Source organism: Manduca sexta, chromosome 11 (genome assembly GCF_014839805.1).
Source record: "Manduca sexta isolate Smith_Timp_Sample1 chromosome 11, JHU_Msex_v1.0, whole genome shotgun sequence".
Lineage (NCBI taxonomy): Eukaryota > Metazoa > Arthropoda > Insecta > Lepidoptera > Sphingidae > Manduca > Manduca sexta.
The window spans coordinates 10,018,787-10,157,732 of NC_051125.1; the positions used below are offsets into that span (position 1 = coordinate 10,018,787).

At 34.1% G+C, this 138,946-nt stretch overlaps 3 protein-coding genes, 1 long non-coding RNA gene and 4 other non-coding genes across 8 annotated transcripts; 7 read left to right on the top strand and 1 right to left on the bottom strand.

The window, feature by feature from the left end:
* The first annotated feature begins 47,645 nt into the window (after positions 1–47,645).
* LOC115449866 lies at positions 47,646–49,064 on the top strand. Its single transcript, XR_003939218.2, has 2 exons — positions 47,646–47,732; positions 48,823–49,064. It is a non-coding gene; the product is annotated as an uncharacterized LOC115449866 (long non-coding RNA).
* A 5,896-nt stretch (positions 49,065–54,960) lies between these two features.
* LOC115449869 (mitochondrial genome maintenance exonuclease 1) lies at positions 54,961–73,867 on the top strand. The gene is made up of 5 exons (XM_030177768.2): positions 54,961–55,341; positions 55,550–55,984; positions 66,551–66,764; positions 69,716–70,061; positions 70,484–73,867. Exons 1-4 carry the CDS (start codon positions 55,140–55,142, stop codon positions 70,050–70,052), a joined length of 1,188 nt encoding a protein of 395 aa, XP_030033628.1. The 5' UTR covers positions 54,961–55,139; the 3' UTR covers positions 70,053–70,061; positions 70,484–73,867.
* A 395-nt stretch (positions 73,868–74,262) lies between these two features.
* LOC115449868 (probable 4-coumarate--CoA ligase 3) lies at positions 74,263–97,709 on the top strand. Its single transcript, XM_030177767.2, has 9 exons — positions 74,263–74,461; positions 74,815–75,029; positions 84,327–84,537; positions 88,195–88,551; positions 89,059–89,244; positions 91,954–92,072; positions 94,662–94,826; positions 95,388–95,555; positions 96,848–97,709. The coding sequence occupies exons 2-9, from the start codon at positions 74,838–74,840 to the stop codon at positions 97,136–97,138; spliced, it is 1,689 nt and encodes a 562-aa protein (XP_030033627.1). The 5' UTR covers positions 74,263–74,461; positions 74,815–74,837; the 3' UTR covers positions 97,139–97,709.
* Positions 97,710–99,236: 1,527 nt separating this feature from the next.
* LOC115449873 lies at positions 99,237–99,429 on the top strand. Its single transcript, XR_003939222.1, has one exon. It is a non-coding gene; the product is annotated as a U2 spliceosomal RNA (small nuclear RNA).
* Positions 99,430–100,751: 1,322 nt separating this feature from the next.
* On the bottom strand, positions 100,752–100,944 carry LOC115449872. Its single transcript, XR_003939221.1, has one exon. It is a non-coding gene; the product is annotated as a U2 spliceosomal RNA (small nuclear RNA).
* A 1,779-nt stretch (positions 100,945–102,723) lies between these two features.
* Positions 102,724–102,916, top strand: LOC115449871. The gene has a single exon (XR_003939220.1). It is a non-coding gene; the product is annotated as a U2 spliceosomal RNA (small nuclear RNA).
* Positions 102,917–104,702: 1,786 nt separating this feature from the next.
* Positions 104,703–104,895, top strand: LOC115449870. The gene has a single exon (XR_003939219.1). It is a non-coding gene; the product is annotated as a U2 spliceosomal RNA (small nuclear RNA).
* Positions 104,896–117,392: 12,497 nt separating this feature from the next.
* On the top strand, positions 117,393–135,165 carry LOC115449864 (4-coumarate--CoA ligase 1). Its single transcript, XM_030177762.2, has 8 exons — positions 117,393–117,659; positions 124,768–124,978; positions 128,780–129,142; positions 129,307–129,495; positions 130,362–130,483; positions 132,073–132,243; positions 132,514–132,684; positions 132,995–135,165. The coding sequence occupies exons 1-8, from the start codon at positions 117,408–117,410 to the stop codon at positions 133,283–133,285; spliced, it is 1,770 nt and encodes a 589-aa protein (XP_030033622.1). The 5' UTR covers positions 117,393–117,407; the 3' UTR covers positions 133,286–135,165.
* The last annotated feature ends 3,781 nt before the right edge of the window (positions 135,166–138,946 follow it).

Genomic DNA, 138,946 nt, shown 5'->3' on the forward strand with positions numbered 1-138,946 from the left:
TACATTTATGTTGTTTCAAGTAGGCGAATTGGGTTTGATTTATGCCGTCCGAAACGCGTTATAAATTTTTAGGGTTCTGAAAACAATTAACACAGCTTCAAGTCTTAAATAAACAAGTGTTAAGTACAAATACTTATTTTATGCAGTATTTTTGAAAAAGCGATGGCATTTAATATTATTATCAGAAAATTTCTTTTTTATCTTTACTGTTATTGTTGTGTCCTTATTTTATTCTATTCATACGCTTAAGCATAGCTTCTAATAAACTCGTGAGTTGCTCGAAATTGGAATTCGTGTGGGATATTAAAATAAGCTATTGTCCCATTGAGGAATGGCCAAATTGGTTTGCAATAGTTGCACCTCATTCTACCTCATCTTACGGGCCTACCCACAGCAAAACGGTGCTCTAAATTTATTTTTAGAAGGTAAGGTAGGAAATAAATATAACATTATATTTCTTAAATGTGTTATCTTTACTTTGGTTATTTAAAAAAATATAATGTGCATATTGTTTCATTCATTTTCATGAAGCTGTGAATTCTGAGCATCCCCACCTGAAATAGACAATTTTATAAGGAATATTTGGTAGATTTTTATTAAGACTTAAAATTAATCAAATTAAAAATGATTTTTTACAGTAACTATTTGCAAATCTTCATATGCTTACCCGTAATTCAGGCGCCGCGCCGCCTGGTATGAAACGAATTGCTCAAAGCTGTTTACTTAGAGAGACCTTAAGATACGTGTATGTGCTATGTAATCTAAGGGTAATTTCCAAGAATTCAGATCGATTACGATGTATCTAAGGCTAAACTCGAAGTAATTACAAGAAGCTTCTGGAAAATATCTAGAGCTCGGGGTGATTGTAATCCCTCACCTGATAGGTTTCCACAAAGTTAGGTTTCAAACTCTATATCAATTTCACCTGTATTAATTTGGAGTGTTAACACTTTTCAACATACATTTTGATAATGATTTATTATGTTTACGCGAATGTTAGACATTGAAATAAAACTAATTTTGTATAATTGTAAAATATAGGTAAGTATTGTAATTTTGATTTTTTGGATGACCATCACATCAGTCCCCCCCGTGACCATGAAGGCTGCAAAGTCTTCGAAACGTCTGGAGAAATTATAATATGAGAAACCGCGATAATATCCGCAAAATAGTTTTATTTCAATACATTTTGATTTCCAAATATTTTTTTTTTACATACATTACAAGATTTAAAAATAGTGATATTACAACCATTGTTGTTTTACACCAAGAAATATCAATATGTTTTTTCAGCATACTTTACAAACACAATTTTCCTCAGTCTATTGCATATATATTTATTAATGCATTAATTAAACGAATGGCAAGTTAATTATTAAGTTTTCTAGCTTCTTCGTCCTCGCTTAAGTTTTTTATAGTATAAAAATCCCAGTGACTTTTGCCCGGGATATAATTTGCCTTCATAATAAGTTAATAGTCTAGTCTTAATGTAATTTAGTGCTTAAGTATTGTTTATAATTATTGTGTTCTGTGCTATGCCTTTTGTTAAATAAAAAGAAGAAAAAAAAACTTCGTGAACTACTGCCACATGATGTCTATGCCAAATTAAATCTAAAAGGATTGAGTGATCCAAAAATGTATCGCTAATAAAAAATTTACACATTTTAACAAAAAAAATAAAATTACCGTATAACATAAACATCCTAAATCCATAGTAATCAATTGCTCTTCAGGCGTAATAGCGAACTGATGAAACTTTTTCATTTCTCGTCGGAAGTTGTTTATTGATTCATCTTAAGTCGCTTTAAATTTGTTTTGTAGTTAAATTAAAATTAAATTTTAAATTTGTTTGTATTGCATTCGAAAGCATGTTTATTTAGAGTAAGCTCTTGCAAATAATTATCTACATTGGATTCGAACCGAAATCATCTTTAGTCCTATAATAGACCAATTAGATGTGACCAATCAAACATTTAGTTCGTAACTTTGACAGGATAAAGTCTAATAATATCAAATCTTGGCTAACACGATTACGGTTTGCGGAGCATCGCGCCTGTAAAGCTTAGAATGAAAACTGACAGCTAACGGACGTGCGGTCTGCTCTTCTTGTTTATTCTCTAACCAAATAAAATATGTCTGTATTTCATTCAGCATAAGTATATTTAGCTTAGCATGAGGATAAGTATACAGCAATTGATGTTTATTTTAAATATTTTCCCGTTTGAATATTTACTTGGTCATGACATAAGTGCTATTGAATTGCTTTAAATAAACTAATTTCAGTTAATTATAATTCGACGTATAGTTAGGCTAGACTAGAGATTATTGGATTTCGTTGACGTTTTAACAAACCTTCGTCTTAATAGTTCCTGCAAGCTGACGAATACGGTAATGGATAGATTGTTAGTACGCTCACAATCAAAGGTGTGTCCATTCTCCCCCAGTGGCCGTCCTGAGGCTGAGGTTTGTAACCCGTTATTGGTTTGCCCACAGCGTAGTCATTAAATTTTTCAAAGGTTGCGAGCATCTTAAAAGCGCTCACCCAAAAACCGATATGTTTGTATAAGCCGACGCTTGTCAGACTAACAATGCCAAAAATAATCCACTGTACACTCGTATTTTCAATACAATTTGCCCAAGACTTGATCCTAGTTGTTGGTGGTAGGACATTTTTGTCCGCTCGGATAACGACCATTGTGCATCAGGTGTAACACCTGCTGTACTGGGCCACGTAAATGTGTCGTGTTCCGGGATAAACTTATATACGTTTTCAAAAAGGCCAGTATAATTTTGTCGACTGGTGAGGGGTACCCATTTCTCGTCAGTTGACAATCTGTTTGAACCATCACGTACCATCAAATTCAGTGCGGTAACTTTGCTGTGCTTGTATTAAAAATCCCCAGTAACAGTACTATCTTAATTCCGAATTCAAATTTACAGCAGTCTAAATTATTCCTACGTAAATTCAGAACATTTGCAGTTTGCCCGTTGTCAGCATGCCTCATACAAGAAACTTTGAACGCTTCCCACTAATCTTTGTTTGGGCAGCCGTTTCTATGGCCAAATCTTACCTTCTATGAATATCAATCTAATGGAGGTTCTAGCTGAGTTTGCAGATGTCAGTGAAGGTAATTTATTCGTTCTGTATAATACTAGGGATGAAATTGATTTAATCAAATGGGAGAATACTCAATATGTTTTGCATTCTTCATCATATTATATGGATCCTTTATTTCTTATATGTACACGACCAAGTGATCCTACTGCACTCTATGGTAAGTATAGTAGGGTCCAGTTGAATCTCAACTGATGAAAGACGATTACCCCTCGGAAGTCTTACTAAATCGCCGCTATTTAAACAGAATATTAGCAATTCAAAGCTTTAAATTAATGATTTTTCAATAATTTTCTTTGTACAGCAGTTAGCAACTATAATAATTAGACAGGATTTCTTATTACTTTGGCGTGAAACACAAGAGAAATAAAATCGCAGCATTTCTAACGCGATCTTGGTTTCGTGTAAGCTAGGTCGTAAACGTGACCAATTACTATGAAGCATTGATTTTAAAGAACCAAAGACTAATAGTGTTGCTAACAGCACCGGCAGCATAAAAGTTTTTCTTTCAAAATTGAACTGTTTTTGTAATAAAAAGAAGGCTCTGTGTTAATCTGGGTCTTCATTTATTTTTATGTCTTATATCGTCATTCATTTAAACTAATTTATGCGTTATGAGCTAATAAGGTCACAGGAACTCCATCTACGGTGGCATATCCCTCATTGTGTGATTCATCATTATCATCATCATCATCATCAGCTACATAAAGTTCACTACTGAACATAGGCCTCCCCTAAAAATGTCTACACTGACCTGTCGAAAGCGGCCTGTATTTAACGTGTCCTTGCGACTTTTTGTGATTACGGGCGTTCAAATCAAAGAACAACTTTAATATCCGTACGGATTAAAGTGTAAAATATCACCTATTTACTTAGACGGCTATCAAAACTGTGTTTCGATTAGAACAACTGCAAATCCATAAGGACGGATCGACCCTGTAGACGGAATTGGCCCACCAGACCTAATATAAATAGGTATGTACATCGACAATCAGACTTATAACTTTGGGAGCACTCATTTTGTCTGTACCTTAACCTTTTTTGGTCAAAGCGTGAGCTTATATATGTTAATATTTAGTCTAAAGTAATATTATAATAAATAATAATATTAGCCCTGTATTATATACTGTTCTACGCTGCTAGGCACGGTCTTCCTCTACTACTGAGAGGGATTAGGCCTTAATGCACCACGCTGGCTAGTGCGGATTGTTAGACTTTACACACTCTAAAAATTTCTATAGAGAACTTCTCAGGTATGAAGGTTTCCTCACGGTTTTCTTTACAGTTAAAGCAAGCAATAATTCACAAAGAACAGACATATAAGTTTAAGAATGTCAGCGGTGTGTAGCCCTTGCGATTTAAACCTGCTGACATGCCTCTCTTCAATCCGTTCCCCATCAAACTAGACTATCGCTGCTATAAAGTAATATTTAAACGAAAATATCTCTAAAGCTAAAAACATTCATAATCTCATCCATAAATGTCAGGTAACGGAATTTAAAATAATAACCGGACTACAAGATCCTAAAATGGAGAAAAAATATTTCTTCTAGATATAAAAGTTGTTTTGCCTTTTACAGAAACAAAAAACGACAAAACGAAATCAGACGATATTTTTGCATTAGGAATATGTTCACAATACTGGAAACATTATTATAAAAGCATTTGACCATTAGGAGTATCTTGACTATTGTTTTTTACGTTTTAAATGTAACATTGTCAGTACTCTACATTGGTTCCATGTTTTATCACGTGGTGAAGTTTATTTTCCCTGACAAGCTACACATACATTTATATATTTGCATGCTTTTGTAGCATTGCTTAGAATAAGACTTCTATACTATACAAACGTGTCTATTCCATTTATTTTCGAGCACTTTGCCTTATATGCATTGATGGACCCATTTAAAAATATTTTATGCTACCAAAGAAATATTCCAGCACAAAATACCCAATTAATCGGCCCCGTCTATGTTGATAAAACGAATAAAAACAAATCGCCAGGTTTCGAAGCTCCGTATCGGGGTAACTCAATACAGCCGCGCCCCGGGCGATGCTCTCCTCTAAATATTCACACATTATCGGCTATGTGAAACTGCTATTTGGGTCATCGGTAGGCTTACCACGCTACGGCAGACAAAACGGTCACAGCCCGACATTAAAGCTTCATTTAATTGCCTAAAATGTTCCCCTGAATAAGTACAAGGCAATTCATGGCCGTGTTGATGCGCCTAATTATGAGTCTTTGACAGGAATTCAATAGACGCAAAGATTTTTAAGATTATACCGGGTCATTTAGACATTGCGTTACTTAATGAAACCACATACTAGTCTCCACCTTTGTTGACGTGCCAAAAATCATCCATTAATAACGAATACTTTCAGCAAAAATCCTCGTTTTAGTTTTCTGATTGTTTGTTAATTTCTATTTTAATGCGAATATGGCGCGTGCATGAGTGTATTTCTGACTGAAAGTATAATGTTGCCGCTGCGACGAATTCTCTTAGAAATAATAGTGGCATTAGGGCGCGTAAAATTAAAAATACTTTTTATTAAAATTTATTTTGTTCGAAACTTATACTTTTTTATTTTACATCTACGGCTCAAATAACTTATTGTAAAGTGCTATTTCCAAGTAGATGAGTATGTTGTTTTATTTAGTAACGCATTGTTAAAATGACCCTGGACAGAGCGGATATTGCGAAAATTGTCATACAAAGATATTGCGCTCTTGCCATAGTTACTCAATCTACCGTCAAATAGCAAAACACAAATGTCTTCATATTTTTTCCGTGTCGTGATTTGCACGTTTTTATTATGCACATTGTAAAATACTTCATATTTTTTCCGTGATGTGATTTGCATGTTTTAAATTAGCATATTTCCTGCAAATATGTTACTATATTATTATCTAAGGCCACTGTGTCATTTTTCATACGGATATTTCAAATACGACATCGACTTATTACCAATTGGTAATAACTTTTGGAGCACAAATTAAGTCCCAATGTCTGGTCTATAGCTAACTTCATTGTTTGACGTCTTTGAATAGACGGTTATTGCTAGCAATAATTACGCAATTATTGACAGCAATAATTGCTCCGTCTAAATTACGGTATATGTGGGAGATTTTCTCAAAAAAAATATGTTTGATATTAATTAATTAATTAGCCCTGTATTATATACTGTCCCACTGTTGGGCACGGGCCTCCTCCACTACGTTATGTTATTATTATGTTTGATATATTAAATAGTTAAATGCAAAATTAGCTTTTGTTATTATGGAGATTATTTATGTTTGAGTATTGACAGGACATTTCGAAGTATCCTTACCGGATGGTAGTTGTATACAGGACAAGTCCGTGAAAACTAAGATGTATGGTAACCCTTGACTTACTGGTCAATATGTGAATTACCTGTCTGTAATATACTGAGCAAAAGCTCGTTGTGGTTAAAACCTACCACAAATTCAGCGGGTTGAAAAAACATTTTATGAATTTAGCGGGTTGAAAAAAGTGATTATATTTATATCATGCTTTGTAGCTCAATCTAATACTATATATGTGGCAAAAATATAAATTTTATAAATATTGTAAATATAAATATTATAAATTCATAATGTTTCGCTGAAGAAATCTTGGTCACATGATTCAAATCAAAATGCTGATTTCAAGAAATATTACTGTAGTAAGCTAAGACTAATGAAGAGATCATTTAATTATTAAATCTATTTAATAAAAATCAATTTCCGCCATGTAAGGGCATCAGTATAGAAAGAATAGATCGATTTAAGGTGGTAGCTCAAGGTCCATTTTCATACATTTTGTTTCGGCTTTAATCTGGGTAACTAAACAAGTATTGGCAAGTAAAGAATTTAAATTCACGTCTAGTTAGTGATTAGTTCTCGCAGTTGAAGAAAAATGTAAAAATAATTAATAATCATGGATATTTCTGCCTTTAAAATTTCGTCATATTAAATTTTAAAGGCCGAAATATCCATGATTATTAATTATTTTTACGTTTTTCTTTCAACTGCGAGAACTAATCACTAACTAGACGTGAATTCAAATTCTTTACTTGCCAATACTTGTTTAGTTACCCAGATTAAAGCCGAAACAAAATGTATGAAAATGGACCTTGAGCTACCACCTTAAGATCTTCATTTTTTGTTGTGTTTGTTATTATCAGGCCAATGTTTGTCTGAAAAAACAATGTTGGAAAGTAAACGGGAAACGTTAAAAAAATTATGATACGTACGATTTTGTCCAAATATATTTTTTTCGTATCCTTCAACCATTGAAACTGCTTAACCGATTTTAATAAAATTTGGTGATTTCGGTTAGTTACAGCTTAAAAGAAAAGATACCCGATAGTAACAGTTGGCTAAACTTAAATAAAACATAGTTTACACAAGATGCTGTATACGTAAAACCTTGCTGTGGCAGAACGGCGTCTGCCAAGCGTACTGGTTACATAAATAAATTAAAATCTAATATTTTAGAACAACACACAACCCCTACATTCCGTGGCTTCAAACAAATATTTCACAGTAAAATTTAGTACACAGTTTCCAATTTCATTTACAAATTGTCGTGAAATCAACAATTCAGGATTGATTCCGTCAGTAAAGTTTAGACGTCAGGCTCGAACAAAAGTAATTTCTTATTTTATATATACGGCAATAATAAACAGTAAAAGTTCAAACTTCTGATCGTAAACTGAAGTAAAATTTTCGGGTAAAACGCTGATCGGTTTTTGTAAGTGTTTTTGAATCGGGATATAAAGTTTTCTATGGATTGGTTTTTGTTGACTTGTTTTAGCAATTTTATTCATAAAATTATTTTGTTTAACATGTTTAAATATTTATTTTTAACGACATTTTATAAAAACTCTCTTACTAGTGATGATTGTATAATCTTTTATTCTCGAAGACACTCAAACTCACGCCTTTTATCCTCAGGGGCTCAATTTGTGCACCCTCTTTCCACCGTGTGTATTCCGTCCCATGTTGTGATTATTAGCCTATCCCCATACCTGGCACAAAGATTACGAGCTGACTATACTGAGTACAAAAACCTAATATCACTTTGCCCGACCCGGGATCGAACCCAAGACTTAAGCACAGCAGTCGTATCGTAATACAACAACGTGTCTCCAACGTCATATTATAGTCATATTTTTATATAAAACCCCGCTAATCTTCAAATTCTTTAGCTAATAGAGTAATCTTAAAATAAATATTACTATGAAAACTTTGGAAACAATTCAGATCATAAATTAATAACTGTCTGCCAATGGAGCAAATGTTATAGTCGTGATAAAACTTCAATCCGTTTTCGGTAAACAACGTGTAGGCAGACACTATAAAGTTAGCCGAAATTGTAACTTACCATCTTGAGATATGACTTTGATTTATTAGTTTACGATAACTCTCAATAATGTTGTGACATTTTTATTAATGTCTCTATATCGTGTTATCGCGTGAATGAATTATATTATTCTTGTAATTTTTTGATAAAAGAATAGTTTGATAATCTTCCCTAAAATGGAGATGCAAGAGTTAGATCTTAAGCAATTGTTTTAAAACATTTAGGGTCGTGTAAATAAATGCTACTCAATACCGCTCTCAAGTGCGATATTCACCGAAGCAAAAATAGCAGTCAGCGTCTTAATAACGTCACTATATAAACATATATTAACACCTCAAATGATGATCTTAAATGAGAGCGTATGACGACATACGAGTTTTTATAGCTAAGTTTAATTAAATAGGTAAATGCGCCAACTCAGTTAATAACAAGCGCTTAAGTAACATCTCAAGTATTATTTATTAAATAGTTCAGTGCCTGAAATAACTACTTAAGGTACTACTAGCTCGTGAGATCAGGTTGTTAATACTTCCCTCTGCATCATTAAAATTATAGTATAACTATAATATTTTTACATATTTTAGTGATTATTGGAGAAACAAACTTTGTTAGTTTATTTAATGGGAAAACATTTATTATGATTTACTCAAGCCAAGCGATTGGTAAACGGAAGGTGTACCTCACGTTACTTAAAATACTATGAGTTACGTGGTATAATATAGTGGTATTAACTACTCAAGAGATAAATAGGAAATATATCAATTATCTAGATGTGGTTTGGAGTTAAATCTATTGCCACCTGATTGAGATATGATTGTGAACATTTTATCAGGCCATAAGTTGTCTTTTTATGGACATAGATTTAAAAATAGATAAAAAAATATACTACACAAACTAATAGCAACTAGAAAAATAATAACATCTAATTTCCCAGTGCCATTTTAAAATTATCAAAGCCAAACATTTATATTAGCATATGATACAGACCACATTAAATGCTATACGCGCATTTCATTGGAGATCAAAAGTAGGACGGACTCCGGTTACTCCGAAACCCATTAGCTAACAGCAACGTTCGAAAAAAACGAGTAAAACCTCACTTCCATCCACTAGCTGGTTCGTGTGAAAATAAACTACGAATAGTGGATTCAGAGTAATTAGTGTATACTGAGGTCCTTATCAAACATTTTGAGTCACGATGTTTAGCTCTTGAATTATGATTGTATGTGTTTAAGTGGTACACGCTTGAATTTATTTATATACTAGCTTCTGCTTGCGGCCTCGCCCGCGTAAAGGTGTTTTCCGTGATATTTTTTTTCTTTTTTTTTTCTCTTTACTTGATATGTATCGTTATATTATGACCAAATTACAGAAAATCAATTATAAATTGTAGCTTATATGTTATTCTGATGTCTCACCAATATTACGATAAAGTTTCATTCAAATCCGTTCAGTAGTTTTTTCGTGAAAGAAGAACAAACATACATACATACATCCTCACAAACTTTCGCATTTAATGTTAGTAGGATAAAGTACACAAAATAGTACACAGCCAACATAATATATCAAACAATGTTATACAATAAATTAATATAGAAGTTCCTATATATACACAGGATGTTAATAAAATACTATTATGAAAAAAGATATTGCGGAATACATTAGTATGAGAATATAAAAGTGCTAAAAAATAGACATAGGATAGACAGTAAACATAATTCATTAGAGTTTTTCGAGATTAATGAGCTTTAGTAGGCCTGGGCTCATTTGAAGTAAGACGTTGTGCCGACTCAATGCTAAAAAGAGGCTACTCTTACAAACTCTTTTTCATGTCATGTCCTACCGGACTCTAGCCGTCAGTGAAAAAAAAAAGAAATATCTTGATTCGTTATTTTGCTGATTTATCATATTTAATGCCGGCCATGGCCATTTTACTTCTACCTCGAAATAATTAAAGAAATAGAAAAACAACCTTATCATAATTATAATACACTCGACATTACAATCATTTGTTACTTCTATAACATGGTACATTGACCTGTTAAATTATAAATATATTGAAAATTGAGGAATTTGTGTTCAATACACTTTCGAGACAGTATCTGGTGATTCATCAATAGCGTAAAAGTTTACACCTACGCCGAGATTAGGGTTGCCACATAAATTCCATGCAATGTTTAATACATGCGCCATAAATTTAAAACCTTTTTTTTTCGAGAAAATATATTTTTTTAAGTTGCTATCCCTTAAAGATACTGATAAAAAGACAATCTAAAACTGTTAATACATAATTTAATAAAATTGTAATTACTTATGTTAACGCGTCATGTCAAGAAAAAACGTCAGGAGAGAATCATATTATAAAAAAAACTCGATAGAATCCGAAAAATAGTTTTATTTCGATAATTATTTTTTAAACTCTTGGTTGGTTCCATTTTTAAACCAATTTCAAAGAAGGAAGGTTTATCTATTAGTCGTAAAATTCCAATTGCCAGTTAACCTAATATATTAGGCACCGACTTCAAAAAAATATTTTATGTACAAAACATAAAACACGAATTGGAAAGATTATATTGCTGTGTATGTGAACCTTAAATATTTTTGAATTGAAGTGTTTTTTAATAATTTAATATCGACTTTAAAACTCAAGGTTTATTTTTTTTATATTTACCAATAATAACAATTTTGTATTGACAGCCCTAGCTGTAGTGTGTATTGCACGGGTGTATTATATGTGTTGTATAGCATTAAAATTCACACGTTTCATCTTAACTCGTAAACAAATATCGGGGCCGGATAGATAAATATACGGACAATGATTCAAAATGGTTCAGTTTATATTAAACACGTACAACACGCCTTTATCTCCGAAGGGGTAGGCAGAGAGCATTCACTTTTTGCTTGTTCCGTCCCATGATAGAGATCGATCGCCATGTCAGGCACAAATTCCAGAATCCAGACTGATACTGATCAGAAAACTCTGTTACTATGCCCTAACCGGGCTATGAGCTTAGCACCTCGGAGTACATTGACGTTGACGCGAATGCAATACAACTACGCCACCGAAGCTGTTTTAAGCACCGAAGACATTTTAATGACATACATTCTAATTAAGAATGAAATTAATAACTAACAATATGTATTTAAATTAAGACAAATATTGACAAATAAATTCTATTTATATAGATATAAGTAAGTAAATTTTATATACAAGGAAAAATAAAATAAACTTAAGGCGATACCTCAAGGTCCATTTTCATACATTTTGTTTCACCTTTAATCTGGGTAACTAAACAAGTATTGGCAAGTAAAGAATTTAAATTCACGTCTAGTTAGTGATTAGTTCTCGCAGTTGAAAGAAAAACGTAAAAATAATTAATAATTGATAAATATTACTTTAAATAGAAGAAATCAGAAATTTATATAGGTAATGCGAAATAAAATACGTCTTGTCAATACAAGACAACAGACCAGAGTGTCAGTACATTTTATTTTTATAATTGTGACATTACATATAAAAGAACTAATCTATGATCTAACATCCTCCCCAAAACGTAGTCCCATTTCTCGAACACATTCTTGGAATTTAATGCGTGTTGTAGGTTTAGTAAGTATGTCAGCCACCATTCTTTCGGTACCCATGTACATAATTTTTATTTCCTTTTTAGAAACCTTTTCACGCAGAAAATGATATCTTATGTCAATATGTTTGCTGCGGGCACAGTACGACTCTGTACCTGCAAATTTAATTGTGCTTTGATTATCACAATAAATAATGGACGGCGAAATTCCGACATCATGTTGTTGACATGACTGCAGTTCAAGTTCTAAATTTCTTAGCCACATTGCTTCTTGAGTGGCGGTTGCGAGTGACATATACTCTGCTTCCATGGTTGATAAAGCAACGGTATTTTGTCGTCTCGAACACCATGAAATTGCAGCACTCTGAAACAAAAAAATGTAGCCAGAGCAGGATCTCCGACTATTAATGTCTGCAGCCCAATCAGAATCACAATACCCAAATATACATTTTTCTTCTTCATTTTGTTTAAATATCAACTTGTAATCCATGGTCCCTTTTAAATAGCGTAATACTCTTTTAAGTGCTTGCCAGTGTTGCTGTTCTGGTTTATTATTGAAACTGCTCAGTTTATTAACTATATAACATATATCAGGCCTCGTTCCCTGAGATAAATATAACAAGCTTCCAATCGCCTCTTGATATGGTATGTTTGTTAAAATATTTCTTTCATCTTCTGAACTGATTAATTTAACACCAGACTCACATGGCAAATTAACTGGATTACAATCATTCATCTTGAATCTTTCTAAAATTAATTTTATATAATTAGTCTGATCTATATAAATCTCATCTCTCGATAAGTTTTGCTGAATTTTCCAACCAATAAAATAATGCACAGGACCAAGTTCTTTCATTTCAAATTTACTTTTCAATTGTTGTTTCATTTCCTTTCCCACTTGTTCATTATTATAAAATAATAATAAGTCATCAACGTAAATAATAATTATCACAATATTTTTATCATTAGTGTTGTAATATATACATGGATCCACAGTAATACTTTTTAAGCCCAATTCTTTTAATACAGACGTTAGTTTCAAATTCCATTGTCGACTCGCCTGTTTAAGTCCATAAATGGCTTTATTTAACTTACAAACTTTATCTCCTTGTTCATAAGACGGTGGTTGTTCCATATATATTTCTGTGTCAATATCCCCTTATAAGAACGCCGTAACTGCATCCATCTGTTCAATGAATAAGTTGTATTTTACAGCCAATGCCAATAAATATCTGATTGAAGTAAGACGAACTACCGGGGCAAATACTTCATTATATTCTACTCCCTTCTTTTGAATAAAACCTTTAATGACTAATCTTGCTTTGTACCGTACAATTTCTCCATTAGCACCAGTCTTCATTTTGTAGATCCACTTACATGGAATTGCTCTCTTATTTTCTGGTAAAGTTACTAATGACCACGTATTATTTTTCAGGAGTGACTCATATTCACTGTTCATGGCATCCTTCCATTCTTTTGCATTTGGACCCAAAAGAGCTTTTTCTACAGAATCGGGCTCATTAGCTAATAAGGCTATTAATTGCTCAGAATTATCCAAACTTTCACATAAGTAGGTACTCTGTTTATTTTTATTTCTCGGCCTCAATACTATTTGACTAGGTGTAACTTCAGTTATTTTTCTATCTGGCACATACTCATCGTCAGCAGTATCAGTGTGGTAGCTATCATCGCTCTCCAATACTTCCTCTTTATCAGTACTCTTATTCACAGTTGAACTCGAAACTTTTGGTGTATCACAGAGCGAATTGTCTGATATATCCACAGTTTGTGACAAGTTTTCAATTTCCTTATCTTGTAACTCTGATAAAGGCATAATAACACAATTATTAGTAACTACATGCTCAAGAAAAATAGCATCTCTACTTTTGTATATTTGTTTCTGTTTTCTATCATAGAATCTGTACCCTTTTGTGTTCTCACAGTATCCAACAAATACCATTTTCACCGCTTTGGAGTCCCATTTTTGCCTCTTCTCCTTCGGCACATGTACCATGGCCTCACATCCAAAAATCTTCATATGATTAATACGTGGCTTTTTTACACAACCATTTTTCATAAGGCGTCTTGTATTCTAAAGCCTTTGTTGGTGTCCTGTTAATTATATAAGCAGCTGTAGATACTGCTTCAGCCCAAAAATATTTCTCTAATCTGGAATTCAAAATCATACATTTAGCTCTTTCTACAAGCGTACGATTCATCCGTTCGGCTAACCCATTTTGCTCTGGAGAATAAGGGTTGGTAGTTTGATGTTGTATACCAGATTTTTCCAGAAACAACTGAAATTCTGTATTTACATATTCTCGACCATTATCTGATCGTAATATTTTTTATCCGTTTTTCAGTTTCATTCTCTACATTATTTTTAAATTCTTTAAATTTATTCATAGTATCAGATTTATTCTTCATAAAATAGACATAAACTTTTCTCCTAAAATCATCTATAAAGGTGACATAATATCTTGCACCTCCCAGGGAAATAGTTTCCATCGGTCCACATAAGTCGGAGTGAATTAATTGAAGTGGTTCAGATGCTCTAGTCCCAACATCTTTAACTGGCAATCTAGTCATTTTCCCTTCCAAACAAGTAGTACAGATCTGATTACCTTTTTTGGATAATTTCACCCCTTCGGCATTCTCCTCTATTTTCATCAAGTTTGTGAAATTAAGATGGCCCATTCTCTAGTGCCATAAATTTAAATCATATTCATCTACTTTCGACAACAAGGCTGACGTCTCAGAAAAATAATTTAATACATACATGTTATTATGTTGCAATGCAGTGAAAATTAATTTGTCATCTTTATAAATCTGACAGTAGTCTTTTTCGAATTTAACCTCACAACCATTTTTTGTCATCTGACTTACAGAAATTAAATTAGTTGTCAAAGAAGGTACATATAAAACGTTTCTTATTTGTATTGTTTGAGGTTTACCATCAGAATCTCTTATTTGCAAGTCGACGTTACCACATCCCAACACTGCCACAGTCTTGTTGTCTACTACCTTTATATGACTTACTGTAGAAGATGAAACATTGTGCATCCATTTTCTTTCTCTGCACATATGCCGCGAGGCTCCAGAATCAACATACCATCTGTTGCTATCCAATGTTTCTGCAGCTGAAAAAACAGCATAATAACCATTATTTTTTGAGCTATTAACCGAGCTTGTTTTCTCAGGCTGTGTTTTTTTCTTATGTTGAAAATAACAGTTTTTGCTTAAATGACCATATTTGTTACAATTGTAACACCGTGGGCTTTTCTTATGATATTTATCAGATGAATCCTTATGGGATTTTGACGTATTTCTAATTTTATTATACTTGATATAATAGGCTGAGGATTCTGAGACTTCGACGTCTTGTAATAACTTCGTTTTGACAAAATCAGCGCTAACGGGCACACCAGAGCTTTCTATAGCCATAATCATCGGTTTGTAGACTTCAGGGAGGCCAGCGAGTAGCAATGTACCGAGCCACTCGTCTCCTACTACAAAGTTTATATTTCTGAGCTTGTGTGCTGCTGTCATCACCTTATTAATATAATCCTCAACACTAGAGCTATTATCTAAAGTAGTTGTTATTAATTCTCGTAATAAACCTACTTTTCTGCTGAGCCCGGAGTCATCAAAGACTTGCTCTAATTTCGACCATACCTGTTTCGCCGTAGTCGCCTCCTGTACGTGGACATAATTAATGGGATCAATTAGTAATATTAGTTTAGATCTTGCTTTTGTATCCTTTTTGACATCATATTTGTAGTCCGCACCCGGTTCAATAGTGTCCCACAGCTCCTCGTGTTCCAAATAGTTTTTTACGGCGAATTTCCACGTTGGATAATTTTCTCTGCCAATTAACTTCGCGATGGTACCAATGGATATTTGTGAATTCATTTTTGCAGTTCGTTGAAAAACTTCTAGAACAAAATGTCGCTCGTGGTTGACCGGTGAATCTCTATCAATTTTATCCCATTTAATCGCGTGACTATTTCGGTAAAAAACTGATTTAATCTTTTACGGAGTAATAATGGCCCATAACCTGATAAATATTACTTTAAATAGAAGAAATCAGAAATTTATATAGGTAATGCGAAATAAAATACGTCTTGTCAATACAAGACAACAGACCAGAGTGTCAGTACATTTTATTTTTTATAATTGTGACATTACATATAAAAGAACTAATCTATGATCTAACAATAATCATGGATATTTCGGCCTTTAAAATTTAATATGACGAAATTTTAAAAGTTATAAAAGTCACGCTATATATTTTCCCGGAAGCCTGTGTTCTTCCCAGGGTCTCAAACTGTCTCCATACCAAATTTTATCCTAATACGTTGGGTAGTTTTTGAGTTTAACACGTTCAGGCAGACAAATTCAGCGGGGGACTTTGTTTTATAATAAATTTTTGTATAACTTTTTAAGAGGAACAATCCCGTCATACATCGTTATTGCATAACTAAAAATAATATATTTTCCCCGTTTTTGCAACATGTTGAAACTGTTACTACTCTGCTCCTATTGGTCATAGCGTGATGATATATAGCCTATAGCACTCCAGGAACAAAGGGCTATCCAATATAAAAATATTTTTTCGAACCGATAGTTCCTCAGATTAGCTATTACTGAACAGCTCCTATTGGGTATAGCGTGATGATATACAGCACTCCACGAACAAAGGGCTATCCAGCACAAAAATATTTTTTCAGTTCGAACCGGCAGTTCCTGAGATTAGCTATTACTGCTCCGCTCCTATTGGGTATGGCGTGATGATATATAACCTATAGCACTTCACGAATAAAGAGCTATCCAACACAAAAATAATTTTTCAGTTCGAACCGGTAGTTCCTGAAATTATCCTTTACTGCTCCGCTCCTGTTGGGTATAGCGTGATGACATATAACTATAGCACGCCACGAACAAAGGGCTATCCAACACCAAAATATTTTTTCAGTTCGAACCGGTAGTTCCTGAGATTAGCCATTTCTGCTCCGCTCCTATTAGGTGTAGCGTGATGATATATAGCCTATAGCACTCCACAAAGGGCTATCCAACACAAAAATAATTTTTCAGTTTGAACCAGTAGTTCCTGAGATTAAAGCGTTCAAACAAACAAACTCTTCAGCTTTATATAATAGTATAGAGTATAGATGTCGCAGTAGTCAAAGTTGCGTTAATGATGAGATGTGTATTCGTCTGCCAAGTTTGAATTTCCCGCCCTCTAAATTCGCCGCCCGGGGCACGGGCCCTGGCTTGCCCCCCCCCCCCCCCCCCCCAGATCCGGGGCTGACTGAGAGTGTTATAAACGTAAGAGTAGACAAATATAATGAGAAAGCTTCGAACTGCTATGCTATCGGGAGCTACACGTGTTATTGTGAGTCAACCATAAAAGATAGACATATGCTGTCGTGGGATATTTTTTACATAATTTTAAGGAGAACATTTCCGTCATACATGATTTTTGTGTAGCTTTAACCATTAAGGTTGCACACGCGACGGAAGCTTAAAAAAAGGAGTAACTTCTCCCGTTTTCCCAACATTTCCCTTCACTGCTCTGCTCCTATTAATTGTAGCGTGATGAAAAGTATACTATAACCAGCACAGGAGTATGACAAATAATTGTACCAAGTTTCGTTAAAATCCGTCGAGTAGTTTTTGTTTCTATAACGATTATACAGACAGACAGACAGACAAAAATTTTACTAATTGCATTTTTGGCATCAGTATCGATCCCTAATCACCCCCTGATAGTTATTTTGGAAATTTATTTCATGTACAGAATTGACCTCTCTACAGATTTATTATAAGTATAGATAGAAGATTATATACAGTGTACTTTTTTTTTTAAATAAATCGTGAGGCTCAACGACTGCTTACTATCTGTTCATAATTTGCAATTGGTCTTCTACACATTAACTTCAATCCAAATATTGTGTTTACTTTCCATAAAATTAAGTTGAACAGGTGAAATTTAGTGAAGAACACAAAAGTTTCAAGGCGATTTGCAATTTGGAATTGCTACTTTTGTTGCTGACTGTATTATCAAAAAAAAATATAACATTTGCGCCACCCTGTATACGCCTACACTACGCTTTAGTCCTAGATATTCATATATAGCTTATCTATTCTAATTCACCTTTAGTTAAACACCGCGATTCAAATAACCGAACAATATTCGCTAGCAAAATCAACACATTAGCGAGTATTGTGTTTCGAAATTGTACTCTACCGGGTTAGAAAAACAAGATACGTATACTGATAACTGATACGTGTTTAAGGCAAGAAAATAAACACGTAACGGATAGAGGAGCGGAAGTCGAATTTCCGTAGCAACAATGTTGCCTAGAGATTGCTGTTGAAATGATTTCCGATGCGATTTTCATTGATAAGGGTGGTTTTCGTATAACTGATCTATATGAAAATATTGTTAGTTATTCTGTATAGCTTTACATAATAATTTGTTTTTGGAATGTGATTTAATTTTATTTTTATTATTTTTATTTCGTTGTATATAATGTTATTGTTCAGTCTTTTCATACTTGTGTTATTTTTTTAATGAAAACTTGACTGGATTTTTTAACCACATTCTTTTGATATTTTCTGTATGTTACCAAATATTAAATAAATAAATAAATAAAAATATTTCTTCATACCATGCCTGCGTCTGTAAGTGTGGGTTGACCGGCCATCAGAGTAAAATAAACGCCAGATGGAGGAAGAAAACATGTATACTGATTTTGAATTTGTTATATATAATGTAACGGCGATAGCCTAGTTGGGTGTGGAACGGACTGCCGAGACGAATGTCCGCAGGTTCAAATCCCAAGGGCACACCTCTGACTTTTCTAAAAAATTATGTGTGTATTCTTTGTGAATTATCGCTTGTTTAAACGGTGATGAAAAACATCATGCGGAACCTGCATATCTACGAAATTCTCTATAGGAATTTTCGAAGGTGTGTGAAATCTACCAATCCACACTGGGCCAGCGTGGTGGACTAAGGCCTAATCCCTCTCAATAGTATTGGAGGCCCGTGCCCAACAGTGGGACAGTATAATAATACAGGAATGATATTATTATATATATCATATGTTTCTGTGATAACTTAAACGCAAGGAAGAAAAAAGCATTTCGTTGATGCTCAAACTCATTTTAACAAACTGGATATTTATTTTTGGTTCCATTGAAATTTTTTGTACCTATATTTGTTTAATATTAATACTCTCTGCTTCGGTGACGTCTGCATTGGAACACAATTGCATTCCTGAGGTCTCGGGTTCAATCCCCGGTCGGGCAAATGATATTAGGTTTTACTCAGTATCAGCCCGGACTCTGGGATTTATGCCCGATATGGCGATAGGCTCGCCTCCTATCACGCTATGGGACGTAAAATGGATGCACCAACTGCGCCCCTGCCTACCCCTTTAGGAATAAAAAGCGTAAATGTTTGTGAAAATTTCCACTCACATAAATAACTCAAGCATTTACTTTTAACGGGTACATTACAAAAACTTCCTCTTCGATAAATAACAAGAAGTCTTATAAACCTAATACAATATCAAATTTACCAAAAAGCAATGAAAAAGTTAATGGCGTCACGATTTTGAAATCCCTCAGGGTTCTTATGTATTTTTATCCACAAAAAATTATCCGTCCCTCCACGATATCATGGGATTTAAGCCGGTTTACGAAGTAGGTGTAGTGGGTCAGGGTTCAGTGAGCATGATAAGGGAACTGAATAAGACGCTAAGCATAAGATAAGAGAGCGCTATAAATTAACTTAGTGCAGTAATTTTATTATCTTTTAGTTCGGGTTTTGTTTATCCGTAGAACTTATTTATTTATTAGGTTTTCTAGACCTAATAATACGATATCAATAATTAAAATATTATAATTTATAGCTATAATGTAAACCCAAGGTATAAAAACTCAACTCAACATGTATATCATTTAATTAAAAAAATAATTTCATGCCATGGTAGCTTATAACCAATACTACCAAGAGCGTAGATTTCATTTTGCTTGACAATGCACACAATGGATACCAAAGGCCTTACCCATATTTTTTGGGTATTTTAATTTTTTTTATTATCTTAGTAGGCAAATAAGGCAACTAGCGGTACGCCATACGCTTTATGTTAAGCGACACCTTTCGCTCATAGGCTTATATAATTCCAGGGACAAGCCAAGCCGCTGTCTACCGGGTAATCGTTGTCGAAGACTTATCTATTTCAACGCACTAGCGGCCGTTTTTATGTTTGATTCCAATCTTAATCTTTGATCCGAACCCGAGAATAAACCAATCAAAATAATTCATATGTAAGCATGCCAAAAACCTTTTATTGTGATTGGGCCATTTTTATTATGTGTACTATTCATTATACACTATTACATTTACAATAAGTCTGGAAAGTAATTATAAGAAAATCTTATTCTAAGTACGTCATCGTTGTGAAATAGACACAGCAGTCGTTAATTGTACTCACTATAGATACATATCACATATGTATGAATGATGCTAGGGTAAACTATATTAATATAATTTATATTAATAATATAATAATATTGTAAAAAAAAATGAAATTGCAACAAAATGTTAAAATGATATAATTTTTGCGATTTTTTTTTATCTGGGCACCGCAAATTGACTCTTCTATATCAGATGGTAAGTGGAGTGGAGCATGTCGACTAACGGGAGATGATTACCCCTCGACAGTCGACACAATTATGTTGGCCTGTTGGGACCAGATATATACAGGCTAATCCCGGAACATGACACATTTACGTGGGCCACTATGTGGGTTTTAACACCTTGTGTGCGGTGGTCTCTATCCAGGCGGATATAAAATATATCCTACCACTAGCGACAATTTTTATAGAACTGAAAAAGCTATTTGGAAGGTTAGTTGATAACAAAAGTTATAAAATTACGTATCTATTCCTTTATATCATACCATTTTTACATAATTATAAACACCAACAAATTCAACTATTTCTTTTCCCTTGACCATTTCAATAAGACGTTACAAATCCATTTGCTGATGAAACAACTCCGCAGTGAGAAAGTGACATTAAACATTTGTTTATGAGCTGAATGGAGTCCCGAGTCCAGCTATATTCCCGAGACGGGATTCGAAAGTAATTTGTGTAAATTAAACACGATTCTGTTTGCTCGACAACTGATGGACAAACATTGCGAAGTGGTTGTAATGGAAATGTTTTCATGCGTTATCTGTGTTTTATTTCCTCTATTCTGGTTTAAACGTATTGTTATAAAAATATACCTTACTTATAATTGTTATTTATAATGTGATATTCTCTTTGCCATATACAGGGTCGTTTTGACATTGCGTTAGTACATGAAACAACACTCTTTTTTTGAATATAATACTACAATAATTTACTCGAACTGTAAAAAGTGTAAGTTTGGAATAAATAAAAATTAATTTACATGCCCTAATGCCACTATGTGCCCTAAGAAAATTCATCACAACGGCAACATAACACTTTCAATCAGAAATACACTGACGCATAACGCCATATTCGTACTAAACTAGAAAATAAAAAGAAAAGTAAAATCGTGAATTAAAATGTAAATATTTGTTATATTCTTTGACATAATGAAGATGAATCTGCGCTTTCATTTATTTACGCAAAATCAAATGAATCTATATAGAATTGTATTAAATTAACCTTTGCGTGTTCATCAAAATGGTAGAATAATATGTAAATTATTTGAACTTATGATAAACAAAATTAACTGTTATCAACAAACAAACAAACAGCTCTAACAACACGACCCTCCGCGTCATTGTTTAACTAAAAATGGTTCCGTATTCTAAGGGTGAGCATACACTAGAGAATTTTTACGATATAAAGTACTTGGACTGTTGTATAATGAACTTACGATTTACAAATTAACTAAATTATTATTTTTATAGTATGATATTTTTGCGAATGCATCAAGAAACTCATGTATTTTAAGAATTGACGTACAACACCAACAACATTTGCATATACTCTTTTTAAGTATCATCGGATTATTTATTTCAGGCAGCAAGCGACATTATGCAAGGGCTGTTGTTTTCTCTTGTTTTTATAGCTTTTCTTCATATTCACAATACGTACCTTTCTAAAATCCAATGAATCATAATGCGACTTTTTTGATAGTTTTTTTTTTTTATTATTTAATGAGTGTTTTCTTTCACTGAGCTTAATCGATACTAAAATTATAAAGAGGAAAATGTTATCACTTTGTTTGTAGGTTTGTAGAGGCTAATTTCTGGAAATAGAAATCAATTTTGATTTTTTTTTATCCCATACGAAGCAAACCCGGGAGAGCGAATGCCATAGGCAACTTTTATCCCGGGAAAATATAAAACGGGTTATTTATTCCGGAAAACCTTATCACGTGGGCGGAAACGCGATCAAGAACTAGTATAATATTATCCTTACGTACTACTTCGTTGTATTAATAATTTCCACAACTGAGACTAATAAATAAATTGTAAGTTGGAACAACGTGTTTTCAATGTGTACATACCCTAAGGAAATATTTGTCGTGTCAACATTCAGTAATTATTGTAAACGTAGCTTGAGCGTGTGAATGTTTAATATTTGCAATAAACTATTATGAAGTTATCGAAATACGGCTCGGAGGATGTCCTTAGGGATGTAGGGACATCCCAACATTTAGTTATGTTTATGCTCAGTTTATTATTTAAGGGAGAAATAATAAAATGCCTCTGGAACATTTGTTTTTCAGCTTATTGTCTTGTATAATTTTTGGTGATACTGGCTACATTTTATATCCAAAATTACACTGCGAGATAATCACAGAGCTCTCGAAATATATAGAATACTGGAGGTTCTAATAAGGGCACGGCTATGTGGCCTCATTGCACCTAATGTTAAGACAAAAATCTATTTTTATTATATCTTTATTTTGCTTGTAACTCGTGTGTCGAGTTGGGCGCACAAATTTTTTCGGTGTCAGTCGCTAAGAATTCTATTGCTGTTTGCAAAGACTTATCATTACTAAAATAATTACTTTCTATTCATCTGTTATTTGTTGAGGTGACAGAATAAAGCGAATTTTAAAGTCGCGTCACATATAACGTTAAACAAAACAAAACCAACAAGTCAAGTTATATTGGTAACCCAAAACGATAACCAAAGTCTCCCCTTCAGGAATTTCGGGCCGATGACATCATCAAGCAAGTCCTTCGTCACATGCGCTTCTAAAATCATAATCCGTTGAAGATTCCTGACCTACATTGGTTGAAGCAATCCATTTAATTGTTCAGTTTAACGCTTTTGGTGTCTTAGTTATTAATAAGCTATTGTGACGAATAATGTTTAAGGACTTACTTTACTGGCCTTAGATGTAAAATAAGTAACTTTAATACATAAATACAATATTAGATATGGAATGTTTCAATCTAAATTCCTGGATTCTGCCTACTACATCCTTTCATACTATAACCATGCTAGGAACGTGTCAGGCAATGAAATATTCTTTGTATTGAAATGTATGAGACTATGCCCTCAGATTATGCACACTAGACCAGGGATGACGAAGTAATGGCAATTGTGCCAGTGGTCGCACGTGACAAAATGATTCAGGCACGCGAATAACATGTTAATCTTTCTATATGTACCTTAATTTGGGTTTCAGTTCGCTTAACGTCAGGTGCAGTGAAGCCACTTCGCCCAGTCCCGTTAAAAATTATCAAAACACAGTTAGGTCAAAAGTCGCTAAAAAGGGACACATAGATAAAACCGATCCTGGATGGCACTTTAAAAGTCATATTATTTTTTTTTAAATAATGGCACATTAACCTTTACAGGTTCGCCCCATCCTTACACTAGACCGTCTCCGTCTAGAAGTTTCATACAGTCTTACTTATAAACTTGTTTTAGCGCTAAGAGGTGATTAAGAATTGTTTAAAAAGCTGTCAAAAGCATCACCAGTTCCTATTTTAAACCTTATTAAGAGGCAAGATGGGTTTGACTTACAGCTGATCGAGTAAATTTGTGCTTTAACTAAGCATAGCTTTGCGAATTTTTTGTAAGTAAGACTGATAGTGCCTACTTGCCTTAAATTTGCTTTAGTTTAGTCACATTTAATTTACAAAAACAACACTATCAAGAAAGACAATTTACAACGCGTCTCGTCTTTCAACTAAAACTAAGCAACGTTCGGATGTAGATTGGATAGTCCACGCACTGCGGTTTTGAAAAACTACGATTTGATCGTAAATGTTAGATAGACCGTCTTTTACTACAATTTTTGCCTTTGACTATCCTTTCATGATTAGTAACATAACGCAGAAATGTGGTAGTGGACGTTGTTTTTCGAAGAAATTTAGACGCAATTCCAAATAATCGACTGCATTATCTATAGCAAAGTAAGCCAGTATCCGTGGTAAGTCGAGTCTGTTACTTACCATATCAAGTCTATTAACTATTCCAATAAATTTCATATAAAGCCGTTGGGAAATTAATATTCTGATTCAGCTCCGTTATTAGCATAGAAGTTTGTAACTTTGTATAACATTTTCGAAAATCAATATGTGGAATACACAATCAAAACTAGATTAAAATATATTTTAAGACAAGAACATAATTTTAAAAATAAACTTTATGCAGATATAAGGTATTTCAACCGACTTCAAAAAGGAGGATCCGTATTCGACCCGTATGTGTAGATGTTTGTATGTGCGCGATGTTTTTAAAAATGAATGATTCGATCTCGATAGGGTTTTATTTATTTAAATAGTAATACATAATAACTAAAACCAAAATAAACGAAATAATAACTAAAGTCAGAGAGAATACAAATCCGTTCATTTAAACTGCTTTAAAAAACTTTAAAATTGGCGGGTAATATTAATACCGCGTCGAAAAGTGTCTTAGCTATTACGAAAAAGTGCTTCTAGAAACTACCTCAGCGCGAAGTTTGACAATATTCTTTGAAACTGTGCGGAGTCTCGACAAAATTGAATTGAAATGATTTCTGCCCTAATCTTGAAACAAAACATTTTACTATTATTTTAAGAAGTCTTATCTTTCAAATCTGCATTTATAAATTGATCAATAGTCCTTAAGTATACAGGGTCGCGTTACTAAATGTAACCACATAGTACACACACAGTCAGAAATATATCCACACACACGCCATATTTGCATTAAACTACAAAATGATAAAAAAATCAGAAAACTAAAACCAGGATTTGCCGTGAAAATATTAGTTATTAAGGGATGACTTTTGCACCAAAAAGAACTCTCACCTCCAGCTCCTTCAATAACCTTACAAAGTATATATTTTTAATTTTTATAGCTTTGAATGTCGAGACGAGCTTACCGTTCGCCTGATGGTAAACGATACGACCACCCATGAATAGTAGAAATACCATCCAACACCTTGAATTATAAAATATTGTTTGACATGTTAAGTCTTATTATATCCAGTAGGTACATTGGCTACAATGTACCTTCAAACCGGAACACAACAGTGACTACACACTTCCACTTGGCAGCAAAAATAGACATTGCGGTGGTACCTACCCAGGCGGACTCTCACATATGAGAGACCTACAATCAGTAATTAATAAATCGTATGACCTTCTCAGTATTAGGATCACTACACATTAAATTAATTTTATATTTATGTTATCTACATAGAATTGCATGCGTCAGGAACGATGTCACAGATCAATTACCAGCATTGGAACAATTAGCGCGCGCCGGGAATAGGAACGGAATCTCCCATGTGCATACTAATGTACAACGCAATATTGGTAAATTGGTTATGGAATCAAAGTCGTTAGTCGAATAGCTAAGCTATTGGAATTTGAACTGTCTACTTCATTGAATAGAGTTGGTGATGAGAACAGGAGAAGTGATGAAATGGAATTAATTACGCAGATAATTGATTTTACATTACTCTTTAGCTATTTTTCCTTTGTAATATTAGCAATAGCAATCAATTACTTTAACAAGCACTACGACAAATAATAGTTAGTATTGGGTAAACAAAAATTCAAGTAAACAACGAAATCTCAACAAAACAGGCAACTATCAGCGCAAACCAGCTGAACTTAATCCCTTTAGTTTTGTTCTAGCTATAAGAAATCAAGTTTCTTTACCGATTCACCGAACTTCGTTAGGTCTGTTTTGTTAATGTATACTTCACTTACCACTTCATTGTCTTACTTATGTGGTCGGCGCGTTTCCACACCCAGTACAGCATAAATCAATTCCGTACTTTGATGTTATAAACAAACTTAACATAGAGGTTATATTTCGTAATTCATAACAGTTCGATCCACGTGTACTGAATTTGTAGTGTCAATTACATTACTTCTTTGGTTTTATTACACTTTTTTAATGACAGCGTGAAACAGAATGATATAAAGTGTAGCTTTCTGGAATCTCTTCCATAGACTAACTAGTAAATAAAATTAGTGTGTGATTTGAAAAAAGCACCGAGTACGCCTAAACCTAAAAAATAAATATTTGTTCTCTATCTGCCTCCTCAGGAATAAGAACGAATATTTAATAATTAACTATTATCTTCATCGTTACTCATTTCATTCATAGATTATTACAATTCTGAAATTCATTTAACACGACAGTTTCGCTGGTATAATTGAATTATTGATTAGTTCCATTCATAATTTCGACTCTAATTACGCTTTTCAGAGATCGGCGGTCCTAGCCATCCAATCATTTGCATTCCACCGTTTTCATCGGTCTCTATACTGCTATGGAGTATTAACTTTGAGCGTGATTTTAAACGAAAGGTCACGTGTTCGATTGAACACGAATCTGATATTCAAGTAATCCGCAAATACATGTAACCGATCTTTTATGTGGGACCAGTTTTAGTTTTGGATATCCTTGAAGGTACTTTTGTATACATACATAGGTATATGGTGAGTGCAAGACTTAGACTGGTAAGTGTTTGATTTACTTCGTAAAATTCTTAATACTACGATGACTGTTATGAAATTTTTCAAACATATTTTTTAAGTTACGTAGTTAATCAGTAAGGGTTTTGGAATCGAACCCTAATATGTTTAAATGTCATCGGGAACAAGGCTAGCTATTAATATTAACTAGTACAAAATCAATAGCATTACAAATACGTAAATGTGTAACCTTCATTGCAGTAACTATTCTCGGGCCAATATCGTGATGGAATAGCTCCAAAACAATGACTGCAGCTATTCCCACGCTAATACGTAAAGTATGATGTAATTGTACATTTGATTTAGCAATATGGCCGTCACACCCAATAATTTTTAATTGGGAATTAAATAAATTGGAATCCTTGCTGTTACTCGAGACTTAGTAATTGGACCATCGGCTCGCAAATGAAGACTCGTCAAAATCAGAGTGCACAATTAATGGACTGGTGACATTAAAGCAAAAAAAATGGAGATGAGGGAGTTTAAATGACCGTATACCAGGAAAGTCGAAATGTGAAAGCAACTGCGAGTTCAGGAAACTTTTATGAAATACTAAGAAACCAGTGTACAGAAAACAGTGCACGTAAAGTGTTATAAATGAGTATTTCTTACTGTTATACAAAAGCAACACACAGAGCTATACACGACATAAACATAATATAGTGTATACGTGTGCAAACGATTAAATCTTCACTGAGGAAGTGGTCCATCTCAGTGCTAGCCCATTCATGTCGTAAATATACGTTTGCACCGTGACTTTGCAACTTTTCAAATATACACTATTCATTCCCGTTTGTAATATTTTTATGAAAAATAAATTCACTTAAAACTGATGAAACTTGCAATATAAAGATTAGGGTGATTTTTCATCTAAGAATATTTTTAAATACAAAAGATTTTTACTTGAAAATTCATTATCTAAAGTACCCTTAAAATGGATATAAATATCTTAGTAAATGTATTAAGTTCTGACAAGAAAAATGTTTTGCTTTAAATATTAACAAACATTTGTAATGGTGTAATATTTAATATCTAAACAGTAGATACATAAGTTAACTTCACACTTATTTCCCCAAAGAAGTAGACAGAGGTTTACGTTGCTACTAATACACTTTCTGACATATTCAACTTTTACACCACGCACACATTTAAATATTAAAGATAAGTTCTACAATTTAAAATCGTAAATAAAAAATCTGCTCCATATATCAGCCAACATAAGCTACACACTCCACAAACACTTGAGCGACGGACAGGTAAAATATAGCCCAAATCGTAATGCCCACCGCAAATGTCCAAAAATGCCGAATTCCAAACTTAATAAGTCAAACAAAACAGTCGTAAAATGCTGACGTAATCGACGTCTGCCCCGGACTTTATGGGTGTTTACCGAAACAGGTCACCGGACTGAGGGTCGTAAACCAAAGTTTCCCAGCTTGGTGCAAGCGATGGGCTGGGCTGTGAAGAATCTGAAATGCATTGTTTGCACGTCAAAGCTGTTATGTTTGATTTATAATAAATAAAATATTTTGTTAATCACGCAGGTGAACAAAGATGCACTTATGATACGACAAAACAGTTTATAAGAATAATAATTATTATATCTTGATAACACTTAAGATCACTTTTACGACTACGGACATTTTAAATTAGAGATAAAATTCTTAAGGAATACAAGGCATAAGGTAAAACAAAGTAGGTAGCTTGGATTGGCAGGTAGGGGGAAATGAAAGGGTGACGCGTCGCCATCATCACTAGTGAAAACATGAGCCCTAGCCTAGCCAACCTACTAGCTTTTCATAAGCTATCTAAGTGATGACTACCCGAAGAAGAAAGACGGAAAGAAACTCCGGGCTTACTTTTTTGTCATCAATTATTCATTACATCTTTTGTATATATATTTTAAATAAGATTGAACTGCTCTGAAAGACGTTGGCCTTTAGTTGATTATTGTTTATTTCAACAGCATTATCAAGAAGTTTTGAACATTTTGCTACGAATTCTGCTGAGAAAATTTTAATATCTAGTCTTATGATTGATTTTGTGGCGTTACTTTTTTATTCCATATTGATTATGTGATAGTTTGCTCCATAAATGATCCATAAAAGTTTTATTTTTGAGGTCCAGTTCCATCACTCTTCATAATCGTGTCCACCGCAATTTTATCTCCTACATTGCAGATGTTCCATATTAAATGTAACATTTTCCCATACATCTTGTTTTAATCAATGAAAATTTTACAACAAATTGACAACATCAAAAAACCCAATTTCCAATATTGAGTTCGGAAACAATGCTGAACAAATAGTTCAATTTAATATGGACCGAGCAAACTAAAGAAACAGATCATTGTTAACTCTCCCGTTACACCAGATGTTAGAACTTGTTCTCGCGTCTACATAAATCAAACATCTAAGGACAAAAACTGCGCACCGGACTCTTGTACCACACGTCAAGTTAGCCAACGATTTATTACTTTAGTTTTTAAAAAGTACTTAGTTGTTTTTAGGCTTAAAATTCAGTGAAAACAAAAGGAACTTTAGCCGGATCATTTTTTTCGACTTATAAAGAGCAGTCCACTGCTGAGTTCTTTGTTAGATTACGTTTTACGCCTTTGCTGTCACCAATTAAATTATACTCTGGAGGTTTAGGGGCGCGGTAATTAACACGTTTTTGCCAGAGCTATAAAAACAAAAGCCTAGTGCTTTGCTTTAATATTTAATTTCAAATTGTTTTTTCTCGCTGTATGGGTATTAAATATTATATTTTATGTTCTGCATTTGATTTACGTTTCACTCCTACGCGGTTTTGCAAGACACTTGCAGCAGGTCATCCAACAAGCGATTAGGTCATATAATTCCAACTGACTATCCAGAGGATTCGTAACTTCATTATCGAGTTTAGAAGAGATAGGAAAAAATACTTAATATTAAAACATTACGACGACTAAAACATTTTTTCAATAATAAATGGATGAAGCTACAAATTTAACTTCCAACCTACATCAATCACTACACACTCTATAAATTTCGATTGTCTCCATGTTAAAATGTCCAATTCTCAGAGCCATTTACTTAACTTACTACGTCATTAATTTGCCTCAAGTAGTTGCAGTAGCACATACTTTACGGTTCGCAGTCATTAAAATGCAAATGTCTTCTACCACATTTTGGCTCTCGTCTATTTACCGCACGCCTTTTGTCTTAGTCAATATTAAAGTCGCCGGGCCAGGTGATTGTTGACCTGCTCCAGTTTTTCCTACTTGACCCATCTCTTAACTTAGAAACTATACTTCTTCGCAGACTTTTCTAATTCGATATAATATCTTCTATGTCAAGTGAACACGTTTGCCAAATTAGTTTTTGTTTGACATTGTGTACAGAATTTTGTCTGGAGCAATAAAGTAGAGAATGTCACGATCTAAATAAAGTAGGCTTTTAAGGGATTTCGTATTTTGTGGATCCAAGCGGATAAAGTCGTAAAGCCGTGGATCAATTATCGGGGCACAATTTGAAGGACTTACGAGTTACAATCTACTGAATCAACCCTTTCATCCGAATTATTGGGAGTTGGAAGCTTGATGCGAGTATGATGTCAGTACCTTAATATTGTTTACCATTGGGCTTAGCTCGAACAATAGGAGATTTAGGCCCTTGTCGACCACAGAGGCTTAAGGGAATCGATGTAATATCGGTTACTTAATCAGCAGTATCTTTGGTCAACAGTGGTATTGATTATAATTCTACAGCTTATGGTATTGTGTTCAATATTTTTCATGTAATGATTCAATGAAATAGAGCAGTTAGATTTCACTAATACGTAGGAAAGTAAAATTAGATACAAATCAATGTTACTTTTCATAAATGGATAGAAAATTATTTATTTGTCTATAAGTGTTTTGTTTTTTCAAATTGCGAGTCAGGCTTTATGTACTTCCTGAACCACGAATTAGGAAACTTATTTTATTAAACTAAATTTACCAACACGTAATAACAATTTCCTCCCGTTCTGCCGTTTATTTACAATTCGTTTCCTATTTGTTCATCCGACATCGGAAATTGATTTTACTGCTGTACTCACCCATTAAACTTACGTAAAAGTTATTTTTAAACCGTATTATGTAATGCTGGGTTAGTTTATTAACTGATAGTTAACCCGTTGAACCGTTTCCACGTGTCTGTTGCGTCAATATTTATTTATGTTGCATTCATTTCTGAGTGGAGCACAATGCATTATACAACGCATTTCTATTAATATTCAGTTGTTAGTGAAACAGCGTGAAACAATTCTAGAATAATAGAATTTTGTTTTGCTGTTTGTTGTTTAAACTTTCGTTGATTAATTCGTTTCCATACTGTAATGCAAAAGTAATTCTTTCTGTTTGCTCCGCTTTCACCGCTTTCAATATACTAATTATTTTCACATAATTTTGCGAATTGATAATATTATTATGTATAAGAGCCTTGTACAATTACACCTAGACATGCGGGCATATTTGTCGCGACCACCGTTGGACACGTCTTAGAATTCGCTACACTTATCAGCAGGTCTAGTCCTGTGTAGTTCTTCATGGGCAATTAATAAAGAGGGATCAGGGAACTCAGGGAGTAAAGTTATATTGTGGTAATGCTGTGTAATCTAGTGGAAACCAGTATTGAGAGAATTCATCCCTTGGTTGAGGGCTTTTAGATTAAATGAATATAGAATACTCGGTTTACATTATGATGTAAAACGAGTAACTAACTGCAGTAAAAGACAAACAGTAACTGCGGCTTACTATATAAAAATATATGTCTTTTTTATACAGTAAGTCGCAGGAGAAAGTAATGAACTGGTGTGAGAGTAAATAAACACTACTGCTTTTAACTTTATTTATGCTGTCATACATAATTTTGCGGAATCTTGAGAGTTCCAAATTAGTAAGAACATTATAAAAGTGTCTTGAAAATATGGCTGTTCCATGTATTTTATTGCAATCATAATAGGCATATATTTATTTCATGGTTTTCAGTTTATATTTTTCGAGAATCAGTTTTTCTCCCTTAATTTTTGCAGCAAAGAGTTTGTTATACAGTCGTTGTTCTTGCTCATTTTCGCTCCAGTTTAATTTGCGGCATGTTAAAGAGATTGGAACAGATGCGCAAGCGCACGCAAAGCGCCCGCCCTTTATCGAGATGCACATAAGGGAGTTAATTGTCCCATGACACGGTTTAAACAAGTTTCTTTTATTTAAGGATGAAGTTATTTTAGGACTTCACATTTCATGTAGTGGCGTAGACTTGAGAGATGAGATTCCATTGAAAAAGAAGCAGTATTATATAAATATATTTCTGTGAAACATTTATTAAAGGTAATTAGTAGTGCGTAAAATACCTACTGCGGATATTGTAATTTCATAAACTACTTTTTAATCAAACTTATAAAGAATTACATCTGAAACTAAAAGTCCACAGTTTATTTGTGGCACGTGCAGTTGTTACTAAGGCGGCGAGTTTTTAAGAACTGCGTATGTAGGTCAGTGGTGAAATGATTAATGATTGAAGTACTTAAGTTACGGCAGTGACCTATATAAAATATACTTCAAACGAGTCGAAAAACATATGTACATATACCGTGTTGTGGTTATTTCTATATATTGCCGTATTTTTAACTTAAGACCCTCGCTCAAACAAATGGCCTTGAGTATTCGTTCCATGCATTTTCGGCGCACGAGTTACAACGAGAATGAGAAAAGATTATGAATAATTGATTAAAAACAGTACCAAAATTTAAATTTTTTTGAAAATATTAAACTTCCTTAATATGCCTTATTAAATTTTCTATTTAATAGTGTTGTATACAAATTAAAATGATGTGTACTTTAGGACGAGATGCACCGAATCAACAATTTCAGTGGCATTTCTATTGTAGTTTAATGACACAATATCTACATTATAAAAAAATTAAACTAAATAAGATAACATATTGTTAGAAATATGATGATTTCTTTTTACTATACTTTTATAAATTTTTAGTAGTTAGTTTCTAAAAATACGATTAGCGCGCCTTATTGCTGAGGAGCGACCTAAAGGCAAATTGTTTTCGTCAACCACAGAGTATAGGCTATAGGATATATTATATTTTATCTATGTATTTTATAACGAATTAAATATCTAAACCTGGTGATTTTGTAAAAATAAATGCATTATATATTAAATATCTCACAAAGCAAACTTACTAGTTAGATTCATACAAAAGATGAAAAACTCATACAAAAATAAACCATCACAAGCACAGAATAGCGCTTCCCAGTTCCAAAATCCGTCGCAACACGCGTATTAAACAAAAACTTTGGTTCCGAGGCTTGTGGTTCAAAAATGTTCCAACCTATAGGAATTCCTGTAAACAAACTACTAAGACAACAAAAAGACTGCCTCGCTAGTTACTGTTTTACAATAAATAGGGTTGGCAATTCTAGAAAAATCTATAATATTAATACGTGAAGAAAAAAAATGGTACCCTTTTATATGCACATTGCGTGCACGGAGTGTAGGATTTGGCATAATTAACGATAAAGTTAATTAACAATAAAATTTATGTTAATAAGTGGTACAAATATATTAAATTCGACTGTCAAATTTCGACCACAGGACAAATATTATTTATGAATTATTGTTTCATTAAAGTGTTATTCGATATTTATTTATTTATTAATAGACACACCAATGATTTATCACAGAAAAATACATATGAAAGATCCACAATATAAGGTACTTTTTCTAGGTGACAAATCTTTACAGGTGTATACCACACTATTGGCTAAATATTTTTTTGTCTAACTATTGTGATTATTAGACTAGAAATATAGTGAAATGATTCCTTTTCAATGTATAGCGTGATCGTTTAATTGGCCGGAGGTATAAAAGACCAATTTCATTAATGCCTATTGATTTACCTATTTCTCTGGCAAGAAATTGATTAGTCAAGTAAGTTTTTAATTATTTTTTTCATGTTAATGCTCGATATTATTAACATTTAACTGTCTGCCCGTGGGACATTCAACACAAGTAAGTAATATACGCAGGCTGTTCCCGGAACGCGACACTTACATGGACCACTATGGCAGAATTACACTTTGTGTACGGTGGACGCTATCTGAACGTATAGATACAGATCAGATCAGGTGCATTATCATAATTCGGTGGTGTGGCCATATAAAAATAACGGAGATGAACCGATGCATAAATATGTGCGAGTTGGACTGTCCCTCCCAAGATTCTGAACAAATTTGTAGGTACGGTATCCTAGTAGTCAAACTAGACAAATACGACTTTCGATCCCTAGACCCTTATTCGCTTTTTTTGTTATTAAAGTACATACTTACGGTTTTCAGATTATTTCCTTTGCATGTAAGACAGCCATGCATTGCTTCTTGCCAAATTCCATGATTCTAGCTCACCACGAAATACCCCATAAAATTTTAATTCCCTTGTGAAAAATATGCGATGTAAACGATCATATAGTTGATTGCATTGTTACAAGTATTTTTTTCACTGCAGAAAGAGTATGTTTGGTATTTGGTATACATTTCAGTTTGTTATCAGTACGTGTTCCTGAGAAAAAGGGTCTGGACTGATAGGCGACGATCACCCAGTCGGACAGCAAAGCGACCTTATAAGGATTCCTTTATAGGGTACGTATCCTTAAAAACAGTGAAACTACCCCGTTTGCGCCAACACTCCCAGCGTAGCTATATAAAGACGAGTACATTAACTAAAAATATAATGAATAAATTGGGTTGTAAATGTATTCTCAATAATAATAACTCTCATGCGAGTTAATATTAATGTATAACAGAATTCCCAGCGCTATAAAACTCTGTGAACATAAAGTAACAAATGCTATAAAAATGTAATGAAGTATAACGCTGTATTCGGACTTTTTTATAGTCAAATAACTTGGGATTGAAGTCTCAATGACCCATATCAAAAAATATGTAATTATATATTGAATACTCAGTTGAAATACAATTTGAATATTTTTCCTTATTTTATTTGTACCTCTCAAGTCGGTTACAATAATTAAGTTTTTGAGACACAAATCTATATTAGGGATTGCACGCCAGTGGTGGCACGTGACAAAATAATTCGAACATGCGAGAAATATGCCAAACATTATATATGTATCTTTTTTTGGACTTCACTTCGTTTAAAATCATGTGCAGCGAAGCTACTTTGCTAAGCACCGTCAAAAAACAAAAAAAAAACATAGTTGGGTAATAAAAAAAAATCGCTAAACAGGCAGGTTACAGGCCATATTTTAATGAATGCACATTAACCATAAAAGGTTCGCCATCCCTGATATAAAGCAATCATACATATATCCATAGATATTCGATATTAGCATACGAGAAATCTAACACAAATCGAATTTCAAGGCAGAATAGTTCAGTCTAAATATTTCAACAAATTGGCAGCCCTAAGAACAGTCGACTATTGTAGCCGGATTGCTTTGAAATGTTCCACAGCGGTGCGGTTTCGGTGCTGCAGTGTTCTACAGTTTTCGGCTCTCCGCTGCTTTGTTCTGTTTAATGAAATGCTATTTATTCATCGGAACTTTAGTAATGAGCATTTTAACTTTATTATTTATTGAGTGTTTCACGGTTGAACGCAAGGGTTAATTGGTGATAATGTTGGTTTATGTCTGTATATAATTATAAATTTAAAATATTTGGCCGTATTTATTTTTTCATTATTTGAATGACAAGATTAGCTTGCCGTTCCTCTGATGGTAAGAGATATAACAGAAGAAATATCATCCAACAACTTGAATTACACAATATTGTTTGGTATTCTACTACGGTCGCCATCTTGACACATGGGATGTCAAGTCTTATTATGTCCAGTAGTTACATTGGCTATAATGTCCTTCATACCGAAACACAACAGTGACTACACACTGGTACCCAGGCGGACCTTCATTTGGATTTTAATATCTAGCCTCTACTATAAGTTATTATTGTGTAAGTGACGTATCGTCATTATTAGGAATACAAATTCTATGAACTCTTAGATACAACCGCGTAGAACTGAAAGCTAATAAATAAAAAAAATATTTCGAATCATAAAAAAAAACATCAAATTAGTTTTATTACTACAACGAATCCGAGTACGGGATTTTCAATTGTCAAACTTTTATCCGTCAAACTGACACGTAGACTGACAGGCTCATCAAATATCAAAATGGTTGATCCTACATTCGTTTCAATCAATCCAATGGATTTGTACGCGTATTACGTCAGTCAAGTGGGGTCAAACATTACCACACTTGACCGTAGCTTGAAAGGATGGCGTGGGAGACGACCTTTTGAAAACGGTCTTTCTATTGACTTAAACTTTACACTTGAGCTTTAGGAGTTTTTATACAATCATGTTAAATTCTGTTATTTTGGTAAAGGGAAGTGAAGACTTAGTTCTAACACATATATTCCAATGCGCCAAAATGATTGACCTCATTTATCATGCCTTGTTATGAAAAAAAAATTCAATTCTCGACTGACTGGTAAAATATAGGCACCTAGTTCAATTTTTACACTAAGGAAAAATACACACACGCCTTTATCCCTAAAAAGGTAGGCAAAGGCGCCAATGGTGCACCAGTTTTCGCAGTGCGTATTCTGCCCCGTGATGTAATAGGGGGCGCGCCTATCGCCATATTGGGTACAAATTCAGGACTCCAGGCTGATACTGAGTAGAAAAAAACAATATCACTGCCCAACAAGGGAATCGAAGACTTCAGCACTGCAGTCGTACCATACATATGTAGTACAACAGACAACTACGCCGCCGTCAAGAAATAAATTAATAAAAAGTTATACAATTATTATATTACAATTTTAACCGTACATGCATAAATAATCCGGCCCTGCAATCCTTGTAAGCCAGTATCAATTACAAATGTTATGATACGGAGCGAAGAAGCAAGCTAGAAGATTAATTTATCTCCCACAACAAAACGAATGAAATAGAAGATAAAATATTGTTAAATCATATTGTAAGTACTTGGTCTACACTCTCCACTTTCCATCGCGTGCAGTGTACAGTCAGCTACAAAACTAGTTGAATAAATCTAAAATTTCATAATACCTTTTTGTATACATTTGTACCCTTATCAACAATCGCTTTCTTTCACTAAAACAAACTTCAAAGGGTTTAATTCATTTTATATAAACAAAAAATATATTTTCATTGAATTGTGTATTTGTTTTAACAGTTTGGCAAAGTGACTTCTCTGTACTTGATGTTAAGCGAAGTGAAGCCCTAAGTGCCGACCGACCAAAGATACAAGCATCTCTGGACGGTCGGCACAGTCATGCCGGCCTGCATAATTGCTTCTTCACGCTCCGTTTGAAGGACCCCAAGTTTTAAGGAGGGAACACGTATGCTGCCAAACCATTCCTCAGCCTGATGATGCGGCACAGAAATGAGTTACCGATTTTTTTATTTTGCACCGAGATGGAAGAAGTGTAGAAGCGTATTGTAGTTTTAACTTTGTTCAGCTACTTTTGTAGCTGACTGTACTTTACTACGCTAAAAAAACGCTATATACAACAAAGTTACTTCCAAGAAAAAATAACCTTCCTAACCCTTTAAACTTAAACCAATATTTTTTCCAGACATACTGCAAAGCTATTATTTTAAAATATTAATAAAATCCTTCCTCCATACTTTAATGAAACCCATTAATCACTTAATATTAAAAAGGTCATAAATATTAATATACCTAGCCTTAATGAAGTTGTTAATCAAGCTGTATTAGGCACTGATCGCGTATTCGCCTGACAACAAGCAATAGTAACGAAGGCCGATAATAAACCTTTGTTCCTGCCATTTATATCCAATCCATTAGGAGATTAGGTTATGAAGGAAGATATACAACAGATTTGTGATAGATGTACATACGTATTTCTTTCTATGCTAGTGTAACAACTGGACATAATAAGACCGAACATCTCATGCCTTAGTATTTTTTTTTAATTCTTTGTATGACGAGACGATGTCGTTTGATGTCGATTGTCGTTCGCCTGATGGTAAGTGACACAGCCGCCCATAAACAGTAGAAACACCATCCAATACCATGAATTACAAAGTATTGTTTGGCATTCCACTGCGCTCGCCATCCTGAGACATGAGATGTTAGGTCTTATTATGTCCACTAGTTACGCTGGCTACAATGTCCTTCAAACCAGAACACGACAGTGACTATACACTGCTGCTTGATGGCAAAAATAGACATTGCGGTGGTACCTGCCTAGGCGGACTCTCATATATGAGAGAGCTACCACCAGTAAGTACTCAAATAAAATATAGTAGTATCATTTCATACAATTGACATTGCGACAGACCGATTTTAATTCCCGCAATTGATGACATAATTCACAAATAGACTGTTTACTGTTCCGAAAACGCATTTTATTACATTCTGTGATAATGTAAAATCTTTGTAGTTTACCGAAAGTTTTTACGACTGGAATGATTCATATGCTGATAATACAGAAATAGGTCATTACTTCTGCGACATCTTTATTAAAGTCTGCCCGTTCTTCATTATTTATTTGTGTTCAGTTTGATGTTCATTAGCTGTTGAGTTCATTTAAATATTCAAATTAGATTTTAATTCAATTCAATCAAGATGCTCAAGATTTGGATGTTATGGTTTGATATTGTTTGGCGATCTACATCCACGCACACGCAAACATACCTATACAAACAAATAAAACACTCACAACATAACTATAATTTTAATAACTAGACAAAATTTATATGGAAGGCCGTAGTCTCCTAGCACAAGCCTTCTATATGCTTAAAAGGAGATTACTATAATTAAGTAATAAGGAAAATTTGTGTAAAAATTAATAAATATATTTTTATTCTAATAATTAAAGCCACTAAAGTTCGATTATAAATGACGATAGCGTAACAATATTGTACAATGTACAGTAGTACTCCTCGACAGGTATAGTTATTGTATTAATCAATTGATTCTCATTAATGTAACATTAATTCGATACATCCTACCAACAAAACTCGTCTGATTTTAATTACTCCTTATTGTCATTTTAACATTGCGTTACGTAATGAAACTACTTAACGCAATGTTGAAATGACAATCATCTCATCTTCTTGAAAATAGCATTTTACTGTATGTTCCTCGAACTGTAAAACGTGTAAGTCTCGAACAAATAAATATCATAATAATTTTATTTTTCACATCCCAATGCTACTACTACTTTAATTCTAAACAGAATTCGTTGCGGCGCGACATCATAGTTTCAGTCATAAATATAGTACATTACATGCCATATTCGCACTAAGTAAACTACAAAATGACCAAAAAATCAGATAACTAATACTGAGATTATAGTATACGTGAAAATATTCTTTATTTAAGTATGATTTTTGGCTCAATGTTAGCATAGGTAAAGACAAGTATGTCGTTTTATTTATAAACGAACAAACAAAATGACTCTATAAACGCACCTGATATTTACAATTATAATATTTCATTTCAAGAAAAACTACCTAAATAAATCGCCTTGCCGTGGACATTTTTAATTAAAATTCTGCTTCCGTGGTGCATTCAATGGTTTCATTTTTATACCTTTCGACGTCTTATCGTACTGGCCACTCGTTCATTACATCCGATGAATGAACACTTTGTTTTGAATGTCTGTTGTAAATTAAATAGATAAACCAACTGTTTTAAGTTCTAAATTGAAATAAAATATTTGTTCACCACATTCACTATTTTCTTTTTTAGAGCCTGTTTCATAACTTCTTAGTAAATGCTGCTCATCACTCAAATGTATAAGCCGAACAAATAAAAAAGTTACACTAATCTATGCTCCAAAATAAATGGTAATAAAATAAGAACTCTCTACATTAACTGTTTAATACAATGTCAGATAGAATTTACTTGAAACTTATGAAACATTCTCTAAATGTCCGACATTTTTTTTCAATGGTTTAAAAATGTTATTGATACTTGTGTTTCTCACTGATTTCCTTGAGGATACCTGGCTTATAATCTTTTAATAATACTTTACTATTTCAAGACTTAACACCTCATGTATCAAAATGTCGAGCGCAGTGGAATACCAAACAATACTATGTAATTCAAGGTGTTGGATGGAGTTTCTACTGTTTATGGGTGGTCGTATCGCTTACCATCAGGCGAACGGAAAGCTCGTCTCATCATTCAAAGGAATAAAAAAAAAATCTTTACTTAATTTATAATTGGAGCGTGAAATAGTTCCAATAGAATATACAATGATAAATACTGTGTCGTTAGCTCTATCTATTTTCGCTAATTGATGGATAAGAGGTCACATTTTTCTAACCTGTATCTGTACTAATACTGTAATAGCTAGATGGCCTTTGAGATTCTGGTTTCTAAATACCTTTAAAAACTCATGTTATTTTCGATTCAATAATTTTAGATTATGGCTCCATCGTGTTATTTTATTTGTAATTTTAGCAAAAGTAGCCTTAATAAAACCGTTACAAGACAATTGAAAATAGAACATTAAAAATAAACCACAAATAAACTTACTAGATAGACACACAACAGTTTCGAATATACACAGAATCATATGAATTTCTATCATAATCTCAAGCACTTTTAGTTTAAAACGGAATAACAATTTGCGGATTACCCGCTAACTGCCAGCCTTTACACATTTATTAACATACATCTACATAGTTGTTTGGATTATTTTATTTTCATAGTAAACTATCCGCCAACTGATTAAACATTCTGCGTTCACGGAATTGTTTCAAACTAACAGGAAATCCCCGAAGGTCCAAAAACTTGGGGGATTCGAGGAAACTAGAAAATGTGGCTAGCGCGAGGCGGTACAACGTGTATACTCGGGAACTTTGTAAGTGAATTACCATAAACTGTTGTAAAGCGATTTATTGATAAATCTGTTTGTTGATACTAATATCATAAATATTAAGTGACGCAGCGTAGGCAGGGCCCCCACGAGATGGACCGACGACCTGGTGAGGGTCGCCGGAGTCCAATGAGGGCGGCTCAGAACCGGTCTCTGCGGCGCTCAATGGGGGAGGCCTATGTCCAGCAGTGGACGATTCTTGGCTGAAATGATGATGATGATTAAATGACTGGTAAAGTGTTTATTTGTCCAAATTATATCTTCACACAAGGCTGTGCCGGTATCGTAGAAATTATTTTTTTTATTTCACATATTTCAATGAATCTTATATAACAATAATAATATCTGTATTATACTGTCCCACTGCTGGACACGGGCTTCCACTACTGAGAGGGAAATCTAGGCCTTCGTCTACCACGCTAGATTGATGTGGGTTGACAAACTTCACATACCTTCAAAATTCTTTGAAGAACTTCTCTGGTATGCAGGTATTCCTATGATGAGGGCCACCGCGGAGTTTTAGCTGGTAGGCCGTGCATAGGTTAGCTGTACATAGGGTTAGGGACTCGGCCCGGCGGTCGCCCGAAGGTCGTCATCAAATCCGGGCGGCTCAACGCGGGGCCGTAAGGCACGGTTACCCTAGCATAACCGCTCAGTCACCCCCCACGAAGGCTGGGCGGTAGTAATAAGGGACTTTCTCCGCGAAACCAAAAAAAAAAAAGTATTCTTACGATGTTTTCCTTCGCCGTTAAAGCAAGCGATAATTCACAAAGAATACACGTATCACTTTATAAAGTCCAAGGTGCGTGCCTTTGGGTTTTAAACTGCGGACATTCGTCTCGACAGTCTATTCTACAACAAACCTATCGGTGCTGATAGCCTAAATTATATTTAAAGATACTGACTGCTTCAGTGGCGTAGTTGTACTGCATGCGCGGTACCACAACGCTCTGAACTCCTGGGTTCGAATCCCGGGTCGGGAAAAGTGATATTTGGAATTGTCTGGTCAGTATCAGCCCGGTGTTTGGACTTTGTGCTCAATATGGCGATAGGCTCGCCCCCTATCACATCATGGGACGGAACACACTTGGCGAAAAGTGGGTGCCCTGGTTGCTCCTCTGCATACCCTTTCGGGGATAAAGAATAACATCAATAAAATAACTTTAAAAGAATAATTTGTGTAACAACCTACACTAATTACACTTGATACACTAATTGAAAAATGAATTGATTTTATTAAGGTTAGGCTAGATATAATATAAGCCATATTGAAATATCATTGCGATGACAGACTTACAATCATCGATATATATGTACTACGTATTTGATTTGATAAAGCGACGATAGCCTAGTTGGGTATGGAATGGTCTGCCGAGACGAATGTCCGCAGGTTCAAATCCCAAGGGCACACACCTCTGACTTTTCTAAAATCATGTGTGTATTCTTTGTGAATTTATCGTTCGCTTTAACGGTGAAGGAAAACATCGTGAGGAAACCTGCACATCTGAGAAGTTCCTCTATAGGAATTTCGAAGGTGTGTGAAGTCTACCAATCCGCACTAGGCCAGCGTGGTGGACTAAGGCCTAATCCCTCTCAGTAGTAGAGGAGGCCCGTGCTCAGCAGTGGGCAAGTATATAATACAGGGTTGATATTATATTATTATATTATTATTAGATTTGGCGTTCCGAATATTCACTGTGTTCAACTGAACTGCAATCCATTTAAACTGAATTTAGTATGGTCAATATTGACAGCTTGTGGTTGCGGACGGAGTGGCGCTCATGATATAAGAACTCGAGTCTAAGTGTAAACCTAGATTGGAATAAAAAATATAAGTCAAATAAGTAAAACTATTTGTTGTGCAATTGAATAAATAGGTTCTAACAATGACGTTTTGGTTAGAATTTTTTTTCAGATTTTGAACAAATCACTACATAATATAAAACAAAGTCGCTTTCTCTGTCCCTATGTCCCTTTGTATGCTTAAATCTTTGAAATTGCGCAACGGATTATGATGCAGTTTTTTTTAATAGATAGAGTGATTCAAGAGGAAGGTTTATATGTATAATAACATCCATTCAATAGTGGAGAAATACTATTATTTTGTTATGTTATACCCGTGCGAAGCCCGAGCGGGCCGCTATGTTTTATATACAACGTTCACAGTTTTTATGTAGTGTATTTAGGATACTAAATACACTACATAAAATCAGCATTGCACCCGTACGAAGCCGGGGCGAGTCGCTAGTAGTTTATATAGAGGTTCGTGTCTACAGAATATACGTCAATGCTTACAATTCGAAATATAAATTTTAAATGTACCTAGACCAGTGAAATATGCAAACTTTGCACACCAGTTATACTCACAGTTTTCAAATATCCCCTCCCCCCCCCCCCTCCCACAGTAACGTTAGCAGTTACCAAGCCCACGCCCACGAGACTCCCAAAACTTTTTAATAATCAAAATGCAAGGGAACTCACGTGTTAAAGCTGAATGCTATAACTCAGCCCTACCTCTCCTTACTTTGCCAAAAGGTAAGGTCCCTTGTGTGGCAATTACAGCACAAACTCCACTAATTAAGCGCCTGTTTAGAAGGTTTTGTTTCTTTGTGAATTTTTCGGTGTTAAAACATTTTTAATTATGTAAAGTGAAAATAATTAAGTATGTATGTGTTTAAGGTTTTATTATGTACCTTTGAAATATGATGTTACATGCAAGATAAAATTTGGTTTATATTTTATTTCAAAATGTTATGTAAAACCGTTTTTGTTAGAAAAAGAGTCATAGCGACAAATATTTTGAAGATATTATTTTTTCCTGAACAGGTCCGCCTGGAAATCTTTTGGAGAGGCCTATGTTCAGCAGTGGTCTTTATGTGGCTTATGATTATGAAGATTATTTCCTGGAAAGTCGAACGATAGGGTTTCGATATGTATGGCGGTCGAGAATAAGCAATGGTCAATTTATATTCACGAATTGTTAGTTAACCACTTTTTCGAAACCTTATTGTAAGGACGGAGAATTAAATATTGGTAATAAATATAATAAATTATAATTTCAATGCGGGCTATTAAGTACTTGAAGATCGTCTGAGAAGCCGGCATAATAAAGTCGACGGGCGAAAGGTAATCTCTTGTCAGTTGATACTCTATCTAGACCCTATTTCATTATCATCAAGTATAGTAGAGAGAGGGAGCAGTATGTGGCACCCATAAAAAATATATATCATTTCTAGATAGGTTGTAACTTACGTCGATGTTATTATATAACCAGAAACTAGTACAAAAATATAAGTAATAAAAATAATAAGTTGAAATTAGGTCCCGAACTTCCTCTACAATGATAGAGTAAATATTATTTCCTATCAATTTATCTTCAACCTCATAAAACTAGATCTACTCAAGTACTGTTCATAGAACTCTCAAAATTACATTATTAGCGTGAGAATAGTCAATTCCACATGTAGGTCTAACATATTAACTCTAAATGGTGCCATTTAGAAAAGCAATTTAGGTGATGTTAGATGTAGAGCGAAAATGAAGTCGTTACTTTAGAGTTTGTACCATTTAGACAGCACGAAATGCCTACTACAGGTAATAAAAAGGTTTTATTTTACCGATCTTATCGCTTACTTTTTTAATTGTTAATAATTACGCCATTAATTGATGAAAGAAATTATGTTAACATTTAATTAAAGAGAATAATTGTCCCCGCCTTCCCCCTAATATAGTAAATTTATAAAATAAGGTATTTTCATTCTGCTTCATAATTAAATAGATAATGTACTTACGGCTTTAAACCACGGGTCCGAACATCCGCACGCACTTTATATTTTGTCAATTTTCTGTTAACATAATAAATAAAAAAATATCAAATAGTGTATTCTCACACTAATAAGTATACTGTTAAAGTTTTAATTTACGTTTGCTTATGCACAACCGGCACCCGGCGTTTTTCAGATATTTCTGAACGTAAATAATTTTCCCGCCAAATAACCAATGTTAAGTAGTCAAAAATTCTAGGTCCAACCCTTTTGTAATCTATGATTATCAAAACTAACGATTTTCATAGTCGTGTTTGGAGATAACACTGACAAATTCAAATGCATGTAAAATCGTCTTTCATACGTAAACATTTGTGTTTTTTGATCATGCTGCACTATAAAGCGTAAGTAACGCTATCTATTGTTGATATGCTAAAAATAAAATAGTTGAATAGGTACCTTCTTAGCATGATGACTGACACATGAAATAGTTCCACATATACTCACTAGAGGGCACATTACTTTAATATAAATGTTTGTATTTTTTTAGAAGTTAAATGCAGAAACAGCTGAATGCATTTGGATTAAATATGGCAAAGAAACCTATTAATGGATTAAGACACAGGCTACTTTTTATTACGGTAATTTGCTTCCATGGAAAATAATATAAATTTTTATCTTATTTTTAAATAGATGGCGCTGGTTTATTCTACGAGATTGTTTTACTTTCCCCAGTTGCTCCCCCTAGAGAACATTAGCTACGCCAATGCAACTTCTTTATGTAGGCTTAGATAATAATAATAATGTGTTCTAAAATTCTATACCTATTAATATATAAAGCTGACGAGTTTGTATGTTTATTTGAATGCGCTAATCTCAGGAACTAAGTACTTACTGGTTTGAATTGAAAAAAAAAATTTAGGGTTGGATCGCCTATATATCGAGGATGGGTATACATTGATACAATACCACGCTTTAACCAATAGGAGCGGAGCAATATGAAAAAAATTGACAAAATTAGGGAAAATTTATTCCTTATGAGCGCTTCCGTTGCGTGCGCTGCATAATTACGCAACAATCATGTAAGATGGATTTGTTCCTCTTAAAAAGTTCTAAAAATATACTATAAACAAAGTCCGCCGCATCTATCTGCCTGTCTTAACGCTATAAATTCAAAAACTACCCAACCGATTTCGATAAAATATGATATGCAGATAGTCCGAAGCCCTCGGAAGGACATAGGTAACTTTCTATCCCGGGAAAATATATAGCGAGACTCTATCCCGGAAAACTCACACAGCCGCGGGCAAAAGCTAGTCCTCAGATATAATTAATATGACGGCACGTCTCAGAAAAGTCAACGGCAAGAGTGACACCATCAGCCACTCTAGCGGAGCGTCGTGTCGACGGTAACGGAGCCGACCATCTTTACTTGACTTTTTGGTGGTACGGAACGGCCAGCGCACCACGTTTGCGACGAATCGCTACAAAACGTGTTAATCAGTATATCAGTGTTATAATGGGTTTAGATGAAGGTCCTCCTGCGCTTTCCTATATATTGGATACCTACTTACATCCAGAACATTAGTTGCATACCAGTGGCGAGGCGTCCATAGAACCCGATGTCTACCGGCTTCCCTTTTAGGTTTATTTACGTTTATCTTAGTTTTTTTTTTTTGTTAAATCGGCCGCGACATGTTCTTAAGACAGTTTTTTCTGCCTTGGGTTACCTATTGAAAAATTTTACACACCGCCGCTGTTGTGTACATTAATTTTTAAAGTCACGTTAAATGTTTAGCATCATATATACCCACTACTATAGCACTCCAACCGCTTAGTTACTTTTGATGATAATGTACGCTCCAATATAGTATCTAAGACAGTGATTCCCAATGTTGACTGAACGGTGACTCATTTAAATGAACTGCTCCAAAAAGCAATAAAAAGAAAACAATTAATTTTTCTCTTTTCTGTGTATGATGTACTGTAGTTTATACCTTAAACTGATTTTGAAAAGAGTAACACCAGAGTTTCTTGCCCGTTCTTCTCTGGTAAGAACTGCTTTCCGAACTAGTGGTAGAGTTAATATTGACGGAATCTAAATAATGTACATTTTACAGGTTCAAATAAATTATTTAATTGCGTTTCATTTCATCAAACAAGAACTTTCAAAATTTGGACTCGTCTCTTAGCTGCAATAAAGTAATTTTAATCGACTTCAAAAAAGAAGGAAGTCATCTATTCGACGTAATTTTTTAAAATCTTTATTACCTACATATAATATGTGGTGTTTAAAAAAGAATATTAGTTACCTTTCTCGTTCATCAGTCCGGGTGTTGGCCAAGTCGTTCAATCTATTTCCCAAGCCCCATCCAACCAAATTCCAAATATTAGGAAGCAACCGCCCGGGGTCTCGCCCTTACAGGAGCCTCACGCGGTGCCTTTTTTTTACAATGTTACCGACAAAACTGTTAAAACTGGCGATCGTTTTTGCTCCGCACAGGGCATCGCGTCGTTTTTTTTTTGTTTTCTGCCTCGAGACACCCCTCCCCCCCTCGCTCTGTGACCAATAATCGGTCCACTGGTTTGGAAAATACTGATCCAGGATTCATTAAGAATCTTAAAGCGACAGCAAATTTATCGTTTGTTTTCGCTGGAATAATTAATTCTGTTAAGTTTAATGTATTCATAACGTATCTAGAGTCTCAAATTTTTAGGCAAAATCTTTTATTTATGTCAAACTGTAGGTCAAAACAACAAAATATAGAAAAAAAACAATATTCTATAGATATTTTCCTTATTCGACTCGTTTTGTCTACCTAGAAACCATTGTTTTTATTCTGACGTTATCAACCAAAAAACTATTTAAGGCGACGTCTTGTACAATTCTGGCATTCTGCAGGATACGCTATCAAAATGAAGTTGACAACGTGTGTGTTGATAATTTGTTTCATTGCTTTGGTGAACAGTGAAGGTAAGATTTGCTAACCTATTTATTTGTATGTGTGACTTGTTAAGTAAACATTATGTATTATGTTATATCATATTATATTGATTCTTATAAGACGGAAAGATCAGTGGGGCGATATCGCTCTGTATTTTTTGTTTACTACCCTCGCCTTTCATCTCCGAAGGGTTAGGCATAGGCGGAACTGATGGCGGAAGGCGGTAGGCGGTATTTCTTCACATGACGTGATAGAGGCTGAGCCTGTTGCTATATAGAGCACACATTCCAGATTCCGTGCTGATACTGAAAAGATAAACCCAATAAATAGCACAACTTACTTACTCAATACTACCCAATTATTACACAATTTAAATGAATAAATACCAAAAAAAAATATTAGTAGTAAAAAAGATTTTTAAAAACAAGCTTTTTTTAAATATTGAAGAAATAATGCACACAATAAATAACAAATCAACCGAACTAGTTTTTACTATTCACCTGGCCCTACAAAAATAAATAAGTACCTACTTACTGATTTGGCTCATCTTCTCACTATCAAAATTCTTATGAAGAACTTTTCTGGTACTCAGATTTCGTCACGATGTTTTAATTCACCTTTAAAACAAGCGATAATTTCCAAAAAATACACAAATAAAAATTTACCTTTTTTCGGTCTTTATCGCGGTTTTTATATTTTAATTTTCTCCCGATATTTCGAAGATTTTGCAGCCTTCGTGGTCACCGAAGGACTGAGGTGCTGGTTATCCACAAAGTCGAAGTTACAATATCTTCCTACATTTTACAATTATACAACTATTTAAATTTTTTGCTGTTGGTGTAACATTAAAATATAAAACCGCGATAAAAAAAGGAAAAAAAGTTTAATTTTAATGTCTAACATTCGCGTAAACATAAGAAATAATTACACATAAATAACTTGAAAAAAGTTGGAGGTGTGCCCTTGGGTTTGGAATCTGCTAATATTGGTTACCAAACGGGCCATCGCGGCTTCTTACACCGCCATTATTATTAACCTGAATCGTAAAAATCCTAGCTTAGGTATATTTTTAATAAAGAGATGAAATATACGAGATTTAAAAAAAAATAATAATTCCAGAGAAATGTCGAGATGATGAATACGATCCAGGACCCGACTGCCCCAGGCCAGAACCGTCATGCACGTCACCTATTGCGAATGCCCATCCAAAGTACGCATGCGTGTGTTGGTGCAAGCCTGGACTCTATAGGGATGCGAACACCTCAGCCTGCGTCGAATCATGCGAAAGTTACTGGGGGGGGTAATGAGTAATTGGAATTGTCGAATACTTATTTAAAAATATATTTTTTTTTTTTGTATAATATTTTCTTTCATTTCAAATTTAATATTACCCGTATTTCTTTTATTTTATTGTTATGGGAGAAATAATAGTGATTAGGTAATTATCGTAGACTAGTCTTTCTGGTTCGTCAATTTGTCGAATTTCGTTATTAATTCGATCATTATCATTACTTATTAAAATATGGAGGATAACACCTTACCTTACTAATATTATATATGTAAAAGCTTGTAAAAAAAATTGTTAACTTCTCATAGCATACACAGAAACCGCTGAACGGCTTTAGATAAAATTTTGGCATGCAAAAGACTATGTCTTGGTATCATAACATAAATTAAAATTAAACTATTTTACGGATTTTGTCGCGGTTTTAATATAAATTCGTTTTCTCCCGACGTTTCGAAGACTTTGCAGCCTTCATGTTTACGGGAGGACTGAGGTGTGTTTCATCCGCAGTCAGTTACAATATCTACCTACATTTTACAATTATACAACTTTTTAAATTTTAGTTTTTGGTGGTCCGATCTACGCAGAATGAGCTCAGAGTGTCATGAAATCTGTTTAACATTCGCGTAAACATAAGAAATCATTATAATATAAATTATTTTTTATTCTGGTAAATTACTCTCGTGGAAAATATTTGATTTATTTATCTGATTTTTGAAGTAGGTACCGTAGGCGTCGTACAGGTGGCATGGCGGTGTAGATCGCTGCAGTGAGTTAGGGACTTTTGTAGTGAGAAACACCTAATATAAGTAGATATATGAATATAAATTTGCATGTTTCCAACTTTTTTTTTACTTTCCTACTTACCTAACAAATTAGGTCAGTACCTCCTTACATCGATATTTAAAGGTCACTAACTAAAAATTAAACTTAATCTGCATATAAACATAATAAGATGGAACAGCAAAGCAAAGTATTACTCGAGTTTTAATAATTTTTCATCAACCCATATAAAGTTAAATAAAACTGGACGGAATTGTGTCGAATGACGAGGGATAATTTCTGGTCAGACAATGATCTATCTGGACACCTGGCACAAATATGTACTTAATAAGGAATTTCACTAGAGTCGTTACAAGATACTCTTGGTACAGTCAGCCACTAAAATAACTGAAAAAAAAAAAACAAAGTTTTTAAATCGCCTTTTATCTTTTGTATGGATACTAAAAAGTACTTTTTGGCTTGTATATACTTTATGGTTCTTAAAATCGGTTTTATATTTTTTATTAAAAAAACGATTTGTAAAGTTTTTATAGCTAATAAATACTAGGTAGTTTCAACTGAACCTAACAAAATATACATCTCTGTAGTTAAGTATCGGTCTTGAAGGAATTAAGATTAGGCGAGGATAAGTAGGTATCGGGAAATCCCAGTCACAATGAAACGCAATAGCAAGCGGTCTTCGTGTTTTACATTGATATTAACTCGCCCCCTTTAATTTCATGCGTCGGAAATATTATTTGCTCATATAAGTGTAAATACGAAAGACCTGTTTCACATTTTTTTACTTTTGTTTTGGCAATTATCGTATTAAACTGCTGATTTAGATAGTATCTATTTTATTATCATTTATTTGGAGTTTGGCCGGCTTATACAGGGTCATTTTAACATTACGTTACTAAATGAAACCATAAATTCGTCTTCACCTTTGCTGACATTGTGCCAAAAATCATGTATTAATGAGTACTTACACCAAAAATCCTGGTTTTAGTATTCTGTTTTTTTTGATAATTTTGTAGGTGTGAGCGTGAGTGTATTTTTGACTGAAAGTATGATGTTACCGCTGCGACAAATTCTCTTAGAGTAGTAGTAGTGGCATTAGCGTGCGTAAAATTAAAATTATTTTTATTAATATTTATTCTATTCGTAACTTACACTTTTTTATTTTACATCTACGGCTCAAGTAACTTATTGTAAAGTGTTATTTCCAAGTAGATAAGTATGTGGCTTCATTTAGTAACGTAATGTCAAAATGACCCTGTATGCGATTATTATTTATGCGATGGACAGCATTCACTCAGAAGTTGTAAAACAGGTCATAACTATCAATTTTGTTTTTTTTTTTTTTTTTATCAAGACGTGAATAAATTAGCTACATCGATAAATACAGAGGAGAACGACATTGTTTATTTTTACTTACCTACATGGTTAATGGGATATCAATTTCGAGCTTTAGACTTTAAAACCTCTTTATGTAAAATTTCATGGGACAGACGACTAAGAAATAAATTTTATGATTCCAGAATATTGTCGAGATGACGAGTACGATCCAGGGCCCAGTTGTGGGACAGAACCGACATGCGCTTCAACCAATGGCCAGACGTACTCGAGCCGCATCTGCTCGTGTTGGTGCAAACCGGGAACTGTAAGAGACAGCAGAACCCAGGCCTGCGTAGCTCCAGCGTCATGCTAATAAATTTAATTTTCTTTTTGCACAACGTATAAAATAAATCCTTGATAAATTGCTTCTAACCTCTGTTTATTGTTTGTAACATTATCCTATAACGTCGACAAGAACTCTAAAGAACGAACGGCTATTTCAAAGTATATAGGAAGTATACAGTTCGATAACAAGTAATGAATGTCATGGTAAAAATGCGCCAGTTAAGATATAAGGATTTCCCATTAGTCTTTTAATGGGGACCTGTGTACCTATCACTCACACACACACTATACGCATAAGTAGGTTCCTAGCTACCTATTCCATGATTACGGGGATAACAACAATTAAGTACCTACGTCTGAAAATATCTCTGTAGTTTTAATTCACTTTTGATTTTAAATTTATCGAGCGAATTTGCAAGGTGATGACTACGCATTTTGAAATGTTAAATTATAATAACGTACATTGTCAATTTCATGTGCACTATCGTTCGGCCGTATTTAAAAGTTTTTCGAAGTTTCGAAGATACTCTGTTCTGGCTTAATTTTTTTTCCATTAATGTAGAATGATTTATATTTTTAACTCCGATGATTGTCTGAATAAATCCGCTAATGGTATGTAGATGTGCTCCTAACGTAATTTCTCACCGTGGATATTTGATTTTTGTAATTGCGTTCGCGGTAGTAAGATTGAAAGAAAAAGGTCGTTTTATATGATTTTTCTAGAGCTCTTGGTCCCTGCAGCCGAAAGCTGTATTCTTGGCTGCAGAGTTCAATCACAGGTCATGCGCTGTATGGCGTTGGCCATTGGACTCCAAGAGCGGGCTTGTTGTCCTGTGACCAAACCTCTTTGAGTTCATTCTCAGTAAAGAGTTGTTACAATTGTACAAGCACGACTTAAGCTTGGATATGGTGCTAGTTGTCAGTTTTCAGGTTTATCACATAGATCCGGTTCGTTGACAAATTACCCGCTGTGTTTTTTAATATGTTCTGGGGATATAACGATCAGGTACATTTGTGGCATTTAACCAAAATTTTAATCAACTAAAGAATTCTTCAGTAGGTATAGTAATTTCCGTAATTCTATTTATAGGAATACAGCATTGTCAGGCCAACATACAATATCGTCCTTGTTTAACTGGTTTCTGGCTACCTTGTCCTGTTGACAAAATATTATAAAAGGGAGAACATCTTGCGATCGTGCACATACGGCAAGTGACATTATTACTGATCATGAAATTCTTGTCCATTGTGGCAGTGTTTTGTCTGTTTACTTTGGTGAGCAGTCAGGGTAAGATATTTGATATTCTATCTTTACACGTAATAAACAAAGTCCCACGCTGTGTTTATCTATCTGTGCGGTTAACTCAGAAACTACTGAAAAGATCTCGATGAAATTCGGTATGGACACAAGTTGATACCCTGGAAAGGATATAGGCTTATCAAGGTACAATATATATAGGAACTGTTATCTCGGGAAAAGTCTTTCATGTCGGCGAAATTGCGATCAAAAGGTAGTAGAAAATTATTTAAAATTATGGTAGATACCATGTTCTATATTATAGTATCTGGATTTCAACATCTTGAGGCACTTCTTCAATACCTTTCAGTAACGCGCTCACGAACACATGCTTTGTGGATGTACATGGACAATTGGGATAGAGTATCATCAGGTGACCCATTAATTCTTTGGCATGACTTATGATAAAAATCAGAATTCACATCCCAGGAAAGTTCTGTAGATATTTACCATTGGATATTTAAAGAAGGACCTATATTTTAAGTTTTAGAGGAATTCATTATACATAAGTTTTAAAAAGGTTCTTTTTTATTGAAGGGATGTTTTGGAAGAAGCAGTAATTAAGAATTTATCTCCTTATTCATAAACGTTATTTATCTAAGGAGAGAGTATTGCTGTGATAACAAGTCTGTTTCTCAGTGCTGACGGCATGGCAGCCTTCGCAGTACGTAGACATAGGGCCGTTGTGATTGGCTAATATTCAGATACAACTTTAATCTAGTTGGCTGTCAGATAAACAAAGCTGAGAAACAGACTTGTTATCACAGCAATGCTTCGTCCTTAGATAAACAACCTTTATGAATCCATATTCATTAACTTAACCTCCTTAGGTCTGTCTATAATTTTGTGTTAAATTTCAATTACCTTTCTAAAGTTATCATAATAAAATTGGTTGTTTTAAATGAAAAATATCTTGGACACCTGATTGTATTCAATAATGAGACGGAAATATTGTTAATATGTTATATTTGATGCACTTGCCCAATGCTTTTACAAGATTTCGTTTCAGGGAAAAAATGTCGAGACGATGAATATAATCCAGGGCCGAATTGTGGGAGCGAACCGACGTGTTTACCGCCCAGTAGCCACTACGTTCCGAAGACTGCCTGCGAGTGCTGGTGCAAGCCTGGGACTTCCAGGGTCCTCGGGACGCAGGCCTGCGTACCGCCTGAGAAATGCTACTGAACGATGAAACAAAACTGAGTTGTCATTGAGTAAATATTTGTGTAAAATTTATTTCGTTTTTGTTTAAATCATCGTCGCAATACGACCAATGCAGTTGTCCTCTTCTAGTGTTTATAAGTCAATAGTATGTGGAAAACCTTACAATACTGAATTTTCAAACGTGTATTTAAGACATATCTAGGCGACGAAGTATTTTGGTAATCATATTAAATTTTACTTATAAACTTGTTTTAGCGTTAAGAGGTGGTTAAGAATTGCTTAAATAGCTGTCAAAACATCACCGGTTCCTAGCTTAAACCTTATTAACAGGCAAGATAGCCTACTTCCGCTGTAGTGTGTTGCTTCATTTGGTTACCTATAATTAGATACTTAAATTAAAATACCTAATTTCAGTTAGTACGCTTCAGTATCCTGTGGTTGCCCCACGTAATGCTACGTAGGGCAAGCCTATGGGAACCAGTCTTAAAAGCTTCTTTCTCCTAAGGATAACACGTAGAATTTCCATCGTTTTTTGTGTCATGGTGGATGTCACATGGTTTATTGACAGTGAATAGCATCGAGTAAAATCAGATAAGTCGCATGAAATAACATAAAAATGAGGGCCTATTACACTATATTATTTGCTAGTTAACGTATTATAGGGAATATGCACGAACTGTAAGGTGGTAGCGCGAAGCCGACATTCAGATTGCGCTACTAGATGGTAGTGCTTTCGCCGTCCACGTTCCATATATTTACTAACAATAAAATAGTTACATATTATATACATCTATACATACCTTCTTTGTATAACGACTGGGACATGAAATAGTTCTATGTGAACTCGCTAGATGGCACATTACTACATATTTTTTTATTTCATTCATAATAATTTCATTGTGTCTTTTGCTGATCCTCCAATCTGAAATTATTCATTAATTAAAGTAGATGAAGTTTCTAAGCCAAATTATGTAATTCAATAATCGGATGTTATTTTTATCCCAGAATGGCCAGTGCCCAACACTATTTTTGAATCATTGTTGTGAATAGAGTGAGCAAGCGTGAGGCGTGTGACTTGACAGTGACAGTTAAATGACATAAAATGAAAATGAAAGCCGCTTTTGTCACTGAATTTAAGGAATGTGAATTGTGATCAAATTACAGTCATTCTAACTTTATATAAATATATTTCTCAATAAAGTAATTTACGCAACTTATTGACTCGAATACCTCACCAAACTAGTTATGTTACGGCCGATTAGTACGATCGGTCATAGAATCTCATTCGAGAGAAAGTCGAAGGAATTTATCAGGAATAAAGTGGTTCACCCCGCTTCTATCTTGAATCCAGCGGAGAAGTTAAAATTGTACAACAAAGAGAATAAAGAACTATTCGGGCCGTTGCTCGAGACTAACAAACAAAAGAAACGTCGTGTACAGAAGGAAGGTAAGCATAAGTTATTAGCAACCTTGGTCTTACAACTTTCTAAATAGGTAAATGGTATGAGGAACACGCCGCAATCGATATTACGTACCTATAACTTGCGATTAAATTGTTGTTTACATTGTCTTACATCTTGTGACACGATGCCAATTAAAATCATATGACAGTCGTGCTTTGGCGCCGCGAAATACACACGTTATATCTGTTGCAGCTAAAAATAATCATCAAAACAACAGACAGGCGAGTGAAAACACATCGGAATACCTCGGAAGCAATGCTTTGAGCAGGCGTCTGTGCGGAAACGTAAACTACGGTCCTTTTGAAGCGTTCAAGAAGACAATGTGGCAGAATACGAGGCATTGTGTGAACATTGTCGGTGTGTTGCTGAATAATGCTGCCGTGCGGGGTTTTAAGACGGCGGCGGTGTGTGATGCCGCGCGCAGCTCCCCCGCGCAGCCAGGGTATGCCAGCGAAGACAAGATCATGCAGATCAAGCCCCATAAGAATGACTTTGCTGAGCAGTACCCATCAGTGACCCTGATTTTGAACAAGACTATGACCGAGGATTCGAGAGCTGCGTTGGAAAAGTGGAAGCAGGAGAGAATTGCTGAGATGGGACTTGACGAGTTCAACAGATTTTATCAGGGTGAGTATATTTTTATTCATTGGACTTATATTAAGAACTTTGACATATTTCTACCTTGTTAATCTGCATCATTCTCAGGTATTTACATATAAAATGCATATTTTCTTATTTATCTATTTATTCCATCTACCATTTGCTTTCTTAGCCATAATCAGATGTGATCTCGGGGCTGTAAAGTATTTAGATAATTCTCCATTAAGAATCACCTTCAAGTGTTACCTTAGATAAATAAATAAATGATATAGTTACTGGATGGTGTGAGACTTGGCATTTGTTCCGATGAAATGAAAGTGCATTGCTGTATGGTAATTTTTATATTGAGTCAGTCGTAAATGATATAGTGGCCACATCATGTTGGTAGTACACAACCATAAACTAACAAATGATTCAGTTTCCCTGAGCATAGTCATTTCAATAATTTAAAACATGTCCTAGTATTGGTAATATGTTTACTTATTCATTTGGTTGTTTAAGTGTCTTAGTTCTTTAATAAGTGCCCTTTGCATTTGCCATAAATTAGAATACCTCCTTGTCTAAGATAGTATTTGATATTGGTCTTAATACTGAATATAAAACCAAAAACAAATCAAAATCCTGTAATAATGATTTCTTATGGTTATGCGAATGTTAGACAAAGTCAAAATTAAAATAGTTGTTGATGACCAACACCTCATTCGCCCTGTGACCACCAAGGCTGCAAAGTTATCGAAATGTCGGGAGAAAATTAAAATATAAAAACCACAATAAAATCCAAAAAATGGTTCAATTTTTTAAATCCGGTGACAAAAATATTTGCATACAATTTTGTTAATGTTCGTATATAAATGTTTAAAAAGTTACATGTGGCGAATTAAAGGCCAAATAAAACTCATCATTAGTAATGTTTATAAAAGAACCTATTCCAAGACAAATTGTAAAGTGTATATTAAAATTTCCATTTGATTGTGGGTATAAAACTAAAACATATTAAGGTAATTATGTTTTATTGTTTATATTATTTGTTTAGTGTTTATAATAAGTTTGTTGTATCAAAACATAGCGGGACGTATGTATATTCAGATTTGAGTATTTGTATAATCTTCTATAGAATTATAATATTATTAAAAAAATGTAGAAGACAAAAAATGATGCAATTTTCCTTTATAATGTCAATTTAAAAACAAAAATCTAATCATACAAATAAAGAGATAACATTTTTATGTTTTTAAGTATTTGTATCATATTATGATTCATATACTGAGATTAAAAAATATTGCATCAGTTTATTTCTATATATATTTCCAAAATGGTCTCATTAATTCTGCAAATTCAAGCAATACAAGTACAAATATGTTGCTTTCATATTCCTTATCTGTACTCATTTTTTTATGTTGCCTCAGGTCTCAACTTAAATTCATTGACCTACTTAAGTGTCTAGAAACTATAAAAATTGTACATTTATTTTTTGAATCAAAAGTATTTACAATTAATGGGCCAATAGTGGATCCATAATATAATTTAATTAGTTTTAATGGAATTATTAAATTCCATGCCATTTTAAAATACTCAATGAGCCCCTGGCAACTGATTATATGATAAAACATACAGAAATGATGAATAAGGGAGAGCAGTTTGCCTTGATCCTTTGTTGTAAAAAGGATCAACAAAGGATCATCATACTGTTCTCCTTTATTACAACTAAAAATGCCTTTAGTAGAATGAATAATTATAATTTTGTTTTGGAACAGTTCTACATTACTAAACCAGTAGCCTATAACAAAAACAGGAAGTTTCTGATATATGAATGAATTAAGGCCATATTAATAACACTACTCTACAAAAAAATGGGTATGGAGGGCGCAACATAAAGCTGAGTACTAAATTCTGGTTAAACCGATATCGCTAAAGCCAAATCTGATGCCCAAATTTTTCCATCACGCCAGGATTTTCTGTTAATGTACATTCTTTTTTTACTATTTTCAGGGCTATTTTGTGGTTTGGTAATGTAAAAATTAAAAAATAATTAATTACAAATATTTTTAATTAATTACAATAAACCTGACCCAGTCTATACGAAAAAGCCAAAACCAAAGAATCAGGTGGATTTTTTCTTTTGGTATGGCGATTTTTTTATAATCAAGGTCAGTTTCTCTCATGAGGAACCAACAATGATCTCCCAACATCCCTGGATCCCATCGACCTTGGTATCGTTGTTCCATAGTAATGATGTCCTGATGGAACCTTTCCCCTGTTCATCACTCACAGCTCCTAAGTTTTGCGGGAAAAATCCAAATGAGAATGCAGGAAATGGATTTTTAACGACATTCTGCAGCCCATTTTTGGTAATTTTTAATAAGTCTGTAACGATTTGTTCATAATTTTCTGATTTTATGTTTCCCAAAATTGCCTAATGATACATTTCAGTGAGTTCCAAGCATTTAATTCAATGTCGTTGAGTTTTTTCAAAATCTGTATCTTTCATAAGTTTGCGTATTTGTGGGCCCACAAAAATGCCTTCCTTTAATTTGGCGTCGCTTAGTTTTGGAAAAATTGTTTTTAAATATTGAAAAGCCGGGCCTTCCTTATTGAGAGCTTTTACAAAATTTTTAATGAGTCCAAGTTTAATGTGCAAAGGGGAGGAAGAAAGCACGTCTTTTGGATCAACAAGTGGGATAGATTTTACATTTTCTTTCCCCGGTACAAACGATTGTCTTTCTGGCCATTCTTTAACAATATAGTGTTTCTGGGTTGCTCTGCTATCCCAAAGACAAAGAAAACAACAGTATTTGGTGAAACCCCCCTGAAGTCCAAGCAACAAACCAATGACTTTTAAATCTCCACATAATTGCCACTTAAAACGATCGTAGTTTATCGATTTAAGGATAAGCGCCATACTCTCGTAAGTTTCTTTCATATCGATCGCGTAGGCCACAGGAACTGAAGGCTTTGTGTTACCATTGTGTAACAGCACTGCTTTGAGACTGGATTTCGACGAGTCCACAAACAATCTCCACTCATTGGCTTCATGTTTAATGCCTAAACTCACCATCAAACCATCTGGATCTATGCAGTAACACAATTTGTTTTCAGCCCTAAAAATGTTGACAAATGTTTATTACGGTCTCTAAATACACTTATCTTTGTATCTTTCGCTAAAAGATTCCATTGTTGTAATCTGGATCCTAAAAGTTCAGCATGTTGTTTGGACAGATTAAGATCGCGGACTAAGTCGTTTAGTTCAGGCTGTTCTATCAAATGGGGTTCTCTACTTCTATCATCATAAGATGGAACAAACGATGAAGCTGTATCTAAAGATGCCTCGGAAACGATTTCCATTGCCACTGGAGGAACTGGTATCGGTAACTCTTCGCTATGTGGAAGCGGTCTTGTAGCTGAAGAAGTGTCGGGATAAACAATGTTACCTTTGTTTTTCTTGAAAAGCCCACGACATTTGTTAAGCAGAAGTAACAGTCCACATCATGGCTAGTAGGCTCACGCCAGATCATTGGGACAGCAAATGGCATTGAAGAACGCTTTCCATTCATCCAGTTACTTAAATTTGCAATACACGTAACACAACATCGGTGAGGTGCCCATTCTTTGTCTTGGTGACCGATAGTAAAACCAAAATAACTCTCGTATAACATCTTAACATTTTCACTGATTACTCTTCTTTGTGTAGAAGTTGTAAACGAGTCACATATAAAACAAAATGAATCTGCAGAATTAACACAAGTAAGTTTAGCGATTTTAGCCATTTTGAACTAAAAAAAAGTAAAAAGCTACTCGAATTCACCGAGAACAGCTCACGGAAAAGAGTTAAATGACAAGTGACAATCGTAATAAACGATTATGGACATTTATTTTAGTATCTACCCTCAATAAGAAACTAAAATGGTTCGAATCGTATTTAATTTGGGCGTATACCATACGTTTACATTTATAAAAAAAAAAAAAAACCTGACGTGTAGGAGACTTTTGGTGATTATATTCGTTATCAGTAATGTTTAACTAGACAGAAAGTAAATGCAGTTGCTCTGTTGCGAAATTTTGTAAAGTAGTGTAATCATACAAATAAAGAGATAACATTTTTATGTTTTTAAGTATTTGTATCATATTATGATTCATATACTGAGATTAAAAAATATTGCATCAGTTTATTTCTATATATATTTCCAAAATGGTCTCATTAATTCTGCAAATTCAAGCAATACAAGTACAAATATGTTGCTTTCATATTCCTTATCTGTACTCATTTTTTTTATGTTGCCTCAGGTCTCAACTTAAATTCATTGACCTACTTAAGTGTCTAGAAACTATAAAAATTGTACATTTATTTTTTGAATCAAAAGTATTTACAATTAATGGGCCAATAGTGGATCCATAATATAATTTAATTAGTTTTAATGGAATTATTAAATTCCATGCCATTTTAAAATACTCAATGAGCCCCTGGCAACTGATTATATGATAAAACATACAGAAATGATGAATAAGGGAGAGCAGTTTGCCTTGATCCTTTGTTGTAAAAAGGATCAACAAAGGATCATCATACTGTTCTCCTTTATTACAACTAAAAATGCCTTTAGTAGAATGAATAATTATAATTTTGTTTTGGAACAGTTCTACATTACTAAACCAGTAGCCTATAACAAAAACAGGAATTTTCTGATATATGAATGAATTAAGGCCATATTAATAACTCATATAGGTTTTACATGAACTTAAATTGCCCTGTGTTGGGTGTTTATGAATGCAATTGAGAGAGTGTTTTACAAAGTGCATGTGATTGTAAAGCATTATTGCAAATAAAAGTGACAAAATCATTTAAAGATAATTTTATATAGCTTAATAAAGAGAAAAGGATGCTTCTAGCTTCTTGGCATGTAGAGAGAATTATTACTACTCAGAACTTATGTTACATAGCTCTGCATTCTGCCGAATTCAAGGTGACAACACTCGGAAATATTAGATGTCAACTGCCTAACTAATCAATGTTGTATACATGCTTTGTCAAATATAGTTTTACATCAGTGGAAGTGAAACAACACATTGTATAAATATGACATGTATATTATACTGGTAATTATTAAAGCCCTAAATTTCATAGGCCACATTAATCATGTGGACTTTAAACATGAACTGAATTGTTACTTGACCATGGAAACAGTCAGTGTTGGATGTTGGTATATAATATGCAAATAGACTACACACTTCAGACCACTGAGAATTATATATTATGTTAGGTATGAAGTTTTTTTCTTTTATACGGCACAGCAGGGCCGCAGCTGGGGGGGGGGGGGGGGGGCATTGTGGGGCAATGCCCTACTTTAAAATACTAATGCCCTACCTTAATAATTAACTAAATTGTACATTAGTAAGAGTTATTCGTATTGATGGGTGAAATAACCCTCTGTCGAGATTTAAGGGAACTTTGTTACAATCTGTATATTACCTAAAAAATTACGTAAGTATTAAGCTGTTTTTTTTTTTTACTCACATTCACAAGTCAAGAAAAAAAAAAAGATTGAGCAGGTCAGATGTAGTAACATTTTTATTTCCGCCCTGCTTGTAATAACAGCTGCCCTACCTTAAATTCAAATCTAGCTACGGCCCTGCGTCACAGTAAAGTGACTCCATTACACCTGATGGTATGTAAACTGGGGCTCAATAGAGTGATGATTGACCAGAGATTGTTACTCCTCGAGAGTTGACACAATTATGCTGAACTAAATAATGTCACATCTATTGCAGTGTTGAAAACTTGTTATGATAGTAGTAATACTGGTTTCATACAAAGAGAGTTAGTAATGTGTATGTATTGCGTTTGGATTTAGTTTTAATTTCTGTCACCATTTTAATAATCAGAAAATAGGTCAAAGTGTGTAATGGTGATAGATCAGTTAATAATTCCAAAAGGAAAGCCAGCACTTTTACTATTCATATATACATAGTAATAATAATAATACCAGCCCTGTATTTTATACTATCCATTGTTGAGCATTAGCCCTATCTACTTCTGTGAACGTTTTGGGCCTTAGTCCTCCGTGCTGGTCTTGTGCAGGTTGGCAAACTTACATGCCTTCGAATTATTTATTGGTAATTTATTAGTATTTAATTCAACATGGCATTTTCAATTATCTAAGTTAAGTCAAAATAAATTCTAATTTTAGTCACCTATACACATCGCCACTGGATAGTGCGTAGAAATGCTAGTCTCAAACAAAGAGAGTAACAATGTTTACTTATTGCATTTGCGTTACTATTTGTATCTTGACATGTGCGAGGGAAGCCAGACAAATTATTTGCGTAGAGATTGTGTGAAGCTCAGTTTATCACGCAGTAAACATTACTCACGCTAATTGGTTTAGACATCTGAATCTATGCATTCCGGGTTTGAATTTTAGTGGGAATATTTGTTAAAATTTCCATAGAACTTTATATAAAATTATGTCGAGAATTTAGTTCCTTGTCGTAGTATAAGGGAAAACACATTTCTTTTTTCCATATTCATGAATCTGCGCATTAAGGAGGTATGCCACATACCACTATCTGATATTCAAAGATTCAGGTGATCTCGGTATCTTCCAACTCTTCAATTGTTCCTGCCAATACTATTATTAAAGTATGTGTATATTCAGGGGGCTTTATTCCGTCTGCTAGGGTATATCCGTCTTTTTGCAATTACGGACGTTCTAATCGAAGGACAGCTTTGCTAGTTATATAGTTAATAGAGCCAAAAAATCCCCTATATATCTTAACCGCTATCTAAGTTCTTCAAGTAGAACACTCGCAATTGCCAAAACACGGAATTGTCCCCTTAGACGGAATATGACCCTCTGACATGTCGCTTCACAAGGGATAAGTGAATGTCTTAAAATCTTAAATTACTTTCATTAACATACATAACCTGTGCCTTTATCTCCAAAGAACAAGAAGCGTCATAGCATCATAAGTCACTATTTGCAAGTGTATGTACAAACTTTTGCCAAAACAAAATTTGGTATTATTATTTAAAGTGGCGGTCACTATACGCCAGCTATAATTCCGTCTGTAACAGAAAACGATAACAATATACATCTGTATCTTCCGGAGCTCCCAACATATCTTTGGCGCCAGCGCGAGAAAGCATGCTGCGAATAGTGTCATAGGTTGTGTGCCAAATATGTTATTATCAATTTATCTGGCTATCATATGTGAACGCATCGGCTAGGTCACATGCTCGAAAGCACTAAATCATGTGAAATGAATGAAAAATTGGCTATTCTTATTTCAATAGTCTTATGTCAAAATTACCTTTGAACCCATGTACGCGGTTGTACCTTATAAATCCGAATACATTTGGCAGAAGTACATGTATAACCGCTTGAAGGAATGATTTAAATGAATTTGGATACGCGACTGGACCATGTCCCGATTTCCAAGTAATATTGTTTTATTATATCACGGTTAAATTTATCGCTACAAAAGGAAAAAATCAGCCAATGGGGGGAGTCATTGTGGTTACACGTTATATTATGCGGTCAATAGTTTAGTAATAATATTATATTTCCTTATCAATATATTATATGATTATTATTTGACCCTTACAACAAGGAACTTTTTTAACCGACTTCAAAAAAGGAGGAGGTTCTCAATTCGACTGTATTTTTTTGTTGTGGTTGTTAGTCGTTACCTTAGAACTCTGGACTGGGTGAACCGATTTTGATGATTCTTTTTTTATTTGAAAGGTGGTACTTCATATAAATTTCCTTGTTATTGGACCATGGATAATATGTTATTGCCTTCGTTATTGTATTAAAGTCAGAGTGCCCTATTCCATCCATGGGGGTTTATCCGTCTTTTTGCAATCGTGGGCATTCTAATCGAAGGACAGCTTTAATGGTCGCATAGATGAATAGGGGATATTTTAAATGTCTTACCTATACGGCTATCAAAGCTGTCTTTCAAATAAAACACCCGTAATTGAAAACAGACGGATTCGTCCTTATAGACGGAATAGGGCCTCCTGACCCTAATAAGTCTTGTTCGAATAAAACATTGCAAAAGAACAAGAAATCTGGCTATAAGCCAAACGCTTTTGAAGCTTTAATTTTTTATGTAGTACATTTCGCTATACCTGCAAATGGGTCACTAAGCGTGTTTTGATTACCGTCCACGAACGTAAAAACTTAGGCGTGGTAGGTATGTGCATAGGGAAAATAATGTATAATGCAAAAGAAATGGTATATTTTTGTACTTCGGGAATCTTTATGTTTACGGAATATCATATTTATGCACTGCTGTGAGAAACGTGTTTCATATAGTGTTGGATAAAGGTTCCTTATTTAAATATAAAGCATTTTAATTACGTTTTTACTATTATATTTCTGGGTCCTTTGTTACCTAATATAGGTAAATATATAAAATAATGATTAACTTGGTCGATTACTCTTTGTCCTTAAAAATCAGCTGCTAATAAAGAGGTCAACATTAGGTTTGATGTTCTTTGGAACTATTGAACAGATTCTAATAATTCTTTCACTGCGCGATAGTTAGAGACCATGAGTAACACGTTCTATATATTTAGATTTTATTGCTGTTATTGCAAGCAAATACTTCGTGGAATCAAGCCATAAGAGCTAGTTTCTAAATAAAATGTTTAAAAATTGAACGATTGAAAAATACCGTTTTCATATTTTATGGTGAATTATAATCAGTAGTTGAGTTAGAAATATTGCTTGAAGCTTATCGTTCCAGTTTATTTCTAGATAAACGATCTGTGTTCAGAGATATTTTCGTTAGGAACGTATTGAACTTGACACTACGTTTATTGAGTCATTGAACTTTTGTAGCTGTTTAAATAAATTGTTGGTGTTGATAAAAGTAAATCTATTGTTTACTGCAAAATCGTGTCACTAATACATATTTTTGATGTTGGTAATTTCACTGAGTTGAGTTTTTTTTATTGAATATTTACTGAGTATCTATTCGTAGCAAAAACTAAATCCAAGAAAAATATCACTTCTACCCACTTCGTTCATATTCCATTCGCCTAAGGGATAACTGGTGAAAATCCAGTAAAGCAGGTCGACAGAACTCTGCCAACATTCTAGGAATTAAATATGTCTTGTTAGTTGGCATTATATTTGTCCTGCATTGCGTCGGTAGGTGCAATGCCCTTTGCCAGGATTATAAAAAGCAACCGCGACACACACCTATGCGACGTCCGTATCGTTCAGTTCGTTCCAATCTTCACAGATTTGTAGATGCGTTATCATAAATGTATTAATAAGCGTACATAGTACATGCGTAAGTAGAAATGTATAGAACGGCGATTGCGTCGATCAATTGGGGCCAGAATGACAGGAAAGGGTGTTGGGTGACTGAACTATATTGTTGGAAGGTTTTAAATTTATGAGCATGCTTCGTAGGTCTTGGGAAAGATTTTAAATTAAATGTTGGTCACGGTTTCGCCCATGTAGGCTTAAAACAGTCTCTGGGAAATAAAAAGAAGTTATCTGCGAGAGAACCGGAGTAACCGACGTCGCTGGCAAAATTAGCACACTGAAGTGGGTCGGCCATCACTGCAGAGTAGATGTAGTGTAGGACACTGCACGCACGCGCGACACACCAGCTGCACGATGATTTGAAAAAGGCGGCGAGTAGTGGATGGATAAGGACTTTTCAGGATGGTTGGCGCTCACGTTGGGGACGCCTACGTTCAGCAGTAGATAACGGCAGGCTCATTGACGTGATCGTGTTATGTGATTAAATAAAATTGTTAGCATAGGGTCAGCTGCCTCGAGGAAAATAGTCAATGCCAAACTGGTCGAATTGACTACATGGGCAAATAGATAGAAAAGGTATATAAGTACTCAAATCACCCATTAAAGCGTATAATAAGAAGAATTAAAACACTGTTTATATTTATTTCACTATCTACGCTCTCTGTTACCCAGGTCTAAAACATAAATATCTGTGTCGTAAAGCATCCTCGTGTTATTAATAACTAGCTAATATATCAAACCGCGATAAAACCTATTGTGTTATCGTTGACCTGCGTCGAGATGAAGTTTCGCAAAACTAATGTTTGTATGTTTCACCTATTTGATACAATTGCATATGAATTTTGCATCGTACTAGACTTGGTAATGTTGTAAATCTGTTTTCGTTTTTGGGGCCTGTCCTTACCATCCCTTATAATAAAGTATGGATAGTTTTGATCCATTTACAGCGTGCTTGATCCCTGAGATTTTAGAGTGAATTAGCAGATTAACTTTATTTGGGATTCTTTTCGGTGTCCTACATTTTTTGGCATCTGTCCCCTTAAAAATAAAGTTTGTCTTTAAAATTATTAATTACAAGTGCTACTCAGTATCAGTCCGGAGTATGGGACTTGTTCCCGATATTGCGATGGGCTCGCCCCATGTTACATTAGGTTGCCTGGTTTCACCTCTATCTGCCCCTTTGGGGACAAAGGCGTGAGGTGTTTGTCAGTTATTAGAAAAAAAAAATCTTTTGAAATCTAATTGTATTCTACAAATCTAATTGCCTGGAAGGTTTTGTTTGTTTGGAAGTAGTAATTTTGTATGTTAATCTCCACAGCGCAAATGGCGGTCGGCACGAAATTCCACAACACATTGAAGAACTACTTCACCCAGCCTCGCACGCAGTTGAGGATCGAGAAAGACGTGGAAGGAGTATGGGTGTCGGTGGCTGAGGTACTCAAAAGTATATCATCGCCGAAGGCAATAGAGTCGAATGTCGTACACCCGGTGTTGAAGTACCGTGGTATTTTCGATGCTATTGCTGATTATGAGTGAGTGAAATTTTTGATAATTTTTATCTGTTTTATCCTATTGCTCCCATGGCGCCACAATTAATACCGTTGCGTTGCCGCAACATGCCTATGACTTCTGTTTATATAATAAATTTCAGATAGAACATTCTTATCATAGGCGATTTTACAACTAAGATCCTGTCACCTGTGTTCTATGGTTGGCGTTATATAGGTAGACCGATCGTTTTGTGATGTTGCTGCCAGACTACCTGAGTGACGCAACTACCTTACACATAATAGAAAACCTGATATTGTGACTTGTTCCAATGAATCTCGTTCTGTGGTCTATCTGGTAAGACGGGTCGGAATATGAACGACTATTAGTGTATGCAACATCTAAGCAGATGTGACTGTTATGAAGGCGATCATAAAAAATATTGACGGAATTTTTGGTTTTAATGAATCTATAATGCTATCTTGTCTGGTTTTGTGTTTATGATATAGAATTTCTAGCTAGGAACTAGAAATGAAAAATGTTGGCTTTGAACCAATATTTAATACTAGCTTTTGCACGCGGCTTAGCCAGCATGAAAATGATTTCTCTTATAATAATTGCGTTTTATATTTTCCCGGTATGAAAAGTAGCCTTTAGCATTGGGGAATAACATGGCTTCGTATTAGAGAATTATAATAAAATCGGTTTAGTAGATCCTGAGATTAGCGCGTTCAAACAAACAAACTCTTCAGGTTTATTTATTAGTATATAGTTACTTAATGATTTATTCCGTTTATGTTATGCGCATAAATTTTAAAAGTTTGTATGTTGTTACTGTAGCAAAGTTCCATTTCATTTTATTTAATTGTTTTAATCCGAAAATTAATATCTAACAATGCTATCTCAAGTTATTAATGGGAAAAATGACTGCCATTTAAATTTACGTACTTAGCGTTATTTGGTACAAGTACATACATTTAGTGCTTATCTTGATTCAAAATATTAAGTTTACTTATATTTTGAATTTGGTAGCAATTGAGATAATAAGGTGTACGGGTCGATGTTTTCGAAACCTGCGGTCAAAGTTTCTAGCAATTTCTTGAATATACAAGTGCTCAAACATCAAAAGTATTCAAGATTTTCTTTACCAGAATATTTTTCATAATAATACTAAATGTAAACGAATAGTATCTACTATATTAAAAAAATACTGTTCAGATTTTATTTAACTGTCTTCAAAAATAGGAGATTATCAATTCAACGTATATGTATATTTTTTTTTATTTGTTACCTCAGAACTCTGCCATTTCTGAATCGATTTAGAAAATTCTTATTTTATTCGAAAGAATATACCAACAAATTGGTCCCACAGGCTTTTTTTTCCAAATCGCTTTAGTAGTTTAGTTTTAAACCTAATTAGTCTAACCACTCTGAAAAAGTAAGAAACAGTATGTCTGTAAGCTATTACAACTAGAAAAGAATTTGCATGTACCCGTTATCTATTTAGCATAATCTCATACATAACAAACGACTTATTATCAGTGTAGTTTCGAAGTTGTGCGATAAAAAAGTCATTGGCATCGCAGATTTTTGCTATGTCAAGGAAATCTCAAGGTTATCGTTTTAGCAAAACAATTTTATTTTTAAAACGGCATTATGTTAAGAAGATAGTCTTTTTTTCGTAAGATTTTATGCCAAGAATGATTTTTTTTTCACTGCACTATCCGTATTGTCTATGAAACAGTAAATGTTGCTAAGTCTAAAAATATGTTTGGAGAGTAATCAATTTGAATTATCTCGTGTCAACATTCTTTTGCATTGGTCTTTCACAAATATTGGCATGTTGTTTTTTGAGACATTTTTATTTTTTTAAAATCACTATTTTGGATTGTTCGTCTGGCCAAACCCGAAATGACATTGTTTATAGCGTCAATTGTCACTATATCGACGGTTATATCTTTTGCGACAGCAAGTTTCATACATATTTAAAATCAGCCCTTATTTCTATGTTTTTTTAACCTACTTAAAATTATTAAAAAAAAATTCGCTTAAGTCAATTAGCCTTTCAACCGTTTTTTCATTTACATTTTTAATAAATGTTCCCAATTTTTTCGACCTATTACAAAAATTTACCAATCAAAGCAAAGTTCTTTTTGACATATTTACAAATCAGTTATTTTGATCGGTTCCTTCTCGGAATCGAATTGAAGATTAAGATTGGAATGGCTTAATTTCTGACACGCCTTTTTATGTTTCCAATAAATAGGATGGGTCAATTGAAATCTCAAAGTTTTCGTCCAAAGTATTTTTCCTCAGTTTAGGAGCTGATATCAAATGTTTCTGAAAATCATATAAAAGTCTATGGAAACGATTTTGCGCCATTCATACTAGTAATAAGTTTTGTGTGGTATACGTTATGTTTGGAGGTACCAATCGTCTCTACGATGTAAATAAATATCTATATAAACTACTCCATATCTATCTATACTTTAGAATTGGATTAAAAAAAAAATGAAGATAATAAATTTTATTGTGTTGTTGAGCTCTTTTTTTTCTTTCCATATGATAGATTATGAGCGTTGTTAGAAATTGTAGTTTGCATACATTTTACATTAAATTTTCTAAATATAATAAACACAGTAAATGATATCGTAATATTTTTTTGTGCTGTTACTTTGTTTCTTTAAATAAATGTATAATTGTAATGAAATCTAAAACACACAAGTACTTGCCTACACAAAGTATCTTTTTGTAAAATATACATGGAGTTTCGTTAATTTCTTTTTCAATATTGGGTAAATACCTTAGCTAAATATGGATACTATAATAAACTTATAATATACAACTATTATTAATATTTTTAATCAATCTTAAATTGACCAAACAGCTGATCTATGACAGCCATAGAGCATGAGAAAACTCACTACAGACTGCTCAAAATAATTATTACAATGATTTTTATGAATACTTTTTTATATTATCCTACATTTTACAGAGACAAGCCAACACTAATCGAATGGAAGAAGTCAGACAAACCCCGTAAATCTTTAGCTCTAACATACGACAATCCGGTCCAACTCGCCGCTTACTTCGGAGCGGTGTGCAACGACTTGAACTACAAGCATTTCAACGTACGCGACGCCTTATTAGTTATCGCCTACACTGACGGATCCAAGGCTGATGCCTACCACCTGTCCACGGATAAATTGAGGGAGCACTGGGCTCAGTGGTTGATCAGGTTGGAAGAGTATATGAAAAAGTTTGGCAATGATTCGGAGAAGTTGTTGAAAGGAGGCAAAAGGATGTTCGAGGAGGAGTTAGCAAATCTCTAGTAATTTGCTGTGAGTATTCATTTTGTTGTGAGGAATACTTTTTGTAGAATAAAAGTAATGCATTAAATAAATTTAATAGCTTAATGCGTTATTTGGTTATAATCTAATTTTCTATTACAATAGAAAGTTTTTTTTAAGAAATCAAAATAATATTATGTATGCTGTGAATATGCCAATCGATTTTCTCGATTGTTCGTGAAATTCAAGCAATCAGATTTTTTTTTAGATCTGTTAAAATGCCTTATTTTAATTGTTTTATTCTTGGATTTGGATCGCTTGGGATTGTCGTAACCGGCCTTTAGTCGAAGGGAATAAAGGTTTTCTCAAAATTAAATGTTATGCAGTGACATCTATTGGCAGACGGCCGAACTACTTCTAAAAACATTTGATTGCCATAAAGTTAATAATCGTGTTTTTTGTTTCTTTTTCAGTGGAGGAGAATTTTGCCTTGATTATTGGATATGAACAAACAAAACAATTTCTGATTACAAATTACTATACTGATTGTATTCGACTTTAAAAGGCTGAAATTAAAATGTGTTTCAAAATTGTGAAGTTATTCTCCGTTAAAAGGAGTGTTTATGTTAAATATATCAAATATCGCTTAAATGCAAATCTTTTCACAATCCAGTAAGCAGAATAAAAAACACCAAAGCTTTAGTGTTTAAAATATATGATAAATTAATTGTAATACACAATTTTGAAATATATTATAGTTTCGTTGAATTTGAATCGAAGTTTGTCAATGTTAATTGTCAATTTGTTTGGTGTGATGCTAAATTATCAATATTATGTGGTAAAAATGCTCTAACTATAAAAGTGTTATCTACATTTTTAATTTTTTCACTGAATTAAAACATTTTTTTTTTGTATTAAGTACATTTTGGCAATTCATAATGACCGAGAAATGTTACTATTAAAGTACGGGATAACTCTTTGTTTTAAACCGGTCATGTAAACAAGACGCATTAATTACATCTAGGCATACCTTTTTCGAATATCGAATTGCCAGTTGTACTGATTACAGGTTATTTGATAAATATACTTTCTGAGTAGGAACTAAACACTTGTTTATGTATTATAAACACAATATTGATACTTTAGTATTGCTGTGTTGATATTTCAAGACTGGTAAATTGTTGGCTATGTTATAGGCATATTATGGAATCTATGCAATATAGAAAATACAGTTTTTACCTTTTATTTGGGATCAATACTTTGTCTCTTTTACTTATTTTCTTATTATTAGTGTCTTTCTTCTTCTAATAATTGAAATGTGAATGAGACGAATGATTTAAAATATCAGTGATGGTCGATTGAGTTTCGAAAATCATCTTGATTTTTTCGTATTAAATATTACGGTATTAAACAAGAGAAAATATATTCTATACGAATACAATACGGCACTTATTACTTCAGCAGTGGATGATTGATTTAGAAATAGCTCTTCATTAGATCTGATAAAAACATTAGTATGTATTTAATTAGATCTGTTATTGAAACTTAATGCTATACAATTCCATAATCTGCCTTAACTTAAAGCCTGGAATACACGTGTTATAAGCATTATTTATGCTGATATAGTTCGCTGAGACATAAGAACTATCAATGTTGTTAGTTACCTTAGCTTCGCATTTTAGGTATTCGGCGAGCAAGTGGGATGGCTCATGTTAAGCGCGAAACTCGACCTTATTGACGTGAAATTAACAACGACACGAATTATAGGTATTTGATAACCTAATATATTCTCTAAGAGATCGGACTAAGGTTGAAATGGGCATGTTAATCGCCATCTAACAAGTGTGTTCCAGGCATAAGAAGTGTATAATTAAATTGTTATAGAGTAGGAATAATTGAAGTTGTACCATTGAGGTTCTATTTGGCTGAATAGTATACAATGAGGTTGGATGTATCAAACATTGTCCTTAAAGTATGGATATGTTTAAACCAAATTATGGCCAAACAGTGTCATTGACCTAATGGCGCAAGCTCTAACCGCCGTTTTCAATAATTAACCATCCCAATCGCTTTTTTAATCCATCGTAAAAATGAACCAATCAGAACAAAGTTTTTTGACATGCTTACAAATGACTTATGTTGATTGGTATAATCTTGGTATTAAATGGAAGAGATTGAGATCGTATATTGAAAAAGATGGTTAATCATAGAGGAAGACAGTCCAAGGTCTTCAGACGAAGATCTGTCGAAGTGGAAGAGATGGAGGAAGGTTTCTGGCATCAAGCCTGAATGTTAGGCATGAGGAAATATATGAAAAATTAGTTAAAGTTTTGTTCTGTGTATGATTGTATTCAGACCTAATTGATTATCTGTTTTCATTCGAATAGTTATAAACATTTCATGCATATCACAAAATGTTGGTACAAATGATATAAATTCAGGCCAATATTTGTTTCGAAAAGAAATCACAATTTCAATGTCTGTAGTAAGAAATAATTGTCATCGACTTTTTTTGTTTAATTGGATGATGGACTTTCGTAAGTTTGGTATACAGTATACACAATATTAAAACAAATATTGGGGAAATGATTTGGTCAAAGATTGGTTGATTTGCTTCAACCGGGACGAAATTCGTAAAATGTATAAAATTATGCCTTCGAAAAATAAACGTCTCGAACTACGATCATTTGTGTTATCTGTTTTTTAAAACTACTGTGGCAAAAACACACAACAAACAAAATAAGATTTTAAAACTGTAACATAGCTGCTTATTGCTTGCAAAAAATATTTCGTAATAACTCTATCACATTTTTTATCAATGTTAATTGAATGATTTAAAACTAGAAGTATTTTTTTTTATTTTTATTTTTTCTGTATGGCAATACTATATATTATCTAGTATTGCCAGCGTAACAACCGCATTATTTGCTTACTTTTACATCTTGCTTATTATAGGAATAGTTTCTTTATTATGATTCTATTAGATAATTAGCTTTCAATCGTATGCCAAAAATTTAGTACGCAACTAGTCAGCTCTGTCCATTACTGGTACAAATGTGTTCAAAAAGACACCTATCCCCACATATAATTAAGTATCTAGCATTTATTAGGAATGAAACTTATTCTTTTGCCTATGGTGACATAAAATACTTAAAATTATCAAGGCCAAGGGTGTATAAAATTAACGTACACTATAGAAACTAATCATTATCTTGTATCATATGCTCAAGCAAAAGGATTTTATTGCATAAAGCCTTTGTGCAAGCCTTTAGTTACACAATAAGAAAAAAAAAAGTTTGTATTTGCGACTGAAGATATAAAATATACTTATTCACTCGCTAATGCCGTCATTTATAAAAACATGCTTTCATTTTCACAAAAAAAAAAAATATAAAATATAAAAAAAAAATCACAGATTAATAAAACACAATTCTGGATATAAAATTAAATTATTTGACCAATTAATTAGACAGCGCAAAAGATTTTTACTTTATTAAAAGTAATGTAAATTTTATTTTAATTAATATTAAGATCTATAAGCGCCTACATTGAAATTGTACTTTCCAAAGTTTTAGTTTTTATATCCCTATTTCTCCAGATTATTAAATATATAATTTAAATTTTATAGTCTGTTTAACCGTAATGCACTAGCCCGCGTAAGCCGATGCCGTTTATATTGTTAATTTTAATTTTGCTGTGCCAAAATCCTTATTTTGTACCAATTATACTAAGTTACTTGCTAGATTTCTTACGAATAAATACTGTATTATCGATTTTCGACTGCTTATTTGCGGCCGAGCTGTGAGGTCTGATTTGTCTTTTCAATTGTAATTGTCATATTAAAATGTTAAAAGAAATATCATTTTTTATTTTTACTTGTAATCATAATTAAATATTTAAGATATAAAAGTAATAGGTACAAATATGCGAGTCGATACAAAAATAAAACCTAATTACCTACTTACAATTAGACATTAAAATCGTCGAATAAATAATAATTTGAAGGTGTCCCTGATTATAACATTTTATTCCTTTCAACAAAAACACTAAGCAGTGTAAACAATAATAAAAACTGTGAGAAACGGAATACATTAGCTATGTCAAAGATGACATCGTCTTATGTCAATACTGCACTTCTAATTTACCGCGCAATTTACAAACATCAAAACTAGAAGCCCTCTTCTTCACACACGCACACATTATGTATATCTATCTCTGTCTACATGTATTATTTACACCTACTTAAATCGCTGCATTTCTTCACTCGCCGCTCACGAACAATGTGAAAGCATGTCTCAAAGTCCAAGGGCGACTGAGTTTTAACGCTGTACACATTAGTAAAACAGGAACACGAGAATTATTATTTTTTTAAATATTATAATACGCTAAGTGAACAACTGAATCCGTTATCATTTGTCGATTGTGTGTTGTGTTGTGTATACGAAAGCGTGGTAAGTCTAAAATTGCGTGAACTAACAAATAAAATTAGAACAGTGACCGCAATATTTACTAGAATAAAAAAATTGGACATTATTTATTTAGAATTAGATCGATAGTGTGCTCAATAGGTTCTTAATATATTTTTTATTAAACATTTATACGAAATGCGAAGTGTACGCTCGTATTATTTTAAATAATGAAATGAAATATGAATTAATATTAGCAATAATTAGAATTATACGAATAATATATTGGCGCAATTATCACTTAAAAGTAAAAGACAATTTTTTAATTATTAGGTAAGAGATTTTCCTAAAGAAAATTGATTCATGTAAATAAATTTCAAAGTTTACATTTTTTTTAGTCAGTTCAAATTTCCCTCCAAAAATGTCAAGCACATTAAGACGTACAGCCTTGCAAATTCTGAAGAAACAGAAATATTCAACAGCACCCAGTGCTAGGAGAAGCAACGAAACTAACCTTTTGACGTCGGTGTTTAAAGCATTACCCGTGACCAACTACACCGTTAATGACTTCGTGTGGCAAAACTTGGACAAATGGCCGGACAAAACAGCCACGGTGAGTAAAATATTATTAAAAACATAAATTTCTATTTGGAACTAAAATGTGTAAAAATGCAACGTAGCTTAAAAAAAATTAAACTCCGAATCCACTATTTTATTATGTTGGTACATCTACATATTTTTAATTGTTGTGTTCGAAGTTTAAATCTTAATTCTTTGGTTTTACCAATTACTCCATTGAAATGTTACATTTTTTAGGCCTTACCTTGCGTTTTTTAGAGGATGCAATTTTATTTTTTAGAAGTGTAGGGGGGGTCATTGTTAAGCTAAAACCAAGTTTGTGGGGTCGCCACCCTTGTCCCACGGCCGCCATCTTGGGTTGAAATAGTTTTTACGATGTATCTCTTAAACTATTTATCTGACAAAAAAAAATTATAAACATTTTTGTTGCAAATTAAATTCTCTACAACTTTGGTCTAGTAACTTTTGTCGTAGAACTTTAAATAAAAAGTTATAAGCGAAAATGTTAAGAAATTTAATGTTAAGCAATGTCCATTGCAACGTCATCAGAACGTGTGTTTATAAGGTTCATAATACGTACAACACAAACCCGCGGTTGTCGGCTTGTACGCGAATTACTTGGATCCTGAATCGCTTTGGGACAGATGAAGCAATTGCTTAACATTTTTGCTTATAACTTTTTATTTATAGTTCTACGACAAAAGTTACTGGACCAAAGTTGTAGAGAATTTAATTTGCAACAAAAATGTTTACAATTTTTTTTGTCAGATAAATAGTTTAAGAGATACATCGTAAAACCATTTCAACCCAAGATGGCGGCCGTGGGACAAGGGTGGCGACCCCACAAACTTGGTTTTAGCTTTACACTGACCCCCCCTACACTTCTAAAAAATAAAATTGCGTCCTCTAAAAAACGCAACCCCAAATGTAACTTTTCAATGGACTAAATATTTTAGGTTTAGCGAATACGTGTTATACGAACCTAATAGGTACTGTTGACGAAATTAACTGTTATAGTTTATAGACATATTTTTTTATCCCCATAAACATGTGTAGGTGATCACGGCCTTATGTGAAACCTCGGCCATATAATCTTATTATGTAAATCACAATAACAGTTTAAATAAGTACAATAGTACGCAACATACCGGTTCTGTTTGAAATTATTCTTATTTAATTTTATATTTTATTATCTTTCCCGTAAGTACCAGAATAGCCAAATTGATTTCATCAATTATTCTACGTCAGTTACATTTATGTACAAAACACTACAGATTACTATGAAATATACAATCTAGTACAAGCTCAGAGCAATGCTCCAATTTCTTAGGTGATAAGCTATGTTTATTCGAATATGAACCTAACAACAAGTGGTTAAGGCTTTTAACTCTATGACATATACAGAGTTCGTAAATACCCATATTATGTTTACGCGGGCATAATTTTTGCTTTCCATTTATCTAGGTTTTTTAGAATAACTTTGTTTCATTGCACACTGGTCTAGAATAGTGAGCATAGTTATGATAAATAGAAATGGGTTCATTCCGGAATCGAAAATAAGTACATATTTATGTTTTTAGATGCGACAATCGCGTCAGAATATTGCACGGTAAAAATAACATAATTGTTACCACAATGCATGCATGTCTGTCTACCTATTTACGGATATCTACAAGCTTTTTGCTGCTAGTAGGTCTATCATGAAAGTCTGCCTGGGTACGTACCACCGCAATGTCTATTTCTGCCGTCAAGCAGCAGTGTGTAGTCACTGTCGTGTTCCGGTTTGAAGGAAATTGTAGCCAGTGTAACTACTGGACATAATAAGACTTAACGTCTCATGTCTCAGGATGGCCAGCTCAGTGGAATACCGAACAAAATTTTGTAATTCAACGAGTTGGATGGTGTTTCTATTGTTTATGGGCGGTCGTATCGCTTACCATCCGGCGAACGGCAAGCTCATGTCGTTATTCAAAGCAATATAAAAAAAGCAAATCTCTGTTTTGCACCAGCCTTTTTCACAAATATTTTTTCAAGCATGATGTATAAACGACTAAATTTAGTATTTATGGTGGCTCGCCCGCCTATTTTTAACGCTTAGTTTGGCTTACAACTGGAAAATTGTATTATAGTTCAAAAATACGTTTATAGTACTTCCCGAGCTGGGAATCGAACTAACAACTAGCCAAAAAAAAGTTTATACATATTGTATAACTATTATAATGAACTTTTGCGCACTATAAATCTTATCTTTCACTGTTGATAATGCAATCAATGCCAAGCGATTACTAGCTTAGGTGAATGAACTAAACATAAAAAATGTAAATAAGATACGAGGCGTTATAAAATTTTAAAGACTGGCGGTTTGGTCATTAATAATCCATGCAAGTAGGTACTGGTTGTATGCAATAAGATAAAAATACAGTTCCTAAGGTTGCTGGACTGAAGTAAGCCCGGTTCCTAGCAAGGCCTTCTGATTATTTATTTTTTGTGTTATAGTGAACAAATATCCTACGATTTCTTGCCACATTTCTTTAATTATTCAATTTTATAATATTTAGTGATTATATTGCAGTTCAATCTAAGGTTGTTTTTAGCAAAGTATATGTTCATAAAACGATTTTAAAATTAGGTGGCCGTCAAGTATTCCGTTACCTTATAACATATTTAATATGATTCTAATGTTGGTTACCCAAGATACAGTAGACCTCTCCAAGTATGAGAACCCCTGCTAATTCTTGTGTTATAGGTAAACGGTTCTTGTGATATTATTTATTTTAGTGTTTTTTTTTAAGCCTTTGTAAGTGGGATTTATAATAAACAATTTGAATTTGAAAATATGAAATCTAAACAAGGTAAACAAAGATTCTCTTTTCGAATAAATCTGATGGGATTCGGAAGTTGCCAATACAGCTAATAAAATAAAGATATAAAATCTTACTTATAAACTTTTTTTAGCGTTCAGAGGTGGTTAAGAATTAAATAGCTGTCAAAAACATCACCGGTTCATAGTTTTAACCTTATTAAGACACAAGATGGCGGGTTTCGACTTACAGCTGATCGAGTAAATTTGTGTTTTAACTAAGCATTATTGCGAATTTTTTATAAGTAAAACTAATAACTGGATAGCTATTGGGCTTCGATATTTATTTTGTTTATTACTAACATGAGATATTATTAGTGCTTAAGTATACTTAATAAGTAATTTAAATTTCTGTTAGTATCTCGATATTTGAGCAGACGTGTTAACAAAAACATTCTCTGTCAATATTTTCGCGCTTTGATACTAAACGTCTCAAAAATATACACTTTAATTTTATTTGTAAAGTACATGACGAATTTGACTTTGTTGTGTCCGATTTCGTCATCATTTTGTGTTTTTATACCAGCTTTTGCCCGTGCCTTTGTCTGCACGGAATTCTCTCTTCTCTTCTCTTAAGCCTTCATCTACCCATAGCTGAGTAAAGGCCTCTTCCATATTTCGCCAATTAGTGCGGTCTTTGGGGCCTTGGGCACGAAATTAGGTTTGTGCTAAATATTAAAAATTAATTGTCACTTAATCTAGGTCCGTTGTTACTCTTTCAAATCTAAGAGAAATCTCAGTATAAATACTAACATAACGACAAATAATGCAACCACACGAAATGAGAACGTCTTTATTTGGGAGTTAGTAACACTTATTTTTATGTCAAGCTTGGTTTTTGTTAGTCTCGCAGTTTTTGTGCATTAAGTTATTAATTGCAACGAAGTACGTATATCAGTGAATATTAATTAATCTAAAACAACATTCATGTCCAAAATAACGTTCGCTAACGTATGTAGAAATCAGTTCTAAGGTCGTCGCAATATACTTGCAAAACATTGATTGCGAATTACGAAGTTACTTCGCGTATTTTCATGCAATACAACTTATTTGTGCATGGTGCAGTAGGCTAAGGTCGGATGAGGGGTAAGATCGGATAACGCAAAAATACCGTGAAAAATTTATTTTTTAGATTTAGCCAAATCGACGGCGATGCCATTTGTTTTCTCCCGGCCTGTATACTGCATTTGATGTTATGGTAAATATGCATGTGTGAGGTGTACAGTTAAATAAAAATGGTTCGCACTTAACACTGATCTTAACTTCTGCTTGATTTTGTGGACCTTATCATATGAGCTTTAGAAGCGATATTAGAATGTAGTCCGAACTTATTTTGCGAACGTTGAGTCATTCCTAAGACTTTTATTTAACTTTTAATTTCTTTAAAGTCCCATGGAGAATTGAAAGGTGATCAAATTAACATATAAAGAAGCTTTAATAATAACCAGCTTGATTTATAAAATTCCCGTAACAATTAAATATTTTATGACAAAACAATATTATCGAGACTTTGAACTCATCGAAAAACCGTCCGAACTCAGCCGAATGTACCGTAGCACAATATTAAGGAAAGTGAAAACGAAATGGATTTGAATTATTTATATATACACATTTCTATTGTAGGTAGGTATATGTATTGGATTTACCGTAAGTATTTGTAATTGATATTACATACTATTATTTGGAAAATACATGCTATTTGTTAACCATATTTTTTCCTTCTTTTAATAGTTTTCGCAGTAATTTGTTACATTGTTCGTACTCGTACCGAAAATAGCATCTTAAATATATTATTGTTAAATAAATATTTGAGGAATGTTTGTTCGTTATTTAAGCGAGAAGGATATAATCTTGTAAATATTATTAACCATGGCATTAACCGTCCCATTTGAAATTGTTGTACTCTAATTCAATGGAAATTGTATGCAACATGTTGTGTGAACGTGGTATATTTAACTTAAGTTACTGATATGTTAAAAATATAGACTCTAAACTAAAATAATTTACTAATTTATTGAATGAAAACCAATAATACAGATAGCTCCCAAAATTACACGTAATATGCAGATTTTACTCGTTTGATAACCATTTGTTTGGAAGAAAAGTTGACAATATGAATTGAATTATCGTCGAATAACACTGGTGGTCGTCCAGTAGTCGAAATTTGATCGTTAAGATTAATATACTTATTTGTATAATAATACATATTATACCTATTTTATTTAAGTACTGCACTTATCCCATATCTCACACTCCATGTGCCCAATGTGCTTAAAAAGAGGGACAAAATATTTTTCTTCACGTATTTATATACTTGATGAGAATCGTTTACTCAGAAGTGTAATAGTCGCTTGGAAAAAATAAATCTGTAATGTCTGGTCCTAGGGTTCAAAATTCAATGATTTAAATTTGTTGAAACGCATACAATGTGTCCCTACAATAATATTCAAACAGATGTGTACTCCCCTGTTGTTATGTACAAGAAGACTAGTGTCTTATTACTGCCGAAAAACGGACACGAGGGTCCGGAGTCCGGAGCTATTGAGCAACTGATTTCGGCTCGGAAATCCTTATTGCTAGCTTAGTAACGTCTTCGGCCTTCGCGTAATAGAACGACTTATCAAAAGCAGTTATATACTGTGTTATGTATATTTTATTTTAGGAAATAATTATTCAGACCAGATTTGTATCTTTAATACAAAGTCCAACTGAAATAGAAACTAAAATTTACCTTTATAATGAAGAGAATAATGTAAAGGATCCTCAAAAACAAAAAGTAGATCCGAGTTTTTCAAACAAAAGGATAATTTCTCACACTTAGATAATGCTATATAATTTTTGGAATTAATTAAAATCCGGGTTTTCTGTCAAATCTGCCTGTTGCTTGAAAGGTCACATAGATATTTCTGTACATAGGTACAGAAATAAACATAGGTAGGTAATTTATTTTATATATTTCTTCTCGATCGAGGTGGTGAAATTGTACCAGAAATCCGTCGAAGTGTCAAATTTGCTGTTAGGTACAGTAATTGAAATAGTTGAACGTTTTAAATAATCACTCAATAATATCTTTAGCCAGTTTAAGTGTTGATATATGCTAATTTATGACGCATTTGCTAATTTAACTTCTACAAAAAACTATGATAAAATCGTCTATTTTCCATAATCTTCGTCTGGCCTTGATAGTGTGTTTGTTATTGCAATTTTATGATATTTTCGTTTAGCTTTACTATAGTAGCGATATCAATACCATGATAATCATTTATCGGCATCTGTATAGCTGTCGTTTTGTTTAAGAGCCTTGTTACTCGTTCAAAACTTTTTTTCTGATATCATAATCTCTGTGATTGCATCTGGATCTAGGATTTTTGGTAACAAAAGATTTGTTGCATTGGATCTCATGTTAAATACTAGGGGCTTTTTAGAAAATATCAATAAGGAGATATGGGCAAAATAACATATTGATACACTAGTGATTAAATAACAATATAGATAATAATTTCTTATGTTTACGCGAATGTTAGACATTAAATTTAAACTATTTTTACTGATCGGATAACCAACACCTCAGTCCTCCCCCGTGACCACAAAGGCGGCGAATTTTACCAATAAAGATAATTAAGGATCGCAAGGTTAGCAGTAATTTTGCTAAGTAACGATGGGATACGACCAAATTTTGCCAAATTTTGACAAACAATTGAAGTAAGTGATATGATACAAAGCATATTTCATCTTATTGAAGTAACTGGCTAGATACGCCTGTATGGAATTCTAGGCGTAGGAAGGGCAAATATCTGCTTCAATTCCACACGACATCTTTATTTTATTTGTGTAAATTGTTGCGTGTGTCTAGCTATTAAGGAAAGTCTGGAACATTCCTGATAATAAATATGTACACTATGCTTACTTAGAGTTGTAAAAAGCTATTTATAAATCAGGATAGATTTGAATAGTTTGTATACAAATCAATTTTGATGCAAACAATAAATTCAAACACTAAAGCAATTATTGTTATCGTTGTGTTAAGTCTGTTGGAAATCTAATAAATATAAATAAATAAACCCATTCGGCAGATTTTTCCCGGACGTTATTAGAAAAAATATATTCTAACATTTTCACAAAGTTTTATGTTGTTGGCTCCAGCGTCAGAGAGGGCAAGGATTCTTGTAAATAAATATTTTTGGAGGAAGTGAGTAGGCGTTGGCTAGAATGGACGTACGGAGCTATGCAGCTCTGTATGTCATCGTAATACACAGCAAAGCTCCATAAATAAGGATTTTAAAAAATATCAGAAAGACTGCAAGAAGAGAAGTAGAAGGGAATTATTTCTCAGTAGGAACTCTCAATTAAGTCAGTTATAAGACTTTAAGTATCGATATTCTATGCCTAATATTTTTAATAAAACTTTTTACACTTCCGAGACGATATTGCCATAAGTTGCTTACCGGTTTTAACAAACATTATTGTTATTCACAAAACGGGTTTTGTTGTTTGTTATATCGATATCACTTATATATCATAGATTATATCTATAGATTTTTGATAGCGAAGAAAACACTCGAGAAAGAATTGTTTAGTTTTTCAACATCAAACAAAATATTTTATTTTAATAACATCTTCAATCATTTAGAACAAGTGATGGACAAGATAATCCCTCGCTTGATAAGCAACACGTATCCATATATATACATATACAATTGCATTTAGCAACAACACATAACACACTCCACTGCACTATACAAAGCTGGGCCCTTATTCTGTATGATAGTGTAAACGCGTAACGCGGCCGTGTCATGTTATCTTCGAGAAATGTGTGTGGAATGGTATTCTGTAAGCCAAATTTCTATAGTCCTAAACATGATGGGTTGTGTTACGTGCTTGTTACGCACTGTCAAAATAACGTGCGGGATAGAGAATAAGGCCCCTGGTTCGTCTGACTCATATTTAAATGTCACGTTTTAGGATTCCGTAAATTCCTCGAGATTCCTCATAGGATCTCTTTGTTCGTCTGTCTGTTAAGACCCTTTTTCTCAAAAATGCGCAGAGGTATCAATTTGAAGTTCATATCAAATACCTACTTGGATTTACACTTTTTTGCTGTGAAAACATCAAACTTTTAGGGCAACACGATCAAAAGATATGACCAATTATGTCCCATATTTCGCGATTTCACAAAGTAAGTCATCAAAAACTTACAGAGTACTTCTCGTTGATTGACAATCATGAAATTTAGCAACAAGTAATGTATTGCAGCACACGTGATGTTACCGTAAATATGTAACTTAGTATTTGCGGTTGGTGTAGTAATAATGTCTAGGGATCGAAGAGCATAGTTAAGTTTGTCAAGTTTGAACTTTGAACTTATATGGTTATCAACAAGTTTGTACGGAATCCTCGGTGCGCGAGTCCAACTCTCCTTTGTGTGGTTCTTTACATACTGGGTCCTTATTCTGTATGATAGTGTAACCGCGTAACGCGGCCGTGTCATGTTATCTTCGAGAAATGTGCGTGGAATGGTATTCTGTAAGCCAAATTTCTATAGTCCTAAACATGATGCGTTGTGTTACGTGCTTGTTACGCACTGCTGAAATAACGTGCGGGATAGAGAATAAGGCCACTGGCTTAATTGCAATCGCTGCAAAATGCTAAAAACTATCGTCAGCTATATTTAATGTAGTTATTTTATTAGATTATAATATGTTTTATGACGTATCGTAGGAAATGATTTCCGTATAAGTAATCCAAAAAAAAAATTCCGTACAAATTATTTCCGTAATGTAAACACGCATAGCCTTGAGCCTTGTCTTGATTATGATATAAAACAAATCTTGCCTTTTTACGAGTGTTATGAACAATGCGTATATTATATCAGTAGGGTGCTAAGTTCGGACGGATTTTCGATAAGTTGAGAGGAGGCTCCAATATTTTTTTGTTGTCAAATATTTAATTGTTACCGGTATTTTTAAATTGGATATTATTAAAGGTTCTTTATGTAAAAATATCCCTGAATTCTTCCGTGTATGTTTAGAAATCGGTCATAATCAATACTTATACACAAAAATGAATCCCTATTTCCCTTGGTCACGCCATCACGCGTGAACGGCTGGACCGATTTCACAATTTTTTTTGTTGTGTTTGTTATTGTCAGGAGAAGTTTCTTATGAAAGAAAAAATTCAAAAAATTGCGCGGAAAACTAGAAAATTTAAGAAAACTTAACGACACTATTAATTTTACATAACTGTCAGTGGTTGAAAATAACTGTCAGCGATCGACAGAATGCGCGCGTGCGTACATAGTTAAGATAGGACAACGTCTGTCGGGTCAGCTAGTATCTTTATAAAAGTTTCAAATCCTTATAAACATCGGATGTTCGCAGAAAAAGTTCGGACGTTTTAATCCCTCTGTGAAATAAAGTCCTACTATTAACTCTTCTTGTATATGCCTTACATTAAATATTGTTTTTTTTTCAGGTATGCGCCGTCACTGGCCATGGATACACATACGCACAGACGCACAAAATGTCCGTCACGTTCGCCGCGTCATTACGAACCAAACTGAAGCTTAAAAATGACGACAAAGTAGCGATCATTCTGCCAAACATTCCCGAGTATCCGTGCACGATATTGGGCGTTCTGCAAGCCGGATGCATTGCTAGCATGATGAACCCTGTGTACACTTCCCGTAAGTACAATTTAGAATAACGTTGCATTAAGAGAAAGGGTTCATGGAAATAATAAAATTGAGAATAAATTCCTAAAGAAGTAAAGGCTTATTTCGAAAAATTGTGCCCCGTGTTTAACTTCGGGGATAAAAGGCGTGCCGGGTGTGTGTATTTGTGTGTCTATGTTTGTGATCAAAATGTCGTGCAAAAATGCGAAACATGTTATTATTTAAATATATTTTACGATAATCATAAAGTGTAATAAGTTGATACTTACTTAACGTATGTAGTTGTATTACTGGGGTAAGTAAAATAGGAAGGTAGGTACGTTTAAAGTCCATCTGATTAATCGACGACTACGTCAATGAACTTTGGTACAAACTACATTAGGTCGTTCATTACCTTATTAAGCTATACTTTGTAAAGGATTATCAAAAATCGATATCGTATTCTAATCTATTAAGAACATCGTCGATGTAGTGGCTTACGTATTCGGTAAATACGATAAAATATCGGTTCGATTTAAGTGTTTCTTTTTTTCAACCTAAATTTATTTCTGGTTTTGTCCATATGGATACGTCGACCTTACGAGACTTATATTAAGATAAGCTTTTGCTCGCGGCTTCGCCCGCGTGATAGAGTGTTCCGGGATAATAGTCCCGCTATATATTTTTCTAGGATAGAAAGTAGCCTATGTCCTCCATACCAAATTTCATTTAAATGTGCTTGTAGTTATTGAGTTCATTACGGTCAGACAAACAGACAGACGGTTCTTTGGTTTAAATATATTTTTAAAAGTTTTTAAGAGAAACAATTCCGTCATACATCATTTTTGCGTAAATTTAATCTTTTACGCAGCGCACGCAACAGAAGCTTTTAAAAGGAATAAATATTTTCATTCATTCTTTATTGATGCTCGTCTCGTATTGGTGATAGCGTGATGTTATAGCCTATAGCCTACGAATGGGCTATCCAACACTAAAACAATTTTACAATCGAACCAGTAGTCCCTGAGATCAGCGCGTTCAAATAAAAAAAAACATAGCTTTATATAATAGTACAGACAAACAAAATAAATAATAATATATTATTTACATAGAATATAATGTACCGAGTGATGATTAAAAAGGTAGGTATTAAAACTAATTAGCATGAGTTGCCAGAAGATACAATCTTGTTGCCACTTAGTTATGTGGTTTTATCAAAAATAGTTTGAAATATGTTTAATTTGTCCATTAGAACACGCATGAGTTGCTCACAACTGGAATGGTTATGAAATTAAATTTGAGTTAGGTATCATGAATGTTTCAAAAATATAATTATGCAATGTTATTATAGAATACATTTAATTTTGCTAGAAGTAAGTATTGAAATAAAACCATTTTAGGGATTATATCGTGTTTTTTTATATTCTATTTTTCTCCCTATGTTTCGAAGACTGCAGTCTTTATGGTCACGGCGGGGATGTCTCCGAAACGTAAAAGCTATAATTTAAACAGCCGTGATAAAATCCGTACAACAGTTTTATTTCAATGTCTAACATTCGCGTAAACATAAGAATTTATTTGAACTAAATTATTAAAATTATAAGACAAAAATCCTTGCAAACACACACAAAAACATCACGCATTTATCCCCGAAGGGGTATGTAGAGGCGCAGCCAGGGCACCCACTTTTCGCCAAGTGTTTTCCCTCCCATGATGTGATAGGGGGCGAGACCTTCGCATCATATCGGGCACAAATTCCAGACTCCGGGCTGATACTGAGCAGACAAATCGAAATATCACTTTGCACGACCCGGGATTCGAACCCAGGACCTTAGAGCGCTGTCGTACCGTGCATGCAGTACAACTACGCCACCGAGGTAGTCGGTGTTTCGGAATTTTATAATTATATAACACTGTACACCCCCTTAATACTTTAATGACCTACTGTATGGATAAGTTTTGAATAATAGCGATTAAAAGCGGACGTAAGGAGCGACATTGTTGTGAATCTACGTCAATGGTTTAGCTCTAAGATAAAAAAAAAACGCGTTTAAATTAACAATCATAGATTGCATAGGTAATGGCTTAAATATAAAATTCCATTGCTTTAAGAATCTCAGGTGTAACTGTTGCAGAATAAAGCTTAAGTACTTATATAATTTTAAAGTCGGAGGACTAATTAAGTACTATACATAATATATACGGATTTTATAAACTTGTGGAAAAATCAAATCGTTTATTTGCTACGTTGCTACGAAAGAGCCAAAAAGCCAAAAAAAAAAAGAAAAAAAAACAGCGAACATGCATGTTACACACTTGATAATGAGTGTCATTATCACCCATTTATATGTACCTACAATATCATAAAAACCGTTTTGTTTTTGAATTAGCGCTTGCTTTAACTGCGAAGGAAAACATCGAGAGGAAACCTGCAATAACCTGAGAAGTTCTCTATAGAAATTATGAGTGTGAAGTCTATCAATCCGCACTAGGCCAGCGTGATGGATTAAGGCCTAATACCTCTCAGTAGTAGAGCAGGCCCGTGCCCATCAGTGGGACAGAATATAAATACAGGGCTGATATTATTATTATAGGTTTTATAAAAACGGCCATAATGAGTGAGACTGTAATTAACATAATTATGCCGGCCTCCTTCGAACCGGAATGTTGTAGATCGATTAGATGTTACTAAAATTATTTGTTTGAAACGGCAAACTTTTTGGATTAATAAAATAGAAGATCATTATCAATGAGAGTGTGTTATACCCCCCGCTTTCCTTGAAAAGGAAATAGGTATAATCCTGAGTATGTATATTGTATGTGTATTATTGGTTTTATTGAAACTAAATTCAAATCGTTTGCAACAAAAATAAATAAATATTATCATTGTTTATCTATATTTATCTACGACTGCATATCCTGGTAAGCAAATATCTTTTTCAAAAACTGCTACTTCATTTCGACTGATATACATTGCAGCAACAAAAAAAAATTAGATAGTCTTCGATAAAAAATCCCAAAGGTAGAATATAGTTAATATTGTTAAACTATTTCTCGAACTTATACTTCTTTACTATGAATCAATCTAATGAATTCTATAAATGGACTCACAATAAATCTAACTACGATGACGTCGTTTCCTCGGTGACACGATTTGTCTATGTTATACATAATATACAGTCTGGCCTTGGATATTACTCATATATAGACACAATGTTAGCCCAAGGGGATAAAAACAGATGCTAAGAATTTGTGAATAGGTTGACCAGATACGACATTTGAATTGTCAAATACTTCGTAAACTTGTCTAAGTAATAAATACAGAACAGCCGAAAAATGACGATCAATAATGATTAGAAAACACTTTGTCAAAGATTATAAATTGCTTTAGAAAGATTAGGCACCTAACTTATTAGGATTATGTCAATGGCGACGAAATCGTCAGATTTAGAAGTTTTATTTTATTTTATGGCTTTTAATGACGAGATGAGCTTGCCGTTCGCCTGATGGTCAGCAATACGACCGCCCATAAACAGTAGAAACACCGTTTAAAAACTTGAATTGCAAAGTATTGTTTGGTATTGCATTGCGCTCGCCATCCTGAGACATGAGATGTTAAGTCTTATTATGTCCAGCAGATACACTGTATAACCGTATACATTTACTAATAATAAATTATTTGTTTTACAGATGAGCTTAAAAGACAACTAGAAGTTATCGACTGCAAAGCAATTGTTACATCAAAAATATCGTACGCAAACGTAAAACAAGCAATGAACGAATTGAAAATAAATATACCAGTAATACTAGTAGAAAACGAAGGTCTGCCAGAAGGCACCATCAAATTCGCAGAACTAGCAGAAGATTTCAATATCGACGTTGATTGTCTAAAGTCAGTGCATAGAAGTCCAAAAGACGTCGCTATACTGCCGTTTTCCAGTGGTACAACAGGATTCCCGAAAGCAGTCGTTTTGACCCACGAAAGTGTTGTTGCGATGAATAATATGATCATAGATCCAGAAGTAGTCGTTATTAAGGAAACTACTGGTAAGTTTGTGATAGAATAAGTGGCCAGCGATGTCCGCCAGCTAAGTCTTTAAGAAATCGTAAACAAATCAACATAAACTTAAGGACTGCATATAGTTTAGTAAGAGGAGATTCTTTGGGACTTGTCAAACAATTACTTGCTGATATTTTTAGTATCGTATCGTATGAGCACAAAAAAGTGACCCGACTGCACCTGATGGTAAGTTAGTGGTGTCCAATAGAATGTCGACTGACGAGAGATGATTACTCCAGACGATAATGTTATGCCGCCTGCTGGAACCGGATATACACAGACTGATTTTGTACGGTGGTCGCTATCCGGGCGAATACAAAATATATCCTACCATCAGCAGATGTTAGCACACCATCAGCAAGTGATACTGATTATATTACAAATAAATTTATTTTCTCTCTTATGTGATATAAGACTACAAAACTGATTGTTTGCTTCCTAAAACTACCAGAGTCTAAACGAAGTAATATTCTTATTTCTCTGCTTTCTTTCAGCGACTTACCAAGCGGTACTGCCGGCGATTCTTCCGTTCTTTCACATATTTGGATTTAACGCTCTTATGGTTAATCAGCTAACACAGGGCTGCAAACTGGTCACAATGCCTTTCTTCAAACCGGACTTCTTCTTAGAAACTATTGTTCAACATAAGGCTGATGTATTGTTCATCGTACCTCCTATGGGTAAGTTTGTCTTTATCGATATATATATAATATACATGCGAAAGTTTATGAACATGTTTGTTGGAGTAAATGTAGAAACTGCTGGATGGGGTTGGATGAGATTTCGCACACAAATAGATCTAGTATTGCTCAAGCAGGCTGCTTTATATTATGGAAAAGTGCATAGTTAATGTTGTCTAGAAAGAAAGAAAAATGATTTAATTATCACAGATAGACAGATACATAATATAGATAATAAAATGCGTCAACATTATAAAACAGTACAATAGAATATCAGATATAAAAATTAACACATATAAACGACGTGTGACCTTTTAGCGAAAGTGCCAGTGAAAAAAACCGTTACTATTATTTTTTTATATGGTCTTCCTCCTTCGCAATGGCTGAGGGCTCAATCCTCTGAACAAAGAGTAATGTATGTTTCGATTAACCATCATTTTCATTTTTTTGTGTGTTCGTTAATATAAAAAGCTTGACATGTCGCCATTGAAATGAAGTAGATATTGCACTAGAAATGAAACACGGATATACCATTTTCGCATTGGTACAGTCATTATGACGATTGACCGCAATTATGTCAACTTGTTCATCGGCTAGACGTTATAAATTGTCTCGGTTGGACCATTTTGTGGTTTGAAACTGATAATGGTTTGTCAGAATAAGCAGTTTTGATAAGTAATTCTTAATTTAATATAAATTGTGATTAGCTAGGACTCTCAAAAATAATAAATTTTCCCCGTTTTTTCAACTTTTTTCATTGATGCTCCACTCGTATCTATCAAAGCGTGACGTTATATAGCCTATAGCCTTCTCGATGAATGGGTTAACCAAATCTAAAAGAAGTTTACAATTCGAACCAGTACTTAGTACCTGAAACTGGCGTGTTCAAACAAACAAACTCTTCAATATTTGTATAATAGTATATACAGATTTATAGGACAGATATTAGACTTCATAATGCCATTAAAGTAGTTGTTAACACAACGAATATATTTTAAGTGTTTTGTCAAAACAGATAACATAAGTATAAACTTGGGTAACGTTTAGAATGTTATCATAACGATTATAGATAAAAGATAAATAACAAATAAAACGCCAAAAACAAAAAAAAATCCAACTTCGTTTATTTCTGACATGAGTCGGCGAATCACACTTTAACAATAATGTCGCAGAAAGAATTAGGCATAGTTTCTACGTTCAGCCAACAGCCTTAGATTAATCTGGAAAATACGCAGCGGTCAGATCGTGTCCGAGGAACGCAATCAAAATTTATTGCCTAACAAATAAGTCGCTAACTGAATCGAAACCGAACGGATTAGCGTTCGATTTCTAACATAAGCCCTATACGCTACTATAAGGCCAAAGAGGCGATAATAGTATTTGCTAACCATTCGAGTGCAGGTATCACGACTTATCTCACGCTTAGACTCTCCAATCGCAGCGCTCGCCGGAGTGGCTTTCGGTTACAAGTCAAAGGTTCTCGCTTATGAATCGAGTGTGTAATCATACTTAAGGTATTAATGTAGGCAATCTAAACAGTTTGTTGTCTCCTGCGTCAAAAGGGGCAAGGGTGTAATAAAAAATAAGCGTGAGAAGCGAGTAAATACCGATTAAAACGGAAGTATGGAGCGACATTGTCATAAAAATACGACAAACCTCCTTTAATGAAGATTTAAAAAGAAAATAAATATACATTGCAGGTCCTTAATTAAGACAACAACAAAATATTGAGTGTTGTTTGTTGCTGCCAAAAACACCGCAGTAGTGTAAACAGAGACGAAATGGCGCGAGATGCGAAGCAAAGAACAAGTCAAGAGTCTAACAGCTGTTTTCAATAAACGATCCCAATCTTCAATCCGATTCCGAGAATGGACCAATCAAAATAACTCGTTTGTACGCATGTCAAAAAAACTTTCTTCTGATTGGTCAATATTTGAAATTGAAAAAAGCGATTTGGATCGTCCTTTGAAAATGGCGGTAAATGAGCCATGAGGGCTTATGTCATTATTCCATATCGTTATACACAAAGGGTTCTAAGCATCGATATATATTATGTACGTTCTAAGATTATATTATAGAGCGTAAATTGGGAAGGTCATAATTTTTTTTTTGCGCTCATGCGCTGGTTACTCAGTATATCGTGAAATAGCAAAACACCAATATAAAATAATTCACGTTTCTTCCATATCATGATTTGCACGTTTTAATAGGTACGCATTTCAACATATTTTCTGTAAATATATTTATATTTATATCTAAGGACGTTGTTACATCTTGTCACACGGACATTTCAAATAAGACAACGACTTATTTACCAATTGGTAATAACTTTTGGAGCACAAATTTGACCCCTATGTCTACTGTTTAATGTCTTTGATTATACATTATTCTCACAGTTAGTGAAAGGCTGGCAGGTTAGCTAGGTTAGGGCTTTTATTGTCCTCACCGGTGAGGATCGCGACGCGTTTCTCCCTTATTATTTATTTAAAATTACATATATACATCATTTTATTTCTTCTTTCCTGCCCGAGCTGGCTTCTTTGTTTACTATATTTTTCATTTATTTTATTACCAATATAAATTGTCTTTGTTTATATAAGCTAATCTAATTAAGTAATAATTAAATATTCTCATGTACCTTGACTTATCATAAGTGCAACTATGTTCGCCTACGCGATGAATAAAGCATTTTATTTATTTTATTTACAGTGGTGTTCCTTGGTAAGCATCCCGCGGTGAAGCCGGAGCACCTCGCCTCAGTGTCGGGGATCATCAGCGGGGCCGCGCCTCTCTCTGCAACAGACGCGGCGGCTGTCCTTAGTAAAAACGTAAGTTTTAATGGCGCGGTGACGTCATTACGTCAGTAAATAACCTAAGATAATTTATTCAAACTATGACTGAAGAAGAGAAGAGTCACCTTTAACATTTAAAAAGTGTCTCAGCAAGTACGATTGTAAACTTATGCTTGGTATTAAGTATTATGACGTAAATTCGACTCGCCGTAACGGAATATATGTGTTTATAAATTTTTATGAATGTCATAAAAAATATATTTTTACCTAAGTCTTGACAATTTTATAGCTGCGAGTTAGCACGTGCGTAAAAGTTTTTATTTCTTCTATTTATTTAAATAACTGTTACAATATAAATGCCATCAACTCGGAATACTCAATAAGTTTGAAACTCGTTTCGCTCCTTACAAACATTTATCAGACTCAGATTCGAAGTGTACTTAAAGTAACTAATCCATACAAAACCAAAAATATTAATAAAATAAGTTAACATTGACAATGTATTGAATTGTCCACCGTACACATGGTGTTAAAACCCGCCATAGTGGCCGACATAAATTTCGAGTCACAGGATCATCCTATGTATTTTCAGTACAATGTATTGAATAGTAGACCACCGTACACATGGTGTTAAAACCCGCCATAGTGGCCCACGTAAGCGTCGCGTTCTGGGATCATCCTGTGTAGTTTTAGTTCCCACAAGCCGGCATTATTATATCGACTGCCGACGGGCAATCATCTCTAGTCGACACTATTGGACCCATTCTACTAACGATCAGGTGCAGTAGAATCACTGCCTTGAACGCATAAAAATAAGTAACATGCTTCAATGAGTGTGGTGTTAATTGCATTGTATTTATTTATTTATATTTAGGTACACCAACAGCATAACATATTACACATTATCATACAGGTTATATTGTGAAACATTATACAATTTCAAATATGTATGCCTATTATAGGTGTACACAGCTTTGACCGTAATATGTTAACAAGAAGCAAAAACTATAAATTAGAATAACTTAATAACAAACAACATTACATAAACAAAGTATTTTATTGTTCGTCTTCAATGCGTCCGTAATTAATACGAAAGGAAATAAACCTATAATTGAATATGACATTCATACTTTATTGTTACAAAAAAATACAATAATTAAATATGACATTCATAGTTTATAATTGCAAAAAAGTGACATTGTATGTAACGCAGATTTATAACCTTTTGAGTAGTGATGCCTAGTTGGGTGTGGAACGGACTGCCGAGACGAATGTCTACAGGTTCAAACCCCTAAGGCATGCATCTCTGGCTTTTTTTTAATTATGTGTATTCTTCGTGAATTATCCCTTGCTTTAACGGTGAAGGAAAACATCGTGAGCATACCTGAGAAGTTCTCTATTGGAATTTTGAGGTTGTGTGAAGTCGACCAATCCGCACTAGGCCAGCGTGGCGGACTATGGCCTTACCCTTCTCAGTAGAGCAAGCCCATGCCCAACAATGGGACAGTGTATAATACAGGGCTGATATTATTATACACATATCCTTATGATGAAAATTTTGACAAGTACCATATTTAATCTACGTACAATTTCACACAATCAATACACCATCATTTCCACATCAAGCTGTACTGTTTATTGCTGGTTATCGCCTATCTATCTATAAAGATCAGTTATAGATTATAGAGGTTTTTCCAACTGATAACGACAAATTTTATGAGTTCAATGTTCAAGTTGTTATTGTCAATATGTTGTGGAGAGTTCACTTTACTGTTTTGATTGTTATGCAGATGATAAAATAGGGTATATGACTTATTTTATACATAACTTTTATAAAATATTTACGTCGTATAAATTTTAACGCAGAAGAAATCATTGAAATCTGGTGAAAGTTATAAGCCATTGAAATTAAGTAGTAGGACGAATGTCGAAAAACAGAAAAGGGACGAAATTATTGCATATAACGATTTCTTATGTTTACGCGAATGTTAGACATTGAAATTAAACTAATTTTCGGATTCTATCGCGGTGTTAGTATTTTATTTTCTCCCGACGTTTCGAAGACTTTGCAGCCTTCATGGTCACGGGGGGGACTGAGGTGTTGTTCATCCGTAAAGTCAAAGTTACAATATCTACCTACATTTTTCAAATATACAACTTTTTTAAATCCGATAACTAGTATTGCATATAACGTCAGCGGGAATTACGATGCGTACGAAAGAAAGAGATGGAACGATATCCTCTCTCCAGGCCAATTCCTGCATTAAGCAAAGATATAAGGATCTGAGAAGGGCGGCCTTTTTACAGTCTTCAAAAATTTCACATTTATATGGTCAATTTGGCGGCAGTTCAATTAGTGACTGACAACTTGATGGCTTGACTGCTGTTAAATTTATTAATTATACTGTATGGATTGATGTTCAATTTGTCAATACATTACAAAATAATGCGATATTTTGAATTGCATTATCAATCTGGGTCTGATTTACATTTCATTTTAAGATCATCAGTTGAGCATAAGTATTCTCAGCGCAGTTCCATAAATCGATACTAATTAGTTTCAACCATAAATCCATTTCAATAATTTTTTGCCAGTTAATGATTCACAAAATCATCATGTTACAGAAAAACATAGTGTTCCGTCAAGGTTATGGACTAACGGAGACCAATGGCGTGATATCAGTAGGCAGGAATAATGACGGCAATCATGCTGCGGTTGGTCACGTGATGGCCAACTGCGAGGTCAAAATCGCTGACCTGAAAACACAAGAAGCTTTGGGCCCTGGACAGGTGAGACTTATATTTTTAACTATGTGAGTATATTTACAATAACCGTAAAAAATGGACCGATATTTCCCTATATGTCTTTTGTCCCATGATGTGCAAGGTGAGCCTATCGCATACATATTTCAGACCCTGGACCCTGATCGGATAAAACTGATATCGCTTTGGCTGTTCCGGGATTCAAACCCGGAGTCGCACCGTACACGCTATACAACTAAGAAGACCTTATCAATGCACTATAATTTATTCTAATATGTAGCTGAATAGTTGGAACGCTCTGATCTCAGGAACTGCTCAACCGATTTTGACAATATTTTTACTAATAGGAAGCTAAACTACCGAATAATATATAAAGCTGATTAGTTTGTTTGAACGCGCACACCTCAGGAACTGCTCAACTGATTTTGAAAATGTTTTCACTAATGGGAGGTTACATGACTCCTATGAACTATAGGGTAATTGTTATCCCGGGAAAATACAAAACGGGACTTTTATCCAGGAAAATCTTTCCCACGAGGTCGGTGCCGTGAGCAAAAACTATGTAATAATTCATTATTTTACCTCCAGGAAGGCGAAATCTGGTTCCGTGGTCCCAACGTAATGTCAGCCTATTACAAGAACGAGGACGCGACAAAGGAAGTTCTGGAAGGCGATTGGTACAAAACCGGAGATATCGGGAAATACGACGATAAAAAATATTTGTACGTGACTGACCGTTTGAAGGAGCTTATAAAGGTAAGCATTATTACTTGATCGCACCCTTAGAACTAAAGAGAACTAACTCAAAAGTTATATATTTCCTGATTTTGTTAAATACCTACCTTCCAAAGCATGTTCTGTAACCCTGTGATGAGAAAAAGGCAAAATTGTAGAATAGAAACAGAGTCTCACTTTCGACGACCGCCCAATTAACTGCCTTCTATATTGTTTTTAAATCTTTTTTATTCGTTTTTCACAGTCCCTTTTTGAATAAGGTCACCTTAGTTCTAAAGGTGTGAAATTAGACTTGTGAAATAAGTATTTATTTTTATCGATTAAGCATAACTTTTTTCGTTTTGTTTATTAAATATAGTGTACATTATATTATTTTCGAAACTAGACTGAGATGAAAAAAATACGAAAACCCGCAATAAAATCTGATAACTAGTTTTTTTTTATGCTTTGTTTTTGCCATTGGTCTGTAGTTAGCGATGGTTAACAATTAATTGGAAATTTAATATCCTGAATGTTACTTTTCAAGTCATAACTTGGTCATGAAAAGATAGGCAGACTGCCATCTCTAATAAGAATGTCCACAACTACCTGTTTAGCTAATTGAACATCGAATCATTGTATAGTTCTTAACACTCACCTTATAAAAGCTATATTAGAACAAAGCCAATAAGACCCCCCCCCCCCCTCGGCAATTCTTGTACACTCGGTCTCCACACCACACACACATGCACACAATTTTCGCGACTGTGTGTATACTTCAAGGTTGTCAATTGACATTAAGGCCTATAAGACCTTGCGAACATTCCCTGATCTCTCCTCCTCCCATTCTAAGAGGTTTCCTTACCCTTCCATCTTACTTCCTTTCCAGCTATCCCCCTACTGATTCTCTCCAAGGCCCTGCTCTTACTATGCCTGAGGATTCTAGTAACCCATACGCAGATTTCTGATGTTGACTGCGAGACCCAAAAAAAGAAAATAAGACCTACAAGTGTACAATATTAAATATTGCAGCAGAAAATGTGAACAGGTTTAAGAACAAACTTGACAAATATTTTGCTGGTGAAACCGGAATCGATAATTACAGGATACAGGCATATCAGTTAAATAAACAGCCTGCCTGATAACAAAATAATAATTAGACCACGATTAAGTTTAGTTTTTTTGCACTTTACAAAAGATGCAACAATATTTTACATAATGTTGCTGCAGACTTGGCTTTGGCTCGTCCGCATCCTGCAACCTGGCCTAAGAGCCGAGATTCAGTAATGATACAAAATAATAATAATAATAATAATTGTTTATGATTTTTCCAGGTGAAAGGATTCCAAGTCCCACCAGCAGAGCTAGAAACAGTACTCCGAACGCACCCGAAGATCCTGGATTGCGCTGTTTTGGGCATCCCAGATCCGATCTCCGGAGAAGTGCCCAAGGCATTCGTGGTACTTCAAGGGGGTCAAGAAATAGACCCCATGGAGATACTAGAGTTTGTTAATAAACAAGTTGCAGTATTCAAGAATATTAAGGAAGTACAGTTTGTTGACAGTATCCCTAAGAGTCCTGCCGGGAAGATATTAAGGAAGGATTTGAAGCAGAAGTATTGTTAGTACTTACATTCCTTTAGCATATAGGTTTTATATAAAATACAAGTGAAGGGTACCGTATCTTTAACAGAACTTAAACATTAGTCATCAGTTAACAACTAGACCTTTCAATAAAAGGTTAGTTTAATCTCAATACAATATTAAAGTTAATAGTGCATTTTTTACCGAAGTACGTACTGGTCCGACTTAATTCATTGAGGTGAACATTATACAATTTTTGGATTACTATTCTTATTATTCAGATTTAGTAGTAATTTTACCATGCCAAGAAATACAAAGTTTTGTTAACAAGTAATTTTCTTAGAAAAAATATTGCTAAAATCGTATAAAAATATCAAAACCATATTTGACAAATATTATGCTATGTAAATAATATTATAATTAATTCGTCATAATTTAATATAAGTTTTGGATGTCACAAATAAAAATGCAAAGCATTTCGTTACTTAATGTGTAAGAAATTATTCATAATAAGACTGTCAGAGAATGTATTTTTACAGTTAATGTACACTTTAATCATGTTAACATTGTTTTGTTATACAATATACAATAAATATAATTTTACAATAAACAATAGTTGTACATTTATTATGAGGTAATAAATTCATTAAGCAAATACAGACTACACAATAACATAAAAAAAATATGTCTGAACGTAAAAAAAACTTTTTCTGAAAAATGAAATTTATATTTAAACAAATTGTGACCTCTTTTCAAATGTTTCTTGTTTACAATATAAATACATAAGTAGGTAGGCATAAAAAAAAATATCACTTCGAATTTTATCATAAATGATAATCGTAGAGTAAGGAGACATCCACAAAATACGTTATCCTATTTTAATTCTTTCTTAGCATAAGATAATTTTTCAAAATAATTAGACAGTAGGGTTTAATTCCTGTCTTGGTATATTATGTTAATGAATTTCTATTCTTTTACGTGTCAATATAATTCTGCCATTTTTACAATTAGATTTTACACGTTCCCTGTCGATTGAAGCGTTGTGCTTAATCTTTTTTTTTCTTTTTATTGCTTGGAATGAGGATTCGAGCTTGCCCTTCGCCTGCTGGTAAAGGATTCGACCGCCCATAAACAATAGAAACACCATACAAACCTTGAATTACAAAGTATTGTTTGGTATTCCACTGCGCTCGCCATCCTGAGACATGAGATGTTAGGTCTCATTATGTCCAGCAGTAACTGGCTACAATGTCCTTCAACCGGAACTTAATAGTGACTATACACTACTTGGCGGCAGAAATAGACATTGCGGTGGTACCTACCTAAGCGGACTCTCACATATGAAAAACCTACCACCAGTAAATTTATCGGGAGGATATGCATTAATGATTGTAAAAGACGTCTGCCCATTCTTTGGAAATTTTATCGTTATAGAATGTTTTATAGAAGCGTAGCGTGAATATTACAACAAAAAATATTAGACGACTTTAGTGACAAAAGTTTCAAAAATACTATTATTTCCACGACTTAAATTATGCCCCAAGTGTTCTTATGATTAAGTATTAGTAACCATTGCATTCTCCTAATGTATCGGTTTGGGCTACAATATGAGCATATACCATCAGTCCGTCCTTTTTTGTAGATGGAAACGACAGTAATACAGTTAATAAATTTTAATTAAACATAATGGATTTTTATCATATTGTTTTTAAAGTTTAATGTTCACAGGACAATAACTATATATAATAGCTCTATATCTTTTTGTTTTTCAACGACCTTATTAAAATACAGGCTTCCCCAATCTTATTGTATCTAATGCCAACTCAAAGGATGTAAGTTGGTGATGACTGTACTGATACATTTAAAATTTGACGAACTTAAACATACCTGACGTTTTAAAGTAAAAGATCCAGTTGCATAAAGTAAAGCTGAGTATGTGTAGCACAATTTATAATTAGTAAATAATTTGAGTATATGATAATAGTATGACATAAAACAAATAATACTGGAGCTTCAGTATCACTGAATAGTATTATATTGTATTCAATAGATGGCGCTCTACAATTCGCTCTATTTCCTGTATCGCGATATCAAGATTCTCTGCGTTTATATGACTACCTGTCTGCGAGTGTTAGCTGGTATCGCTTCTCGGCCTTTTGGCTAAGATCAAAGTGTAGTATCTGTTCTTTTCAGCTTAATATCTGAAAGTTCCCACATTGTGGGACCAGTATATTAAACTGATTTTTGTAAAGCGACGGGATGTTCGGGGCTCGCTCCACTCCCGTCACGGGTCGGCCCGGCATTGCAGTGCCGCCGGTATTGGCCCAATTCATTACTTGAAAATATGCAATTCGACAACTAACTTAACCGATACAGTAACGATATCTTTCCGAGTTCATACATATATCATCTCGGAATGATATCGACACCATATCGCCTTTAGACTTTCCATCACCCATGCGTCAACCTACTAAGCACGTAACTCAAGTGGAACAGCAGCTCCGGTAACATGACTCCGCTAAGGCTCGCTGACCGCTAATTGACATGGCAGGCACCAGATACTGATTTGGTGCCTTCTGGGACCTTGGTGATCTATCCGAAGGATTCACTTAAATCATATAAATATGGGTAAAGTTTTCTTGTGAATGACAGCAAGTTCGACTACAGGGGCCTTATACTCTATCCCGCACGTTATTTTAACAGTGCGTAACAAGGACGTAACACAACGCATCATGTTTAGGACTATAGAAATTTGGCTTACAAAATACCATTCCACGCACATTACTCAAAGATAACATGACACGGCCGCGTTACGCGTTTACACTATCATCTATACTTATACAGAATAAGAGCCTAGTAGTGTGGTTCAAACAGGACGCGGGAGGGGTGAGAGGCGTAATTGCGAGGACGGCGAGTTGCAAGCGAGGGAATTGCAAGTTGACCACGCACCGTACTGCGGTTCGTGAGCTTGTCCCGAGGCGAGGCCCTTACGGTACTATTCCGATAAGTGTGTTATGCAGCAGCGAGTTCCATAAAAAATTATAATTATGTGCTGACTTTATATTTTTAATTATTATTTTACACCTCCGACATTATCAAGTAGGTCTAAAAAATTTACTTAACCTGATAATTCGAGGGGTTTGTAATAATAATGGAACATTGCCTGGTTGAATTGGATTAGTCTTAAAGTAGCAGCTAGCTATGTGTCTTAAGGGCTATCTAGTTTATAATCATTGACGTATGTATATTCTATAGACGCGAAGGTCCATATTAACTATTTGTTTAAAATATGAACTAAAGTGGTAACCAAAACGTCACTGTTATAACCTATTTATTCACGTGAACAAATAATTTTACTTATTTGACCAATATATTTTATTCAAATCCAGGTGTACATTTAGACTAGAGTTCTTATATCATGAGCGCCACTGCGTACACAATCATAAGCTATCAACATTGACCATTCCAAAGACTGTTTGAATGGACTTGTCGTTCAATTCAGCTAAACACTGAATGTTCGGAACGCCATATCTAATACGTAGTGCATATTATAATATATTAACGATGTCTATGACCTATGTGCCTCAAATGCTATTTAGTTTGATCCCTCGTACAATGTGTTATACCCAGTGCCAAAGGTACGCATTTTTAAGTCATGAATTGGGCCAATCCCGGCGGCACTGCAATGCCGGGCCGACCCGTGACGGGAGTGGAGCGAGCCCCGAACATCCCGTCGCTTTACAAAAATCAGTTTAATATACTGGTCCCACAATGTGGGAACTTTCAGATATTAAGCTGAAAAGAACAGATACTACACTTTGATCTTAGCCAAAAGGCCGAGAAGCGATACCAGCTAACACTCGCAGACAGGTAGTCATATAAACGCGGAGAATCTTGATATCGCGATGCAGGAAATAGAGCAAATTGTAGAGCGCCATCTACTGAATACAATATCACACTTGTCGTGGTAATTCTTGCTCGAGACAACTGCTTTGTGCGCGTTGCAGACCGAAAACACTACCAAGTTAGCTTAGGTTACCTCGCGCGGTAAATGTTCCAGAATAGCTTTTCGTGGTTCCGGACGCGTTGAAGTCTTTTCCCGTAATAAAAGTGCAACAGGAACCGGCATTTTTTTACGTGACAAAAATAGTTTGCATCACTAGATATACAGATTGTTGTAAATAGGTTTAGACGTAAAGTATGCTAGTTTTACCTTCAGCAGTTATCAATCAACATCATAACCTACTATTTTAGTCAAAAATGAATAAAATATTAACAATCAAACAATCAATATAATATTATAAATTACTAATTAGAAAACTATATAAATATAATTCTAATATATTATTAAAATTTTGCCGTTTAGGTAAAAGAGTTAAAAATTCTCTTTACGTTATGGCTCTCAAAGCTTGCCTACGATTAGGACGCCCGTAACTTTTTTTTTTTAAAAGACAGTTACGTCCTCGGAAAGTGAATAGGGCCTCCTGACTACACTATTTAAATCGTAAATCCTGTGGGTCAGAAAGAAAGAAGAAACAAAATTAATAATGTTACGAATAATAATTATTGTAATTTCTCCATCTGTCAATACTTATTAGCATACAGTAATTAATGTGGGGTGTCAATGCTCCAAGTGCACCCTAACGCCAGTTGCAAGAAGGTGAGCGCAGGTGCAACGTCAACTACAACAGCTACTCGTTTGGTATAGACACAATGGAGTAGTCGTTTGCACTGGCCACCAGCCTTTTTTCTTCCGCGGGGAAAAAACTCGATGTCGCCACCACCATTTGGAGCGTGAGTAGAACGGTTATCTTGGTTTCACTGGTCTTACGGCCGAATGTCGATACTGGGGAGTATACAGGCTGCCAGCCTGGCATACCACTCTGTAAAATTAAGTAAAATTGAATAAGCAACATTTCTAATGATTTTAACCTCGTTCGGACTACGTATGATTGTTAACGCCTCCAACGTTCATCGAACTGGTTGGCTTAGCTTTGTCCTATATGCGATTTTAGACATCGGATTGCTTCAAATATTGAAGTTATTATTGTAAAGTTTTGTAGTTGACATTCCCTAAACAGTTATTTTGGCGTGAAAGTACGGCGGTGTACACTAATGTCTTATGTACAATCTCTTTTTGACTTCTAGTTCACATTATACTGAAAGGAAAGGACAACGAAGCTGCGTAGTATCAAAGTATATTCAATTTGTGGATACAAAATTAGCTACGTGTAGATAAATTGCGTATTGCTGTTTTGTTTTCATTAGGCGTTTTGAAGTGAAGTATGAAAAATAGTCGGTGAAGAGGTAATTTTGAAAAATTGAGAACACAAACACTATCAAAGACTATATTTAAGATGCTGTTAGATGGTAACTAGTAATAAAGGGCGTGGCAAAAGAGATTTTATAAATTTCTTGTCTACCTAGCTAATTTGCCCTTTTCCTGACAGCCGCAACCGACGGTATTCTTCATGGAGACACTTCCCATCATATATGACACTGCTTAATGACCAAGCAGGTGTTATTTTACATACATAAATTATTATTGATGCTTGCTCTATTTCCTGCATCGCGATATCAAGATTCTCCGCGTTTATATGACTACCTGTCTGCGAGTGTTAGCTGGTATCGCTTCTCGGCCTTTTGGCTAAGATCAAAGTGTAGTATCTGTTCTTTTCAGCTTAATATCTGAAAGTTCCCACATTGTGGGACCAGTATATTAAACTGATTTTTGTAAAGCGACGGGATGTTCGGGGCTCGCTCCACTCCCGTCACGGGTCGGCCCGGCATTGCAGTGCCGCCGGGATTGGCCCAATTCATTACCTGAAAATGTATGTTATGAGGCAAAGTTTTACTATGGAAGTTAATAGACCAATAGACCTGCGTCGATATATTCTATATATTACATCAATAATAATTTATGTATGTAAAATAACACCTGCTTGGTCATTAAGCAGTGTCATATATGATGGGAAGTGTCTCCATGAAGAATACCGTCGGTTGCGGCTGTCAGGAAAAGGGCAAATTAGCTAGGTAGACAAGAAATTTATAAAATCTCTTTTGCCACGCCCTTTATTACTAGTTACCATCTAACAGCATCTTAAATATAGTCTTTGATAGTGTTTGTGTTCTCAATTTTTCAAAATTACCTCTTCACCGACTATTTTTCATACTTCACTTCAAAACGCCTAATGAAAACAAAACAGCAATACGCAATTTATCTACACGTAGCTAATTTTGTATCCACAAATTGAATATACTTTGATACTACGCAGCTTCGTTGTCCTTTCCTTCCAGTATAATGTGAACTAGAAGTCAAAAAGAGATTGTACATAAGACATTAGTGTACACCGCCGTACTTTTACGCCAAAATAACTGTTTAGGGAATGTGATCTACAAAACTTTACAATAATAACTTCAATAGTTGAAGCAATCCGATGTCTAAAATCACATATAGGACAAAGCTAAGCCAACCAGTTCGATGAACGTTGGAGGCGTTAACAATCATACGTAGTCCGAACGAGGTTAAAATCATTAGAAATGTTGCTTATTCAATTTTACTTAATTTTCCAGAGTGGTATGCCAGGCTGGCAGCCTGTATACTCCCCAGTATCGACATTCGGCCGTAAGACCGGTGAAACCAAGATAACCATTCCACTCACGCTCCAAATGGTGGTGGCGACAACGAGTTTTTTCCCCGCGAAAAAAAAAAGACTGGTGGCCAGTGCAAACGACTACCCCATTGTGTCTGTACCAAACGAGTAACTGTTGTAGTTGACGTTGCACCTGCGCTCACCTTCTTGCAACTGGCGTTAGGGTGCCCTTGGAGCATTGACACCCCACATTAATTACTGTATGCTAATAAGTATTGACAGATGGAGAAATTTCAATAATTATTATTTGTAACATTATTAATTTTGTTTCTTCTTTCTTTCTGACCCATAGGATTTACGATTTAAATAGTGTAGTCAGGAGGCCCTATTCACATTCCGAGGACGTAACTGTCTTTTTAAAAAAAAAGTTACGGGCGTCCTAATCGTAGGCAAGCTTTGAGAGCCATAACGTAAAGAGAATTTTTAACTCTTTTACCTATACGGCAAAATTTTAATAATATATTAGAATTATATTTATATAGTTTTCTAATTAGTAATTTATAATATTATATTGATTGTTTGATTGTTAATATTTTATTCATTTTTGACTAAAATAGTAGGTTATGATATTCATTGAGAACTGCTGAAGGTAAAACCAGCATACCTTACGTCTAAACCTATTTACAACAATCTATATTCTAGTGATGCAAAATATTTTTGTCACGTAAAAAAATGCCGGTTCCTGTTGCACTTTTATTACGGGAAAAGACTTCAACGCGTCCGGAACCACGAAAAGCTATTCTGGAACATTTACCGCGCGAGGTAACCTAAGCTAACTTGGTAGTGTCTTCGGTCTGCAACGCGCACAAAGCAGTTGTCTCGAGCAAGAATTACCACGACAAGTGTGATATTGTATTCAGTAGATGGCGCTCTACAATTTGCTCTATTTCCTGCATCGCGATATCAAGATTCTCCGCGTTTATATGACTACCTGTCTGCGAGTGTTAGCTGGTATCGCTTCTCGGCCTTTTGGCTAAGATCAAAGTGTAGTATCTGTTCTTTTCAGCTTAATATCTGAAAGTTCCCACATTGTGGGACCAGTATATTAAACTGATTTTTGTAAAGCGACGGGATGTTCGGAGCTCGCTCCACTCCCGTCACGGGTCGGCCCGGCATTGCAGTGCCGCCGGGATCGGCCCAATTCATTACTCGAAAAGTTGTGGTGAGAGTAAAATTCCTGACCTTCAAAACTAACTAGGAATAAAAAGTTACCGATAGGGGACCGGACTCATTTGTGTTCTTTATTATTATCAAATATTTACGTTATATAAATTATAACACAGAAAGAATTATTTAAATCCGGTAAAAAATCAACAAGTTATAGGTCTTTTAATTTCGGTAGAAGGGGTAAGTAACAAGAAACAGAAAAGAGGCGCAATACCCACGTGTGACGTCATCGGGCATTACGACGCGTGCGAAAGAAAGAGATGAAGCGATATCCCCACTTCGCGCCCACTTCGGCACGTAGTAATATTTGAAATATGAATTACTGGCTCATTTTTTAACCAATTTTAATGCAGTTTTCGCAGGAGGGTTTCTTTTTCGTATTATCAACCATTACATATAGAATAATGTACAAAATCGAACACAGGCCGGTCCCCTATTGTCTGTGCAGTGAATAATTCCAATTTTAAATATTACTAATGATGTGTCACCCTCTTGAGTCATAAGTTATTGAGTTGAATCAATTAACATTTATTTTATAATTTTAGAGACGTAACATAATAATAATATATTTTACTTCAGAAAATAATGATCTAGGTACTCGGCCTATTGTAGAGCGGATTTTAAGACATTTTATTATAATAAATCAATAGAAATGGATTCCTCTAGTTATTTAAGCAAGAATACAGAGCTAAATACTGCATCTATTAGTTCTTATTCTCTCCTTATGAAATGTATGAAATAGGAAATGAATTTAAATTTTTTGAAGTATTATCATCTATACAGTTATAATATACAGTCTACGGCTTGTTGTTTAAATTAAAAACACACACACAACATTACGCTATCATACCTGACATCTAAACCTATTTACAAATAATTAATATTTTCGCTATCTTCGGGGACGAAGAAGATATGCAGCCAGGGCAGACATTTTACGCAATGTGAATAACTTGTAGAATGTAGGTGACTAATGTGTATATAATATATTATAAGTTTGTTTTCTTCAGCTTACATTCTTAAAAATAATAAACAATATGTGCGGTAGTAACAATATATTTCCAACTCCTTTTCCTTCTATTTGATTAATTTCGTTGCGGGTTAAGACTAATTAATGCTCCAAAAACTGCCAGATTCACTGCTCGGAAGCTCCTTAAAAAAAAGGATATTATGTAATTAGCAATGTTTTTGGAGCTGTTTATAAGATCCAAGTGTATCTATTAGTTGTGATTTAACGATTTATCGACATCATTTTAAGCCATTAATATAAATCATATCTAAACATATGTTTTATCGTTTATATCCAAAAATGAACTTTGCCCGTTCATTTTAAACATTGTCAATTTTACCATATTATTTGAATTGCAAATTTAAAGTGTATACAATGAATGTGAAATAACAATTGCAAGGATGTACTTTGAACTTATTGAATATTTTTGTCAATTTAAGCGAAAACATTGTATAAAAGTAAGGCGTAAGATTCTTTGTGAGTTAAATTTTTTTCCTAAGTTATAGTTTATTGTCTAAAGGTTTATTGTTTTTAGTTTATGTAATAATAAAAAAAGTGTATTTAAAAGTACATACATTGTCGCTGAAACTTCCGAGCTGATTGTAAAAAAATATTTAAATAACTTAAGCCGTAACTGCAACTCAGTTTCGCTCAGTTTATGTAATAAGAAAAAAAAAAAGTATATTTGAGGGTGTTATCACTTAATCTAATGAGCCGATTATAAAAAAAAAACTTAAATAATTTAGGGCTATATTAATAAACGGAACTCAATTTCGCTCTCAAGTGCGTTCATCAGTTGAGACGCTGTCAAACTAACGTCGGTATGTTAAGAAAGTCGATATTTAATAAACCCGTACTTATTAACATCTCAAATGACATTTGATACAATACTTATGCGACGGATTTTAAGTTTAAGTTTGATTTATTAAATAGTTTAGTACATTTAATCTCTCCTAAAATTGTTTTCAAAGGTGATTGATTCAATAATGCGCGCCTTAAACTATTTTTGATGTAATAAACTCTTTAACTAATATTTACATATATAATATCAGCCCTGTATTATATATTTGCCCACTGCTGAGCACGGGCCTCCTCTACTACTGAGAGGGATTAGGCTGTAGTCCACCACGCTGGCCTAGTGCGGATTGGTAGACTTCACACACACTCGAAATTCTTATAGAGAACCCCTCAGGTATGCATGTTTCCTCACGATATTTTCCTTCACCGTTAAAGCAAGCGATAATTCACAAAGAATACAATATTTACTATTATATTTATTGAACTAATATTAATATAATTATATATATTAATATAATTATATTTACTGAACTAATATTTACTCGAGCAAAATCTCGGTAAAAAAATAGTTTAGTAATTAGTACTACCAATTGTAATAACACTGAAGCTATATATTCAAGACAATTTATTCGTTTAAATTATATTACCATTGTAATTTTTAGATGATCTTATTATGCACTTAAGTTCTGTATAAAATATTTTGGAACCACTAATTGAAATAGAAAAAGTATCATAATATTCAAAATGACACCCAAAAAGTGCCTCATATTTCGAAATGCGTTAAATTCAATTATGGTCGTTTCATTATTAAAAAACTGTATGCATAATGAATGAAATTGGTAGTTTTTTAAAAGTTCTTTTCTAATGTGTAAATAATATTTGAATATTTTATGTTTCGAAAAGTCTAAATCTACGCAAACACTTTATTTGAGCCAATTTTAGGAGTTAAGTCGAGCCTCGGTAAAACGTTTAAGAAAAGTTTTCTCCGAGTATTAACCTTCCTGGGACTTGAACTTGACCACCCGGTTCACAATCTATAATATACGCTACCATTGAACGTAGAAGGCGACAAAATTCACAATAGCACAAACAAAACCATCATCAAGACTAGATACATACATCTAAATTCTAGACCAATATTTAAAATTCATAGTTTTTCCTCTAAAATCTATTCTTAGCATATTGCTAAATACTGCCTCGAAAAGTGTTAATTGCTATGTTACAAGTAAACATGGCTAAAACCGGCCGAAGCAGGTATGCACTCAAAACAACCTGTTTTCGAAACAAATACCACTCGTATTTCGATATTTCACCAAGTCCTTGAGAATATTCCGTCCACACACCCGCATTTTATTGTTCCAGTGATAGGGATTATGAAGGGGAAGACGGCATTTCTATACACAGATAACAGGTTTCTCAAAGGTCGTTAATTTTCTATGGTTCTGTAATGATGGGTCCTATGTTATATTTTACTTATGTTGCAAAAAAAATCCATAACCCATTGTTCTTCCCTTATTGTTTATCTTTTAGGATAATTGGATTTTTTATTAGTTTGAATGACGAGACGAGTTGTCCGTTCGCCTGATAATAAGCGATACGACTGCCCACAAACAGTAGAAACACCATCCAAAATTAAAAAGTATTATTTGGTATTTCAATGCGCTCACCATCCTGAGATATGAGATGTTGTCTTATTATATCCAGTAGTTATGCTGGGTACAATGTCCTTCAAACCGGAACACAATAGTGACTATACACTGCTGCTTGGCGGCAGAAAACGACATTGCGGTGATACCTACCCAGACGGACTCTCACATATGAGCGACCTACCACCAGGAAATTTTCACTGAAAAAGACTCAGATACATATTATAATTCAATTTGCTCGAGGAATATATTTAATAATTAATATTATATAAATTTTAATAGTAAGCCAGCGATGTATGTAAAATTCTGTCGGTGACAGTGCCCGCCCATTATCAGTCAAGCCGTCATGTATGACGAATCGCCTTATTACAGATTCGATGCGCTCATCCAAGAATAGCTCTCCCGGTAATTCTGATAACATTATAAGATGCGGATGGTGAATATGTAACGTTTTCAGGTCGTCACATTAGTCTAGTGGCAGTGGTAACGGACTGCAAAGTTATAGGTTCGATTTCAATGTCGGGTCATATTTTGAAACAGTTTTTCTATATACCCGAGATTATCGGTAAAGGTGTTCACGTCATACGACCTAGATGTAAAAAAGTTGTTAAATTGTTCCAGCAATATATTTGAAAATGTGTTGCGACAGCCCCATTTTGATCGTAAGGAAAAAACAAGAGGAAATAAAGAAGTATTCACTTTTTTAATACAAGTGAATTATTAGACGATAGAACGTAAAGAATATAAAGCTCGCACGTCATTTAGGTACGGCATGTAAAGCCGTTGGTCTTGCGCCTAATCTCTCTCCGGTCACGTCATGAGAGTGAAGGAACAGAGAGTTTACCTATGTATTGCGTATACACTTGTGCACTATAATATATCCTAAGTACTTGGCTGATCTCCTTGGTTGAGATTGGCCGCCGTGGCCGAAATTCGGTTAGGAAGGAGCCATCATGAGACGATACGCCACTCGACTAATAAGAAAGCACTTAAACTGCATTAAAGTAGCAACGCCACTCTAAACTTTGAATTACTAAGTTTCTGACTTCTTGAGAAATGCGTATCATTAAACTATAGAAGTAGTAAATAAAGTATTTATTTATCTTTCTGTTAGTACATAATTGGTTGTATTGTTTTTTATTTCGTATCGTAGCGTACATCTGGACATTTTATTATTACCTCAATTAAAGTTCAATGCAAGGTCACGATCTTGTTTACAAAAACATGGGTGACAGGCAAATGACGTCAGAAAACGAAACAACCCTTCCTTACATTTTATTTGTATTAATTTTAGTAAATATTAACTTGATATTTTCCACAGTAAGTACTTATTTTATAATCCTGGCCTAGGCCAGGTATCATGAATCAAGGTACCATCTATATCTGCCATAGATTTATCACGAAATATTTACTTCGTTCAGTAACCCATAAACATAAGTAAAGTTAAAAAGTTTAACAATTAAGATAGATAGACTAACTTTGTAAGTAACAGTGGTTAAGGGTCCATATCACTCGATTCCTGTCGGCTTCCCTTGCGTAGAATTTCTGTATAATCTAATTATCATTAAAACGATTTGAAGACTGCATTTCTGCATGTTAGTACCTATGTTGTGTCTGGTTCGCTTTCGGAAAACTTAATTTTTCGCCACTGGTAAGTCAACTCTGAAACCACTGATCTGATTGAATAAAAGTAATATTAAAAATATTTTCTTAGATAACTATCGATTTTTGCGAGTTGAACAACACTTAAAGCGTTAATCCCGGACACTGATAACCCTTTATCAACAACCGTGTAGCGTGCGTAAGACAAAACAAATGTTACGTCACGACGTAGAAAATCATTTATCCTGCCTTTACGATAGACAAATACTATAACACCCTGAGTTGATATTGCAAATACTGTAAAACAAAATGAACGATTAAAAAAACGTATAAATGCATTTTAGGGTATTAAACTCTTATACGGGTTTCTAAGAATATTAATCTTCTTTAACGAATAACAAAATTAATTATACTTATAGTAAGTAAGCAGTTTGAAAATGTATATTACATTACTGCATCGGGAAATTTGAAGACTAAAAAATAATATAAATCCTAAAAAACATACCAAGAAATATATTTATATTAGCGCGTCATAGCTAATCATTTTGTAATTAAAATTTATTTATGATACCCTATTCGAATAAAGTTGGTGTTTTATGTAAAATACTCCAGAATGCCGTATTTACCGATCTATCTAACGTATATTTGTGTAAATAAAACTTGCAATATGTTCAAACCAACTAATAATATTTTCTATTTAGTTTTTTTTGACACATTTTCAATTTTAAATAAAGTGAAATTCTTCTTCTACTTGGTGATTATTCCGGCCTAGGTGCCAGGGTCCGCCTTCCTACTGCGTCCTCCATTCCATTTTGCACGGTCTTTTGCAGACTGTTCAGTGAGACTATTGACTCTCATATCTTCTCGGAGAACGTCAAGCCAACGCTTCTTGGGCCGTCCCCGGTACGTTCAGGTACAGGAATTTGCGATCGACGTACTCCTGCGATTTTCTTAACACATGACCATACCATCTTAGGAGGTATTCCTGGAGTTTATACGCCACATTGTTCATACACATACAAGGTTTTGGTGGAAATATATTGACCAATATATTTCCAATAATTTCCAACAATAGTTTTTCTTATATTATCATATTCTTACTTACTAATGCTATAAATTAGAATGTCTGTTTAAATGTTTGTATGTTTGTTACAAGTAAACGTAGTAACCGTTGGACGTTTGAATGAAATTTGCTACAGGTCAAGTCCTGAATTAACACATGGGCAATTTGCTGCCGTGGAAAAGTATTGTTTTTTTAAGATATCTACACCTGATGATAAGTGGAGTGAGGTCCAATACAATATCGACTGACGAGAGATGATTACACCTCAGCAGCCGACGCAATTATGTCTGTTGGAACCGGATATACGTAGAATGATCCCGGAACGCAACACACTTGCGTGAGCCACTATGGCAGGTTCTAACACCTTACGGTAGTCGCTATCCGGGCGGATAAAAAACATATCCTACCACCAGCAAAAAATCTTATTTTTAAGTAGATGGCGTTATGTGTCATTACAGTATTTTAGAGATTTCTATAGCGGAAAAGGTAAAACGTACGTGTAGTCGTGAGTAACACTTCGTAAAATATAACCTATATCTAGTACTGTTATTATGAATTGTAGATAATAAAGATAAAATCCTACAATATTATATTGTTATAAAAGTTCACGATCGAGGAAGACGGGAAAAACAATAGACAATAATGAATTATTGCAATGAAACGCCATATAATTAGTGTTAATGTCCACGTTATGTACACAATATCTCCATTAGTAATGGTACCTTTATATTGTCTAATTATAATTTCTATGAGACAGGTGTTTCGTAGTCGTCCATTAAATCTTGTTGAAAAAGATTACTGGGGGACACGAGGTTCGAGGAATGTAAAATGTAAAACAACCTTTTAATAGAATACTAGGTGTTTCTCGCGGCTTGGCTCGTGTGAAATTACTTTCCCGCTATAAAAGTCCGTAAAACACGCCAGCGGGATCTATTTCAAAATCTTAAATATTTCCCCATGGGAGCAAATTACTAGTATAAAAAAGAGCCTATGTGGTAATCAAAGATGTCTACCCGTGTGCCAAATTAAATTCAAATCATCGAACAACATTTTTACAAGCTTTCGCGTTTATATTATTAGCCATATAAGCTTGTCTGTCTGTTTGTCGGAACATTCGTTGGTGTATGACGCTGACGCCAATTATTTGGTTCAAAATATAATAACTGAAAATATTATGTTTTGATACATTATTCTATGTAACATGTAGGATAAGTTGAGGACACATGGTGGAGATGAACATTCCAAAAAATATTAGTAGGTACGATGAAGCATATACAAATAAACTCTGTAAAACAGTTTTTATGACTAACCATTTTCAATAAATTATTTCAATCGCATTTTTAAATCTGTCGCGAAAATGGACCAAAAGAATATTTTTTTGACAAGCTTACAAATTACTTACTTTGATAATTAAATAAATCTATTTTGCGGATTATATCGCTGTTATTTATTTAAATGTCTAACATTCGCGTGAACATAAGTAATCATTATTTTAATAGATTTATTCTAAGGATCGGACCGAGGATTAAAATCGAGATCGTTTATTAAAAACTGCCGTTAAAGATAAATCACAGGCGCACTGATGATAGCCTTATGTAGTTTTTAGTATAATAATTAATTTATTTTTAAGCCAGATCGAGAGCAGTAATCAATATAAGACAAGATTTTAAAACCCGCTCAGTTATTGCTTTTGAAGGCTATGCTTTTAAGGGAAGACTAGATCGACTGGTACATTATTTATTGCCAAGATTTGATTCATATTTTTGTACCTTTTTACATTTTTGTAGCTCAATCGACTAGTGTTTTTGGCATGGGTATTTGGGTACGATAAGGTACCGTTCTGATGTCTCCAGTGCGATCACTGGGTCGGATGAAGTGATATTGAGTTTTTGTACTCAATATCAGCCTGGGCCTGGGTTTGTATCCAGTAATAGGTTCGTCCTCTATTACATTAGACTAAGTATGTTAGATCTAGCAAAATGTAGGTGAAACAGTGATGCAGTTCTGCCTACCCCTGGAAAGGGGGAACAGCGTGTACCCATGAATGTATTTAGAAAGTTGAATAAAGTCCCTTCACTTTTCAATTAACACCATGATCCTTCTGTCATTGTAGATATGTATGAGTGGGTCTATAACGCTTATCGTCTTACAGCCGTTTTCAATAAACGATCCCAATCTCAATCTTCAATCCGATTCCGAGAATGAACCAATCAAAATAACTCATTTGTACGCATTTCAAAAAAACGTTGTTCTGATTGGTCCATTTTTGAGATCGATAAAAAAGCGATTGGGATCGTTTATTATAATTGACGGTTAATCTATTAAAAACTCTGTAAGCAAGGATGTGTGACTGATAATAGCTTTAATGTGACTGACGAGTGTAGGTATTTGATATTATTTCTTAAATACTACTACATAAAGTTCAAACAACATTGTACCCTGTAGTGGATTGCGTTGAATTTACTTGTGTTAATGGTATCGGGCAGATATTTCTGGCGAAAGGCGGTTTGCAGTGAAGGGAAATTTACGAGGCGGGTGTCAGTAATGCAGGTTTTGCGACTTCTATGTATGCGGGCTGCATACTTATGACCATGGGAACCGGCTATTAGATCACAAAGTATTTTTAACTGAATATCGGCAACAGAAAATGTAGCGCTATTTTACTACATTATTCAAGTAAATCTTAAGAAATAACGTTTGTTTATTATTTAATTCGTTAATATTTCAAATAATTCAAAAAATGCGACGGTAACCGGTGTCGAATGGACTGCTGAACCGAATGTCCGCAGGTTCTAATCCCAAAGGCACGCACTTCTGACTTTTCTAAAAAATATGTGTGTATTCTTTGTGAATTATCAGTTAGTTTAACAGTAAAGGAAAAAATCGCGAGAAAACCTGCATACTGAGAAGTTCTCTGTGGGAATTTTGAGGGTGTGTGAAGTCTACCAATCCGTACTAGGCCAACGTGGTGGACTGAGACATGACCCCTTTCAGTAATGGAGGAGGCCCGTGCCCAGCAGTGGGACAGTATATAATACAGGGCTGATATTATAATACAAGTAATTTATGTAGACGTGTACACATAAACTGTTGGTCTGCTTGGATAAGATATTTATTTCTTTGGGGAAATTACGTATACAAAGGTACTATGTATTGAGAATAAACTTATAGGTAAGTATTCAGATTATAATTTCAACACGTTTGTTGCTCAACAAATGAATAAGTATATATGCGGATAATAAAAAGATATTTATTATCTCCGTATTATTATTTGCTTATATTATCTAATGTTTGTACGCATAATGGTATGTTATCGATTATTGATCTATAATTAAAACTAATCCATTTAGTTTTTGTTTTCCGTCTGATAGGTTGCGATATGTTAACTGAGGCATTATTTTTTTTTTAATTTTACCTGGTGGTAAATTGTCTCTGGTGCAGTAACATAGTACATACATAACATCACGCATTTTATCCCCGAAGGGGTATGCAGAGGCGCAACTAGGGCACCCACTTTTCGCCAAGTATATTCCGTCCCATGATGTGATAGGGGGCGAGCCTATCGCCATATCGGGCACAAATTCCAGACTCCGGGCTGATACTGAGCAGAAAAACCCAAATATCACTTTGCCCGACCCGGGATTCGAACCCAGGACCTCAGAGCGCTATTGTACCGGACGTGCAATACAACTACGCCACCGAGGCAGTCAGTAACATAGTACTTTTGAAATAACATCGATCTCTCCCTATTTAAAAGAAAGACATAAGGAATGTAGAAAATAGCACTTGGCAAGCACCGACACGTTCCATACAACATAATAGTAAATACAAAACTCCTCTTTTAAACCTATCATAAAATGTTTACTCTGTTATCAGACCTAAATTCAATATCTCATGTCAACATCTTTATCTCATTGAAAATCTTTCTGAAAGAATTATCTGAACTAGATTTTTTTAAAACTTCACTTCGTACGTTGTCCCCAATGTATTTTATATCGTGCGAATTTTTCGAATTTACTTAATTTAATAATGATATATTAGAACTGTATAAACACACTGAGCATCGCTTGCAAAAAAAATATTTCTTTTGTACAAAGGTTCGCAAAAAAACGGCACCCTTTTGTCGGCGGGCGGTCGGTTTGCGACATTTTGGGCCACGCGCCCGGGGACCACGCGGCCCTTTATTCCCTTGTAAATGAATGAATCCCTCCTAGCCAAATTTCGGCCACGGCGGCCAATCTCAACGGAGATCAGCGAGGTACGCAGGAGATATTATGGTGCACAAGTGTGTGCGCAATACACAGGTGCACTCTCTGTTCCTTCACTCTCATAGATCGTTGAGACGGCAATCCGACATGACCGGAGAGAGATCAGGCGCAGGACCAACAGCTTTACGTGATTTCCGAGGCACGGGGGTATCACACCGCCAACTTCTTGACTCCGAGCTGCGACTGAATAATTTTTAAGATGGAAAAACCCAGTCAAATTATTTTGGCCCGACCCGGGTTTCGAACCCAGGACCTCAGCACGGCAATCGTACTTGTACCGTGTACATATACAACTACGCCATCGAGACAGTCAAAATTGTAAATCTATCTTGAATAAACACCCTTCGCGAATTATGATCGATTTACTGTCCATTGCTGCTGGTCGTCCACAGCTAAAACCTTATTTGATTAACCTCTTAAATAAGGTTTAGATTAGCAAGAAAACTTGCAGAAGTCGACTTCCGTAAGCCATTTTACCATAATATGATCAAAACAAGCTGATTTACAAATTTTGTAACTTGTAGGAATGGCGGCAAGTCGCGTAATAATAATATACTGTCCCACTGTTGGGCACGGGCCTCCTCTAATTCTGAGAGGGATAAGACCTTAGTCCACCACGGCCTAGTCGTACCATAACAGACTTGTTGTCATAGCAACTTCCTTCGATAAAAAACGTCTAAGAATAAGGGGGTGACAGTCCAAAACACTTGTGTACAATTCCTTAAAATATGCTGTAAATTATAATCCAATGGCATGTGATGTTCGAGCGTGTAATGACGTGCAATATTTTGAGTACGAAGTATAACAATGTCTAAGACAGCGTAAGATTTCGAAAAATTCAAATTTGCGGATTTTATCGCCGTTTCTATACTACAATTTTCTCCCCATGTTTCTATGATTGCAGCCTTCGTGGTCACGGGGAGGACTGAGGTGTTGGTCATCCGAAAATTCATTATAATATCAACCCTACATTTTACAATGAAACAAAATTAAAATATAGTTGTTTATTATTGACAGCGTCGGATCGTTAGTATAGACGTTCTAATCTCGTACTTCAGTATCATGAGCTATGGTATAAAAATCACCACGATCATTGATTGCCTTTTTGGGATCAAATTTTATAGATTCAGCTTTCGCAGACGTGATTGCGTCTAACAACTTTCACTTAGTCGGTTGTAAGTTTTATTAACGTTGACTGATATTAGACATCAGAACTATATTTTTTCTAAAAACCCTAGAATATTTTTTAAATAAATTATAATTTTTAAAGCGTTGCATTTTCCCGTAACTCGTGAGCCCAAAAGCAAGTCAAGTACATAAGAAAACATTGAAGTATAAATTACACATACTCGTTGCTATGCACACCTCATTTATTACAATCCATCCATTGCTCATCAGTCCTCAATTTTTTTCTAGCCTTGTTCACATTCCGTGTTTGACGCTGTAAATAATGAGCTCACAAGATGTCCTTTGGAGTACTTGTGGACTGATCATAGACTCAGATGTAAGTTTTAAGGCAATGTTCCCGCATGTACAGAAGAACATCGTACTAATCCTACTTATATTATAAATGCGAAAGTTTGTGAGGATGGATGTATGGATGTATGTATGTTTGTTCCTCTTTCACGAAAAAACTACTGAACGGATTTGGATGAAACTTTATAGTACCTAATATTGGTTATACATCAAAATACACATAGGCTATAATCTATAATGAGAGTGTGTAATTTGGTCATACTATAACGATACATATCAAATAAGTCGGAAAAAATGTATCCCGGGAAACTCCTTCACGCGGGCGAAGCCGCGATCTAAAGCTAGAACATAATAAATGACTCAGTATATCTATGAGCTCTTGTTCTCGTGTCTACTATAATTCCGTTTCACAAAATGCATTAGCGACAACTAGCAGCTGATATAACGCGACATCAATTTAAATATCATGAACCCTGCACTCCTTATTTATTCGTAATACCTAATGAAAACACACTTTCAAATACACAATTTTTTACATAAAATTGATAACAGTTTAATACCTTTAGAACGTAAGACTTCCAAATTATCATGTTGCTAATTTCGAGTATCGCACGGCCGACTCCGCAATCCGCATGCGCGTCGAGTCAGTCTCGTTTCCATCGCCGCACGATTCTATCGTCACTATGAACAACTTGGCGCGAAAAGTCCTAATACGCGAAATTAAAAACTTAAAATGTCAAAGGAAACTATCCTCTAGTGCCAGGTTAATGGACTCGGACAAATATGTTATCAGTTCGCCTATCCCGGATGTGGTTGTGCCTAAAATGAGATTTGTCGATCGTTTGTGGATAGAATCGGCGAGTTTCAAACATCTAGTGGCTATTGTAAGTTTATCGTAATTTATGTATGAATGTGGACTTGATCAGTGTCGATGACCGCAACATTTTCGAAATTCGAATTAGTATTCCTGGCAATGGAATTGATTTATTTATTGTCAAGTCGCTGGCTTACTATTACAAGGTCCTATATAAATTTACATTTATTTTTATGCAAGTTTAAAAATAAACAATAAGTCAAGGTTGCCCCTTTATTTATCTTTCGGAGATTATTGGAAATTTTTGCTGAAAAATACATAGGATTATATGTTAAATATAATTTAATTTGTGCAAAAAATAACATAGAACTCTCTAATAGTGAGCCAGCAAAGTGTTATTATCTCCGTTTTTATTTATTTAATTTTTCAAATTAGGTAATGTTATGGTACTTATATGTATTTATATAACATTTGTTTTTTTTTTCTTTACAAAAATGATTGTAAAGTTCTTCACTTCTTACTATAATGGTTAGAGCGTGAACAATTCACACTACGTTTTATTGGTGGCGGCCTGATTTCATTTGACCTATATAAACACATTCTTGTTCATTTTACATTGATTACAGCTTAGTCAATGAAGAACTGTTGGTAAATTTTGTATTCCTTTTACCATGTTTGCAATACAATTTCGCTTAGTATTTACCGGTCTCTTCTTTGAGGTTAATTTGAAATTACGTTCAAAAAACTCGGCCGAAATATCGCAAGATCTGAAAATTTACTTATATCTTAATTAAAACTTACGGAATCACTTTTACTCTTCTGTTTGAAAGTTGAAGTTTAGTACAAATTAGTTCCATCTTTTACAAGGCGATGGTTTTTTATTTTCCTGGTCAGGCTATAATACCCAATTATAATTTTGAAAATTTTTATTTACGCTAGTGTTTAATATTTGTCCCGCTTTGGGATTACCTTAATTGCTATAGAATTGCGCCGTGTCCTTGATATGCTATCGAATGTAAACAATAAAATAAAACAATTTTATACTCAGCTACGTAAGTATAATTTATCATTGAAATAATAAATCGAAGGGCTTGGCGGCTGGCGCCAGCTCTTGCGAGATTAAATCGTCTTAATTACATCTATAGCTTAATATAAAATAGCATTGGCGAAGGATGACATTTTTCAAAAAGTTAATATATCGCTACTAATTTAACAGAAAACAAAAACTAAGATAAGTTAAATTGAACCTAAAAGGGAAGCCGGTAGGAATTAGATTGTATGGACGTTACGCCACTGTAAAATAGATAATTAAAGTCGGGGGCCCTACTTCTACGGGGCCAAATCCCTCTTTGATCAATTACAGGATTTCTAATTTAAGGACAGTTTTAGTTTTATAAATAAGTACGCCGAAAAATCACCCGTTTAGGTAAATATTAACTATATTTTTCTAGAATTTATTTGTCGCTACTTTTAAATATGTATATTTAAATAATAGACTTTTTGAGTTGTTCATAACTTTTTATGCTGTGATCATCTCTGATTTGTAATGAAATTTAGCATTAATAATATGTGTCTCAATGTTCCATTTTGTTTATACATTACGTTGATGATCCTATAAATAAATAGATGTCATTCGATTAGAACGCCCGTAATTAAAAAAAAGAGGATTTGCACTCGTTTACGGAATAGGTCTACTATATTTTTTGAAAATACAAAAATATTATGTTTAAATAAAGCAATTACCTGTTCGGAATTATATCGGATACTCACATATATTATTATTAGTACAAATGGTAGTGTAGTCAGCCGGAAATATTAACGATGTTGCTTCACGCTTACGTTCTAATATTTGATAACGTTAGTTGCATTACTTGTTTGCTACTGTGTTCAATTCGCGATTTATGACTTAATTTCTTGTACGAAAAGGTACATTTAACATTGTGTCTCCTGATGAAAAGTTACTGCCATATAAAGATTTCTAAGATTATATAGAGCGGACTTTGGGAAGATTGTCATACAAAAATTATGCGCTTATGTGATGGTTACTCAATCTACTATGAAATAGCAAAACACCAATGTAAAATATCTCATATTTTTCTCATATCATGATTTGTACATTTTTAATGCGAAAATTAACATATTTTCCGTAAATATACTTTTGTGTTAATATCTAAGGACTCTGTAACATCTTGTCAGACGGACATTTCAAATAAGACAGCGACTTGTTACCAATTTATAATAATTTTTGGAGCAAAAATTTGGCCCTGATATTCGGTCTATAACTCACTACATAGTTTATTGTCTTTGCTGCCATGCAATCAGTAATTCAAATTTTTAAAACCGTCTCAAACGGCCTCGAGCATTAGTTTCATACATTTTCGGCGCATGAGTTGCTACGGAAATGAGGAAAGATTTACGAATAATTTATTTAAAAAGTCAGATTAGATGTTTTTGAAAATTTTTAACTATCAAAATGTTTGTTATTAAATTGTTTATTTAATAGTATTAGTCGCTGATTAAAATTATGTACTTTATGCACGGAATTAAAAAATTCTGTGGCATTTTTATTGTGAAATTAAAACACATTATATAAAAGTTAATACAACCAAAATGATGATAACATATTCTAAAAATACGGTGTTTATTTTTTTTTCCATGTTTTAGAAATTTTGAGTACATAACTTACAAAACACGGTTAGCATGTTTGCTGGGTTAAACTGAAGTAGGGTTACTGGTTATAACCATTGGAGATCTTAGCAAACACGTTGCTCGTCTCGTCAATATTAAGATATGACCAGGCTAGCATATAATATCGCAATTTTTGGCTCGTCGTTCACAGGTCAACGCTCTATTTGGCCGCTGTGCAGCCCACGCGTGTTTCTAAGAGAAAGCGACCAAAATAGATATTAATATGTTAAAGTTCAAAAATCTTATTAAAACTGTTTTGGTGACTGTTTTTTTATGTTTCGAATTTAATGAAATAGGAATTTGAAAATATTAAATTTAATGATAAAATATTATTTTACCGATAATTCCTATTAATTTGTCATTGAGAAATAAAATTTAAACTAATTTGTTTTTGTAGTTTATGTTGTAAATTTAACGGAATGAAACAAAAAATAACTTGAATATTTTTTTCGTGATAATTCCTATTAATTTATAATTAAGAAACAATAGAAATCTGATTAAAACTTTTGGTGACGGTTTTTCATAGTTTATATTGCGAATTGAACGAAATTGGAATTTGAGAATATATTATGTACTTATTAATTTGGAATTAAGAAACATTAAAATATTTTTTAATCGATAATTCCTATTAATTTGGAATTAAGAAACCAGATTTACTTCGTTTTAGTGGTTGTTTTATAGTTCATACATAATTTCATTCAGATTGAAGTATGTTGTGAGAAGCCAGAATATATTGTACTAGCTTTTGCCCGCGGCTCCGCCCGCGTTATAAAGTTTTTCAGGCTAAAGTTTTCCGTTATAAAAGTAGTAGTTTCCCGGGAGCCTATGTTCTTCCCAGGGTCTCAAACTGTCTCCATACCAAATTTCATCTTAATACGTTGGGTAGTTTTTGAGTTTAACATGTTCAGGCAGACAGATGCAGCGGGGGACTTTGTTTTATAATATATTTTTTAGAACTTTTTAAGAGGAACAATCCCGTCATACCTCATTGTTGCATAACTTTAACCGTTTACACAGCGCACGCAACGGAAGATCTCAAAACTAATAATTTTTCCACGTTTTTGCAACATGTTTCATTACTACTCCGCTCCTATTGGTCATAGCGTGATGATATATAGCCTATAGCACTCCGGGATCAAAGGGCTATCCAACACAAAACATTTTTTTCAGTTCAAACCGGTAGTTCTTGAGATTAGCCATTACTGCTCCGGTCCTATTGGCCATAGCGTGATGATATATAGCCTATAGTACTCCACGAACAAAGGGCTATCCAACGCAAAAAGAATTTTTCAGTTTGGACCGGTAATTCCTGAGATTAGCCATTACTGCTCCGCTCCTATTGGGTATAGCGTGATGATATATAGCCTATAGCACTTCACGAACAAAGGACTATCCAACGCAAAAAGAATTTTTCAGTTTGGACTGGTAGTTCCTGAGATTAGCCATTACTGCTCCGCTCCTTTTGGGTATAGCGTGATGATATATAGCCTATAGCAATCCACGAATAAAGAGCTATCCAACGCAAAAAGAATTTTTCAGTTTGGACCGGTAGTTCCTGAGATTAGCCATTACTGTTCCGCTCCTATTGGGTATAGCGTGATGATATATAGCATATAGTACTCCACGAACAAAGGGCTATCCAACGCAAAAAGAATTTTTCAGTTTGGACCGGTAATTCCTGAGATTAGCCATTACTGCTCCGCTCCTATTGGGTATAGCGTGATGATATATAGCCTATAGCACTCCACGAACAAAGGGCTATCCAACGCAAAAAGAATTTTTTAGTTTGGACCGGTAGTTCCTGAGATTAGCGCGTTCAAACAAACAAACAAACAAACAAACAAACAAACTCTTCAGCTTTATATAATAGTATAGATTTTTAAAATAATAATTAATGTAGAGTAATTACTTTGACGTCAATTACTTTAATACAACGTAAATTCAAATTGTTACAAAAAAAAATGTCACAACATATTTTTTTTACTTATTAAAAATGAATAACCACGGTTTTGGCCGGCAGTTAAGATAATTATTAGTCAATTGGCGTAATAATTTATATTTTTTCTGTTCTTATAAAATTTCAAATACATTTTATTATTAAATTGGCCTAAGAAATTATCAGATGATACAAACACAATAAAGTACAAATTCATCGACAAACAAAAACCTTGCGTTCCTCGACAGTTGCAAGAATTATGCCGGCCAATATTACTGAATGCACACATGTTTCATCATAAGTTGAATTACTATAAAACGTAACACTCAAAAGACTTTGATATAATCTTCTGAATAACCTCACAAAATATTATATAGCCTTTATAAATTTAATAATATTAGATTTGTATTTATTTCCTAACAAAAAAGTTGAATCGACCTTGCGGAGTAAGCATCGACGGGTCAATAGGCAATGACCTTAGGGATTTGTCAAATTGAATGCTAAAATTAGGACTTGTTACGTGTGAATTGGATTAATACATTGAAAATTCTGTCTCCAGTTCTAATTATTCCTAATTAATGTTTATGATTTTTCGAAATTCTGGTTCTCTAGCGTCCATTATTCAATTCAGGCAACTTGACAGTTTTTACTATGTGAGCACTAATTATGTTTTATTTGGGGAATATTGTAATCAATACATTATAATACATCACACATTATACTTCATTGCAAAGATGTTAGTGCAGCACAGTGTCGATACATTACTGTGAAATTCGAAGTTCTGTTTTTATTATATAATGATAATTATAACAGCAATATTCATATCGTTTTGTTATGTTTATATGTAGTAACATATAAAAAGAAATATAAGTGGCAGCTTTCGTCTTATCTGCAGTATATATAAAAATATAGAAGAATTTTGTAAAACTGTGAAGTGACAGCCCTGTGAGTTCAACAAAAAAATCGCATTGAGCACAGCTCTCGGAGTGAGACCGTGACATTACGTCGACCTAGCTGTGACCACGTGTTAGTACTTTACGCATCACAAGGCTTTGTTAGAGGCCGGCAGAATTCTAGAATTACGGATAGACTTATAGCATAAATATTTGTACAAACGTATAAAGTAGATTTTTATGAAGTTGTAGTAGAGCAATACCACAATAAAAAAAATACTTCATTTAATCTTCCTTAGATGAAAAAAAAAATAGGATTTTATGAAATTTAAGTTTAATTTTCGTACTTAATTGTAGTTTTTATTTAAAACTCCGTATTATATTTATTTATTTATTTACACATAGAAAGAGTATAAAAGCATAGCCAATCCCGAAGGAATTTTCGACCAGTCAACCTTTAGGTGGTGCAGAGACTAAAGAAAGTTACAGTGTAGTTATTATAGTACATTTATAAACAATGTTATCTTGAATCTTGACCTTGTTAGTCTAATAATACGGTTTATAATCACCATTAGAACAGATTGCAGCTAATCTCATAGTCAGCCTTATTATGACCTATGGATATTAATCTACAAGCAATTATGAATTCATTCGTCATGAACCATAACGTCATACTTTTCTATTGTTTACTAAATAATAATTGATTCGTTTTCCTGCTGATAAAAACCTAACTAACCGAGAAACTATTAGATTTTGTTGGATTAGTGTTGAATATATTAAATATTTAATGACTAGTTGACCCGACAGACGTTGTCCCGTCTTAACTATGAATTTGCATCGCGCATTCTGTCAATCGCTGACAGTTATTTCAAACAATTGACAGTTAAGTATATAAAAATAATATTTTCATTAAGTTTTCTTAAATTTTCTAATTTGCTGCGTAATTTTTTGATTTTTTCTTTCATAAGAACCTTCTCCTGACAATAACAAACACAACAAAAAACATAGTGAAATCGGTCCAGCCGTTCACGCGTGATGGCGTGACCAAGGGAAATAGGGATTCATTTTTATGTTTTGATATATATGTTTTTATGTTTTTATGTCTTATATACATTTTGATGTTTGCGATAATGTGACGTCATCCGGATAGTAAACTTGTTATAGAATGCGAATTGAATACCCTTATTTAGACAAATTAATTGCAAAATATTTGTTTGGATATAATTATAGAACTGATGTAGCCTTGATTGTTATTTTATGTGCAACGTTGGCAAAAGATGGTTTTACTGGTGATAGGATATATTTTATAACCGCCAAGATAGCGACCACCATACACAAGGTGTTAAAACCAGCCATAGTGGCTCACGTAAGTGTGCCGCGTTCCAGGATCAGCCTGTGTAAAGGCTGGTGCCGACAGGCCGGCATAACTGTGTTGACTGCCGAGGGTTAATAATCTCTCATCAGTAGACATTCTATTGGACCCCTCTTCACTTACCATCAAGTGGAGTGGAATTATTTTCCCTTGCCCGTATCAAAAATAAAGGATTGTAGGCCAACTGGTTCTTCTAAGAGTAATTTGTCACTATCCATATGAAACGTACTAAACTTAGATTTAAAAATTATTCTCAATTTCAATTGCTTTTTCAATTTCCCTTATGCAGGAAAGCGCTGAAACGAAGAAGTCATACACGTTTGAGCAACTGCAGAAGAACTCTTCGATCTTCGCCACGTCTCTGCTGAAGAAGTTTGGCCTGAAGCAAGGGGACGTGGTGGGTGCTGTCCTTCCGAACTGTCCTGAGTTTCCTGTAGTCGCCTTTGGAGTCCTGCAGTCCGGCTGCAAGTTGACCACCTACAACCCTATTTATAAAGAATGTGAGTTTTTTGGGTATTCGCCTTGTTAGTTAGCTGTGTTTGTATATTTTTATTAATTGAATTTCAAGGAAGTTACATATTATATTTAACGAGTTTTTTTATTGTTAAATATTTCCAATCGTACTGCATTTATTTAAACAATATTTGATGTGTACTTAAAGAAGAGATGCACGGAATCAACAATTCTAGTGGCATTTTCATTTTCATTATAAAATTTATTAAACAATACCCAAATTATAAAAATGTTGTAACAACCAAAGTCAACATAATATATTGCAGAAATATGATGAAAGCAGAAATATTATTTTTTTATACATATCTATATTATAAATTTCGAATAAATTGCTTCTAGAAATAAGGTTATCGCTTTGTTTTGTTGGGAGCAATGCCTTAATTATCATTTTAAAATTAACCGCATCGAAATGAATCAAAAGAAAAAAGAACATAAAAAAAATAAACACATACTTTTGCATCATAAGTAGATTTATTATAAAACTTTGGTAAACGGATGCATAACCATCAATTTACGTTAACCGTGAATCGAAAATCCAAAAGTAATAATCGCCTATTTAGGTCTTCGCAACCCAGGTCTTAAAGATAGTACAATGTAACACAGGTCTTAAAGAGAGTACGACATAACACATGTCTTTAGGTGTAAAGATAGTGTTATCTAAAATGTATTGCTTATTACGATAAGACAGCAGACGGATATAGTAAATTAGTGATAAGAATGGGCCGTGCCTCGGATGATAAAACGCCTCGCCGACTAATTGGTTTATATGAGAAAAGTTATCAGTTATGTTTGCGATACAATTGGAGATAATTTTTCCAATTACCTTTAATTGCCAGTTTAAATTCTTTCATCTTGTTAATCCGAGATAGCGTTTACTGTCTCAGACCACTGTCTTTATTTTGCTAAGAAATACTCTAAAGATCTATTTTAAAACAAAAATTGGAACGCTAATAAACCCTTAAGACGTTCGTCCTTCTAGATTACTTCTTCTTCTTCAGGTGCCTCTCCATTATTGAAGGCGGCAATCAGTTTCTTTAACCTTTCCTTGTTCATGGCCCGACAGAACAGTTCCTCGATCGTTTTTATTCCAGTCCGTATATTGCCTAGCCACGACGTCCTTCCCATTCCTACTACGGCTATATGCAGAAACTACTGCTTCAATTTAATAAGAAAAATAATGTATCTCTTTAGAGAATGACAAAACAACAAATATCTTGTCTTCAGTCAGGTATTATTTAACTTTCATTATTTTTCCTAACCTTGTAGATACAATAAACAATTAACTAATCAACCTATCGCAATCCATTGCTGAACGATGACCTCCCGGAGCACCACCAACCATGGTTACATGACTGCTTTAAATTTTATTATAAAACGTTCTTCACCTGTACGTTAAGATATTTGGCACATGCTAAGAAATATCATCTTATCTGCTGTCAGATAAGATTGTCTTCATTGCTCTAAAATAAAATGGGATGTTTGTATATGATTAAGGTGGGTGTGTTTGAAGATAAATCATATTGATCAGCGTCTTTGTTTTTATTTCTCTTGTAGTGTAGGTAAGTAACCAAATTATTAAATTTATCTAACTTGAGTAAGTAGGAAAAGAGCAGGTGATTTCCGAATGCTTGAATACATCGTATAGCTGAAAACCATTCTGATCACATTAGGTGTTTAAACCGTATCTTCATCAGTCCATACGATTAGGAGCTACGATGCCGCAGACAGACAGATACTTTAACACATCTTAGACTTATAGCATCCTTCTTTTTCTGTCGGAGGTTAAAAATGCGAAAAAGCGACAAATTTCTTTGAAGCAAAGGAAGAAGAAGGAAAGGAATAAAGTAGCGTCTCCACATAATCTCATTACGGTTGGTTGTTGTAACTAAGCTAGCTGAGTTTATTAAAATAAAAGTATTGTATACAGCATTTTACAATTATTCAAAAAAAAATAAAAAATTATAGATATTGTAACTTTGAGTTTTCGAAAATCCAATTCCTCAGTCTCCCCGTGACCATTAAGGCTGCAGTCTTCGAAACGTCAGAAGAAAATTATAATATCAAAAACCGCGATACAATCCAAAAAAATAGTTTTATTCCAATGCCAACATTCGCTTAAACATAAGAAAACATTACCTTAGTTTAGCTGGCTAAGCTGAGAAAATTACTCAATATGGTGCATAACTTACTTTAGGCAGTTTGCCGTCTGCACGTAAGTGGAAAAAATTGTATCAGATATGCGAGTTAAACTTGGGTCCTTCCACCGTAGCGTGAAGAAGCATATTAGTAGGCCGGCATAATTGTCTCGAATGGCATGAAATATCTGTTGCTATTCAATACTTTATACAGACGGCTTCGTGCTTATCTTAAGTCCAGTACAAACACTTTTACGTGACAGAATGAAAAAACTTTTTTTAGTATTAGATTCTGAACCCGCATTACAGTTTGCTTTAATGGCACCGCTGCTTGAATGGTTATATATCGAAATTCCAAAATGTTATCATATGTTAAATATGCAGGCGGATGTCGGGTTTTATAATAACTTCAAATCGTTTAAGACATTAGGATCGTAAAACAAAGAATAAAGATATGATAAGAAGTAGAATTAAGTAAGATTTGAATGATGATTTCACAGACTTTGGATTAGAATTACGCAAATCCTGGGCGGTCGTTTGATTAGATAGCTCCGCTTTGCTAACGTCTGACGCATTAAGGTATAAATTGGCTTTGGCACGAGTTAAGGATCCTGATAAAAGCTAGGTAACATTTATTTGACATAAGAATGAAATATAAATGTAGTAATCTCCTGCCAAAATGCTTCCTTAGTTAATTATTTCTTATTCCCGCTTTGCTAGGAGGGAAGTGGATAATTCATATTTCCTATTCCTTCCTATCTTTCTATTTGATTAATTAAGTTAAATGCGGATTACTAACCACCTAACTTACTTACTACCTAAGGCCCATTGAGCTGCACTGCTCGGTGTCATAAAATGCGTGCCACTGCTGGTCCTGGCTTACAGGATTTGTAGTAGTAGGTTTGAGTGCGGGAAAGTCTTTAAATAATTCTCCTGGCAGGAATAAATTTAAATTTTAAAGAGGCGAAAAGTGAAAAGACTCCTTTAATAGCCCACATTGGTAAAGCATTTAGGCATAATTTATTCAAAAATGCTAGTTAATCTGTAATGAGTGGTATATGCAAAACGCAATGCAATTTGGGACCTAACAATGTCTGAAGATGTATCCGAATTATGGCACAGTTTATTACCACATATTTCATTTTATCACTAGATATTATAAAATATGTAAAAGACATATAAATGCGATAAACTGATACGAATATTCAACAACAAACTTTTTACAGTCCAGCGATTATCTCTCATTTCAGTGAAATAATAATCAAAGCGGTGAAAGTATAGCTAGGTGTAAATTACGATAAAACTGCAATTACCTCGTACATAACAAATTATGCAAGCTTTACTCAATGTTCTTTTTGTACGTTAACTGCATCACCGAATACGTGTTATTTTTTCAATAATTATTAGCGCTGGTCACAAACGTTAGTAAATTATGATTGTTTTCCCTTAATAAGGAGTTTCTTTAATCCAGTAATTAGTTAAAAAAATACAGATAAAATAGTACTGAAGTACGAGTAAATTTTATTTCCTCAAATCTTCAAAATACTTATACCAAACGTAATATATAACATAATACTAATTTGTTAGTAAACAACACCCAACTGTATACCAAGTGCAAAAAGAAGTGAAATAGAAATGCATTTTTATTTACAGATGAGATCAGCCACCAATCTTCGATCACAGAACCGAAATTAATAGTGACAATACCACAATGTTACGAAAACGTTATGAAGGGTCTGAAAAGTGCGAATGTCAATGCTAAAGTGGTTGTTATTGATATTCCTAGTATGCCCATACCAGATGGAGCTATCAGATACTCTGAAGTTGCTGAGAATGGAGAGATAGACCAGGCTCTCCTTGATAAAGTAGAGGTTAAGGAAGATGATGTTGCTTGTATACCGTTTTCGAGTGGCACTACTGGTTTGCCGAAAGGAGTTGAAATCACGTATAAAAACCTGCTGGCTGGTATAGAAATTATGCATACAAACGAGACTAGTTTCCCGAGATTGGCTCATGGTAAGTTAGGTCTTATATGGAAAGAATACAGATTATTTTTGCATTAGTGCTTGTCACATTCCTAATAAAATGAATTGTTTTCTATTTAATAATTCTCTAGTTTAATTTTTTTTTTTCAACTTAAATAAGGCACTACGAACTTAGATATGTTTATGTTTTTTCAGATCAGTCAGACCAAGACTTATTACCCAGCTTTCTGCCATTCTTCCACATTTATGGACTGGTCATTGGTCTTATGGGTCACTTGTCTAAAGGAGTTAAATTGATATCGATGGCTAAATTCTCTGCTAGTATGTACTTAGACATATTGAGGACACAAAACGTCACTTTGCTCAACATAGTACCTCCAGTTGGTAAGTTATTATTGATTTTTACATACCCATAAATATTAAAATATTTATTTATTTATTAAGGTACACAAACAGCACTAAATATTATATCATTAAATACAATAAAACAATAAGAAACAGCTTCTGATATGTGTGATACTAATAGGTGTATACAGAATTTACCACTGACAACATATCTTATTAAAATCTAAAACAATAATGAGGATGTAGAAGATAATATGAAGTACTAAAAATATGAATTCATTCAGTAACGATTATATAATAAGTAATTTAAATATTATAAACTATAGATGCTATGACTTGATATGGTATATTTTAGTTTGTAATTCAGTCTAATATTTACCATAATATATCTCAATCAAATTTAGTTCTACATATATAAACATTACGTTCCAATGTTCAATACAAAATAGCAAAGTATTTAGATAATATACAAGGCCTAGCTTTGCTTTGAAGGCTAAACCGCCCGCTATACAGGACAAATAAATTCACTAAAACCTGTGTGTTTCTGGTGATGTAATATGCGATCTGATACACGCCAATTTACATTATTATGATAACATTGTTAGGTATACTAATTCGGAGTAACAATCATAGACTGCCCAGATACGAAAACGGCGTTAATTGTTGTATGCAATTCTTCTTATTTCTTTTATTAATTATTTAAAGGGACACAGTCTACAACTGTTTATGACCAAATCATCCAGAATTTTGAAATAATATTACTACTTACAACATCATTATCTTTAGTAATTTGTTGTGAAGTGCCATAATATCCAAACTCACACCAAACGTAGATAAATAGATTAATTTGAATAGTAGGTAAGTATAAATCAGAAAAATAATCAAGTCTATCGTTTCTCTTCTAGCTATACTCCTAGGCAAGCATCCTGATGTCCAAGAGGAACATTTTCGCCATATCAGGCACATAGTCTGTGGCGCTGCACCTCTCGCTGCCTCCGATGTTCAAAGCATCATCGAGAAAAGTAAAGTAAGTGTAACCTTTAGTTAAAGTATGATAAACGTCTTAAAGTGATGGTATCTGATGCTAAGTTTAAACTAGCAACCTGTAGCAATATATTGGGCAAGAACTTCTTGATGTGCAATATTGTAATCATGGAAGCAGCCAAGATTACTTTTATGGAGAGGCATCTGTTTAAGTAGAAACTACATAATATCATTAAAATATTTATTTTGCTTTTAAATAAAATCGCGCGGGTATTTGCATATGCTAAACCATAATTAGAGCTCTATGGTCGATTGTTCCCATTGTTATTCAGTTGTATTTATTATGACTTGATCCGGACAGGGGGGTATGCGTGCACCGTCTTGCACGCCGCTCTCAGCGCCCATGATTTTAATAGTTCTATACATAATATAGGACTGGCGCAAGACCTGTAACCTTGCCATAATTTTTGCAAGATAAAAATCGCTTGTGGAAATCATATTCTGCCAGTTTTCTTGATAACCTAAACCTCGCTTATGAATTACTATTCTTTATGTAATCTACGATATCAAAGTAGTTGGGATCAGAAAAGACTAAAATATTTCTTAATACATATAAAGAAGAAACTATTGGGTTATATTCAATGTATACAAAAAATAATGTACCCTACGTTACTTGAGAAATTGAGCAGGATAATAACAATATACTTAAAGTTTAAGTATTTCCCGTTAGTTTGCTAATAAGTACTAAAAGTAAATAATAAAATGTTCGATACGTGATAAAACCTACCTAATATATTTTATGGTGCCGCGATAGTTTCGCTTTATCTTTGAACAATTTGTTGCTAAGCAATGATATGTGTGGTTGGAATAGAATACCTCATCACTTTCTGAAACAACAAATTACGTATCATAGTCGAATACTACATAACTGTCGAATTTTTGATGGTAACACTACCCCCATTCCTAATAAACGACTCCAATCTCTTTTTTGAACTATCTTCAAAAACGGACGAATCAGAACAAATCTTTTTTGACATGCGTACAAATGAGTTATTCTGATTGGTTCATTCTCCGAATGGGTTTGAAGATTTAGGTTAAGATCTTTTATTGAAAATTACTCTAAATGAAATTACTAAACGATGAGTAATTTTCAAAAGATTTGTCAGTACAAACAACATGCCTTTATCAACCGCTTCACTTTATCGCAATTTATCACTTATTTGTTACACCAGCAAAAATAAATACACACACATTATTAAAATAACTAATATTACATTATTGGCAAGTCACTGACTAAAGTTCAGAAGATAGCACGATATAAATGCCAAATACATATTTGCAAGAGACCGTTAATCTTTATAAGAGGTGTTAAAGCAAATGTAGCTGTGATAAAACATCAACCTTGTAGTAAAGTCCCACTTGATTGGGCCAATGGCCGTCATAAAACAGACATTTTATATAAAGATACAGCAAATAAGAATAAAAATAATAACGAATAGTTGTTTGGAAATCATTTTGGCCTCTTTTTGGTAGTTCTAAGAAAGGTAATGGTTCTTACTCCTTGAATTGTATACAGTGCAGATTGTTAAATCACCCCGCTTTTCATAAACTTTACATTACATTTTATTCTAGCGTGATATGGAGTTTAACCAAGGCTTTGGGGCGACAGAAACCACCTCGCTCTGCACATCTACATTCAAAAACTCTAAGAACATAAACTATTCAGCGTGCGGTGTCCCAATGGCGAACTTCAAACTTAAATTCGTCGACCCCCTTACCGGCGAACCTGTTCCTATCGGTGAAGTAAGCAAATGTTTCTTGGTTGTAAGATCTAGGTTATCAATAACATTTAGTTTCACGTCCGCAGCCAATTACAAAAGATTAACATTGTCTCTTGGAAACAAAAATTTGAAAATGTAGTCATTTTTGTTTTTGACTCCATTAATTTATCCATTATTAACTATTCAACAACATATGTCTTAGAAAAATTATGTCTTTATTTACGTAAATTAGTACGCTCTTTAATTTCATAGTAACCTTATTCCTCTATAATATAATCTCTTCATCTTGCAGCAAGGTGAGATGTACGTCAAAAGTCCAACAATCATGAAAGGCTATCATAAAAACCCGACGGCTACAAAAGACAGTCTCACTGAGGACGGTTACTTCAAGACCGGAGATTTGGGCTACTACCAGCCCGGTATGGGACTCTTCATTACAGATAGGATAAAAGAACTTATAAAGGTAACGTATAAAAGATTTTTTTTATGTTTCAGGTGATTCATTGTGCTTCAATTGTTTTGTAATATAGAGATAGTTACATCCTCGTACTATATATCTATGAATTAATTTCAAGGGTAGCATGCAAAACGACTAACTAAATTTGATTAACGCTTAACTTATTTTAATAATAGTGCTGTCTTTATCAACTCCATATGGATGATAGTGACAGCATAAGGTTTTAAATATGTTTATCATTAAATGTATAGTAACTTGTGCAAGCCAGCCTAAGTTTGGTATCAACTTATACATTTATAAAAAAACAATTCTCTAGGTGAAAGGTATGCAAGTCGCACCAGCAGAATTAGAAAGCATCCTTAGATCTCATCCAGCAGTCGCAGATGCAGCCGTTATAGGCGTTCCTCATGAATACTACGGAGAAGCACCTAAGGCCTTCATTATTAAGAAAAACGGGCAAAAGACTACAGAAGAAGAAATACAAGACTTCGTAGCTAGTAAGGTGGCGGTTTACAAGAAAATCGAAGAGGTCATGTTCGTCGAAGACATTCCCAAGACGCCGTCAGGGAAAATTCTTAAACGAGAACTGAAGAAAATGTACGCGTAATTGTATATTTGGCTGTGATTTTTAAGTTAAGAGTTGAAATTGATAATCAGATGGGTAAAAAATTACGAAGCGAAGTTTGGTAAGATAGAAAATCAAAGTGCAAATGCAAATGATATAGAATATTTTAGAAAATATTTAAATTTCCATTGTTATGGCAGTGATATTTTTAACAAATGTGAAAAATGTCTATTGCCGTCCAAAATTAAATGCGTTAGAAAAAAAGCAAACAACCTTGAGTGAAAAAGTGGGGAGTTAATGTGATGCAGGCCTTTAAAAGAGGTGTAAAAATATTTTGACTAGAACACACGTTTTATCGCGCAGGTATCTTTTATCACAACGAAGTCGTGTTAATTTATAGTTTGTTGTAAAATTTATGTATACTTAATCTATTAGGTATGTACTTGTTTAAAACTTTGTAATTTTTTGAACTGATGTGATCACTTTGTTTTGAGTCAAAATTTGTACGATGTTATTTTGTGAGTGATCACTGTAAAAATCTGACATCATTTTTATATAAAAAATATTTTGCGTATCTTGGCAACTCCGTAAGTTATATTTGTATATAGGTGTAATTTAGTTTATGATATGGGTAAGAAGTGAAACTTCGAGCGTACTATACTGAAAAAGAGTTTAAAGTCATTAGATGTTAATAAATAACCTTCCTTACTAACTGATTGCTAATTTGTTCCATTATAATTAGGGAACTCCTAAAATGAATTTCCATGGTACATAGTTCCATGGTATACCTATATAAGTTCCCGATCTTATGTTTAAGTACTATTTTATAAATATTTTGCAATATAAATATTAATGCGAGTTTTTATTAACACAATACTATTTTAAGAGCATTTTTTTATTACTTTCAATGACGAGACGAGCTTAATTGTTGGTAATTGATACGCCGGCCATAAACAGTAGAAACACCACCCAACACCTTGAATAACAAAGTAGGTATTGTTGGTATTCTACTGCGTTCGCCATCCTGAGACATGAGATATCAAGTCTTTATATCCAGTAGTTACAGTGGCTACAGTATTATTCAAACAGAAACACAACAGTGACTACACACATCTGCTTGGCGTCAGAAATAGATATAGTCATAACATTCGGCCATTTTTAATAAATACTCGTTGAAAAGTAACAGATTTTTTTTAGAGTTCCAGTGTTTTTAAAATAATACCCAGGTAACGTTTTCTTATTACTCCTTACTGACATTTGACTGCGAGGAAAATACTTGTATGCATTATATTGCATTTATGAAAATGTGTCTTTTGCAGCTTATGGAATGAGTAATCATAATTGGGTGTCAAATTAAAAATATTAATAACGTGAAGAATATGCATGGAGATTGCAGTATCTATCTTACTAGTAAATAATATTTATTTACCTTGGTTTTTGGTTTTAAATTATTGGGTGCAGACTAAGGTCCAGATTTTAAGTTAAAATTCAAAGAACGTCAATAGCTATTCTATCTTATTATTCTTTATAAGTGCATAAAACATCATGGTATGATTGTTTAACTATACTTCAGGCTGTTCGCTAAATATTCAAGTACTTAAGCTGTTTATAATAAGTATATTTATTAATATACAATTGTTATTTTACTTAAGAAAGTTTAAATGTCTGACCTTTAGTTATTGTCTGCAAATCCGAGTGCAATTTGTTTCATCGCATTGTACGGTGTAAACTTAACAATGTACTTACTGAAGTTTTATTTAATAACACAAAAATGCTTTGACGTAATAATAATTATTTATTATTTTCTCCTTGTACTGCAAGATATACTCAATGAACTATAAATAGAGCGGACTTTGAGCGGAACGAAATAAAACCGAGATAAGGTTAGGTTAGGTTGGAGTGAACTTTGAAATGAAGACAAATAATGTTGTGACATATGTAATCTACTTTGATTGTAAATAATTACATAAATCGATGTCTGCATAAAGATTTATGTAATAAAAAGGTCTATAATAACAAAAAGGGGAATCACCGTTAAGTGCCTCCTTGACCCCCAATCTCATCGGCAAATACATCACTGCCAATCCTTATTGGTTAGAAATTACATACATACATAACATCACGCATTTATCCCCGAAGGGGTATGCAGAGGCGCAACTAGGGCCACCCACTTTTCGCCAAGTATGTTCCATCCCATGATGAGATAGGGGGCGAGCCTATCGCCATATCGGGCACAAATTCCAGACTCCGGGCTGATACTGAGTAGGAAAACCCAAATATCACTTTGCCCGACCCGGGATTCGAACCCAGGACCTCAGAGCGCTATTGTACCGGACATGCAATACAACTACGCCACCGAGGCAGTCAGGTTAGAAATTAACAGAAATAAATTATATTTACACACTGTTGTTTATTTATATTTAATTAATTACTTATAAGTATAATGATATTTTTATATGAATTGAATATAACAAGGTGGTTAAGTTTAAATTGCGTTTTATTTACCCAAACGATGCCGAATATTAAAAATACAGTAATATTTTTTTAACAATGTTATTATATATGTTGAAATAGTTAACGTCGAAATGCGAAGTTGTAGAGCTACAATGTTGCCAGTTACATCTAAGGCATGGCCAGCTCGATCATGACATGATCGGAAAGAGATCAGGCGCAGTACTAAAGGCTTTACGGGATTCCCGAGGCACGGGGGTATCACACCGCCAATCTCCTGACTTCGAGCTGCAACTGAGTAATTTTTAAGATGAAAAAAATCAGTCACTATTATTTTCAGCCGATCCGGGATTAGAACCCAGAACTTCAACGCACTAGTGTACTCGTACCAGGTACGAATTCCAATTACGAGATCGAGTCAAATAAATAATATCATTATGGTATTTTTTCTTAATATCGATGAAATAGCTATTTGTGAATTATCACTAGCTTTACTCACTCGCTACGGTAAAGGCGAACGTCGTGAGGAAACCTGCATACTTGAGAAGTTTTCTATAAAAATTTGGAGGGTGTGTGAAGTCTACCAATCCGTACTAGGCCAGCGTGGTGGACTAAGGTGGTTCTTCTCAGTAGTGGGAAAGACCTGTGCCCAGCAGTAGGACAGTATATAATGCAGGGCTGATATAATTATTAAAGTAACCGGTAAATGAATAAGTTACTTGCAGTAAATCCAAGTATTTAAAATTGCAATGTTTTATATTTCAAGTCATGAATTAAACTCCCGAATGAATTTTATTGTTTCATAGTGATAGTAACATTCCGACATTAGAATACGGATCACGCACTGTCGCGGTTATTTTCGTTTCGATTTACATAGTTTCTGAACGCATACGAGAGTTAAAAAAAGTACAAAGTCCGACGTATGTTGCAAGGAAACAAATATAAAAATCTAATAATATAGTAAAACCGAACGTTTGTAATTTTGGGACTGAGTTACTCATCTGGTCATTAATAAAAAAAAAATGAGGTAAAATAGCCAGTGTTAAAAAAACGAAAAGTCAATTAGTGTAACTCTTTTATCAATTTTTTTTGCAGCCAGTTACATGTTGGTCTTTGGTATTAAGATAATAAATTACTTTGTAGTTTATGGTATAAATTTATACATAATTAAGAGTAGTAATAAATAATCATTACTGTTATTTTATTTGTTAGATACTTCTTTTTTTATATTAATTAGTGTGAGCATGGGGCATATTATTGTGAAATTTTCTTTGACTGCAATGTACATTCTTACTTTAAAAGTATTTGTATTTAACTAGCTTTGAATATTATGTCTTTTAATCTAGAATCTTGTGATGGCATAATTTTGCTGTAAACCGTAAGGTTTTTGGATTCGAGTCCGAGGCCAGGCAACAATCTGTGTTTTTCGATTCAGTAACGTATAAGATAATAAATCAGGATTTTTTTAAGATGATCAGAGATGTCGAAGTTCAACGATAGCTCTTAAATGTGATTTCAATAATGCATTGTCATTATGGTTAAGAGTCAAATGAAGTTCTGTTCTTTTAGCATTATTTATCTTTCATCGTATTATTCCTTCTCTTTATACGTCTATTATTGAAATGTATAGCGACATCTATTAGCATCTTAGTGAACTAGTTCTTCATATCGAAGACGAAAACGTTGCCAGCAACCTTTACATGGATTACACTCCTGTTTATTCTTTCTAGAATATAAAGCCTATAAGGTTGCCTTATACTCAGGATAACGCAGCTCATATAACTGCCATCTAGCGTCAATCACTTGAACCAATGCATAGCAAAGAAACGACATTAGTAACGACATAAAAACATAGAGGACGTTATTTTAAAAGAAAATTTTATTCAAACGATGCATTATGTATTTAAACAATAAAGTGCTAAAAGTTCGCAGCTGTAGAAAAACAAAATTAGCAAATTTGCGAAGGCGAGCCGTTAGGAATAATTTTATTTCGAACGTTTGTAAATGGTATGGTGGTCTCATCAGTCACATAACAAACATTAAAAAAATATATAAGTACATCGAAATTATAACCTCCTTCTTTTTGAAGTCGGTAAATAGAATACCTACATTCAGCACCTACGCTCCAGAAAACTCATTACACAATCGACTAGCAATATCTAGCTATATTTGTATATATCGTTAATTGGCCTTGCGGTTACATCATCAACCAGCCATCAAATATTGAAACAAAAACCGCAAACCTAATATTATGATCACTTTAAATTTACTGACCATATAATATAGTAATACCCGGCCCTTTATTATATACCGTCCCATTAGCGGGCAGGGGCCTCCTCTGTTATCAAGAGGGATTTGGCTTTAGCCCACCCCGCTGGCCTAGTACGGATTGGTAGATTTCACACACCCAAAAAATTCTTAGAGAATTTGTCAGGTATGCGAGATTCCTCACAATGTTTTTGTTCACCATTAAATCAAGCGATAATTCACAAAGTATATACACATAACTAGAAAAGTCAGAGGCGTGCCCTTGGGTTTTGAACCTGCGGACGTTCGCCTCGCCATGGCAGCCCGTTCGACTCCCAACTAGTCTATCACCGCTTTATTGAGATACATGGATCGCTACGAAACCACCATATGTTGACCCACTTTGTTAAGATGAAGATTACTTCATAAAAATAATTAAAATCGCTTCAGCGGTTCGGCGCCCATAGCGAATATACATACATTATTTAAATATATATAAATAGATAAAACAATAGAAAGAATTTCAATGTTCAAATTAACCGAAAAAATTAATTTGAATTAATAATGACTCCTACGATCCATTTTGGTCCACTTAAGTTAAATCACCTTCTAATTTACGAACTTATTTGTATTATGGAAGATACGCGCAGAATAGCACACGGAGAGATATATAAAGAACTTCTTTACCGTGCCATTTACGTAAGTACATTATATATAAGTACATTACATTATAAATAAGTAGGTACCCAGATATGCAACCATGAACCGTAATGACCTTTGTACGTGACTGTAATGCTGGCACCTAATAGCTGGTTCTAATTACGCCAACAGTTTAGTTGTGTTGCTAGGAATTTATCAGATAATTTTACTCAACTAACTTAGAAATGTGGTGATTGGGAGGTTACTCTAGAAGATATGTTATAAGTACTTTAAAACAGGCTGTATAAAATGAAGATAGAGGGAAGAGAAAGTAACAGTAAAACACGGGAAGAGAGAAGGAAGAGA

What these genes read in the sequence shown, in the direction of transcription:
- LOC115449864 (XM_030177762.2), top strand. Translation starts at nt 117,408, where the DNA reads ATGCGCGTCGAGTCAGTCTCGTTTCCATCGCCGCACGATTCTATCGTC. An exon ending in CAACCCTATTTATAAAGAAT is followed by an intron (nt 124,979 to 128,779) that starts GTGAGTTTTTTG and finishes TTTTATTTACAG; the next exon opens with ATGAGATCAGCCACCAATCT. An exon ending in TTTCCCGAGATTGGCTCATG is followed by an intron (nt 129,143 to 129,306) that starts GTAAGTTAGGTC and finishes ATGTTTTTTCAG; the next exon opens with ATCAGTCAGACCAAGACTTA.
- LOC115449868 (XM_030177767.2), top strand. Translation starts at nt 74,838, where the DNA reads ATGTCAAGCACATTAAGACGTACAGCCTTGCAAATTCTGAAGAAACAG. An exon ending in GTTCATCGTACCTCCTATGG is followed by an intron (nt 89,245 to 91,953) that starts GTAAGTTTGTCT and finishes TTTTATTTACAG; the next exon opens with TGGTGTTCCTTGGTAAGCAT. An exon ending in AAGCTTTGGGCCCTGGACAG is followed by an intron (nt 94,827 to 95,387) that starts GTGAGACTTATA and finishes TTTTACCTCCAG; the next exon opens with GAAGGCGAAATCTGGTTCCG.
- LOC115449869 (XM_030177768.2), top strand. Translation starts at nt 55,140, where the DNA reads ATGTTACGGCCGATTAGTACGATCGGTCATAGAATCTCATTCGAGAGA. An exon ending in ACGTCGTGTACAGAAGGAAG is followed by an intron (nt 55,342 to 55,549) that starts GTAAGCATAAGT and finishes TATCTGTTGCAG; the next exon opens with CTAAAAATAATCATCAAAAC. An exon ending in GTTCAACAGATTTTATCAGG is followed by an intron (nt 55,985 to 66,550) that starts GTGAGTATATTT and finishes TAATCTCCACAG; the next exon opens with CGCAAATGGCGGTCGGCACG.